Source organism: Ovis canadensis, chromosome 14, assembly GCF_042477335.2.
Source record: "Ovis canadensis isolate MfBH-ARS-UI-01 breed Bighorn chromosome 14, ARS-UI_OviCan_v2, whole genome shotgun sequence".
NCBI lineage: Eukaryota > Metazoa > Chordata > Mammalia > Artiodactyla > Bovidae > Ovis > Ovis canadensis.
This window is the reverse complement of record NC_091258.1, coordinates 73,417,337-73,554,678: the sequence shown is the minus strand read 5'-3', so window position 1 is coordinate 73,554,678 and position 137,342 is coordinate 73,417,337. Positions and strand designations below refer to the sequence as shown.

Sequence of the window (137,342 nt, the reverse complement as noted above, 5' to 3'; positions counted from 1 at the left end):
TCCTCCTAGACCTTGCTGTCGATGCGGGAAGGGGCTTCACTGGACTAATGAGTGCAAATCTAAAACAGACAAAATGGGCAACCCGATACCGGGAAACTATCTTGCGGGCCTAAGTCCTAGGGGCCCAGGAACAATACCAGGGACTTTTTCTGCTTACCCTCCTGCCGTCCCACCTGCCCCAACCCTGTTCCCTCCCAGCAACAGTTACCAGTCAATGCCTCATTAAAAGGACCTCAAATGATGATTTCAGACTTACAGTCTGCTACTTCAGGGAGTGCTGCTGCTGATTTGCCACTAGCTGAGAATGTTCTTTTGTCACCAGGAGGAGGCATTTACAAATTAAAAACAAATGTATTCGGACCACTGCCTAAAGACACCTTTGGCTTAATATTACGACGTAACAGTGTGGCTTTGAGAGGTCTAACCATAATTCCTGGGGTAATAGACCCCGACTATGTTGGGGAAATTTTGATTATGGTTTCTACTTCTACCACACTTTCATTATTAGCTGGGGAACGTATTGCTTAAATACTTCTCCTACCTTATCATCCCTTTTTGGCTCTTCCTAGTGAACGAACAAGAGGATTTGGAAGTACTGGGCGACATATATTTTGGGAAATGCTTATCAAAGATCCTCGCCCTGTTCTCTCCTTGATTATACAAGGAAAAAACTTTGAGGGACTAGTAGACACAGGTGCAGATGTTTCAGTTATTTCTTCTCAACAATGGCCCCAAGATTGGAAAAAAGAGAAAAAGCCCTCTAATGCTGACGGGACTGGGCTCTGTTGCAGATTTCTGGAAGAGTACCCATCCCTTGCAATGCCAATTCCATAATAGAAGATCAATGTCTGTTACCTTTTATATTGTAAACATACCTATTAATATATGGGGAAGAGATCTTCTCTCTCCTTTGGGGGCTTCTGTAACCATTCCATCGGAAAACTAGTAGCCACTGCTCAAATTCCTCGAGCACTCCCATTAAAATGGTTAACTAATACTCTTGGTTGAGCAGTGGCCATTACCACAAATGAAGCTCGAGGCGTTAGAACAATTAGTACAAGAACAACTCCAACTTGGTCATATAGAGCCCTCTACCTCCCCCTGGAATTCTCCTGTTTTTCTTATAAAAAAGAAATCTGGAAAATGGAGAATGTTAACTGATTTACGACAAGTTAATAAATGTATTGAACCTATGGGAGCATTACAATTGGGACTCGCCTCTCCAGCTCTTATTCCTCAGAATTGGTTCTTAATGGTGCTAGATCTTAAGGACTGTTTTTTTGCCATTCCCCTACAATTGCAAGATAGAGATAAATTTGCTTTTACAATTCCTGTTCTTAATCATGCTCAGCCTGTTAAGCGTTATCAATGGACAGTCTTACCACAGGGAATGACAAATAGTCCTACTTTATGTCAAGAATTCATAGCTCACTCTTTACAATCCCTCCGTCAAGAATACCCCAATTATATTCTATATCATTATATGGATGATCTAGTAGCAGCTCCTAGTATTGCCGAACGTGATGAATTCTTTCTAAAAGTACAGGAGGCTTTAAGACTATACAATTTGCAAATAGCCCCGGAAAAAATTCAAAAGGACTTTCCTATTTCGTATTTAGGGACCATATTGGAACAACATAGAATAAGGCCCCAAAAGTTGCAAATCAGAAGAGATCACCTCAAAACCTTAAATGATTTTCAAAAGTTATTGGGCGATATCAATTGGCTACGCCTGGTACTTGGGATTCCTACTTATCAATTACGACATTTGTTTTCTACTTTAGAGGGAGATACAGCTCTGGATAACCCCCGAACTTTAACCCCATTGGCTTTACAGGAACTTCAATTTGTTGAGCAACGACTAAATGACGGTTTTCTGACTTACTTATATGCGTCTCAACCTATTTCGTTTATAATATTTCATACCCCTTATTCTCCATCTGGTGTAATTGCTCAAGAAAAAGGATTAATAGAATGGGTTTTCTTACCTAACAGCTTTTCCAAAAAATTGACTACATATGTGGATAAATTAGCCTTCCTTATACAGAAAGGTCGCCATCATATTTTACAATTGTCAGGATGTGAACCACACCAGATTGTTACTCAGTTAACAACTGCTCAAATATCTCTATGTTTACAATTTAATGAAAACTGGCAAATTTCTCTTGCCTCATTTCCTGGTTCGTTTTCTAATCACTATCCGTCATCTAAATTGATTGATTTTCTTCAGACTAAGTCTATGATATCTCAATCCCCAATTTCAGATGTTCCAGTTAAGGGGCCCACTATTTTTACAGATGCAAATAAAAATACTGCTGGATATTGGACCCCGGAAAGTTCCAAGGTTCTCCCCCACTCATTTTCTTCTGTACAGCCCGCTGAATTGTGGGCTATCTATTTAGTTTTGAAAGATTTTCCCCAACTTCCTATTAACATTGTTTCAGATTCTCGATATGCTGTTCTCTCTTGCCTACAGCTTCCCCATGTCTCCCTTCCACTGACCCTTAAAACAGCGACTGATAAATTGTTTTACCAAGTACAACAATTGCTCTTGCAGCGTTCAGAATTAATTTTCTTTACTCACATTTGCGCACATTCCGCCCTTCCTGGACCCTTATCATTCGGAAATGCTACAGTTGATGCCTTACTTTATCCTATAGAAGCAGCAAAACAAGAACATTTCTTACAGCATACCAACTCCTAAGGGTTACAAAAATCTCATACTATTACTCGAAAACAAGCTCAAATATTGTTCATTCTTGTTCCATATGTGCACCCTTTAATTTGCCATTTACCCCATCAGGTGTCAAAATGAGAGGACAACAAGCGAATCAGATATGGCAAACGGATGTAATTTACATTTCTTCTTTCGGACAACAAAAATATGTGCATCATACTATAGATACATGCACACATTTTCAGTGGGTCACTGCATTACATTCTGAAAAGGCTGATGCTGTTATTACTCATTTGTTATCTTGTTTTGTAGTTATGGGATTACCAGTTGAATTGAAAACTGATAATGCACCTGCCTATCAATCCGAAAAATTAGCTCACTTTTTATCCCAATATCATATAACTCATACTTTTGGTATTCCTTATAATAGTCAAGGGCAAGCTATCATTGAAAGAGCTAATTGTACGTTGCGTGAATATCTTGAAAAAATAAAAAAGGGGGAGATGAAGGGTTAATGCAGCCACAATAGGGAAAGTGGAGATGTGCCTGCAAATGGGACTCTCTGCTTGGGCTGAATGTGCTTGCAAACAAGGCGTTCTGCCAAGGAGTCTGGACACAGCCTTGAGTTTAATGGTCCCTTGCAAACGAGGGAACATTCCCTTCTTGTGATAAGAAGAAAGAAAGGGCTCTGGACAGACTCTGCAGTAAGCAGAAATTTCACTCCCTTTTGCTGTATGATAACATTTATGCACATGCGCTATACTGAAAAGGCTTAGTCATACAGTCTGGAATTCTGCCCAGGGGGCGCTATATAAAAGTAAACCCTAACCCTAACCCTAACCCTTGCTTGCTTGCACAGTTCTTTTTCCTCTGGCCAGAGTGGTGTCTGTATCTTTTGTGTGTCTTGTCTTTGTGACATTTCACTCGCAATCTCCAACACTAAAGATCTCTTCAAGAGAATTAGAGATACCAAGGGAGCATTTCATGCGAAGATGGGCACAATAGAGGACAGAAATAGCATGGACCTAACAGAAGCAGAAGAGATTAAGAAAAGGTGGCAAGAATACACAGAATAACTTTACAAAAAGGACCTTAATGAGCCAGGTATCCATGATGGTGTGACCACTCACCTAGAGCCAGACATCCTGAAATGTGAAGTCAAGTGGGCTTTAGGAAGCATTACTGTGAACAAAGCTAGTGGAGGTGATGGAATTCCAACTGAGCTATTTCAAATCCTCAAAGATGATGCTGTGAAAGTGCTGCACTCAATATGCCAGCAAATTTGGAAAACCCAGCAGTGGCCACAAGACTGGAAAATGTGAGTTTTCATTCCAATCCCAAAGAAAGGCAATGCTAAAAAATGTTCAAACTACCACACAATTGCACTCCTCTCACCCAGTAGCAAAGTTAAGTTCAAACTTCTTGATTAGAAGTCAGCTTCCATCATCAGCTCCTCCTCCTCATCGGCTTGGGGAATTTTCTTGTCCTTACATGGTCAAGCTTGGACTCTCATGGCTCAGTGTAAATGTCCCAAAATTTCGTAAATCATCTCAGGTTTCAGAATAATGTCACCTTTTCCTTATATTTTTATTTTTAGTGCAGACAAAGAAGCATGTCCTAGGGGGTCATTAACTTACTGAGCCCGCTGGGCAGGAGGTGGGGCTCATGCCACTGCTGTTTTATTGTTTGGGGGCAGGTCCTGTGTCTTTGCCACATGGTTTTGTTGCTGAGCAAACCTGCTTTCTTGACTGATCCTTTAACTTACAGAGTCTCCCATACTTTTCTCTTTACTTACAATCCCCTAGTGGCATTAACTGTTTAGTCACCTACTCTGTCTCTTTTCTCTGTCCTTACCAACTTGATTTACTTTAGTCTACTTGGCAGTCCTGGGCAACCAAGGTTCCTGTGTTGGTTCCCCAGCTGGGGAGGCCTGACAGCAGCCTTTATTTTTAGCATGAATCATGCAAGTTTGAGGGGCTCGCTGGATGGTCTTCTGCAGGTTGGGCTCCATTATGAACATGTGAATCCGTTGTGGCATCTCTCCTGGTGTGGGTGCTGTTACTGTGGTGTGGCACAGTGTACAAGAGGGCCTCAGGAGTCAGGACAGTTCCACATGCACACATCTCCCCCGTGTGTGGTGTGGTCCAGAGTGAATCCCCACTCCTTTTCTGGATACACCACCTGGTATTTTGACAAGTTGATCTGTAGTGACCCTCTCATGGCTTGAGAATCGCCTGCCTTTGCTGCCTGCCTTTGCAGCTTGGTCAGCTAACTGGTTGCTTTGGATTATATGAATTTCACCCTTCTGGTGGCCTGGACAGTGCACTTCGGACACCAGTGAGGGCTTGTGGATGGCTTCTCATCGTGACAGGATCTCAATGCATGTTTTCTGTCTTTATTGTCTGAAGCGAGGAGCCCCCTTCTCTGCAGATGGTCCTGTGAGCAGGCACCGCAGAGAAAGCAGAGCAGGAGCCTCTGTACGTATCACTCACGTGCCTTCAGGGAGCAGTAAGGCTATTGTCAGAGGAGTGACTTCTGCCTCCTGAGCTGAGCTCCCTAGGGGCAGGGCTTTTGCTTCTACCACCTTTTCAAGGGTTAGCACCACAGGACTTCCCTGGCGGTCCAGTGGTTAAGACTCTGCACTTCCATTGCAGGGAGTGCGGGTTTGATCCCTGGTTGGGGAACTAAGATCTTGTAGGCTGTGTGGCAAAAAAACACACAAAGGGTTTTCACTATATACCGAATACGTCCCCTGCCTTGGTCCACGAAGCTGCTTCCATCCATGAACAGGTCCCCTTCTGGCTCAGCCAAGGGTTGTGTTTAGAGCCCAGTCTGCTCGAGGCAGTCATGCTCAGGGGGTTGTGCAGCAACCGTCGGGAGCAGGGACGCTGGATTCAGGGCTAAAGTGACCTGAAGTTTTAGAGTGGAATTGCCTGAGAGAATGGCTTGGTACTTCCCCATTCTCCCAGAAGTCAGACAATAGCCCCCTTTTTGTTCCAATGAAGAAAGGACATGAAGTGAAAGTCACTCAGTCATGTCTGACTCTTTGCAACCACATAGACTATACAGTCCATGGAATTCTCCAGGCCAGAATACTGGAGTGGGTAGCCTTTCCCTTCTGGGATCTTCCCAACCCAGGAATCAAAGTCGGGTCTCTTGCACTGCACGCAAATTCTTTACCAACTGAGTTACCAGGGAAGCCCGAAGAAAGGACATGGTGAGAGAAGTACACAGTGGTGGGTTGCCCCAGGGTGAACTGCTCAGTTTCCTGACGTCTGGCACAAGGAGTTGCCACAGCTCAAAGGCTAGGGGGCCACCCTGAACACTCTGTTTTAGTTGAGAAGTAAGTAGTGGGCCGAGGGATGTTCCCCGGAGCTCAAATTAATACGTGAGACTCAGGCCTTGTCTCTTATGGACCTACAGTGTGAAAAGTTTAAGTCTGCTAGTTCCAAAGCTGGAGCCGAGTCTAACCTTGTTTTTATCATTTCCCAGGCTGTTTGGTGTTCTTTTGTCGAAGTAAGAGCTCAACATATGTTCTTTTAAAGCCTGAATTCGAGATCCTAATTGGACAGAATCCTGTCTTTCCCAGAAGCCCCTCAGCTCTGTGTGTCTTGGGTGTTCCCAAGCCAGCACTTGCCTATTTTCTGTCAGGCAGAGGATAAAACCCAGGTGCATGACTTGTTACTTACATACTTGAGCCTTCTTATGGGAGCCGTTCCATCCACAATTGGCCGAGTTCAGGGTTCTTATGGCATTTTTTAGACACTTTGCTTGTTGTGAGCAAGTCATCCACACACATTGGAGTAAGAGCCTGAGCCAACATTTCCCCAAACAAGGTAGGGGAAATCTTCAGTCCCTGAGGCAACGCTGTCCAGCAGTACTGCTGGACTCCCTGTGTTTCTGGGTCCTGCCACCAGAAAGCAGACAGCTGCAGTGGTTCTTCTGCAGTAGGAATGCAGGGAAAAGTATGCTTCAAGTCCAGAACTGAACACCAGCAGTATTGTCCCACAGCAGTTGTGAGCAGAACATATATGGATTACTTACTACAGGCTGCCAATCTTGCGCTGTCTCACAAATGGCCCTCACGTCTAGGACAATGATTCATACACTGCTGAGTTCAGCCCTTTGGGAGGATAGGAGTCTGATATAGGAATTTACAAGGTTTAGTTAGTCCCAGTTAAGCCAACTTTTCAAGAATTGTCTGCATTGTCTTTGGAGTCTCTTGCCTCAGAAGGTATTGTTTTAAATTAGGTGTCCCAGTGTCCTTTTTTTTTTTTTTTTTTTTGGCGCTGTCCTGCACAGTTTGCAGGATCCTAAGTTCCCTCATCAGGAAATGAACCCGGGCCACTGCAGCAAAAGTGCCAACTTGTAACCACTGACCCACCAGGGAATCCCTCCAGTGTCCCTAATAACAGGATTTGTATTGGCCACATGTTTGTTGGCCTTCCCTGTGGTGCTGTCAGTCCACACTTCCTGCCTTACCTTTTGTATACTTGGGGAGGGGGAATCAGTCTCCTTCTCCAGAGTGTCCACAAATGTCATCTGCCTGCTTACCAGGTGCCCTGACATGATGCAGACGTCAAGCTGTTCTGGTGAAAAAATCATTTGTGCATTTAATTTACAGAAGAGGGATTGGACATGTTGGCATATATAAGAAACTGTGTTTCAGGTTGAGGTCCCCTCATTGGCATTGCAGGGGTTGTAAGAAAGAACAGCTTTGCACTTCTCCAGAAACTCCTGTGACCGGGATGGACTGGGTCGTTCTCTGCGCCATCTTGCTGTCTACCAGAGTGTGCCGCACTGTAGCTATCAGAAGGTCAGTCAGCTTGTCCCCACTGTCACAGGTACCCGGGGATCCCGGGGCATCATCAGAGTGTTCATCTCTTTCTACTGCAGTGACAGGCTCCTGTCTGTTACTGCTTTCCTTCCTACTCCTTAGCCAAGGACAGTCTGTTTCCCAGTGTCCTCCTTACACTAAGCGCGTTGTTCCCTCCCCCTCGGTGGCTCACCTCTCCTCAGGTTACTCGTGCTCTGGGAATCCACTGCTGCCACCAGGTAATGTGGCTTTCAGTCTTGCATCTTCTTGCTTCTTTTGTTGTTCCCTGTTGTTGAACACTTTTAAAGCAACATCTGCCAGTTGAGAAGGGGTCATTCCAAGTGGACCATCTAACTTCTGTGATTTTCTTATGTCTGGGGAGCTTTGTCCAATAAAGGTTATGTTTACCATTCTCATTATTTTCAGAGGCCTCAGGGTTTGCATCAGAGCAGTGCCTATAAGTATGATAAACTCTTTCTAGAAACTGATGGATCGTCATTGGGTTTTTGGTGTATCTCTTGAATTTATCTAAGCTCTTTTGCCTGGGTACTCCTTTTCAAAGACCTGCTCAGATACACTTACTGTAATGCTCTCGGTTCAGTTCAGTTCAGTCTCTCAGTCATATCCGACGGTCTGCGACTCCACGGACTGTAGCATGCTTGGTTTCCCAGTCCATCACCAACTTCTGGAGCTTACTTAAACTCATGTCCATTGAGTCAGTGATGCCATGCAACCATCTCATCCTCTGTCGTCCCCCTCTCCTCCTGCCTTCAATCTTTCCCAGCATCAGGGTCTTTTCCAATGAGTCAGTTCTTTGCATCAGGTAGCCAAACTATTGGAGTTTCAGCTTTAGCATCAGTCCTTCCAATGAACACCCAGGACGGATTTCCTTTAGGATGGACTGGTTGGATCTCCTTGCAGTCCAAGGGACTCTCAAGAGTTATCTCCAACATCACAGTTCAAAAGCATCAATTCTTCAGCATTCAGCTTTCTTTAGAGTCCAACTCTCACATCCATACCTGACTATTGGAACAACCATAGCCTTGATTAGATGGACCTTTGTCGGCAAAGTAATGTCTCTGCTTTTTAATATGTTGTCTAGGTTGGTCATAGCTTTTCTTCCAAGGAGCAAGTGTCTTTTAATTTCATGGCTGCTGTCACCATCTTCAGTGATTTTAGAGCCCCCAAAATAGTGTCTCACTGTTTCCATTGTTTCCCCAAGTGTTTCCATGAAGTGATGGGACAGAATGCTGTGATCTTAGTTTTCTAAATGTTGAGTTTAAGCCAACTTTTTCACTCTCCTCTTTCACATTCTTCAAGAGGCTCTTTAGTTCTTTACTTTATACCATAAAGGTGGTGTCATCTGCATGTCTGAGGTTATTGATATTCCTCTTGGCATTCTTGATTCCAGCTTGTGTTTCATCCAGCCTGGCATTTCGAATGATGTACCCTGCATATAAGTTAGATAAGCAGGGTGACAATATACAGCCTTGATGTACTCCTTTTCCTATTTGGAACCAGTCTGTTGTTCCACATCCAGTTCTAATTGTTGCTTCCTGACCTACATACAGATTTCTCAGGAGGCATGTCAGTTGGCCTGGTATTCCCATCTCTTGAAGAATTTTTCATAGTTTGTTGTGATTCATACAGTCAAAGAGTATTCAATGGAGCAGAAGTAGATGGGAGGACTATTCTATTTAAGGGGCAGGGTTTCTGGGAATTGGGCCTCTGCCTGCCTTCGGCCTTTTGTGGTTATCCTGTGATCTATCATTGTGCCTGTACGTGTGTCATTTAGGGGATGTGTTAGAGTGAGAGTGTAATGAGGCTTAAGGTCAACTGGAAGTAGACTCTTCCACCATCTTGTGCCTAGTTTTTGTCATATCCTTTTTTTTTCAATGACTGTGGCATCCCGTCCCCTCACTTCTTTTAATGGTTGTGCCCTGCCCCCTTCCTTCTGTCTCATTGTGATCCTTTAGAATATTGAGAATGTTGTCTTCTAAGGAGTGATGTGGCTTGGTGCCAGAGGAAGAAAAATTGATCTTTATGGTTGAACAGGTTCTTCCTTCAAGGTCTGGTTAACAGTGGGCTCATGCAAAAGGAAGGAGGGGGCCAAAATGGGCAGAGGGAAAGTTTGCATTTAATTTTCCTGTCTTGCCTTAAACTGTTGAGTTTTCATTTCATTAGTGCTCTCTCAGGAGGCGGATATCTTACTGCATCCGACCTACTCTGAATATGTGGGCAAGAGGGATCAGGAGATAGAGTGACTGAGAGAAATAGAAACGTGAGAACAGAAGAGTGGGTGAGATCAGAGGGCAGTGTGGAGGATGGGTGTTTCACAAAGAGATGGTAAGAATGAAAGGATAAACAGTGAAAGAAGCAGATGATAAAAAACAAAGTGAAAGAAAGCTGGGATCTCTTGGGACATGAAGGAGTAAAGATAGAATAGGAGAGGAGCCCCTGATCAGTATGAAAAGGGAAGGTTCGTCCCTTAGTCGTGTCTGACTTTTTGTGATTCCCATGGACTGTCGTCCACTAGGCTCCACTGTCAATGAAATTCTCCAGGTGAGAATACTGGAGTGGGTTGCCATTTCCTGCTCCACGGCTGATCAGTATAGTGAGGGTATAAAAGGGTGGAAGACATGACCTAGGGACAGACTTGATGCTGGGAGAGAAGGGCTGGAGTGGAGACAAAGTGAACAGAGGAAGAGAGGGTGGAAAGGTAGTTCGGCCACCAGAGGCGGGGCAGAGTGGGGTTGAAGGGCGTGTCACGTATTCCTGGAGGACTGAAAGAGAGGGACACAAGGAAACAGGTCAGAAAGGTTGAGGGGGAACAACGTGCAGAGAGGCAGAACAGCAGAGGGGAACAGAGAGAGAAACCAAATGAGAGGGAAAGACGGGGAAGTGAGGGGGTGGAGATCTGGACCCAGATGAGTGCTGAGCTGTTTGCCTATGCATGATTAAGTTATGATGTGTTTGATTTGTGGCTTTGGCCTCCAAAAAATACCTTGTAAAATTATTCTGATAAGGATGAGAATTGAAAATGTCCTGTCTGTATGTGTGCATCTAGTAATTATTTGTATCATAATAGAGCTTCCATCTGCTATTCTGTTCAGCCCAGGGGACAGTGACTGGACTCAGACAGCTGTGGGTCACCCCTTCTGTTTCCTGGTGTGGAGTAGAGGATGGGGAGACTGGTGGAGCCAGAAATGACATGTGTCACCATGCGGTGCCTCTCTGAAGGAATGATAAAGGTGCTTTTATTCCTTCTGGTGATGGTTTTGCTTTTTGCTTTACATTGAATTGTTTTCTATAAAGAATTATTCTGAAATGTACTTTGCTGCCTTCCTATACTCCACTCATATTCTTATGCTATATTCTAAAAGCTTTTAAAATATTTGGCTATGTTGGGTCTTCGTTGTAGCATGTGGGATCTTAGCCACTGGACCACTAGGATAGAAGGACTGTGACACCAGAGTTTTTTTTTAATTTAAAAAAATTGATAGGTTTTTTTTTTTCATTCATTTCAAGTTTAGATCAGGACTTGTATGCTTTCTCCTCTTTATGTTGAAAAAGTTCGTTGGTAATAACTTCATAATTTTACACTTTTGATGAGTACCTGGTAAGAAGTATTACCAAGTATTGCCAACTACTTGGAGTGTAGTCTGCCAGGCTCCTCCATCCATGGGATTTCCCAGGCAATAATACTGGAGTGGGTTGCCATGCCCTCCTCCAGGGGATCTTCTGGACCCAGGGATAGAACCGGGGTCTCCGAATTGCAGAAGACTCTTTACCATCTGAGCCACCAGGAAAGCCCAGTAAAGAAAGTTGATGATCATTTAACAGTCTCTTTCCTTCCCTTTTTTATAATGTAAAACAGTGAGCTGTGAGGTACTAAATAGACATTCACCTAAGTCCGTTCTCTGTACATGAGACTCTGTCTATTCATGATGAGATACATAGACATGTCTGTTCAGCATATTTCTAACATAACTCCATTTCAGTGTTTTCCTGAGGAGTAGCTATGTTTTTGCAACTCAGTATTTTTTTTTAGTATTTTATTTAGATTTTTCTGGCAAAGAGGAATTACATGGTTGTTATCAATGTGACTAGGGATTCCTTGTTTGCTCAGTGGTAAAGATTCCACCTGCCATGCAGGAGGCATGGAAAGACCCTCTAGAGAAGGAAATGGCAACCCACTCCAGTGTTCTTGCCTGAAGAATTCCATGCACAGAGGCGCCTGGCAGGCTCTATAGTCCATGGGGTGGCAAAGTTGGACACTGAGCAACTAAACCACCACCAGTGTGACCAGATCTTGAAAGAAAGCTTTCCTTTGTGCTTATGAACACAGAAGATGGTCCCAGTGTTTTTAAGTGGGATGCACACTAAGGACAAACTGCCCACTGACTGGCCCGTCATGCGACCTCTCCAGAAGTCAGTTACACCTGGTTCTTTCACTCAACTCAAGACAGTTTCAGAACTGTCTCCCTAGTGGGCCTGAGGGAGATTGAGAGACCCCTGAAGTGATTGGCTCAGTTGGGTGTGTGTCTGTGTGTTCACGAGGGTAGTGCCTACTTTTAATTCAAATTTTGAATGGATCCCAACAAATTCTCTGGTGCTCCAGTGGTTAGGACTCAGTATTTTCACTGCCTCTGGCAGGGACTTAAGGAACTAAGATGTACAAGTCGTGTGGAATGCCAGTCCTTTCAGAATGAAAAACAAAAAATGCCAGAGTGCAGGCTGGTGGAGTCATATGTCTTTCTCTGCATTAGGATAAACATGAAAAATTATGTGCCCAACGGGCTTCTAGTTGTCTGTCCTCTGGACATGTAGTCACAACCCCACCCTAGGCACCGACCGTTTTCTCATGGTTCACTCTGCTCCGGTCACTTTCACCTTTTCTTTCTCAAAGCTGAGGTTCCTGTTCCTCTCCTTTTTCTCTCAGATCTTCAGGTCTGGGCTCAAAGATATCTTCCCATCCATCATGAACTTCTCCCATGGTTTTATGGCCTCCCTATCAACAACCACATCAGAACTGCCCATCTCCTTTGATTGAGTTTTCCTTCCTTTCTCTTCATCGACGGGCACACAATGTTTATTTTCTTCCCTGAATGCCTGCAACATGTCACTCTAGGGATGTGTGTAGGGGTTAAGATTGAGTAATCCTTAGGAAAGACCAAAGGATCAGGGCAGGTTTGGATGGTTCCATATTTGTTCTGCAAAGTTCAAATGAACAACCAGTGTCCTTGGATTTGTAGCTTGTGTGCATTCCTGTTGTGACACCTGTGCCTGGAGGGAGGAGAGTGTGGTGCTCTCGAGGAACCCAGTGAATGGTGTGCATCGCAGGTGATTGTGGGATCAAGCAGTGTGTGGAACTGCTGGACGTCTCAGGTCTGATTGGAAGCCTGAGGCTGAGTTTATGGGTAGTTTCAGGATCAAGGAATTGGTGTGAGGTGCCACAGTGGGTGGTGAAACTCAGATTTGCATGCCTGGGGTTTTAACGGGGTAATTGATAATCATATCTGGCACAGAAAGGAAGGAAGCAGAATTAGGTAAAGAGAATATTATTAGAAACCAGCCTTGAGGTGAGCTCACATGCAGTGTGCTCAGTGAGGAACAGGGACCCTGGCCCTGCGGTATTTATTCTTTTTGCTATGGCAGACTGGGAGTTAAGGAAAACTCCCATTTGCCTGCCATTCCTTAATTTCTCTTTCTTACTTTTAGTGTACAGAAAATGCAACAGATTTCTGTATGTTTAATATCCTGCAACTTTTATCAAGTTCACTGATGTGGGCTATAATTTTTGTTTTGGTGATACATATTTATAATGTCCTCAGACAGTGACAGTTTTACTTGAATAAAAGCGGTATTGGGCATCCTTGCCTTATTTTTTGATCTTAGAATGTTTTCAGCTTTTCACTCTCAACTGTGATGTTAGATGTGAATTTTATGAAAAGGTCTTTTTTGCATGTAACATTTACTTGACTGGAGTCTTTTCTTACGAATGCCACAGGTGTTACTTTGTTTCTACAAAAATCCCACAATCAAAATGTTCATATGGTCTGGTATCACCTGGATGAATTTACAATTATTGAATCTCTTCTTGTGCCCATGGGAGATCCACTTGATCATGGTGTTGATTCCTTTTAACCATTTCTTTTACCAGGGTGTTTGGTGGAGACCTTGTTGAATAAGTCTTAGAAGCATCCTTCTCTAATTTTTGGGAATAGCTTGAGAAGAATCAGTGAAGTCTGACTTAGAAATCACCCTGTAAGCCGATCTTGTATTTTCTTTGTGGTTCATATTTGTCCATTTCATTGGCCTAGAGTTTTTTTATTCTTAAGTATTTTGTAGTGTTGATTGTAATTTCTTTTTCATTTTATAGATTTTGACATTCTTTTTTCTTGACTTCATCGATCTTTTTTATTATCTTCTAAAATTTCATTTCTGTCTGTTCTGATCTCTTTGGGTTTTCTTCTTTTTCTAGGTATAAAGATTCTTTGAGATTTTCCTTAGGTGGTAAGTATAAGTTTCCCACATGTGAATTGTGTTTTCCTTTCATTTTTGTCTCAGTTCAGTTCAGTTCAGCTCAGTCGCTCAGTCGTGTCTGGCTCTTTGCGACCCCATGAATTGCAGCACGCCAGGCATCCCTTTCCATCACCAATTCCCAGAGTTCACTCAAACTCACATCTGTTGAGTCAGTGATGCCATCCAGCCATCTCATCCTCTGTCGTCACTTTCTCCACCTGCCCCCAATCCCTCCCAGCATCAGAGTCTTTTCCAATGAGTCAACTCTTCGCATGAGGTGGGCAAAGTACTGGAGTTTCAGCTTCAGCATCATTCCCTCCAAAGAAATCCCAGGGCTGATCTCCTTGCAGTCCAAGGGACCCTCAAGAGTCTTCTCCAACACCACAGCTCAAAAGCATCAATTCTTCGGTGCTCAGCTTTCTTCACTGTCCAACTCTCACATCCATACATGACAACTGGAAAAACCATAGCCTTGACTAGAAGGACCTTTGTTGGCAAAGTAATGTCTCTGCTTTTCAATATGCTATCTAGGTTGGTCATAACTTTTCTTCCAAGGAGCAGGCGTCTTTTAATTTCATGGCTGCAGTCACCATCTGCAGTGATTTTGGAGCCCAAAAAAATAAAGTCTGACACTGTTTCCACTGTTTCCCCATCTGTTTCACATGAAGTGATGGGACCAGATGCCATGATCTTCGTTTTCTGAATGTTGAGGTTCAAGCCAACTTTTTCAGTGTCCATTTTCACTTTCATCAAGAGGCTTCTGAGTTCCTCTTCTCTTTCTGCCATAAGGGTGGTGTCATCTGCATATCTGAGGTTATTGATATTTCTTCCGGCAATCTTGATTCCAGCTCGTGTTTCTTCCAGTCCAGCGTTTCTCATGATGTGCTCTGCATAGAAGTTAAATAAGCAGGGTGACAATATACAGCCTTGACATACTCTTTTCCTCTTTGGAACCAGTCTGTTGTTCCATGTTCAGTTCTAAGTGTTGCTTCCTGACCTGCATTAGTTTTCTCAGGAGGCAGGTTAGGTGGTCTGGTATTCCCATTGCTTTCAGAATTTTCCACAGTTTATTGTGATCCACACAGTCATAGGCTTTGGCATAGCCAATAAAGCAGAAATAGATGTTTTTTGAAACTCTCTTGTTGACTTCACAAGCTAAACAGTTTTATCACTTACTGGATCTGAAAATGCCACACACCAGTGTACCACTAACTGAGAATTCAGCTTGTCTTTTGTGCCCTTTGACAAGCATGACCAAGAGGAGCTGCCCACGTCCAAGATCGGGGCAGCATCTGAGAGGACCTACCCCACGTCCAAGGTCAGGGTGGTGGTGGAGAAGAGCTACCCCATGTCCAAAGTCAGGGGTGATGGCCAGGTGGAGCTACCCCATGTCCAAGGTAAGGAGCAGAGGCTGTGCTTTGCTGGAGCAGTCATGAAGAGATACCCCATGTCCAAGGTAAGAGAAACCCAAATAGGACGGTAGGCACTGAGAGAGGCTATCAGAGGGCAGTCAGACTGAAACCACAATCACAGACAACTATCCAGTCTGATCACACGGACCACAGCTTTGTCTAACTCAGTGAAACTAAGCCATGCTGTGTGGGGCCACCCAAGAAGGATGGGTCATGGTGAAGAGATCAGACAGAATGTGGTCCACTGGAGAAGGGAATGGCAAACCACTTCAGTAGTCTTGCCTTGGGAACCCTATGAACAGTATGAAAAGGCAAAAAATAGGACACTGAAAGATGAACTCCGCAGGTCAGTAGGTGCCCGATATGGTACTGGAGATCAGTGGAGAAATAACTTCGGCGCAAATGAAGGGATGGTGCCAAAGAAAAAACAACATCCAGCTGTAGATGGGACTGTTGATAGAAGCAAGGTTCAATGCTGGAAAGAGCAATATTGCATAGGAACCTGGAATGTTAGGTCCATGAATCAAGGCAAATTGGAAGTGGTCAAACAGGAGATGGCAAGAGTGAACATTGACCTTTTAGGAATCAGGGAACTAAGGTGGACTGAAATGGGTACATTTAACTTTGACCATTCTATCCACTACTGCAGGCAGGAATCCCTTAGAAGAAATGGAGTAGCCGTCATGGTCAACAAAAGAGTCCAAAATGCTGTACTTGGATGCAATCTCAAAAACGACAGAATGATCTCTGTTCGTTTCCAAGAAAAACCATTCAATATCACGGTAATCCTAGTCTATGCCCCAACCAGTAATGCTGAAGAAGCTGAAGTTGAACAGTTCCATGAAGACCTAAAAGAACTTCTAGAACTAACACCCCCAAAAGATATCCTTTTCTTTATCAGGGACTGGAACGCAAAAGTAGGAAGTCAAGAAACACCTGGAATAACAGGCAAATTTGGCCTTGGAGTACAGAATGAAGCAGGGTAAAGGCTAATAGAGCTCTGCCAAGAGTTTCTCTTTTAGTCCTCCATTAATAATGATATGATTTCTAATAGATAATAAATTATTGTTACTCTAAGGTGTTTTGTTTCTTACTCATGGTTCTCTTCTAAACCTCAGCAACAGCAATCTTGTCCAATTATTTCAGTAGTTGGCACCAATTTCCACTTGTTCTTGACTAAAAGGAAATGTGTCTTCTCTATCAATCAGAATGAACCACTCTTGCCTAAACAAATACAACGTCACCTTGGATAATCTCTCTTCTAGGATTATACTGTAATCAGTGTACCTACATCTTATTTAAACATTCATTGGCAACACTGACTGATGAAATGAAACTAAAGACATGGTCTGCAGATATTGTGGGTTCATTTCTGAACTACCACAACAAGGCACTTATCACTGGGTCATGGTGGTGCTAGTGGTAAAGAACAATTTGATCCCTAGGTCAGCAACATACCCTGGAGGAGAGCATGGCAATCCACTCCAGTATTTTTGCCTGGAGAATCCCATGGACAGAGGAGCCTGGGGGCGCTACAGTCCATAGGGTCACAAAGAGTCAGGCCTGACTAAAGCACCTTAGCAAACACACATGGTGCATACAAAAGTTACATTTTCACTGTTCTGCAGACTAAACTATGCAACAGAATTATGTCTTTAAAAAAAGTCTAAATACATTAATGAAATGTTTATTCTTTGTCTTTTTCTTCTGGGAGGTGGCCCACTGGACCCAGAGATTTATTGGATTGGCCAAACAGTTTTGTTCAGGTTTTTCTGTTAAGTTCTTCCAACAAATCTTTGTCAGTACACTGAGGTCATCCTAACTGCCCTGCAGCATTTGATTTTTGTGGGCACAGAGCTGGTAGATGGCCCTACTCTCTCAGAATTACTATATGCAGAGTCCACCTGCACCTGGTCTGATGCCTGAGGTGCCACCTCAGGGAACCTCCCCTCAGCTGTTCCCCCAGAAATACAACTGGGATGGGCTTTGTGCCTGCCTGCACCTTGGCCCTGTCAACTGCACCAAGAATTACTGTAGCCATGCCAACAACCTAGGCCTCAGTGTAGCAACATGGTGAAGAGATCTTTGAGGCGAGACAACGTGGATTCAAGCTCCAATTCAGTCACTTCCTGGGATGGGGTGCTTTTGTTTCATTCAAGTTCCTTCATACGGGAAATGAGAAACAACGTCACTACTTATTTTGGAGTTCAAGTTCAAAAAGATAGCATGCATAAAGTATTAAAACAGGGATTCTCAAACTGTGATATAAAAGTGATTTTGAGTCGAATTTAACATCCGATATCAAGGAAAGTATTTTCTGTTGGGAACAAAGAACACATCTCACTTTCTCTGCAAGATCTTCGGGCTCTGAATGTGAACACAACACTGAGAAACGGCAGGATGCCTTGCAAGCATTTGGTACTGGAGACTATTTCCCTGTCACAAAATACAGTTGGAATCCGTAGTCACTCCCTTCACTGTGTGCTTGTTCAGTTCTGCTCACTTGACTTTCAAGCACCTGATCACAGCCAACTCCCAAATTAAACATTTCATTTCACCATTTTGCCATTTCAGTTTTCTCATGGAAGTGAACCCCACCCCTAAAGAAACTCAGCTTCTTCACTGCACCTACTTTGTACACGTCATGGCATTTATGAGCGTATTCAGGTCACAAAAGTTTGAAAACAACCCACTGATTCATATATACTTTGGTGTAAAGAGGACAGACAGCTTCTGGGAGCACCTGTTTATTTACCAGGTGGGATACTGACCAACCCATGAATCAATGAATAAGGCCATAGGGATCTTTTAATATTTACTTGTGAAGACCAGTGAGCCCTGATTAAAGGAGCCCCACAGGAATGGGGAAAACAGAGACTTCACTCTTAACAGGTGCCAACGAAGCCTCATGCACACTGAGACGAAGCTGAGATGAAGCAAAACACAATCGTTTGCTAGGATCCTGGATGGTGTGACCTGCCTGCTGGTCTTGAAGGATCTCCGGGGGGCGGGAGGTGGGCTGTGGCTCACTGTGGGGACACAGATCCTGAGGGCAGAACTATGAGAGAGCACTCATCTGCGTGAGGTCTCCATCTTGGCCCGACACCGGCTCCACTCAGAACCTGTAGGCTACAGCAATGGGGCCCCTAACGCCAAAGGATGAAAGGGCCAGAATGCAGCCCTAACCATCAGCAAACAGGCTGTCCAAAGGCTTCCTGTACACATGCCTTTCAATGTAACTCTACCCACAAAAGGGTCAAGACCCAGTTCTAACCATCACTGTGCAGGCACAAGCCTCCAGACCAGGCTCACCCAGCAGGGTTGTTGGTCAGCTGCTCAGTTGTGTCCGACTCTGTGACCCCATGGAGTGCAACACGCCAGGCTTCCCCTGTCCTTCACCATCTCCTGGAGTTTGCTCAAACTCATATCCATTGAATCGGTGATGTCATCCTACCCTCTAGTCCTCTGTTGACCTTTTCTCCTCCTGTCCTCAAACTTTCCCAGCATCAGGGTCTTTTCCAATGAGTTGGCTCCTCACAGCAGGGCGCAGACACCAAAAGCAAGAAAAGTAGAGACCCACAGCTTTAAAACCCGGTTCACAAATACACGTGGGACACCACCATGGGATCAGATGTCCTCTGGCTCTTGGATCGGGAGAAGGATGCCTGGGTTATCTTCTGCAGATGGCCACTTCTCCAAGGTCAAGAAACGTAACTATGCTACCAGATAGATTAAAATACAAATAGAAATTTACACAAAATGAGGTAACAGATCAATATGTTTCAGAGGGAGGAACAAGACAAAACCCTAGAAGAACTAAGTAATGTGGAGATAGACAATCTACCTGAAAGAGTTCAGAGTAATGATAGTAAACATGATCAAAGAACTTGGGAGAAGAATGCATGACCTGAGAAATGAGAAGTCTTTAACGAAGACTTAAAAAATATAACAACCAACCAAACAGAACTGAAGAATATAGGAAATGAAATGAAAAAAAAAAAAAACCCAGAAACTAAAATGAATCAGAACAGGCTAAATGAGGCAGAAAACACATCAGTGAGCTAGAAGAAAGAGCACTGAAAATCACCACTCCTGAATAGAATGAAAAAGAATAAAAGGAGGACATTTTAAGAGACCTGGGGGACAACAAGCCACTAATATTTGCCCTGTAGGGTCCCAGAAGAAGACAGGAAAATCTTAGGAGGAGAAAACAGCTGAAACCACTCTAATCTTGGGAAGGAAACAGTCACCCAAGTCTAAGAAACACCAGGAGCCCATAACTAAATAAAAAAGTCACAGTAAGGACAAGCCAAAAATCTGTGATACACAGTGAAAATGCACATGAAAATACCCTCAACATCCTGAGACTGTCCATTGTGTCAGGCTCGTTGGTGCACCCACTTACCAAGTTGTAATCTGTCCAATGCATCAATCATTGAATAAAGCTAATTAGGGACTTCCCCAATGGTTCAGTGTGTAAGAATCTGCCTGTCAATGCAGAGGATACAGGTTCCATCCTTGGTCTGAGAAGATCCCACATGCCACAGGGCAATTAACAGCGTGTGCTGCACCTATTGAGTCCATGGTTTAGAGCCTGTGAGCTGCAACTACTGAGCCCTCACACCCAGAGGCTGTGCTCCCCAACAAGAAAAGCCAACACACACAGCAAATAGAGAAAGCTTGCATTCAGCAACGAAGACCCAGCACAGCCAAAAATAAAAATAAAATTAAAATAAAACAAATTAGACCTTTAAATTTATTTGATGCAATTATTTCACATGAATGGAAGTCAGTCTAAAATGCACTGCTGTGCTCTTTGGATTACAGTCATATGAGTGTTCTGGTAGAGAGTGTAGAGAGAGTAACTTTAGTTACAAATTATGACTATGTACCCCCCAAATTTTATGTTGTTTGATTCCATGGTGACAAGAAATTGTTCTAGATTTATTTAAACCTGAGAGCCTAATGCTGCCTTCTTAGCTGCTGTTACAAAGTACTGAAGTGAGATAAAACTGTGTTAATGGAATAACACAATTCATCCAGGGTTATGACACAAGTGTTTCTATTTTATTCATGGAAACAGGAAACCTTGATACATTCAGAATGTAGTTCTTTGAATACAAGAGTAGCAAATGGTAATGACAGGTGTTAAATGTGATTCATACACATACAGATATTACCCTGGTTCTGATCAAATTTGATGCTCACAATAATTGCTCTGTGTTAGGGGACGTTCAACTTTAAGGGATCCAATATGTTATGTTTGTGTGCCATTTCTCAAGGACTCTCTATTCCTTATCAGTTCCAGGAAAACAGAAATGAGCAGAGCTGCACGCAGTTGTCAAGACTGAGGTCCTGAGAAAGGGCATCTGCTTGGATTCCTTTCAGTGACTCCCTTCAGTGACCTTTTACTTAAAGGTAATCTATTCGGCTATGTCCCTCTTCCTCAGGATATGGAATGATTTCTGGCCCTTTCAAGACTGTTATTTGCTTGGCTTTGTTTTTGCTCAATTTTTTTTACTGCCTAAAGCTGCCTTGTATGAAGATATAGAAACATGCATTTCTGCAAATAAAGCACACTTGTTTCACTCGAGACTTGGGTCCCCTGCATCCTTCTTCTCATCAGCTCCAGTCCCCAGGTCCTGGTCTACAAAGACCGTGACAAGTGGCGCCCAAACAGGGACCTGGTGAACGCCCTTGGCAAGCGGACAGAGTGACTGTTAGGACCTGAGGAGGTCAGTAAGTGCGGGGCTATAGGACAAACGGCTGGAAAGCCCCACCACTTTTCTACTTTCCTTCATCATTTATTTAAGGTTCAAGGACTTTCAGTTTTGTGTCAATGAACAGAGGCTTTTCTCGAAACAGTGGTTAAATATAAATCCTGGTTCCCTGATGAAGGCAGTCTAGAGTTAGAAATTTGGAGACGGGTTAAAGAAAATGTGAGCAAGCCGCAAGATGGGGAGAAAATATTCCAATTAGTTTCTGGCCCTTGTGGATCCTCATTAAAGCCAAGACCATGCCATTTCAAGGCAATTCTAGCCCCCCTGATATTCGTCAACAAGCGGAATGCTCATTATACGAATATAAATTAGAAGAGCAGACTTTACAGAAGGCCCAATTACTACAACATAACATGTTTAAAAACTTTCCCACCATTGCTGCTCCGGCTGGCCCAAGCGCTCCTCCTCCTCCTCTTGTAACGGGCATGAAACCAAAGTTCCCCTCAATTAGAGGACAAAATTAATCTGATGATGATTCTTCTGATGCTCTCTTTGACATTAAAGCCAACAATACTTTTTTTTATGACAATGATAAGCCCCTAACACACACTCATATTTACGAAAACAGATGATCCACTTATTCTCCTTCATGACGAAGGCCTTCTGATTTACTGGCTTTGCAATCTAGAGTCTCTGAGGCTGATGATCTTTTTGCCTTTCCTGTGTTAGGAAATGTTTATGCTCAAGGGCAGCTAATATCGCAATATGAAGGCATTGAGTTTTCTCACATGCAAGAGATGAAAATGGCTGTAACTGTGTATGGCCCTCATTCACCTTTTACTGAAGAACTTCTAAACGCTATGGCATCTTCTACTGGAAACTTTATTCCTATGATTGGCTAATTTTGATAAAAGCTCTTCTTAAACCACAAAAATATCTTCAATGGATAATGTGGTTTCAGGATGTGACCTGAGATCATGCCAGTTCTAACGCTCAAGCTGGCACTCCCCCAAACCAAATTACTTTAAAAATGTTAACTGGTGTGGGGCAATTTGATTTGGTGAAAGCTCAGATACAATGTCCTCTTTTGTTGCATGAACAATTGACAGAAGTTGCCCTTGAAGCTTGGGATCGAATTACTCCTCAAAGGGAACCTAATAGTAACTACACAAAGATATTACAAGGCCTAATGAAGCCTATGCTGATTTTTTAACTAGACTGGGAGTTGCTATCTCCCATAATGTTGTTGGAGAAGAGACAAGAGTGCAATTAGAAAAACTGCTTCCATATGAGAATGCCAATCAGGAGTGTCAAAGAGCCATTGCTCCAATTTGTGAGGCCAGGAATGTTACTGATTATTTGAAGGATTGTCACAACTTAGGATCAGAAACTCAGACAAAGCAAATGTTAGCTGAAGCAATGGCTGCTGCCTTTAAAAAGGGGGATGAAGGATGTTTTGTTTGTGGAGATAAGAGCCATTTAAAAAACAATGGCCCTCAAAAACACACAGAAAAAAAAAATAACACTACTAAAAAACCTCCAGGAGTCTGCCCTCAATGTCATAAAGGTATACATTGGGCTAAAAAATATCGATCTAAGTGTGATGTTTAAGGGAACCCTATTTAAGGAAACTCAAAGATGGGAACTCCCCGGGTCCCCACCCACAAAAACCAGGGGCAAACTCCATCTTTTCCCTCAAACCTTCAACATCCAGCAATGCTGCCATCAATATACCAGCCCTAAATGATTTTCTTCTTTTTCCTCAAGCAGTCCCTTCTAGAATACCTACCAGCCTTTATGGACCCCTACCCCCACCAACCTTCAGCCTTATACTTGGCCAGTCTAGTCTGACTTCTAAAGAAATTACTATTCACCCTGAAATAATTGATTCAGATTATGAGAAAAAAATTCAAATTATGATGTCATCTCAGATACTATGACAATTCAAAAAGGGGGACAAAATTGCCCAATTACTTCTTTGACAATTCTATTAACTCCTCTAATGGTATACAGACAGGTGGATTTGGTAATACAGATCAAAAGCAATCCTTGTGGACAACGATAGTATCTGAATATGCATGACCAAATATCAATATCAAAATTAATGGCAAAAGATTTTCTGGTCTTGATACTGGATCTGATATCACCATTATTTCCAAACATTTATGGCCCAAATCTTGGCCTATACAGAGAATTTCTTGCTAAATTGTAGGAATTTCTCAAACCAAAATACAAGAGATTTATCAAAATGTTCAAATATATCCATATGAGGAACCAGTAGGCCAGCCTGCAACATTAAAACCTTATGTGATAGAAGCACCCCTTAATTTAATAGGAAGAGATTTACTTGTGCAATGGCAAACTCAAATATATATTACACATATTTCGTAGGGGCCACCACTCATTTAACAAACAATACAATTATTAAAATAACTTGGAAAAATGACGAGCCTATTTAGACAGAGCAGTGGCCCCTTACAAAAGAGAAATTAGAGGCTGCTATGGTCTGCCTAGTCAAGGCTATGGTTTTTCAGTAGTCATGTATGGATGTGAGAGTTGGACTGTGAAGAAAGCTAAGCGCTGAAGAATTGATGCTTTTGAACTGCGGTGTTGGGGAAACCTCTTGAGAGTCCCTTGCACTGCAAGGAGATCCAACCAGTCCATTCTAAAGATCGGTCCTGGGTGTTCTTTGGAAGGAATGATGCGAAAGCTGAAACTCCAGTACTTTGGCCACCTCATGTGAAGACTTGACTCATTGGAAGACTCTGATGCTGGGAGGGACTGGGGGCAGGAGGAGAAGAGGATGACAGAGGATGAGATGGCTGGATGGCATCACCGACTCAATGGACGTGAGTTTGAGTGAACTCTGGGAGTTGGTGATGGACAGCGAGGCCTGGCGTGCTGCAATTCACGGAGTTGCAAAGAGTCGGACACGACTGAGCGACTGAACTGAACTGAAGGAACTTATAGATACACAATTGAAATTAAAACATTTTGAGGAATCTTGTTCCCCTTGGAATTCTCACATTTTTGGAATAAAAAAGTAATCTGGCAAATGGCTTCTTCTTTTTTTTTTTAGTTTTTTATTTTTTAAATTTTATAATCTTTAATTCTTACATGCATTCCCAAACATGAACCCCCCTCCCACCACCCTCCCCATAACATCTTTCTGGGTCATCCCCATGCACCAGCCCCAAGCATGCTGCATCCTGCGTCAGACATAGACTGGCGATTCAATTCTTACATGATAGTATACATGTTAGAATGTCATTCTCCCAAATCATCCCACCCTCTCCCTCTCCCTCTGAGTCCAAAAGTCCGTTATACACATCTGTGTCTCTTTCCCTGTCTTGCATACAGGGTCGTCATTGCCATCTTCCTAAATTCCATATATATGTGTTAGTATACTGTATTGGTGTTTTTCTTTCTGGCTTACTTCACTCGGTATAATCGGCTCCAGTTTCATCCATCTCATCAGAACTGATTCAAATGAATTCTTTTTAACAGCTGAGTAATACTCCATTGTGTATATGTACCACAGCTTTCTTATCCATTCATCTGCTGATGGACATCTAGGTTGTTTCCATGTCCTGGCTATTATAAACAGTGCTGCGATGAACATTGGGGTACATATGTCTCTTTCAATTCTGGTTTCCTCGGTGTGTATGCCCAGCAGTGGGATTGCTGGGTCATAAGGTAGTTCTATTTGCAATTTTTTAAGGAATCTCCACAATGTTCTCCATAGTGGCTGTACTAGTTTGCATTCCCACCAACAGTGTAGGAGGGTTCCCTTTTCTCCACACCCTCTCCAGCATTTACTGCTTGCAGATTTTTGGATCGCAGCCATTCTGACTGGTGTGAAGTGGTACCTCATTGTGGTTTTGATTTGCATTTCTCTAATAATGAGTGATGTTGAGCATCTTTTCATGTGTTTGTTAGCCATCCGTATGTCTTCTTTGGAGAAATGTCTATTTAGTTCTTTGGCCCATTTTTTGATTGGGTCGTTTATTTTTCTGGAGTTGAGCTGCATAAGTTGCTTGTTTATTTTTGAGATTAGTTGTTTGTCAGTTGCTTCATTTGCTATTATTTTCTCCCATTCAGAAGGCTGTCTTTTCACCTTGCTTATAGTTTCCTTTGTTGTGCAGAAGCTTTTAATTTTAATTAGATCCCATTTGTTTATTTTTACTTTTATTTCCAGAATTCTGGGAGGTGGATCATAGAGGATCCTGCTGTGATTTATGTCTGAGAGTGTTTTGCCTATGTTCTCCTCTAGGAGTTTCATAGTTTCTGATCTTACATTTAGATCTTTAATCCATTTTGAGTTTATTTTTGTGTGGGGTGTTAGGAAGTGATCTAGTTTCATTCTTTTACAAGTGGTTGACCAGTTTTCCCAGCACCACTTGTTAAAGAGATTGTCTTTACTCCATTGTATATTCTTGCCTCCTTTGTCAAAGATAAGGTGTCCATATGTGTGTGGATTTATCTCTGGGCTTTCTATTTTGTTCCATTGATCTATATGTCTGTCTTTGTGCCAGTACCATACTGTCTTGATGACTGTGGCTTTGCAGTAGAGCCTGAAGTCAGGCAAGTTGATTCCTCCAGTTCCATTCTTCTTTCTCAAGATTGCTTTGGCTATTCGAGGTTTTTTGTATTTCCATACAAATCTTGAAATTATTTGTTCTAGTTCTGTGAAAAATATGGCTGGTAGCTTGATAGGGATTGCATTGAATTTGTAAATTGCTTTGGGTAGTATACTCATTTTCACTATATTGATTCTTCCGATCCATGAACATGGTATATTTCTCCATCTATTAGTGTCCTCTTTGATTTCTTTCATCAGTGTTTTATAGTTTTCTATATATAGGTCTTTAGTTTCTTTAGGTAGATATATTCCTAAGTATTTTATTCTTTTCATTGCAATGGTGAATGGAATTGTTTCCTTAATTTCTTTTTCTACTTTCTCATTATTCGTGTATAGGAATGCAAGGGATTTCTGTGTGTTGATTTTATATCCTGCAACTTTACTATATTCATTGATTAGCTCTAGTAATTTTCTGGTGGAGTCTTTAGGGTTTTCCATGTAGAGGATCATGTCATCTGCAAACAGTGAGAGTTTTACTTCTTCTTTTCCAATTTGGATTCCTTTTATTTCTTTTTCTGCTCTGATTGCTGTGGCCAAAACTTCCAGAACTATGTTGAATAGTAGCGGTGAAAGTGGACACCCTTGTCTTGTTCCTGACTTTAGGGGAAATGCTTTCAATTTTTCACCATTGAGGATAATGTTTGCTGTGGGTTTGTCATAGATAGCTTTTATTATGTTGAGGTATGTTCCTTCTATTCCTGCTTTCTGGAGAGTTTTTATCATAAATGGATGTTGAATTTTGTCAAAGGCCTTCTCTGCATCTATTGAGATAATCATATGGTTTTTATTTTTCAATTTGTTAATGTGGTGAATTCCATCGATTGATTTGCGGATATTGAAGAATACTTGCATCCCTGGGATAAAGCCCACTTGGTCATGGTGTATGATCTTTTTAATGTGTTGTTGGATTCTGATTGCTAGAATTTTGTTGAGGATTTTTGCATCTATGTTCATCAGAGATATTGGCCTGTAGTTTTCTTTTTTTGTGACATCTTTGTCAGGTTTTGGTATTAGGGTGATGGTGGCCTCATAGAATGAGTTTGGAAGTTTACCTTCCTCTGCAATTTTCTGGAAGAGTTTGAGGAGGATAGGTGTTAGCTCTTCTCGAAATTTTTGGTAGAATTCAGCTGTGAAGCCGTCTGGACCTGGGCTTTTGTTTGCTGGAAGATTTCTGATTACAGTATCAATTTCCGTGCTTGTGATGGGTCTGTTAAGATTTTCTATTTCTTCCTGGTTCAGTTTTGGAAAATTGTACTTTTCTAAGAATTTGTCCATTTCTTCCACGTTGTCCATTTTATTGGCATACAACTGCTGATAGTAGTCTCTTATGATCCTTTGTATTTCTGTGTTGTCTGTTGTGATCTCTCCATTTTCATTTCTAATTTTATTGATTTGATTTTTCTCTCTTTGCTTCTTGATGAGTCTGGCTAATGGTTTGTCAATTTTATTTATCCTTTCAAAGAACCAGCTTTTGGCTTTGTTGATTTTTGCTATGGTCTCTTTTGTTTCTTTTGCATTTATTTCTGCCCTAATTTTTAAGATTTCTTTCCTTCTACTAACTCTGGGGTTCTCCAACTCTTCCTTTTCTAGTTGCTTTAGTTGTAGAGTTAGGTTATTTATTTGACTTTTTTCTTGTTTCTTGAGGTATGCCTGTATTGCTATGAACTTTCCTCTTAGCACTGCTTTTATAGTGTCCCACAGGTTTTGGGTTGTTGTGTTTTCATTTTCATTAGTTTCTATGCATATTTTGATTTCTTTTTTGATTTCTTCTGTGATTTGTTGGTTATTCAGAAGTGTGTTGTTCAAACTCCATATGTTGGAATTTTTAATAGTTTTTCTCCTGTAATTGAGATCTAATCTTAATGCATTATGGTCAGAAAAGATGCTTGGAATGATTTCGATTTTTTTGAATTTATCAAGTTTAGATTTATGGCCCAGGATGTGATCTATCCTGGAGAAGGTTCCATGAGCACTTGAAAAAAAGGTGAAATTCGTTGTTTTGGGGTGAAATGTCCTATAGATATCAATTAGGTCTAACTGATCCAATGTATCATTTAAAGTTTGCATTTCTTTGTTAATTTTCTGTTTAGTTGATCTGTCCATAGGTGTGAGTGGGGTATTAAAGTCTCCCACTATTATTGTGTTATTGTTGATTTCCCCTTTCATACTTGTTAGCATTTGTCTTACATATTGCGGTGCTCCTATGTTGGGTGCATATATATTTATAATTGTTATATCTTCTTCTTGGATTGTTCCTTTGATCATTATGTAGTGGCCTTCTTTGTCTCTTTTCACAGCCTTTGTTTTAAAGTCTATTTTATCGGATATGAGTATTGCCACTCCTGCTTTCTTTTGGTCTCTATTCACGTGGTATATCTTTTTCCAGCCCTTCACTTTCAGTCTGTATGTGTCCCTTGTTTTGAGGTGGGTCTCTTGTAAGCAGCATATAGAGGGGTCTTGTTTTTGTATCCATTCGGCCAGTCTTTGTCTTTTGGTTGGGGCGTTCAACCCATTTACGTTTAAGGTAATTATTGATAAGTATGATCCCGTTGCCATTTACTTTATTGTTTTGGGTTCGGGTTTATACACCCTTTTCATGTTTCCTGTCTAGAGGATATCCTTTAGAATTTGTTGGAGAGCTGGTTTGGTGGTGCTGAATTCTCTCAGCTTTTGCTTGTCTGTAAAGCTTTTGATTTCTCCTTCGTATTTGAATGAGATCCTTGCTGGGTACAATAATCTGGGCTGTAGGTTATTGTCTTTCATCACTTTAAGTATGTCTTGCCATTCCCTCCTGGCCTGAAGAGTTTCTACTGACAGATCAGCTGTTATCCTTATGGGAATCCCTTTGTGTGTTATTTGTTGTTTTTCCCTTGTTGCTTTTAATATTTGTTCTTTGTGTTTGATCTTTGTTAATTTGATTAATATGAGTCTTGGGGTGTTTCGCCTTGGGTTTATCCTATTTGGGACTCTCTGTGTTTCTTGGACTTGGGTGATTATTTCCTTCCCCATTTTAGGGAAGTTTTCAACTATTATCTCCTCAAGGATTTTCTCATGATCTTTCTTTCTGTCTTCTTCTTCTGGGACTCCTATAATTCGAATGTTGGAGCGTTTCATATTGTCCTGGAGGTCTCTGAGATTGTCCTCGTTTCTTTTAATTCATTTTTCTTGTTTCCTCTGATTCATTTATTTCTACCATTCTATCTTCTATTTCACTAATCCTATCTTCTGCCTCTGTTATTCTACTATTTGTTGCCTCCAGAGTGTTTCTGATCTCATTTATTGTGTTATTCATTATATTTTGACTCTTTTTTATTTCTTCTAGGTCCTTGTTAAACCTTTCTTGCATCTTCTCAATCCTTGTCTCTAGGCTATTTATCTGTGTTTCCATTTTGATTTCAAGATTTTGGATCATTTTCACTATCAATATTCGGAATTCCTTCTCCGGTAGATTCCCTACTTCTTCCTCTTTTGTTTGGTTTGGTGGGCAACTCTCCTGTTCCTTTACCTGCTGAGTATTCCTCTGTCTCTTCATCTTGGTTATATTGCTGCGTTTGGGGTGGCCTTTTTATATTCTGATAATTTGTGGAGTTCTCTTTATTATGGAGCTTCCTCACTTTGGGTGGGGTTCTATCAGTGGCTTGTCAAGGTTTCCTGGTTAGGGAGGCTTGTGTTGGAGTTTTGGTGGGTGGAGCTGGGTTTCTTCTCTCTGGAGTGCAGTGGAGTGACCCGTAATGGGTTATGAGACATCAAAGGTTTTGGGATAATTTTGAGCTGCCTGTATATTGAGGCTCAGGGGAGTGTTCCTGTGTTGCCGGAGAATTTGGGTGGTATGTCTTGTTTTGGAACTTGTTGGCCCTTGGGTGGAGCTTGGTTTCGGTGTAGGTATGAAGGCATTTGATGAGCTCCTATTGCTTAATGTTCCCTGAATTCAAGAGTTCTCTAATGTTTTCAGGCTTTGGGTTTAAGCTTCCTGCTTCTGGTTTTCAGTTTTATTTTTACAGTAGCCTCTAGACTTCTCCAGCTATACAGCACCGATGATAAAACATCTAGGTTAAAGATGAAAAGTTTCTCCACATTGAGGGACACTCAGAGAGGTTCACTGAGTTACAAGGAGAAGAGAAGATGGAGGGGGTAGTTAGAGGTAACTGGAATGAGATGTGGTGAGATCAAGAGAGGAGAGAGCAAGCTAGCCAGTAGTCACTTCCTTATGTGCGCTCTATAGTCTGGACCGCTCAGAGGTATTTACAGAGTTATACGGGGAAGAGGAGAGGGAGGAAGTAGACAGAGGTGACCAGGAGGATAAGGGAGAGGAATGAGTAGGAGAGAGACAAATCCTGCCAGTAACCAGTTCCTTAGGTGTTCTCTACCGTCTGGAACACACAGAGATTCACAGAGTTGGATAGAGAAGAGATGGGGGAGAAAAGATACAGAGGCCACCTGGTGGAGAAAAAGGAGAGTCCAGAGGAGGAGAGAGTGGTCAAGCCAGTAATCTCGCTCTCAGGTAAACTTGGGTAGTGAAGTTTGGGTTTTTAAATGTACAAAATTGACAACAAATACCTAAGAGCAAAGATTAAAAATCTGGAGTAGAGGTTGGATTTTCAAAGATACAATATTAAAGAAAAGCAGAAGGAAAAAGGAAGAAAGAAAAAAAAAAGAATTATTAAAAAACAAACAAACACACAAAAAAACAAAACAAAACACCAACAACCATCCAAAGAGTATATATGGTGTTTGCCTTAAAAAAAAAAAAAAAAAGTCTTTTTTTTTTTTAAAATAGTAATACTAGGTTATAGAAATAAAAATTAGAGGAGAAATAGAAGACTTAACAATTAAAAAAAAGCTCGGAAAAAAAAGAAAAAAAAAGCAAAAAGCAAAAAAAAAAAAGAATGATTTTAAAAATATTAAAAAATTAAAAATATATCTGGCTCTTCTCTGATGTTATGGGCCGTGTGGGCTCACTTCCAAGGTGGTTCCCTCTGTTTAACTTCTTCTGTTTGCTGGTTTTTAGGCTCACTAGTTCAGTCGCGCTGTGGGGAGGGGGGATGCTGCAAACAAATAGCACTGTCGTGTGCACACAGTATCTCTGCCCCGCTTGACCTGTCCTTTCTCGCGGCGCACAAACCGCTCCGGCTCTACGATGCTCAGCCGGGAACCGTCTGGGGCCGGCCCTAGGCTGCGTGCACTTCCCCGGTCCAAGCCGCTCAGGTTCGGCCCTCAGGCAGCCCTCAGAGGCACAAATGCGGCTGGGACTGCGCTTTGTGCCCTTCCCAGGTCCGAGTAGCTCAGGAGTTTGGCGAGCGCGATCGCCGCGGCTTGTCACCTTTTCCGCCGCTGCCGCTCAGCTCTCTGGGTGGACCGCTGGCGCACCCCGTGAGGCAGACTGTGACTGTCCAGCACCCCCAGAAGTCTTAGGAAAGGAGCCTGCTTGCAGTTAGGTAAGTAAAGTCTCTCCGGGTCTGCAATTGCCCCTTTCCAGTCCTTACGGCTCTGGCTGCCTGTCCCCGGCGGGGAATGGTCTGCAGCCGGCTTTTTTCCGCTCCGTCCTTTGTTCTGTGCTCAGTCCTGGTGGTGTCTTATGTTCGAGCTTTTCGCGTGGTAGCTATCCCACAGTCTGGTTTGCTAGCCCAAGTTAGATCGTTCTGGTTGCGCGTGGGGCGTTCCTGCCCGATTCTTACAAAGCTCTGCAGCCCGCGCCTCCCGCGCGTCCCTGCCCTGCCCCCACTTCCCAATGGCGGATGCAGGCGTCTGTGCTGCTTTTCCGCTGGGGGAGTTACTGGTGGGCTTGTAATCTGTTGGTTTTAATTATTTATCTATTTTTCCTTCCTGTTATGTTGCCCTCTGTGTTTCCAAGGCTCGCCACAGACTCGGCAGGGAGAGTGTTTCCTGGTGTTTGGAAACCTCTCTTCTTAAAATTCCCTTCCCAGGATGGGCTTCCCTTCCCGGGACGGAGCTCCCTCCCCACCTCCTTTGTCTCCTTTTTCGTCTTTTATATTTTTTCCTACCTGTTTTTGAAGACAATGGTCTGCTTTTCTGGTTGCCTGATGTCCTCTGCCAGCCTACAGAAGTTGTTTTGTGGAGTTTGCTCGGCGTTGAAATGTTCTTTTGAGGAATTTGTGAGGGAGAACGTGATCTTCCCGTCCTATTCCTCCGCCATCTTTTCCGGATTCCTCCAAATGGCTTCTTTTAACAGATCTTTGAAAAGTTAATACATCTGTGATACCTATGGATGCATTCCAACTGGGAATTCCATCACCTACCATTATTCCTCAAAACTGGCATATTATTATTATAGATTTACAGGAATGCTTTTTTAGTATACCCATGGATGTGAGAGTTGGACTGTGAAGAAAGCTGAGCACTGAAGAATTGATGCTTTTGAACTGTGGTGTTGGAGAAGACTCTTGAGAGTCCCTTGGACTGCAAGGAGATCCAACCAGTCCATTCTGAAGAGGATCAGCCTTGGGGTTTTTTTTGGAGGGAATGATGCTGAAGCTGAAACTCCAGTACTTTGGCCACCTCATCTGAAGAGTTGACACATTGGAAAAGACTCTGATGCTGGGAGGGAATTGGGGGCAGGAGGAGAAGGTCACGACAGAGGATGACATGGCTGGATGGCATCACTGACTCGATGGACGTGAGTCTGAGTGAACTCCGGGAGTTTGCGATGGACAGGGAGACCTGGCGTGCTGCGATTCATGGGGCCGCAAAGTGTCGGACGTGACTTAGCGAATGAACTGAACTGAACTGAACTGACACCCTCTTCCTTATCATAATCATATCGGGCGTCATAAACGGTACCAATGGACTGTGTTGCCTCAAGGAATGATGAATTCTCCCACCATGTGTCAATATTATATAGCCAACACCCTTGAACCTGTGAGAAAACAATTTCCTGACTTTCTTGTTATTCATTATATGGATGATATATTGTCTTCAGCTCCATCTGTTTTAGAAACTCAACAGTTGTTTGACATAGCTCAACAATGCTTAAAACCTTCTAAACTAATAATTGCCCCTGAAAAGATTCAAACATCTACACCTTACTATTACTTAAGATTTGTTGTTAAGAGACAACATATTACTCCCCAACTAACACAGATTCATATTAATAAGTTATCAACCTTGAATGATTTTCAAAAACTTTTAGGTGATATAAATTGGATTAGACCCTCTTTCAGTTCAGTTCAGTTCAGTCACTCAGTCGTGTCCGACTCTTTAACTAATTTATTTAACACTTTTAAAAAGAGATCCTGATTTAAATAGCCCTCATTCACTTTCACAAGAGGCACGAGAAAAACTGTTTAATACAAAATAAATTGCAAAAACAATTTCTTACTCATATTAGACTTGATTTACCTCTAGAATTATTTATACCACCCTCTCTTCATTCTCCCACAGGACTTCTTACCCAATAAGAATACCCTATAGAATGGATCTATACCCATTTTAGAGGGACAAAGTCATTTACACCCTATCTTGATTTGATCCTGCTAATCATTATCAATGGAAGAAACAGAGCTAAGACTCTAATTGGCTCTGATCCTCATAAAATTGGAGCACCTATTAATAAATCTCAATTCAAGAACGCATTACAAACGTCTACTGATTTCCAAATAGCCTTTCTGGAATATTTTGGAGAAATTTCATTTCATTATCCTTCTAACAAACTCTGGAATTTCTTCAAGAATACTGAATTTATTCTCTTTCACATTGTCACATCACAACCTATACCTCAAACTGATGTTTTCTGTATAAATGGGACTAAAAACGCTGAAGCCTCATTTTGGTCTCTCAAGGAATATAAAATCTTTTATACTAAATTTCACTCTGCTCAACAAAACGAATTAGATGTTCTCATTCAGGTTATTCATCTACGTTCTTATCCTATTAATAGTTTCTGACTCCTTACATTCAGTTTTTGTATTAAGAAATATAGAAACTTCTACCATAAATTCTAAGCAATCTATTATCCAACAACTTTTTCTTGAACTACAATTATTGTTAAGAACCACACTTCCCCCATTTATATTCAGTTGATTTCAGTTCAGTTCAGTCGCTCAGTCGTATCTGACTCTTTGCGACCCCATGAGTTGCAGCACACCAGGCTTCCCTGTCCATCACCATCTCCCAGAGTTCACTCAAACTCATGTCCATCGAGTCGGTGATGCCATCGAGCCATGTCATCCTCTGTCACCCCTTCTCCTCCTGCCCCCAATTCCCTCCCAGCATCAGAGTCTTTTCCAATGAGTCAACTCTTCACATGAGGTGGCCAAAGTACTGGAGTTTCAGCTTTAGCATCATTCCTTCCAAAGAACACCCAGGGCCGATCTCCTTTAGAATGGACTGGTTGCATCTCCTTGCAGTCCAAGGGACTCTCAAAAGTCTTCTCCAACACCACAGTTCAAAAGCATCAATTCTTCAGTGCTCAGCTTTCTTCACAGTCCAACTTTCACATCCATACGTGACCACTGGAAAAACCATAGCCTTGACTAGATGGACCTTCGCTGGCAAAGCAATGTCTCTGCTTTTCAATATGTTATCTAGTTTGGTCACAACTTTTCTTGCAAGAACCCATATTCAAACACAATCTTGTCTTCCTGGCCCGACGGCTCATGGCAATGAACAAGCTGATAAACTTGTCTCTTTTGTTACTCCTGAAGAGCATCATGCTCTATTATACAATAATACTGGCTCATTACATCAATTTTGGAAAATTCCATACGGACATGCTAAAGAAAACGTTAATAATATCTCTACTTGTTGGCCCCTACATCTTCGACCCTTTGCACAAAGGATCAGTCCTCGAGGATTACAACCCAATGAACTATGGCAAATGTATGTAACTCATTGCCCTGAACTTTCTCCCTCTTCCTTCATATATATCTCAATTGATACAAATTCTTCTTTTAGATGGGCCACACCTCCCCGAGGTGAAGCTACACATGTTATAACCCACCTATTAACTTGCTTTAGAATAATGGGAACACCTAGTTCTATAAAAGCAGACAATGGCCCTACCTATATTTCTAGGCCTTTCAAACAATTTTTACAATCATTTTCTATTAACTATATTACAGTTATTCCTTATAATCCACAAGCATAGTGCATAGTTGAATGAGCACATCACACACTGAAACTAAAAATAAAAAAAAATTAAAATGGGATATACACAGGAACACTTCTATCTTCCTTATCTGTTATGATCTTTACAGACTGAGACCTGGGGACTAGAGTCGATGAAAAGAAGGCAAAAGAAGGATACGGGGGACTCAAGTCTCAAGTGAAACAAGGGTACTTTATTTTCAGAAACGCATGCTTATATATCTTCAATAAAAATGATTACTCAGCCATTAAGAATGAAATTCCATCAGTTGCAAGAAAATTGATAGTCCTATAAGTAAAAGGTCACTGAAGGTAATCACTGAAAGGGAATCCAAGCAGGTGCTCTTTCCTATGATCTCAGTCCTGAGAACTGGGTGCAGCTCTGCTCATTCCTGTTTTCCAGGAACTGATAAGGAACAGAGAGTCCTGAGAAATGGCACACAAAGGAAGAAAATGCAACATATTGGATCCTTTAAAGTTGAACGTCCCCTGAGAATTCCCTCTTTTTATTTTTTTCATAATTGGGGGTGACTGTAGATACTTTTGTGAAAAAGGCCCTGACCAGCTGAGTTTGTTTAGTTTGAACAATTTTAGTTGAAAAGCATCAGTATACTACAAATATAATCAGCAGGATAATTATCAGCATTATAGCTCCAGATCCAATACTACATGTAATTCTTTGAAACCATCCTCGAGGGTCTAGCCCAGATAATTGATCAGCTAGCTGTTCCGCTCAGGTTTCCAGATTGTTGGAAGAAGGTAGACTCTTAGAGAAGTTTTCAAAGATTTCCTTTTGTGATAATTGTACATTTAAGGAAGCATTATCATGTATGTCTTGCAAAAGAAATTTGATTTGTTCCCAATAGTAGGCACTATAGTTGAACCAAACAGGGGTAAGACAAAATTGATTAGAATTCCAGTCACATTTTAGTATAACTTGTTTTTGTAAATCTACCCCTTTCCCTGTAAGATAATTTCCCAGATTTCCATTGCTTAGTTAGCCCGTCTGGATACCAAATGGGCAGAGGAAGAGAGGTATCCTTTAATTCCTCGAAAGGTTTTTCTGTTTCTGTCAAGATACCTCCTTGAGGTAAGTTTAAAAAAATTAAAACAAATAAAGCTGTATTAACAATAGTTATAGGGTTAGAGAGTATCTAGTGTTGAGATCTAGTAAAATCTGCTCTGGATAAGGAAGATAGAAATGTTCCTGTGTATTCCCCCTTTTTAATTTTTTTATTTGTAGTTTCAGTGTTTGATGTGCTCATTCAACTCTGCCATGTGCTTGTGGATTGTAAGGAATGCCTGTAATATGTTGAATAGAAAAAGATTGTAAAAATTGTTTGAATTGCCTAGAAGCATAGGCAGGGCCATTGTCTGTTTTTATAGAGTTAGGAGTTCTCATTATTGCAAAACAAGCTAATGGGTGGATTATAACATGCCGTGTAGCCTCACCTTGAAGGTGGCCCATATAAAAGATTTTGGGTCGATACAGACATGTAGGAAAGAAGATGGAGAAAGTTCAGGGCAATGAGTTACATTCATTTGCCATAATTCATTGGGTTGTAATCCTCGAGGATTAACACCCTGTGCAATGAGTTGAAGATGTAGGGGTCTACAAGTAGAGGAATTATTAATGATTTCTTTAGCATGGCGGTATGCAATTTTCTAAATTTGGTTTAAGGAGCCAGCATTATTGTACAATACAGCATGTTGTTCCTCGGGAGTAGCAAAAGAAACAAGTTCATCAGCTTGTTCACTACCATGAGTCATAGGGCCAGGAAGGCAGGAATGTGTTCGAGTATGGGTAATATAAATGGGGGAAGTGCAGTCCCTAATAAGAGACTGTAGTTCAAGAAAAAGTTGTTGAATATTAGGTTGATTGGAATTTAATAGAGCTTTCTATATTTCCTAATATAAAAACTGAATATAAAGAGTAGAGACTATATTAATAGGGTAAGGATGTAGGTGAAAAACTTGAATGAGTATAGAAACCATTTTGTTGAGCAGAATGAAATTTAGTATAAAAGACTTTGTATTCTTTGACAGACCAGAATGAGGCTTTGGTGTTTTTAGTCCCATTTATATAGAAAACATCAGCTCGATGTGTAGATAGTAATGTGACAATGCAAGAGATAATAAATTCAGTATTTTTCAAGAAATTCCAGAGTTTGTTAGAAGGAAAATGAAATGAAATATCTTTAAAATATTCCAGAAAGGCTATTTGGAAATTGGTAGAGGTATGCAGTGCATTCTCAAATTGAGATTTATTAATTACAATTTTATGAGGATCGGAGCCAATTAGAGTCTTAGTTTTATTTCTCCCATTGATAATTACTAGAGTGATCAAATCAATATAGGGTGTAAGTGACCTTGTCCCTATAAAATGGGTATAGATCTGTTCTATCGGGTGTTCTTGTTGGGCAAGAAGTCCCGTGGGGGAAGGGAGAGAAGGGAGTATAAACAACTCGAGAGGTAAATCAAGTCTAACACGAGTAAGAAACTGTTCTTGCAATTTATTTTGTACTAAACGAGGGCTATTTAAATAGGGATCTCCTTTCCAAAGTATTCAATAAATTAGTCAGTTGATCATTTGCAATGCCTAAAGTGGGTCTAATCCAGTTTATATCACCTAAAATTTTTTGAAAATCATTCAAGGTTGATAATTTATCAACATGAATCTCTGTTAGTTGGGGAGTAATACGTTGTCTATTAACAACAGATCCTAAGTAATGGTAAGGAGTAGAGGTTTGAATGTTTTCAGGAGAAATGATTAATCCAGAGTCTTTCAAGGATTGTTGAGCTATGTCAAACTTTTGTTGAGTTTCTAAAACAGATGGAGCTGAAAACAATATATCATCCATATAATGAATAACAAGAAAGTTAGGAAATTGTTTTCTCACAGGTCCAAGGGCTTTGGCTGTAGGGAACAAGGTATAAGGAAGGTTGGGAAGTGCTTGCAAACAAGACATTCAACCAGGGCTGAATTCTTGCAAATGAGATGTTCTGCCCAGTGTAGGGAACAAGGTATAAGGAAGGTCGGGAAGTGCTTGCAAACAAGACTCTCATCCAGGGCTGAACATTCTTGCAAACGAGATGTTCTGCCCAGAATCCCTGTTTGCTCCCGTGGGAAAAGAACATTGCTTGCACACAAGGATGTTTCTCTGATCCCTCAAAAGGAACAGACCCGGGGACAAAATGGATTCTAAGTTGATAAGGAAGTTCTCAAAACAAAGTCTTAGCTGCAGTAAATAAGTTAAGGAAAAGGTTATCTCACCCCGCGCCTGCGCACTGTATAGTCGCTGAATCATAGTGTTTGGCAACTTGCCTTGTAGATTGTTGTGCAAAAGATATAAAATAAAGCAGCTGCAAGAAGCAGCAGAAAGATTCTAGCCACTCTGCAGGTTGGTGTTTCATTTCGTCGCCAGCATCTGGCGCCCAGCGTGGGGCACGATGGAACTGAAAGTGTAAGCACCCCAGGGCGGGACGCTGAAAGGGGGACTTTCGGGAAAAAGAAAAAAAGAGAAAAAGAAACAAAAAAAGAGAAATGAAAGAAAAAACCATGGGGAATTCCCCGTCTTTAAAGTCACAATATATGGAGCTGGTTAAGGAGCCCCTGCATTCTATAGGAATTAAAACATCTACTCGCCGCTTGAGTGAGTTGTTTCGCCTTATAGAGCAGCGTTGCTATTGGTTTCAATATCAAACAAAAGTACAGCTAAATTTGAGGGAATGGAAAGTGATACAAAAGGAGTTAAGAAGGCAGCATCAAAAAGGAAATGTGATTCCTTTAAGGCTGTGGACTCTATGTAGAGCTATAACGCAGGCTTTAAAATTCATGGCTGCTGACAGCGAGGCCGCTTCATGTTCTCTTAAGAAGGATGATCCCCCGTATGACGATGTGCCTATGAGTGAGGAGAAGGAAGGCGAATGTGAGTGGGGGCTTCACCTCGGCCTCTGCCCAAACCTCCAGATGGTAGTACAGATTCATCCACTGAGACAGAGATAGATGTGAGTTCGGGGGAGGATTCAGATTCTGTAGAGGCAATGACTGCTGCCTTTCAGAAGGTTTTATTAAATAGAAAATGAACTTCCAAGGCTGTTAAATCTTCTGCACCACCCTACGCATCCCTATTTCCAGTAGCTGCCGACAAGGCTGAGGTAGGGAGAGAGAATCAGCGATTTACAGTTCCTGCTACTATGTTCTATGATGATGATGATCTTCCAGCGCCCCCTGGAGGTTTTGTGGATCCACCTCGCCTCTTTCCCGTTACACGTCAGCATGATGCCCGGGCAGGAGTGGTTAATGTTCAATATATGCCTTTGGAGTATAAATTTTTTAAGGATCTTAAGGCCGCTGTTTCTCAATATGGTCCCCAATCTCCTTTTGTGTTATTGATGTTAGAGAATGTGGGAACTTCTAAATTAATTCTTCCTCTTGATTGGGAATCTATAGCTCAAGCTGTTTTAGAAGGATCTCAATGGTTACAGCTTCGTAGTTGGTGGGAGGAAGAAGCCCGAAAACAAGCTAGGATTAATAAGGGACAAAATCCACAAGGTCCCTTAGAAGACAAGTTGATGGGAGAAGGGCAGTATCGAGCCTTGAGGGAACAAGCTCAGTACACAGATCAGGAACTACAAGAGGTGCGTCAGGTTTTCTTAAGGGCGTGGCGTAGAGTGGTACCTACTGGACAGGCTCAGCCATCTTTTGTGAAAACTATACAAGGTCCTAATGAGCCTTATACAGATTTTTTGGCCCACCTTCGGGTGGCTGTTGAACGGGCAGTCAGTCGAGATGAGATCTCAAAAATTTTGATACACTGGCATATGAAAATGCTAATCCAGAATGTAAAAGGATTTGGGGACCTTTAAAAGGACAAGGGGCTTCTGTGGCTGAGTTTATAAGAGCATGCTCGAGCCTCTGTTTTTGCAGCAGCTATGGCAAAGGCTATGAAACCTCAGAGGGGAGGAAACTGTTTTCATTGCGGGAAGCCAGGACATTTTCGAAAAGATTGCAAGAAACGAAAAGATGAGCTAAAAAATGAGCGAATGCCAGAAAAGCGACAGCCCTCAGGTCTTTGTAGGAGATGTGGCAAGGGAAAGCATTGGACTCAGGAGTGTAAATCCAAAACTGATTGGGAAGGGAATCCCCTAAGTGCCCCTTTGTCGGGAAACTTCCCAGTGGGCCTGAGCTCCTGGGGCCCAGGAACAGTACCGGGAACTCCTTGCCAGTCTCCTGCACAAGTCAGTGCCAATCTCGACAGCCAATTTCCTCGAATGGTGCTCAAATGATGATTTCAGATTTGAAGGCTGCTACATTAGGTAGTGCAGCTGCAGATCTTCCATTAGCTGAAAATGTTCTTTTATCCCCAGGAGGAGGTGTTTATAAATTACGGACTAATGTCTTTGGCCCACTGTCAAGAGGAACTTTTGGGTTAATTCTCGGATGAAGTAGTGCAGCATTAAGAGGATTGATTGTATTCTCAGGAGTAATTGATTCTGACTATGTTGGGGAAATTTTAATTATGGTTTCTACATCACAAACTCTTTCTCTATGGGCAGGGGAATGGATTGCACAACTTCCCTTGCTACCTTATCACCCCTTTCCTTCATATTCAAATGAGAGAGTCGGTGGTTTTGCAAGTACAGGACAAAGTATATTTTGGGAAATGCTTATTAATGACTCTCACCCTTTAATGTCACTGATTATTGAAGATAGACAGTTTGAAGGATTAGTGGATACAGGAGCAGATGTTTCAGTTATTTCTCTCCAGCAGTGGCCTAATGACTGGAAAAAAGAAAAAAGTCCTCTTGTTTTAACAGGCTTAGGATCTATAGCAGATGTGTGGAGAAGCACTCAACCTTTGTCATGCCAATTGTCTAATGGAAAGAAAGTATTTATTTCTTTTTACATTGTTAATATACCTATTAATATCTAGGGAAGGGATCTTTAGGAACAACGCTCACCATCTCGTCGGAAAACTTGTAGCCACTGCTCAGATTCCTCGAGCTCTCCCATTGAAATGGTTAACTGATGTCCCTAAATGGGTTGAGCAGTGGCCTCTTCCAAAAGTGAAGCTCGAGGTTTTAGAACAATTAGTAGAAGAATAGCTTCAATCTGGCCATATCAAACCTTCCACATCTCCTTGGAATTCCCCTGTTTTTGTCATTAAGAAAAAATCTGGTAAATGGAGAATGTTGACTGATTTAAGGGAAGTTAACAAATGTATAGAACCTATGGGAGCTTTGCAACTAGGTCTCCCTTCTGCCTTGATTCCACAGAATTGGTCTTTGATGGTTTTAGATTTGAAGGATTGCTTTTTTACTATTCCTTTGCAAATAAAAGATAGAAATAAATTTGCTTTTACTATTCCAGTGTATAATCATGGGCAGCCCATAAAACATTATCAATGGACAGTGTTGCCTCAAGGAATGATTAATAGCCCTACACTTTGTCAGGAGTTTGTTGATCGTGCTCTTATCACTGTGAGGCGACAATTTTCTAATTGTCTTCTTTATCATTATATGGATGATCTTCTATTGGCTGCTCCTAGTAAAGAGGAGCGAGATAAAGTTTTTATTCATGTGAAGAAAGCTTTAAGTGATTTTAATCTTCAAATTGCTCCTGAAAAAATTCAAACTGAATTTCCTATTTCACATTTAGGTGCTATTTTGGAACAACAAAGAATAAAACCTCAAAAAGTCCAAATTAGACGAGATAATTTGAAAACTCTTAATGATTTTCAGAAGCTTTTGGGTGATAGTAACTGCTTACGTCCCATGTTGGGGATCCCTACACATCAATTGCGTCATTTATTTTCTAGCTTGGAGGGTGATGCTGCTCTTAACAGTCCTCGATCTCTTACTTCTCAAGCAATAGAGGAATTACACTTTGTAGAGCAACGGTTGAATGAAGGGTTTCTTACTTATCTACAACAGGATCAACCTATATATTTCATAGTGTTCCATACTCCCTATTCTCCTACTGGAGTTATTGCTCAATCTGCAGGGTTGATTGAGTGGGTATTTTTACCCAATAACTATACAAAAAAGCTTACTACTTATATGGATAGAATTGCTTTCCTCATTCTGAAAGGTTGAAGCCGTATTACCCAGTTAATTGGAAGTGACCCTCAAACAATCATTACTCTACTTACTTCCACCCAGATTTCTAATTGCTTACAGTTTAATGAAAATCGGCAGATAGCTCTTGCATCTTATTCAGGGACTTTTTCTAATCATTATCCTCAATCTAAAATGATAGATTTTCTTCGACATACATCAATGGTTTGTAAATCTCCTATATCTAATATTCCAGTTGAAGGGAAAACTATTTTTACAGATGCCAATAAAAATATTGCTGGCTATTGGACTGATACTACTTCTAAAGTTGTTCCACATTCCTTTTCTTCCGTGCAGCCTGCTGAACTTTGGGCCATTTGTCTGGCATTACAGGATTTTTTTGAGATTCCTATTAATATTGTTTCTGATTCTAAATATGCAGTCTTTTCATGTATTTATCTTCCTGAAGTCACTCTACCGTTAACTTTAAAAACTAATATTGATAAGTTACTTTTTCAGGTCCAACAATTATTAATCAGGCGAACAAACCCTGTCTTTTTTTACTCATATTCGAGCTCATTCTTCTCTCCCCGGACCATTATCTCAAGGAAATGCAAATATAGATGCCTTACTTTATCCTTTACAGTCTTCAACACAAGAACATTCCTTACATCATACTAATTCTAAAGGGTTACAAAAAACTTATTCGTTAACACGAAAGCAAGCTCAACGCATTGTTCATTCCTGTTCCATATGTGCACTGTTTGTTTTGCCCTTTGCCCCTCCTGGAGTAAATCCCAGAGGACTACAATCTAACCAAATCTGGCAAATGGATGTTGTTTTTATTTCCTTATTCGGTAAACAGAAATATGTTCATCATACTATAGATACTTATTCTCACTTTCAGTGGGCTTCTGCTTTAAGTTCAGAAAAGGCTGATTCCGTTATTACTCATTTACTATTTTGTTTTGCTATTATGGGCGTACCTATAGAATTAAAAACTGATAATGCTCCTGCATATCAATCCTCTAAATTATCTCAATTTTTAGAACAATATCATATTAAGCACACTTTTGATATTCCTTATAGCAGTCAAGGACAAGTTATAATTGAAAGAGCTAATCGAACTCTTCGAGAATACATTGAAAAAATTAAAAAGGGGGGAAAGGCCATTATGATATCACCAAGGGATGTATTAAATAAAACATTATTAACTCTTAATTTTTTGAATGTCTGGGGAAAAAGTAAGATGACTCCAGCAGAACAGCATTTTGGCAGTTCAGAAGAGAAGACAAAAAGCTTTGAACATTCCCGGGTATGATATAAGGATGAGATACAGGGATGGATTCCAGCAGTACTTCATTTCTTGGGGCGAGGGTATGCTTTTATTTCTGTGAGTGATTCCAGGATCTGGGTTCCATTGAGATTGGTGAAGTTTCAGGATGAGCGACCCATTCGTGCGCCAGTTTCAGGAGCTGTCCATGCAGAGGACCTTCACCTTTGTGACAGGAGAGGCAGGTCCACCGACATGGGGACAGTTGAAGAAGCTGACTCAAGAAGCTGAGAAAACATTGCCCAAAGCAGGACAACCACTGAATCCTGCTAATCTTTTGTTGACCATGATGGCGGTGGTAACTTGTCAGGTAATGTATGTGGAAGCTGCAAACTATACCTATTGGGCCTATATCCCTAATCCTCCTTTGGTGCGGGTGGTATCCTGGGGTGAAGTAGAAGTCCAAGTCTGTACTAATGAAACTAACTTTTTCCCTCCACCTGATTGTGGAGGGATTGAGCAATTATCCCAGCATGTACAGAATTATAATGTTACTAATCTCACTATAGCAGCTGAAGGTATTCCTTTATGTATAGGAGGGCATTCTTTTCGTCTGTCTACAAAAACACATTCACATTATTCTTATAATACTTGGGGAGTTAATTATAGGGGACAACACTTCGCAGTTTTTACTGTGCTCATTTCTTCTCATGGTTTTAACACTTCACGGTCTTATTTAAATAAGAGTAAGGGGGTACATATGTCCCTCTGCCCTGCTTCATTTTTTGAAGCATCTCTATCACGTCTGGAGTGGGAACATTGCAGGGATCATGACCCTCATCTAGTTATGAATTATTCAAATCATACAATTGTAGATTGCAGTCCTACTCATGGGGAATTTTTAGAAAATGATCTAATCGATCTTTAAAATGGCATCGCATAAATGGTACCCTGAATGGTCAAGGAAATGAAACTGTAAAATGGCAACATTTTGCATTGGTTCCACCTCAATTGCAAACGGATGGGTACCCTCAATTACAAGGGGAAATATGGAAATTATGGGCAGTGTCAGGTAACCTTACTATATGGATGGGAAACTTTGCTTTGAATATTAATGATCCTAGAGGGCCGTTTCAAGTTCATTTGCATATTAATAAATCTTACTCTGCTATAGCATGTGTAAAATTTCCTTATTCTTTACTGTATGGGCAATGGATTTGGAATGAAATTTTGGGAGTTATATCAAGTTCTGATTGTAATTTGACTCAATGTATAAACCGTTCCTGGTGGGAAAATGTTGAAAACAAGATGGTCCATTCCAGTAATTACTCTTTGGTTACTGTGAAAGCACGGACTGAACTCTGGTTGCCTGTTAATCTTACTCGGCCTTGGTCGGGCTCTTTTGCTGTCACTCCTCTTGTGAATGCTGTACAAACTTCTCCATCGATCCCGAAAAATGCTTGGCATCGTCATCGCATCAATTCTCGCCGTGGCTTCAGTAACAGCAACAGCAACTGTAGCAGGTCTTGCTTTGCATCAAGGCATACAGACTGCTGATTTTGTCAGGGAGTGGCATAAAGATGCTCATTTATTGTGGCAACAACAGCATGATTTGGACGCTCAATTGGCTACTGATGTATTGAATTTACAACACACTGTTTCCTGGTTAGGAGATCAAGTGACTGTGTTAGCTACAAGGAGTGTGTTAAAATGTGATTGGAATTCATCCCACCTATGTGTAACCCCTGTTCCCTTTAACATGAGTGAAGGTTGGGAAAAGGTGAAAAGGTCTTTGATGGGACACCAGAATTTAACTGCTGAAATTATGGAATTGGAACAAACTATATTGTCAACTTTTAGTAAGACGCTGCCTGATATTCTTGGTTCTGATATACTGAAGAGTCTTCAAGAAGGGTTAGATAACCTTAATCCTTGAGGGCATGTATCTGCATTGTTAACAACATCCTTTGTGAATATTTTGTTAATTGTTGCTTATGTTTTATTGCTTTTATAGTCTACCGGCGCTGGCGAAAAGGGAAACAATTGAAAGAAGAAGCTTTGCTTATTCAAGCACCTGCAAGAAAAGAAAGGGGGAGATGTAGGGAACAAGGAATAAGGAGGGTTGGGAAGCGCTTGCAAACAAGACACTCAACCAGGGCTGAACATTCTTGCAAATGAGATGTTCTGCCCAGTGTAGGGAACAAGGTATAAGGAAGGTCAGGAAGTGCTTGCAAACAAGACACTCAACCAGGGCTGAACATTCTTGCAAACGAGATGTTCTGCCCAGAATCCTCTGTTTGTTCCCGTGGGAAAAGAACATTTCTTGCACACAAGGATGTTTCTCTGATTCCTCAAAAGGAACAGGCCCGGGGACAAAATGGATTCTAAGTTGATAAGGAAGTTCTCAAAACATTAAGTCTTAGCTGTAGTAAATAAGTTAAGGAAAAGGTTATCTCACCCCGCGCCTGGGCACTGTATAGTCACTGAATCATAGTGTCTGGCAACTTGCCTTGTAGACTGTTGTGCAAAAGATATAAAATAAAGCAGCTGCAAGAAGCAGCAGAAAGATTCTAACCACTCTGCAGGTTGGTGTTTCATTCCGTCGCCAGCATTTGGCTACATAATATTGACACATGGTGGGAGAATTCATCACTCCTTGAGGCAATACAGTCCACTGATATCATTTATTAGGCCCGATATGATTAGAATAAGGAAGAGAGAAAGCAAATCTCTCTGGGTCTAGAGGGTGTAAAGGTATAGTAAAAAAGCAATCTTGTAAATCTATAATAATAATATGCCAGTTTTGAGGGATAGTGGTAGGTGATGGAATTCCTGGTGGCAATGCACCCATAGGTTTCAGATAGTATTAATTTTTCTAAGGTCTGTTAAGAGATGCCATTTGCCAGATTTCTTTATTACAAAAATAGGAGATTCCAAGGGGAATAAGATTCTTCAATATGCTGTGATTTCAATTGTGTATTGATAAGTTCTTTAGTAGCCTCCAATTTCTCTTTTGTGGGGGGCCATTGCTCTGTCCAACTAGGCTCGTCATTTTCGCAAGTAATTTTAATAATTGCATTGATTGTTAAGTGAGCAGTGGCCCCTAGGAAAAATGTAGAATATATATTTGAGTTTGCCATTGCATAAGTAAATCTCTTCATATTATATTGAGGGGTGTATCTATCACATAAGGTTGTAATATTGCAGGCTGGACTTTTGGTCCCTCACATGGATATATTTGGACACTGTGATAAACCTCTTGTACTTTGGGTTGAGAAACTCCTGCAATTTGGCAAGAAGTTCTCTGTATAGGCCAAGATTTGGGCCATAAATGTTTGGAAATAATAGTAATATTGGATCCAATATCAAGAAGACCAAAAAACCTTTTGCCATTAATTTTGATATTTATATTGGGTCACGCATATTCAGATCCTATTGATGTCCATAAGGACTGTTTTTGATCTGTACCGCCAAATCCACCTGTCCAGATGCCATTAGAGGAGTTAATAGACATGTACGGTAAAAGGAGTAGTTGGGCAATTTTGTCCCCCTTTTCGAACTGCCATAGTATCTGAGATGACATCATAATTTGAATTTCTCCCTTATCATCTGAATCAATTATTCCAGGGTGAACAGTAATTCCTTTAGAAGTCAAACTAGATTGGCCAAGTAACAGGCAGAAGGTTTGTGGGGGCAGAAAGTGTATCCACCTCATTAGTTTAAGTGGGACCTTATATACTTTTCAACTAGCTGCTGAGAACAAATAGAAAGAATACCTCAACATTGTAAGAGGTCTATTAGGCCCTTTCCCAAGACATACATCCTGAGATAACTTTGGTACAAGATTAGCCAGGGAGAACAGGTTCCAGACAATGTCTCTATGCAAGGTATACTGTTGCTGTGTAAGCAGGGGTACAAGTCTTGAGATATAGGTTCCCAGGCAAGATTTGTTACAATTATAATCATTACCATAGAGCCTAAGAAAAGCATTTCCATGAGTAAGACATTCAGCTGTGTAATCATTAGTTCTGGACCTAGAGAAAGGTCAGTTCTCTGGCAAGATATGTTGTTGCACAAGCCTTAAGGAAAGCATGAGTGAGAATGTTTGTCTCCTCCTTACAGGGCCTTGGACTGCGTGCCTAAGCATTAACTCTTTCATTTCCTCCTGCTTTTAGGAGAATATTGTTGCCAGGGAAAGGGGTGGAGAAATCGTTCTGTAACTTCTTCCTGCTGGGAAGGGGTGTAGACCCTAAATTGTTGAGGTAACATATTGTCCTTATCCTCATATGGAGGGTCTCTGATCCAGTGGCCCTGAGTAATAGCTAGAGGAGGCAGCAGAAACGGCAGGAGCATGAACAATCACTTGTAACTTAAATGCCTAAGCCACTTACATACAAAGTTCATTATATAGTTACAGATATAAAAGCAAACAGCAAGAACCAGATGACTACATTTATTACAGTCAGGATAATTTTGCACCAAGCAGGACTTTGTATTTGATCTTCTATAGCATCACATTGCCCTGTATGGGTTAACATTTCAAAAGTAATTTGGTTCTGGGGAGTACCAGCTCGAGCATTAGAATTGGCACGATCTCGGGCCACACCCTGAAGCCACATTGTCCACTGAAGACATTCTCCTGGTTTAAGATGAGCCCTTATCAAAAGTCGCCCAATCATAAAGTTACAAAATTTCCAGTGGAAGATGCCATAGCGTTTAAAAGTTCCATAGTAAAAGGCAAACGAGGGCGTACGTAGTTACAGCTTTTTTCATTTGTTGCATGTGAGAAAAATCAATGCCTTCCTATTGAGGTATTATTTGCCCTTAGGTGTTAGTATTTCTCAAAAACAGGAAACGCAGAGAAACCATCGGCTTCAGTGATTTGAGACTGCAAAGCCAGTAACTCAGAAAGCCTTCATCGTGACGGAGAATGAGTGGATAGTATTTTCTCATGAATACGAGTGGGCGCCAAAGGCTTATCACTGTCATCAAGAAAAGTATTGTCAGCCTTAGGGTCAAAAAGAGCCTCAGAATAATTATCGTCAGGGTCATCTTGTTCTTGAATTGAGGGGACTTTTGGTTTTGTGCCCATTGCAAGAGAAGGAAGGGGAGCACTTGGGGCAGGGCTGGTGGGAAAACTCTGAAATCTTTTATGTTGTTCTAATTGAGCCTTTTGCAAAGCTTCATCATCTAATTCATATTCATGTAACAAGTGTTCCACCTTTGTCGAATATTGGGGAGGAGAGGGGCTACAGTTACCTTGAAATGGCAGAATCACAGCTTTATTAATAAGAGCCCATAAGGGCCAGAAATCTATTGGGATAGTTTTTCCCCATCTTGAGCCTCGTTTAAGATTCTCTTCAATCTGGTTCCAAATTTCTAAATTGAAACTGCCTTCATCAGGGAACCAGGGATTATGTTCAACCACCGTTTGGAGATAAGCCTCTATTTGCTGACACGAAACTGAAAGTCCTTGAACTTACACAAAGGAGGAAAATGCAACATATTGGATCCCTTAAAGTTGAATGTCCTCTGACACTTATCCAGAGCAGACTTTACTAGATTTCTGTCAGGGAATGTACACTACAGGAGGATTCCTATGTGCTGTTTCTCATAAATCCTCTGTTCCTTATCAGTTTCTGTTGTCAGAAACCAGTGGAGTAGCACACTGCTCCGAGGACTGAGGTCATAGGATGAGACAGGCTTGAATCTCCTTCAGTAAACATTCTCCTTACAACAAAAGGGCTTAGTCTCGATCCTCTTTCTTAAGATATAGATTGTCTCCTGACCTTGTGACCATTATCAATCCCTTGTTCCCTTGGTAACGGTTGCTGTACGTTTGGTTTTCTGATCTTTATCAATATCGAAAGAAATTTCTTGTACAACAGTCTATATATACTCACAGAAATATTAAAGCACCTTTGCACCACCAGAGCTTGGGTCTCCATGTCTTTCTTTCTTTCTCTCTCTCTTTTTCTCTCTTCCACTTTCTTATCATTGACTCTGGACCGCCAGGTTCTGGTCCATTAAAGGTCCCATAGTGGCATCCAAACAGGGACTCTGGTATACGTGGCATTTCGGACAGAGGCACTCGGGACCTATTGAGGTTGGGACCTATTGAGGTCGGTAAGTACTAAGACACGGGTCAAATGGCTGGAAAGCCCCATCTTTTCTCTACTTTATTATACCATCTGTTTAAAGCTCAGGGACTTTTGGTTTCATGCCAATGAATAGAGGCTTGCTTTCAAACAGTGGTTAAATGAAATCCTTGGTTCCCTAATAAAGGTAGTTTTGATTTAGAAATTTGGCACCGGGTCAAAGAAAATGTTGAACGAGTCACCAGGCAGGGTAAAAATATTCCAGTTGATTGCTGACCCCTATGGGCTCTCATTAAAGCTGTAATTCTGCCATTTCAAGGTAAATTCTAGCCCTCCCAATACTCGACAATAGACAGAACATTTATTGCATGAATATCAAGTAGATGATAAAACTTCCCAAAAGGCCCAAGTAGAACAACATAAAATATTTCAAAATGTTCCTACTAGCCCTGCCCGGCTGCTTCAAATGCTCCTCCTCTGCCAGCAGGCACAATTCCAGAAGTCTCTCCTTGGTTAGAACCTAATGATTCTGACAACGACTCTCCTAAGTTGTTTTTTAAAGGTTCTTCAGACTGCCCTCCTGCAAGCTCCTGCTTTGAGCTTGCCCACAGGGTCAGAATTTAATTTGTTTGTCAATGAAAGAAAAGGGGTGGCCTTGGGAGTTTTGCCACAACCCCATGCCTCACCAGCAACTTCTTGCTTATCTAAGTAGAGAATTGGATGTAACTTCACGTGGGTGGCCCCACTGCCTAAGAGGAATTGGGACAGCAGCTTTATTAGCACCTGAAGCTTTAAAAATAATTAATTGATGAAATCTTACTGTCCTGACTTCTCATGATGTGAGAGGAATCTTAAATTCTAAGGTTAATATTTGGATGACAGACAGTAGGCTTCTTAAATATCAATCATTGTTGTCAGAAGGACCAGTAACTAAGCTTAAAGTCTGTGGACATTTAAATCTTGTCACTTTCCTTCCTGAGAAGGAAAATGAAACACCTGATCTAGACTGTTCCCAATTCCTAACTTTAAACTATGCAGCTTGGGAGGATCTAATGGATACCCCATTAGACAATCCTGACATGGAAATATTTACAGACAAAGAGTAGCGAGTAAATATCTTAATGGATTCTAAGTATGCCTTTTTGACTTTTACACACTCATGCTGCAATATGGAAAGACAGTTTAAAACAGCAACAGGAGAACCTATTAAGCATTTCAGAGAGATTGAGAGACTTTAACTGCTACATATTGTCCTAAAGAAGTAGCTACTATGCATTGCAAAGGGCACAGCAGGGATGGGAGTAAAGCAGCTGAAGGTAATCAGCTGGCTGACTGTCAAGCCAGAAAAGCTGCACTTTAAGAAACACTTTCACTACAGACACCCTTGATTTGGACAGGTCCTGTTGAACAGGAAAAACCACAATATACTGAGCAAGAATTAGAAAGATATAAGATAAAGGATAAAGGATGGTTACAGTCTGAGGATGGACGATTAATAATTCCTGAAAATTCTCAATGGAAAATTCATAAGGGTTTACACCAGAATTTTCATTTGGGTGCAAAGAGTACTTACCAGATGGCATCTCGTTTGTTTGAAGGTAAAAATGTAATGAAAACTTTAAAGAACATTATCCAAAGGTATGAGATTTGTCAGAAACATAACCCAAAGACTGAAAAGCTTTGTTTTTACAATGAAGTGGAAAGTATCCTGGAGAGGACTGGGAAATTGATTTTACTCATATGCCAAAAGCTAATGGGTATTCTTGCTTACAAGTTTGGGTGGATACTTTTACTGCATGGATCTTTGCATGGTTCAGCAACGACCTTCATGCACTTCTGAACAAAAAGTCCTTGGCACAGACTCATGTTTGCAAAAAATCAGCACTTACTCACTCTCCTCTGTGACAGAGGCTCTCTGAATTACAGGCTTTGCTATGACAAGTTTCTGACGCCAATGGTTTCTCCAGCTTTCCAGTTTTAAGAAATCCTGACGCTCAAGGGCACATAATACCTCAATATGATGGTATTAAACTTTTTTTACATGCAACAAATGACAAAGGCTGTAACTATGTATGGCCCACATTCTCCTGTCACTAAAGAGCTTCTAAATGTTGTGGCATCTTCTATCGGAAATTTTATTCCCTATGATTGGTGAACTTTAATAAAAGCTCTCCTTAAACCAGGAGAATATCTTCAATGGACAATGTGGTGTCATGATATAGCCAGAGATCATGCTAACAAAAATGCTCGAGCTGGCACTCCCCCAAACCAAATTACTTTTGAAATGTTACCTGGCGCCAGGCAATTTGATACCATAGAAGCTCAAATACAATGCCCTCCCTTATTGCATGAACAATGGAAAACAGTGGTCCTTGAAGCTTGGGATCGAATTACTCCTCAAAGAGAGCCTACAGGTAGCTACGCTAAAACATTACAAGGACCTAATCAACATTATGCTGGTTTTTTAGCTCGATTAGAAACTGCTATTTCCTGTACTGTAATCAGAGAAGCAGCCAAAAAAACAGCTAGAGAAATTACTTGCTTATGAGAATACAAATCAGGAATGTCAAAGAGCTATCGTTCCAATTCGTGAGACTGGGACTATTATTGATTATTTGAAGGCTTGTCGCAATCTAGAATCAGAAAGTCAAAAGATGCAAATGCTAGCTAAGACAGTGGCTGCTACCTTCCAGAAAGGGAAATGAAGGATACTTTACATGTGGAGATAAATACCATTTAGAAAGGGACTGCCCTAAGAAGGCTAATAGAAAGCTTCGAAGAATCTGCCCTCGCTGACATAGAGGAATGTATTGGGCAAAGACTGTAAATCTAAATTTGATCTTGAAGGAAAACCTATTCTGGGAAACTCCAAACAGGGGATCCCCCCTACCCCCCACCGCCAGGTCCCCTACAACAAAAACCAGGGGCAACTTCTATCTTTTCCCTCAAACCCTCAACATCTGGCAGTGTTGCCATCAATATACCAGCCCTAAATGATTTTTCCCTTTACCCTCAAGCAGCCTCTTCTAGAGTACCTACCGGACTTTTTGGACCCCTGCCCCCACAAAATTTTGGTCTTTTACTTGGCCAATCTAGTTTGACTTCTAAAGGAATTACTGTTCACCCTGGAGTAATTGATTCAGATTATAAGGGAGAGATTCAAATTATGATGCCATCTCAGATTCTATGGCAATTCAAAAAGGGGGACAAAACTGCTCAATTACTTCTTTTGCCTTACATTTCTATTAACTCCTCTAATAATGTATGGACAAGCAGATTTGGCAGATCAAAAACAATCCTTATGGACATCATTGGTATCTCAATATGCCCGACCACATATAAATATCCAAATTAATGCTTCAAGATTTTCTGGTCTGCTTGACACTGGATCTGATATTACTATTATTTCCAGACACTTATGGCCCAAAACCTGGCCTATACAAAAAACCTCTTGTGAAACTGAAGGAATGTTTCAAACCAAAGTACAAGAAATTTATCAAAATAGTCAAATCTACCCATATGAAGGACCAAAAGGTCAGCCTGCAACATTAAGACCTTATGTGATAGATGCACCCCTTAATCTAATAGGAAGGAACTTACTTATGCAATGGCAAACTCAGATATACATTCCACAGTTTTCCTAGGGGCCACTGCTCATTTAACAAAGCAATGATTAAAACAACTTGGAAGAATGACGAGCCTATTTGCACAGAACAATGGCCCCTTATGAAAGAAAAATTACAGGCTACTAAAGAACTTATAGACACACAATTAGAATGAAAACATATTGAGGAATCTTACTCTCCTTGGAACTCTATTGTTATAAGAATGAAATCTAACAAATGACATCTCTTAACAGACCTTAGAAAAGTTAATGCATGTATGAAACCCATGGGTGCACTACAACCAGGGATCCCATCCCCTACTACTGTTCCTCAAAACTGGCACATTATTATTACTGATTTACAAGATTGCTTTTTAAATATATCTTTACACCCTTTAGACCGAGAGAGATTCACTTTCTCTCTCCCTTTTCCTAATCACATCGGGCCTCATAAAAGATTTCAATAGACTGTGTTACCTCAAGGTATACTAAACAGTCCTATTTGTCAAAATTTTGTAGCCAAGGCTTTACATCCAATGTGACAGCAATTCCCTCATGCATGTATCATTACTAATATACTGTAACTACAAAAAGGAGAAGTGAGATTTTTGACACTGAATGGCCATGATATTCATTCTTTAGACTCCAGAAAAAACTGATTAAAATAAAAATTTTTTTGAAATTGCAAAACCAGTTCTTCTTACATGTGCAGTTAGGAAAAGGTTAACTTGTTAAAATACTTTTTCGGAGCTCGAAATCTGCTTGGGAAACAAAAACAGGCCTAAGAAAAAACCTAAAGTTAACTCTTATCATGTCCTTGGGATACACAGCCCACTCTATCTGGGTCTCCAGCCATAAACAAATGGGTGGAACTCAGGAAAAAAAAATTATATATATATATATATATATATCTACATAGATATATATCAAAAAGATATTTTAAATGTCAAGTGGAAAACTATATCTGTCTATCTAAAATTATCTATGTCTCAATGTATGTCTTTGTTTTTGGATAATATGAAATTAACAAGCTTTATTTAAATAAACGGTAACCCACTCCAGTACTCTTGCCTGGAGAATCCCACGGACGGAGGAGCCTGGTAGGCTACAGTCCATGGGGTCGCAAAGAGTCAGACATGACTGAGTAACTTCACTATTCACTATTTAAATTCAAGTTCATATGAACTGAAAAATATTCAATATTAAATGTTTATTTAAATATAAATTAAATATAATTGTTTGCTAGTCTAATTAAGACATGTCTTAAATCATCATTATATAATACTTTTATTGTGCCTAGATTTAAGGTAAACTAAGTTTGTCAACAGAAAAGTAACTCTTTATATATATATATATATATATATAAATATATAAATGAGATAAAACTTTTAGATAAACTCTAATAAAAATAATTATATTTTCAAAATGTCTACCAGAAATAATCTCTTAGGATTGGGTTAACTTAAATTCATATAACTGTACTAAACGAAATAAGAAAAGTTTATTAAATAGCTAGGTCATTTCCAAATAAAGTAAGATTTTAGAACACTACTGAACACTAACTTCCTCTTACAAAAAGTTTTTCTTACAGAAAAAATAAAGAGATTTTAGACTAGTAATAAATATATATTTTATTTGTCATAATGATGAACACAAACATATAAAAAAGGTTTCTGTCAAATGAAAGAGAATTTTATGGCAAATGGATGGAACTCATTGCTCTGAACTTTCTTCCTCTTCCTTCTTACATGTCTCGACCAATACAAATTCTTCTTTTACATGGGCCACACCTCTCCGAGATGAAACTACACGTTATAACCCACCTGTTAGCTTACTTTGCAATAATGAGAACGCCTAATTCTATAAAAACAGACAATGACCCTGCCTGTATTTCTAAGCATTTCAAACAATTTTTACATCATTCTCTATTAAACAGACATTTCTTATAATCCACAAATACAAGACACAGTTAAACAAACACATTACACACTGAAACTACAAATAAAAAATTAAATACGGGGGAATACACAGGAACACTTTTATCTTCCTTATCCAGAGCAGAGTTTACTAGATTCCAACGCAATATGTTCTTTAAGCCTTAGTTATACTATTGTTAATATAGCTTTGTTTTAAATTTTTTAAACTTACCGCAAGGAGATATCTTGACATGAGCAGAAAAACATTTCGAGGAACTGAAGGACTCTTCTCTTCCTCTGCCCATTTGGTACCAAGACAGGTTGAATAAACAATGGAAATCTGGGAAATTAATCTTATAGAAAGAGGGGTATGCTTGTATTTCCTCAGATGGATCCAATGAACTCACATGGCTTCCTCTTTGGAAGATCCGACCCAAGGGGGTCCCAGCCTTCAACATAGAATGAGACAACAAAAACCCCAGGAGGAAGAAATTCCAATACAGGCCATGGTGGCTCTAAGGATCTCCAGAAAGCACGGCCCTCGGCGGCATCAACCTTATGATCTCCTGTCTTGGGGAACAAATAAAAACCCTTACTAATCAAATTGAGGGGCATCCCTGGTGGCTCAGATGGTAAAGCGTCTCCCTGCAATGTGGGAGACGGGGTTCGATTCCTGGGTCAGGAAGATCCCCTGGAGAAGGAAATGGCAATCCACTCCAGCACTCTTGCCTGGAAAATCCCATGGACGGAGGAGCCTGATAGGCTGCAGTCTATGGGGTCACAAAGAGTCGGAAACGACTGAGTGACTTCACTTCACTTCAATCAAGCTGAAAATCCGGTTTCTCAATAGAAAATACCTGTGAGTCCTGAAAATATTTTTGTTCCCTGCTTGCTCTGCTTGCTGGCACCTCCCCTCAACTCAAGCTGAACTAATCAATCACACTGGGCTTACATACTCAACCCGCCTTTACTTCAGATTGTAGAATGGACAGAGAAAGGACCAACGTAATAACCAATGACTCCATGCATATGCCTTCTCCCTGGAGCCTTAAACGGCCCTCACACCCTGAAGAAGAAGGGAAACTAATATCTCTCTAGATTATGAAGTCCTTCCTTTGTGTATGGGCCCAGCAAAATTATGCATAAACGTTAGCAGACAAACTTGGGCTTTTGCCCTGCCTCCAAAAGAGGACTTTCGGATGTTCCTTAGATTATTTACTGCCCTTTCTTTGTCCGTGAACCACGTTTATACTACTGAAACTTTAGGGAAAGAACAAAGAACACTATCCAAAGCGTTTACTAATAAGAACTTTAAATATACTCCAGTTTACTGGGACAAGTGTCAGGCCAATCAGGAAAATTAATGTTTGTGGCTAATCATACAATTGTCGATTGGGGACCCCATGGTATGTGGTTATCTAACTGCTCAGATATTAACAGCACTGCGTGTGATTAAGCTACTCAAAAAGCATAGAAGGGTAGTAGCACTATAACGGAATATTACCATGACAAAGGACTTCTTGGGTGGCTTGACGGTGGAATGGCACCCACCTCATCCTTGAAAAAACCAGATTGGGCCTGAACAATGGGACACCTGGAAACTTGCTTCGAGCACCGAAGAATTTAGGACTTGGATTGGACATTTCACAGGGACTAACTGTAGTCACAGAAACTATTTCTTTCGTTATAATCAAACATATTTCATACAAGCTTGTGTTCCCCTTCCTTTTGTTCTAGCTATAGGAAGTTTACAATTCAATAAGACTTTACGTTCTGTAACTTGTATAAATTGCAAATTATATATTTGTCTTAGCTCTTGTTTCCTTAAGAAATGAATCCCTTTTGATTCTTCGATCTTGACGTAGTCTGTGGTTACCAATAAATCTCCAGCGGCCCTGGGAAGAAGGGCCCATAGCTGGACTTGCTTCCTAGTTATTTACTAAACTGCTCCAGTGATCAAGACGATTCACTGGATGGCTGATTCTTGGCATTTGGGGATTAACAGCTATTTGCACCACTGCTGCCATCACTGGCATTGCTTTACAAACCTCAATTCAAACACATCATTTTATCCAAAATTGGACTAAAGATGTTCATACTATGTGGGCCACTCAGGCTCAGACAGATGAGGATATTCAAAATGAAATACAGGAACTAAAATCAGTCATCAAATGGGTTGGAGATCAATTAATAGATGTACAAAAACAGGTGATGCTAAAATGTGACTGGAATTCTACTCAATTTTGTGTTACACCTGTTCAATTCAATAATAGTACCTAGAACTGGGAACAAATCAAATTTCATTTGCAAAATCTACATGATAATGCCTCTCTGAATGTACAATTTTTATAAAAAGAAATCTTTGGAACTTTTTCTAAAAATCTGCCCTCTTCCACTAATTTTGAAACTTTAGCTGAACAACCAGCTGATCAATTATCTGGGTTAGACCCACGCGGATGGTTTCAAAGCATTACTCACAGCACTGGTCTGGAACTGTAATTTTGGTGATTGTCTTGACAATTATATTTGTCGTTCACCATTGCCTTCATGTAAAATTGTTAGAACTGAACAAACTCAAATGGTCAGAACCCTTTTTACAAACGTTATAAATAAGTAGGAATTGTCAGGGAATGTTTAACAGGAGGATTCCAACATGCTGTTCCTCATAAATCCTCTGTTCCTTATCAGTTTCTGTTGTCAGAAACCAGTGGAACAGCACGCCGCTCCCAGGACTGAGGTCATAGGATGAGACAGGCTTGAAACGCCTTCAGTAAACATTCTCCTTACAAAACTGCTTAGTCTTGATCCTCTTTCTTGAGATATGGATTGTCTCCTGAGCTTGTGACCATTATCAATCTCTTGTTCCCTTGGTGATGGTTGCTGTACATTTGGTTTTCTGATTTTTATCGAAAGAAATTTCTTGTACAAGAGCCTATATATACTCACAGAAAGATCATTAAAGCACCTTTGCTCCATCACAGCTTGCGTGCCCATGTCTTTCTTTCTTTCTCTTTCTTTCACTTTCTTATCGTTGACTCTGGATCGCCAGGTTCTGGTCCATTAAAGAACCCCAACAGATTCCAACGCAATATACTCCTTAATCCTATAATTATTGTTAATACAGCTTTATTTGCATAGAAATTTTAAACTTGCCACAAGGGGATACTTTGACAAAGCATAAACATTTTGAGGCATTGAAGGATACCTCCCATCCTCTCCCCATTTGGTATCAAGACGGGTTTTGGATTTCTCCAGATGGACCCAATGAAATCAGTTGGCTCCCTCTTCGGAAGATCCGCCCCAGGGGAGCCACCACCATCAAGATAGAGAAGAAACGGTGAAATCCCCAGGATGAGGAGTTTCCAGTACAAGCCATGGCGACTTGAAAATTTCCAAGAAACACTCCACTCGAGGTCATCGAACTTACGATTTCCCCACTTGGGGACAGATAAAAACGCTTACTAATCAAGCTGAAAATCTGGTCTCTCAACAGAGAATGCCTAGAGATCCTAAAAATATTTTTGTCGCTATGCTTGCTTTTGCTTCCCCTGCTAGGGTGACTTGATTAATCACACTTATTGGGCTTATATACCCAACCCCCCTTTATTGCAGGTTGTCAAATGGACAGATATAGGACCGGTTGTATCCATTAATGATATGTATGCCTCCTCCTTGGAGCTTGGAGGGGCCCTCTCATCCTGAGGACGAAGGAAGATTAATTAACATTCCTCTAGGCTATAAAATCCTTCCTTTATGCATGGGCCCAGCAGAATTATGTATTAATGTTAGTCGACAAATATGGGCTTTCATCCTGCCTCCAAAAAAGAACTTCCACACATTGTTTAGACTGTTTACTGTCCTGTCCTTTTATGAGAACCATGTCAATACTACTAAAACTCTAGGACAAGAATAAAAGTTGGAATGTAAGGGGTTTACTTATAAGGATTTTAAATATACTCCTGTTTGTTGAGATAGATGTCAAGCTAAATCATGGAAATTCATGTTTGTGGCCAATTACACCATTGTTGATTGGGGACCCTATGGTATGTGGTTATCATACTGCTCAGATGATATTAACAGTACTATGTGTGATTATGTTACTCAAGTAACATGGAAGATTACCAACAGTTCAATGGAACACTTCCATGACAAAGGACTCCTTGGCTGGCTTGATGGTGAAATGGCACCTCCTCGCCCTCAAATTGTCCTCAGTAAACAAATTGGGCCTGAACAATGGGACATCTGGAAACTTTCTACAAACACTGAAAACTTGGAACCTGGACTGGATATTTCACAGGGACCAGTCATAGTCACATTAACTATTCCTTCCATTATAATCATTCATATTTTATACAAGCTTGCGTTCTCCTTCGTTACTGCCATAGGAAACTTACAACTTAATAAGACTTTATGTTCTGTGACTTGTATAGATTGCAAATTGTATACTTATCTTAATTCCTCTATTTCTCTAAAAACACAAATCCCTTTTGATTCTTTGATCTCAATGTAGTCTGTGGTTGCCAGCAGATCTCCAACGACCCTGGAAAGAGGACCCATGGCAAGACTTACCTCCCAGTTACTCACTAAATTACTCTGATGATCTAAGTGATTAATTAGATGCTTGATTCTTGGCATTTTGGGATCAACAGCCATTTGTACCACTGCCGCTGTCGCAGACACTGCTTTACAAACTTCAATTCAAACACAAATCTTTATTCGACTGGACTAAAGATGCTCATACTATATGGGTCACTCAGGTTCAGAAAGATGAAAAAGTTCAAGATAAAAATCAGGAATTAAAAAACAGCCATCCAATGGGTTGGAGACCAATTAGCAGATTTATGAAAACAAGTATTATTAAATTGTGATTGGAATTCTACTCAATTTTGTATCACTCCTATTCGGTTCAACCACAGTTCTTACAATTGGGAAAAAATCAAATTTCATTTGCAAGATGTGCATAATAATGCTTCCTTAAATGTACAATTGTTGTAAAAGGAAATCCTTGAAACCTTCTCTAAGAGTCTACCCTCTTCCAACAATTTGGAAACCTTAGCTGAACAGCTAGCTGATCAATTATCTGGGCTAGACCCTCAAAGATGGTTTCAAGACATTACACATAGTATTGGATCTGGAACTATAATGCTGATAATTATCCTGGTGATTATAATTGTAACATACCAATGCCTTTCAACTAAAATTGTTCAAACTAAACAAACTCACTTGCTCAGGGCCTTTTTTGCAAAAGTATCTACAGTCATCCCCAATTATGAAAAAGTAAAAAAGGGGGAACTGTCAGGGGACATTCAACTTTAAAGGACCCAACATGATATTTTCTTCTTTTGTGTGCCAAATCTCAAGGACTCTATTCTTTATCAGGTCTGGAAAACAGGAACAAGCCGAGCTGCACGCAGTTCTCAGGACTGAGGTCATGAGAAAGAGCATCTGCTTGGATTCCCTTCAGTGACTCCCTTCAGTGACCTTTTACTTGAAGGTAATCTATTCAGTTATGCCCCTCTTCCTCAGGGTATGGAATGCTTTCTGGCCCTTTCAAGATTGTTATTTGCTTCACTTTGTTTTTCCCCAATGTTTTTACTGCCTAAAGCTGCCTTGTATAAAGATATATAACCATGCGTTTTTGCAAATAAAGCACCCTTGTTTCACTCGAGACTTGGGTCCTATGCTTCCTTCTCGTGGACTCCATTCCTCAGGTCCCGGTCTACAAAGACCATGACAGCTCTGTCTTCAATTTCCACAAGTAAGAGTAACTCTTCTTTAATCATACATACAACAGTTCTTTCTATCCAGTGGAGAACATGACCCTATTCCTATGCATTGTTCCTAGCACACCATCAGTCCCTGGTAACTGTCCCTCTCCTCCCTACGAAAAGCCCAGGCCTTTTAACATCTGCCTACTCTGTTCAAGGTCAGTTGGTAGAACATTATGTTTTATAACAGGCTGGACTATGTACAGAAGGGCTTCCTGATTCTACTGACAATGATGAGTCATGTCTTATTACAATATTTTCTCTCCTCCCCGTTGCTAATTCACACTCACTATTGAATTTTGTAATTCAGGCTGTGTGCTTTTCCAGGAAACATGGATGTGAATGAATTGTATCTAATGAAGTCGGTCCCTTCATCTCATTGAATCCTTCCCAGAGACCATTGTGAAATGCATGTAGCAAATGCATTTGATCAATGTATTACCAAAGCCAAGCTCTTAGAGCTCACCACACAACAGGCCAATAAACTGAGACTACTTGTTGGGCAAGGAATAGTGACTTTATTCAGAAAGCCAGGGGACCAAAAAGATGGTGGACTGCTGTCCGAAAGAATCATCTTTGCTGAGGTAGAATTCGGGTTTCTTTTACACGAAAAGATCTCTATAGCTTCTCTTCAAATATGGACTTACTGCAGTTGCTGAGTACCCGAACTAAAGTCATCAGAGAATACATAGAGTGAAAAAGGTAAAGGATTTGCCACAACCACTGAGTCTGGGAAGTATGGCTCCCCTACGTTCCTATCTGGTGACTTTTGGGTAAGATCCTTGCCACACACATTACATTGCTGTGTGTTTTCTCCAGGATAAGTACTCTGATACTACTGGTGAGATGTGAGGATAGGGTACTGTTTTGTTTTGTTTTTTAATTTGTGAAATTGGTGAGGAATCTTTCTAGAATGAATTCATGTTCTAAAAACCTGACTAATAAATACATTTATATCTCCCTTCTATCCAGTATGAATTTTCTCATGAAGGCTAAGATGTTGCCACATTCATGATATTTGTATGGTTTTTCAGCAAGATGAATTCTCTGAGCAACTGTAGGGTGTGAATTTTGAAATTTGAAATTTGAAGACTTCTACCATATACCACATTCACATGAGTTTCTCTCATGTATGGATTTTCTGATGTTTAGCGAGTGCTGAGACCTGAATAAAGGATTTTCCACACTTGAAACATTTGAAAGGTTTCTCTATATGTATTCTCCAATGATTTTTAAGGAGTGAATTTTGACTGAAGAACTTGCCACACTCATTACATCTGAAAGGTCTCTCTCCAGTATGAATTCTCCAGTGAAGTTGAAGATGTGGTTTTTGACCGAAGACTTTTCCACACTCATCACATTTGTAAGGTTTCTCTCCAGTATGAACTGTCTGATGACTTAAAAGGGTTGACTTTAGACGAAAGGCCCTGCCACAGTCATCACATTTGTAACGTTTCTCTCCAGTATGAACTGTCTGATGACTTAAAAGGTTTGACTTTAGATGAAAGGCCTTGCCACATTGATCACATTTGTAAGGTTTCTCTCCAGTATGAACTGTCTGATGCCGTAAAAGGCTTGACTTTAAACGAAAGACCTTGCCACACTCATCACATTTGTAAGGTTTCTCTCCAGTATGAACTGTCTGATGACTTAAAAGGGTTGACTTTAGACGAAAGGCCTTGCCACAATCATCACATTTGTAACGTTTCTCTCCAGTATGAACTGTCTTATGCCTTAAAAGGGTTGACTTTAGACGAAAGGCCTCGCCACACTCATCACATTTGTAAGGTTTCTCTCCAGTATGAACTTTTTGATGACTTAAAAAGGTTGACTTTTCACGAAAGGCCTTGCCACACTCATCACATTTGTAAGGTTTCTCTCCAGTATGAACTGTCTGATGACTTAAGAGGTTTGACTTTTCACGAAAGGCCTTGGCACACTCATCACATTTGTAACGTTTCTCTCCAGTATGAACTGTCTTATGCCTTAAAAGGGTTGACTTTAGACGAAACGCCTTGCCACAATCATCACATTTATAACGTTTCTCTCCAGTATGAACTGTCTGATGACTTAAAAGGCTTGATTTTACACGAAAGGCCTTGCCACACTCATCACATTTGTAACGTTTCTCTCCAGTATGAACTGTCTGATGAGTTAAAAGGGTTGACTTTAGACGAAAGGCCTTGCCACACTCACCACATTTGTAAGGTTTCTCTCCAGTATGAACTTTTTGATGACTTAAAAAGGTTGACTCTTCACAAAAGGCCTTGCCACACTGATGACATTTGTAAGGTTTCTCTCCAGTATGAACTGTCTGATGACTTAAACGGGTTAACTTTAAATGAAAGGCCTCGCCACACTCATCACATTTGTAAGGTTTCTCTCCAGTATGAACTGTCTGATGACTTAAAAGGGTTAACTTTAGACGAAAGGCCTCGCCACACTCATCACATTTGTAACGTTTCTCTCCAGTGTGAATTGTCTGATGACTTAAAAGGCTTGACTTTACACGAAAGGCCTTGCCACAATCATCACAATTGTAAGGTTTCTCTCCAGTATGAACTGTCTTATGCCTTAAAAGGCTTGACTTTACACGAAAGGCCTTGCCACACTCATCACATTTGTAAGGTTTCTCTCCAGTATGAACTGTCTGATGGCTTGAAAGGGTTGATTTTAGACGAAAGACCTTGCCACACTCATCACATTTGTAAGGTTTCTCTCCAGTATGAACTGTCTGATGACTTAAAAGGGCTGACCCTAGACGAAAGGCCTTGCCACACTCATCACATTTGTAAGGTTTCTCTCCAGTATGAACCGTCTGATGACGCGTAAGCTTTGAATTTCGACCAAAGACTTTGTCACAGATATCACATTTAAATAATTTCTTTCTTGTATGACTTTTCTTATGTCTCCTGAGGTATGAGCTGTGAGCAAAGGCCTTGCCACACTCATCACATATGTAAGGTTTCTCTCCAGTATGCACTGTCTGATGACTTAAAAAGGCTGAATTTTGGTCGAAGACTTTGTCACATATATCACATTTAAATAATTTCTTTCCTGTATGAATTTTCTTATGTCTCCTGAGGTATGAGCTGTGAGCAAAGGCCTTGCCACACTCATCACATTTGTAAGGTTTCTCTCCAGTATGAACTGTCTGATGATTTGAAAGGCTTGACTTTACACAAAAGGCCTTGCCACACTCATCACATTTGTAAGGTTTCTCTCCTGTATGAACTGTCTGATGCCTTAAAAGGCTTGACTTTACACAAAATGCCTTGCCACACGCATCGCATTTGTAAGGTTTCTCTCCAGTATGAACTGTCTGATGCCTTAAAAGGCTTGACTTTACACGAAAGGCCTTGCCACACTCATCACATTTGTAAGGTTTCTCTCCAGTATGATCTATCTGATGACTTAAAAGGGTTAACTTTACACGAAAGGCCATGCCACACGAATCACATTTGTAAGGTTTCTCTCCAGTATGAATTGTCTGATGACTTAAAAGGCTTGACTTTACACGAAAGGCCTTGCCACACTCATCACATTTGAAAGGTTTTTCCCTGTGTGCTTTGAGTTCTTGTGTTGTTACTGAAGGATTCATAAAATCATTCCCATATATATTAGAAACACTGGTTTGGACACAAGGGGGAATTCTTTGAAGTGATGAAAATGAGAAACTGTTGTTGACAGAACTCTTAACTCCATTATATTCAGAAATTATTCCACCAGTTTGAAACATCTGCAGTTTATCCTGAAAGTTAAATCCAAACCTGCTTGCAAAGGGCCTGATGCCTCCATCCTTTCTATCATGCAAATCTCTTCCATCAGGCACATTTCCATTAAGGCTTATAGCTGTGCCTTTGTAATTTCTTTTGTCATCTCTCCCCTGACACTCAAAGTCACACATATTTTCCTGACTTTCCCAAAGATGAAAATGTTTGATTTCACAGCTTTCAGGGTTTCCCAGCATCAATGTTTGGAATGTTTCTAGTTTATCACTGTTCGCTTTGGGTTCTGAATGCTTGATCACATATGTAGGTGAGATATCTACAAGATAAAAAGAATCATAGGTATCCTGCTCACAATAATTCAAAAATAAATGTTTCATGTTGAATATGTATTACACCAAAAGTAATACTTACATCAGGTTATGAAACACCACAATGATCACCTTAAGTGTTTAGAAACACTAAAGGAATATAATTCTTAACTTAAGAAAGCATAACATAAATTCACCATTAATGTAGCCTAGTTTTAAAAACCATATGCCAAACACACTCACATTGGACAATCTTATGCCAGCTCTCAAAAACAGAGTGTTTTTCTACCAGGACCCTTAGGAATGTATTGCTGGGAGCCAGCACCAGGAGTCCCGCCGGTGGCAAAGGTCATGAGGTTAAAGGATCCTACAGGTAAAGGCGAGTCCGGCCTGAAGGGAGCCTCTCTGGATTTTCTCGAGCAGCTATCCCCAAACCAGAGTCTGCCTGCCGTACTGCATATGGTTTTCACTTATGCTTCTGACATTAACAGGGGCTGTCCCCCACCACCTTCCCCTAAAAGGAATTAACATAGAGCTCCAGTCAATAAGTCTCCTGGCCGTAAAAAGAATGTCTTGGCTTAAACCCCTCTGATAGCTTTCTAACTTACCTGACCCATCTGTCCCCACTTTTACAGCTATGCATGTGATTTTTTACAACCCCCCAACCGCAAGGCACGAAGCTTAAAACATCTTAAAGATACAGAGCCTTTTTTAAAGAGCTAAGAATTGGTGTAGGTTTTCATTGTTGAGTTAATGACTGCTGCAAGGCCTCCATATCCTTTATCTTTTAGGCACCTGGAGGATATTAATCAATGTAATTGGGATGTGGAAAAAAGAATATAGTAGTTTTGATGTTAGCAATACTAGACTTTTGAGTTAATGAATTTTCTCTTTGTTATAAATCACTGTACTCCTCTTTCCATGTTATAAATTGTTGTGTCATTGCTATGGAAGAATGTAACCTTAATTAGTGCTTTCTGAGAGTGACACCAGACTTTAGTAAGAACAATACTTTTAGGGCAAATAAGTTTTCTGGTTGATGGACCCTTATCAGAAAAGGGCCATGAAATGCTAATAGGCCTCTTGGCCAGAAGGTGATGTAAATCACCTAAGACCTGTGTATACAGCTAAGTATGCAGAGAGAAAGCCTGGTGTCGATAAAGGTCAGGGCTGCTGACCCTGCATGACTTTGTATTATCCATTGATATCTATGTACAACTAGAAGTATAAAAGCTTTTCCTGGAAAATAAAGGACGGACCAGTTTCTCGGACCAGTTTCTGGAATGACTGGCTTCCCCCATGTCTTGTTTTCTTTCTTACTCTATTTTCTGGCTGATTCCCATCTGGAGCATACAGGCTCATCGTGTCTACTTATTTGCCTGGGCTTCTAAGACCCACACGAGAGCGAGCCCAAGGTGGGGCACCCTCCGCTATTCATCGGACACCTGTGGCCTTACATAGACGGTGAAAATCTCTTGTCTGAGGCTTTATTGTCTTTCTATGTAAACCAAGGAATACAGCCTCTTTCTCTCCTCTCTTCTCTTAACTGCAAACTCTTTCCTTATCTCTCTCTAAATCTATATATCTCTCTCTCCACGCTGTCCCCACTTAGAATTACCCTGGATCAACTGGGGCTGGTCCCTGGCAACATATTAATCAACAGTTGTCTCAAATTGAAAAGAAAAATATTACACTATCATTGTATTCTGCAAATTTACTGTATATAAATACATTCTAAACATACATTATATATTGTAACAGTAAATAATCCAAAACCAAGCTTACCCAATTAATAATTAACTTTTCATAATTGGTTGTTTACAATTTAAAACAAATGAGAAAATGAAGAATATGACTAAAACAATTTTTTGGAAACAACATAGTTTTTTAAATCTGCTATAGAACTACATATCCAAAAAGAAAAGGCATTTTACAATGTTAACAAGTAGTATGTGTCAACTGTATTGCAAGAATACATGCTAAAAGACCATCATCTGTAAATGACACATAAATAAAGACGTAAAATATTCACCGGTTTTCTAACAGCCAATAAACAATGCAATCTCCACCTATGTTGTTGTTGTTCAGTTGCTCAGTCGTGTGGACTATCGTGACCAGACTCCTCAGTCCATGGGATTTCCCAGGCAAGAATAGTGGAGTGGGTTGCCATTTCCTTCTCCATGGGATCTTCCTGACTCAGGAATCAGGAAGCATCTTCTGCATTAGCAGGTGAATTCTTTACCACTGAGCCACCAAGGAAGGCTAATCTCTAGCCATGCACTATTCTTAATTACCTAGTTTAATGGAACCAAAATATAACAACTAAAAAGCGAGTGCTTTGTGTATTTATTGACCAGGGTCAGACACAATATTGCTGAAAAATGTTGCAAGTGAAATGCATAGAAGATATAATGTAGTTGAGGTCTGACAGAAAACATAATTTGGTAAAGCCATTATCTTTCAATTAAAAAATAAATAAAATTTTAAGAAGATATAATGTAGAGCTAGAACAAATAATTTCACAATTTGTATGGAAATACAACAAACCTCGAATAGCCAAAGCAATTTTGAGAAAGAAGAATGGAACTGGAGGAATCAACTTGCCAGACTTCAGCCTCTACTAAAAAGCCACAGTCATGAAGACAGTATGGCACTGGCACAAAGACAGAAATATAGATCAATGGAACAAAATAGAAAGCCCAGAGAAAAATCCACACATCTATGGACACCTTATCTTTGACAAAAGGGGCAAGAATATACCATGGATTAAAGACAATCTCTTTAACAAGTGGTGCTGGGAAAACTGGTCACCACTTGTAAAAGAAAGAAACTAGATCACTTTCTAACACCATACACAAAAATAAACTCAAAATGGATTAAAGATCTAGACAGAAGACCAGAAACTATAAAACTCCTAGAGGAGAACATAGGCAAAACACTCTCCGACATACATCACAGCAGGATCCTCTATGACCCACCTCCCAGAATATTGGAAATAATAGCAAAAATAAACAAATGGGATCTAATTAAACTTAAAAGCTTCTGCACAACAAAGGAAACTATAAGCAAGGTGAAAAGACAGCCTTCTGAATGGGAGAAAATAATAGCAAATGAAGCAACTGAAAAACAACCAACCTCAAAAATATACAAGCAATTCCTGCAGCTTAATTCCAGAAAAATAAACGACCCAATCAAAAAATGGGCCAAAGAAATAAATAGACATTTCTCCAAAGAGGACATACAGATGGCTAACAAACACATGAAAAGATGCTCAACATCACTCATTATCAGAGAAATGCAAATCAAAACCACAACGAGGTACCATTTCACGTCAGTCAGAATGGCCGCGATCCAAAAGTCTACAAGCAATAAATGCTGGAGAGGGTGTGGAGAAAAGGGAACCCACTTATACTCCTGGTGGGATGCAAACTAGTACAGCCACTATGGAAAACAGTGTGGAGATTCCTTAAAAAACTGGAAATAGAACTGCCTTATGACCCAGCAATCCCACTGCTGGGCATACACACTGAGGAAACCAGAATTGAAAGAGACACGTGTACCCCAATGTTCATCGCAGGACTGTTTATAATAGCCAGGACATAGAAGCAACCTAGATGTCCATCAGCAGATGAATAGATAAGAAGGCTGTGGTACATATACACAATGGAGTATCACTCAGCCATTAAAGAGAATTCATTTCAATCAGTTCTAATGAGGTGGATGAAACTGAAGCCTATTACACAGAGTGAAGTAAGCCAGAAAGAAAAACACAATATACTAACGCATATATATGGAATTTAGAAAGATGTTAAAAATAATCCTGTATGCAAGACAGCAAAAGAGACACAGATGTATAGAACATGCTTTTGGAGTCTGTGGGAGAGGGAAAAGGTGGGATGATTTGGGAGAATGGCATTGAAACATGTATAATATCATATATGAAATGAATCACCAGTCCAGGTTCGATGCATGACACTGGATGCTTGGGGCTGGTGCACTGGGATGACCCAGAGGGATGGTTTGGGGAGGGAGGAGGGAGCAGGGTTCAGGATGGGGAACATGTGTATACCTGTGGTGGACTCATGTTGATGTATGGCAAAACCAATACAATATTGTAAAGTAATTAACCTCCAATGAAAATAAATACATTTATATTTTCAAAAAAGATATAATGTAGATAAAGTCATATCATATAGAACATGACAGAATATAGATATTACCTTTATTAGACAAATAAATTTTGAGTATTTACTATAAAACATGTACTACTGACAGCACTAATTTGCTTTAGAAGGCTTGAGGTAAACTAACAAGCTTTCCTCTGATCAAAGTAGGAGACACACCCAATTGGCCCACAAAGTGGTAAGAGAACCAGGATATGAATCTGAACCTACTGGGACGACTGAAAAAACTTATTTGTAAACATGACCACTCAACGAATGAATAGACTAGAAAATATTAAAAAATAAATAAAAGGAACTTAGAAAGAAAATATCAAAGATATACAAGACAGAAGTAATCTGTTTAACTATTATTCAACCACTGCATCTTGAAATGGGTTGTGAGTCATCCTGGATGCACAGAGTGATTTAGGTCATGTCCTGAGAAACATGTTCAATAAATGATCAGAGATTATCTTTACAGTGAGAGTATGTAGAAGGTGGAGGAACGTGATAGGTAAGAACAATGTTTCCATCCATATCAAGGTACTATGTGAGGAAGGGTCAGGACTAAGAAAGGGCCTGCGTGGAGCATAGGGTACACAGGTTTATGTCAGATATCAGCTTGTGACTGCATGTCTTTGTGAAAATAACTGACAGTGTAAACTAATATACTGACCTTAAGAGAAAAGAACTGGTTCAGCAACTTTATGGGCATTATACTATGCGTATGGGACAGAAACAAGAGAGATTTTAAACATGTGATATATGGAGAAAGCAGGATAATACCTCTTATACTATTTACAATGTAATGTATCCAACTCTGATTTTGTAATTTACAATGGAATGCTTATATTCAAGAAAAGCATACACAATATTCCAGGATATTGTGTAAGAATCTTATTAGCAGAAATCAGAAGGAAAATCCAGGAAAAGGCTATCTAAACCTGGGTTCCTCTGCCAAGTATGATTAACTGCTCTATTGGACATTTACTTCGTTTCTTCTTCTTCCGCACATGGTCATCTCAAGATCGAGGAGTATCAAAGGAAAGGAGGGATTAACACTGACTCTGGAAGACCTTCCCAGTTGCAAAAGCCTTTCTGAGGTATCCAACTCTTTTCTGTAGAAAAAGGCTTTATTCTCCTAGACCTTCCCTGAGTTCAAAAGAGCAGATTCAAACAGTTACTAACACATTAAAGGACATAAAAGGATCATACCATGATCAAGTGGGATTTACTGCAGGGATGCAAGATTTCTCAATATCCACAATTTAATCACTATGATACATCACAGTAACAGTTGAAGACTAAAAACCGTATGATCATCAATAGACCCAGAAAAGGTTCTGACAAAATTCAAGTATCATTTATGATAAAAACCCTTCAGAAAGTCAGCACAGATGGACCCTACCTCAACATAATTAAGACTGTATATGTCAAACACACAGCATACTCAACAGGGAAAAACAGAAAGCACTCCTCTTAACAACATGAATAAGACAAGAATGTTCACTGTTGCCACTTTATTGAACATATTTTTGGAAGTCCTAGCCACAACAATCAGAAAAGAAAAAGAAATAAAAGGAATTCAAGGTAAAAAAAAAATAAAGAAGAAGTAAAACTGTCACTATGATGCTACACACAGAAAATCCCGAAGATGCCACCAGATGACTAGACCTCATCAATGAACAGAGTAAACTTGCTGGATACAAAATATATAGAAAACTGCTGCATGTCTATACACTAATAATGATACATCAGAAAGTGAAATTAATGAAACAATCCCATTCACCATCTCAGAGAAAACAACACAATTCTAAGGAATAAACCTACCTAAAAAGTCAAAAGAACTGTACTCATAAAACTATAAGATGCTGATGACTGATACCAAAGATGACACAAACAGATGGCACAAACATATACCATATTCTTGGACTAAAAGAAGTAACACGGTCAAAATGACCATAATATCGAAGGCAATCTACATATTCAATGCAACCTTTATCAAATTAACAATGACATATTTCATAAAACAAAGAAAAACTTACTTTGTACCAAAATACAAAAGACTCTGATATCTAAAATGATCTTGAGAAAGAAGAACAGAGCTGGAGGAATCATGTTCCCTGAGTTCAGACTATACTACAAAATGACAGTCAACAAAGTGAAAGTGAAGTCGCTCAGCTGTGTCCAACTCTTTGTGACCCCATTGACTATAGACTACCAGGTTCCTCTGTCCATGGGATTTTCCAGGCAAGAACACTGAAGTGGGTTGCCATTTCCTTCTCGAGCAGATCTTCCTGACTCAGGGACTGAACCTGGGTCTCCTGCATTGTAGGCAGATGGCTTTACCATCTGAGCCACCAGGGAAGTGGTATGATGATGGCACAAAACAGAAACACAGATCAGTAGAACAGGACAGAAAACCCAGAAATAAACCAATTTACTTAGAGTCAATTATTCTATAACAGAGGAGGAAAGAATATAGAATGAAGAAGTCTCTTTAATAAGTGATGCTGGGATAAATGGATAGTTAGATGAAAAATAATGAAATTATAACATTCTCTAACACCACACACAAAAATAAACTCAAAATGTATTAAACATCTAAATGGAAGACCAGATATGATAAAATTCATAGTGGAAAACAAATGCAAAACACTGACATAAATGTCAGTGAAATTTTTTTGAGTCTATCTCTTAGAGTCATGGTAATAAAAGCTAAATCAAACAAATGAGATCTAACTAAATTTAAAACCTTTTTGCAAAGCAAAGGAAACCAAAAAAAGAACAAAAATTCAACTTTTGCACTAGGAGACTATATATGCAAATGATGCTACCTATAAAGTATTTATTTCCAAAAATATAGAAACAGTTCATACAGCTTAATATCAAAACAAACAAACAAACAACCCAATCAAAAACTGGGCAGAAGATCAAAACAGATACTTCTCCAAAGGAGACAAACAGATGGCCAACAGTCACCTGAAAAGATGCTTGACGTCTCCTCACATTGGTCAGAATGACCACCATCAAAAAGTCTACAACAATGAATGCTTGAGAGGGTGTGGAGAAAAGAGAACCCTCCTACACTGTTGGAAGGAACATAAATTGGTACCGCCATTTGGAGAATAGCATGGAGGTTCCATAAAGAACTAAAAATACAGCTATTACATGAAGCAGCAATTCCAATCCTGGGCATATATCCAGAAAGGATGAAAACTAATTCAAAATGATACATGCACCCCAATGTTTTTAGCAGCACTATTTATACCAGCCAAAACACGGCAGCAACCTAAATGTTCACTGACAGACAAAGGGATAAAGTATATGTGGTACATATATACAAGGGAATATTGAGAAGTGAAAGTAGCTCAGCCGTGTCCAACTCTTTAAGACCCCATGACCTGCAGCTGCCAGACTCCTGTCCATGCAATTCTCCAGGCAAGAACACTGGAGTGAGTTGCCACCTCCACAGCAGAAAACACAATGAAGTAATGCTTTTTGCAGCAATATAGACAGACTTGGGGAGTATTCTAAGTGAAATCAGCCAGAGAAAGACAAATATCATAGGATATTATATGTTGAACTGAAATAAATGATACAAATGAACTTATTCACAAAATAAGCTCACCAGAATAAAAAACAAACTTATGGTTACCAAAGGGGATAGTACAGGATGGTGATGGGGGCAGGAAAGGGAGAGATAAATTAGGAGTCTGAATATTTACAAACTAATGTATATACAAAATAAATAAACAACAAGAACCTACAATAAGCTCAGGGAACTATATCGAATATCCTGTAAACTGCTGTATACCTCAAACACAAAATTATAAATTAACTATACTTAAAAAGTGGAGAAGGAAATGGCAGCCCACTCCAGTATTCTTGCCTGGAGAATCCCAAGGACAGAGGAGCCTGGTGGGCTGCCATCTATGGGGTCACACAGAGTCGCACACAGCTTAAGCAACTTGGCATGCATGCTTTGGAGAAGGAAATGGCAACCTACGCCACTGTTTTTGCCTGGAGAATCCCAGGGATAGAGGAGCCTGGTGGGCTGCCATCTGTGGGGTCGCACAGAGTCAGACACGACTGACGCGACTTAGCAGCAGAGGCAGCAGCATACCTAAAAACAATGGTTAAAACAAAAACAAAAACACCTCTTTCGGTGCTGTTCCAAAGATGTTTCACAAGGGTGTAAAAACTACTAAATGGGGGAAGCAGTCTATGAAACAAGACATGTTGACAAAACTGAATACCCACCAGCAAAAGAATTTACTTGGAACATTATCTTACACTACAGACAAAAGCAAACTCAAAATGGTTCAAAGACCTAAACCTAAGTCCCAAATGTATAAAACTCCTAGAAGTAAACGTGCAGGAAATGTTTCCGGAAATTGGACCCAAAAATGATTTACCAGATATAACACCAAAAGCACAGGCCACAAAATAAAACCAGATATTAATAAATTGAACTATATCAAAATTATAAACTACTCTGCATTACACTGCAGTGAGTTTGAAAAGACAATCAACAGTAGAAGAGAAAAATATGTAGAAATCATACATCTGAGAGTAAGCGAGTACAAAGAATATATAAAGAATTTTAAGACGGACTGATCACCAGTTCCACCATAGGGACCATTCCCCAATCAAACATCCAGCGCATTGCAAATACAAAACAGAAACACAAAGAGTAACACAGAAATTTGAACTCAATGATAAAATTAAAAAATAACTACAACGCACAGAACAACAGTGCAGCCAATAGCCTCATAGATACGAGAATGTGAACTTGGACAAAGTTGTCCTGGGATAAATTCCTGTACCATTTACAGAGGGTAAAATATATGGTCCTTGATACACAGCAACAACACTGTCATGGTGACCTTGACAGAGTCTCCAAAGCCAGAAAATAACCTGGAAAGATGTATCAGGCTCTCTTGATACTTTCTCATAATCCTAGAACTGACCACTCTACGAGATAGCTTCAAGTGGTGATTTCAAGTGGTGACTTTGTACAGAGCAGGAAAATAACATTAGGAATAGTGTCTCCATCACAGTTTTCTGTTACCTACTAAATCCACTCCACAGAGACTCACCAGAGGCTAACAATTAAACATAGGTAGATTATCACAGCAAGGAAACCAGATAAAATTTTCAGACCCTCAGGAATATATTTCAAAGAAATTGAAGAGGTAAAATGATACAAAGTAAGGAGAATGGAACATGAGGAACAGTTGACATTCCCAGACGGGGTAGAGCAGCACAAGAGTAAAACTAATACAACATGAAGGTCAGACATTACAGCATCTTGAGATGGGACCATGCACTCGACCTACAGATGGCAAGCTAAGAGCCTGCAAGACTCACATATGCTCCCCTCGTAGGATCTAGGATCAAAAAGATGATCTCTCTACCCACTCTTACATTCTTGTAAGTAACAACCACGGAGGATCCAATCCACCAACTTGTCCCACTCCTAAACAGAAAAAAACAGCCCTTTTGAGATACTCGTTTTCCTTTATGTGTTGTAGTTTTGGCTACTTTTACATCACTCCCCACTGTCCAGAGCTTTTTCTCAGGCTCCAATGTGGAGATAATATTCAGATCAGAAACAGAAATTCTGGGACTCCCCTGGTGATCCAGTGGTTAAGACTCTGCATTTCCAATGCAGGGGGGGAAGGTTTGATCCTTAGGCAGGGAACTAAGATCCCACATGTAGAATGGTGCAGCCAAAAAAAGTAAACAAGTAAGCAAAAACAAACAAGTAGATATTCAGCATAATCAGAAGAAAGAAATCTAAAGTGCTGTGGATTTTTTTAAACCCTGAGCCAAAAGTCAAAAGGTAGAAAATAGGAAATCGGGTTTTTTGGTATTTTTTTGTTAACTTTTGCTAGTGAGCTTTGGAGATAATTAAGCTCTGGGACCACCTCAGATATGACATGAAACAGACACAGCATCTGAAGAGGGTCAGTTTAACCTTCTGAAGCTGTGTCATGCCTGAGTCACCAGAAATCTCAGATGAAAGACATCAGGGCCTCCCAAGGGGCACACAGGAAAAAATGCAGATACCCAAGGGCAGCTCTGGAAGGAAGTCATCCTCACCCACAGACAGCAGGTTCCTATAGGTCTCCAGCATCACGTCCCTGTATAAGGCCCTCTGAGCAGGGTCCAGGAATTCCCACTCCTCCTGAGTGAATTTGATGGCCACATCCTCAGAGGTCAGTCGTTCCTGAAATGAAACCACATGTCACCAAAAGGGCCGTGAAAAGTTCTCATTTTCATGCAAAAGAGAAAGGGTAGTAAGAGGTATGGATTGACTTGGTTGAAGTATGTGTTCTAAAAGATCCATGCAGGGGTATCTGGAGAAATTATGCATCTCTAATTTTAATTTCTTACGCTGTTTCATATGGCCTTATGAGATCCTCCAATTAATATGGATTTTTCATCATTGTCAAAATCCATGAAATATATAAAAATAAAGCTCAACACTGTTTTGGCTATACAGAAGTGTCAGATATTATGTTCTACCCAGTGACTGCAACTCATTTTCTAGATGAGGTACAGCATGAGTGGTATCTTCAGAGATGACAAAGTCCATGGCACTTTTAATGGAAAGGTCAAAATTTTCAGGTATGATGTAGATAACAGCAGCAAGGACTAAAAGTGTCTGAAGGCTTCCTGTTGCTCTAAATTACTGTAATATTACTCTAAACATTAAATAAGTATTTTACAGGCAAGAACCTGTCATCAATATAATAGCTCATTAAAGAACCATCTGTTCCCACCTTAGAGAAGAAAACCTGTGTCACAGACACTCTGAGAAACTTGACTCAGATCAAGAAGGTAAGAAATGTTACATGAAGCACCCGAACTCAGAAGCTTGGGCTCAGCAACTGAAGCTTAAGCATCTAACAGTTAATACAGAGAACATTACAAGTCCTTTGACAGAGGGCTCCTAAAGAAAACTTGAAAGAAGTCCAAGGTGAACCTCCTCCCTGCCCCTCTTTCTTCTCTGCAGGGGGAGCAGCTCTCGGGCCTCGGGCCTTCATCCCTTGAAAATGGACACCTGTGCCAAATTAGGCTCTACCCCCTCCCTGATCGGGAGAACCTCCCCCCTGTTGAGTGATCACTGTCCACAGAGGTGGTGAAGGACTAGAGACACTGATCCATGAGAGCCACAGCAGCTTGGCAGCCCCAGGTCCCCAGACCATCTCACTTATTCCTACCCAGAGCTTCCAAACCAGTGCCATTTCAAAGGACTCTGACACAGCAGCCAAGTTCCCTGGAGCTGGAGTTGCCACAGCTGGGGTGGCTGGCTACAGGGCTGGAAGTGGGACTGCGTTCGGGAGTTTCATCACTGTTACGCCAGGAACCCTTCTCTGAAACAGTAGCTCTTCTACGCCATGGGCTTGGCCCTCTCAAAGGCCATGGGGCTTTTTTGCCTGATGGTGGTCTAGCTTACCTTCTTCACGATATGAAGGAGCTGTTTCCACCTCCCATAGTTCTTTCTCCTATGTCTGCCCTGTATGTTCCCTTTCCTGTAACTCCCCAGGCAGCCTGGGGAAAGTGGTGGGCTCAGGGTTTGACAGAAGGAAAACGAATAAATATTGTATTAATATAAAAAAAAAAAAGTCCAAGGTGAACAATGTGAAATAGCATGAAAGGTCATTATAGATGTGGATACAGAAACACAACTGCTAGTAATTTACTACGTAAAACACCAAGAGGTTTGTTTAGAAAATTTCAAGGCCATAGATTATAATGATAACATAATTTCAACTGGAAAAAAAAAGGTGTTATCTAGTTTTTAAAACATGATGTCTTCTATCTAAATCACAGACTTGCACATGCATGCATACTTATCTATAAAAAATTAACTGAAATGAGAGGATTCGTCTTTTGATAGATCTTTTGGAAAATTTTATATCATCCTTTTATTCACATGTATTTCAGCATCCTTCAGACGATAAAAATGTATCCTTTGTACTCAGCTGAGTTTGTCAACAGGATTCTATACTAGGCTACCAAAAGAAAACCAGTAAAAACATTGAAAAAAAAAAAAAGAATACTTGAACTCAATTCATAGTAACATTACCATATACAAAGATACAATTTTATCCATTTAAATTTACAAAGCAAGGCATTAACGGAAGCCAAAGACTTTCTTTGCTTTTTTTCCCATTAATAAAACTGATTTCAAATTAGAAGAGTCATTAGATTATGACAAAAAAGAATTATCACCTCAGCAAAGTAAAAAAACTTCTTGGAGAATTAAAACTTATGTCAAAAAAGAATATGGAAAAAAATACAGTCATTAAGCAAGACTATCTGAAGAAACATCATGATAGGAAGGAAACATTCAATACATTCCCTCTGAAATTACAGCGGCACGAAAGGAGCTGTCTTTCACCACCATACGATGCACAGGAGCAGGGGCCACTAGAAGAAGTAACAGGAGGAAAAAACCAGGGCAAGAGACACAGAGTTTGTCAGAGAGTTGAAACAGGTAGTACTCACAAACCTAAGGACATGGAAAGGTGAAAAGTGAAAGGATGGAAAAAGACAGTCCATCCTAAAGAGAGCAGGGGAGACTGTTATATCAGACAAAAAAAACTGAAGAAAAAAAAAGTGCAATGAGATATATATTGTATAATGATAAAACGGTCAATTTACCAAAAAGCTGTAACAGGTAAAAATATATATACATCTAACATTAGATATCTCAGAAAAATGAAGCAAATATTGAACAGGCATGTACAGATCACACGGCCCAAAAAAAAAGCAGAAAACACATGTATCTCAAAGACACAGAAACCATTCTCTATGAGAGATATGTTAGGCCAAGATTAACCATTTTAAGAGACTGATACCATAAAAGTATCTTCCCTAACAACAACGAAATAAACGCAAGAAAAAAAGAAACTTCCTCAAATGTGGACATTAAACAACTCACTGTTACACCACAAATGGGTCTAAGAAAAAAATCACATGGCAATTTTAAAATATATGGATCAAAACGAAAAGACAACATTACAAAATTTATAACACACAGAGACCACTGTACTAAAAGGAAAGTCTGAAAGGTTAAATGCTTACAGTAAAAAAGAGAAAAGATCTTAAATCGGAAATCTATTTTTAGACCTCTAGGAAGCAGAAAAGGGAAAACAAACTAAACTCAGGTTTAGCAGAAGGAAACATGTAAGTAAGAAAGATTAAGCCAGAGATACAATAGAAAGTAGAAAATATAAAAATCAACAAACCAAGAGTTGATGTTTTGAAAAAACTATATAGGAAAACCCCCACCTAGACTAAGGACAACAGAAAAAAAAAAATCCAAAGAACTAAAAACAGATATGAAACAGGAGGGATTACAACGGATGTCAAAGAAAGTTTCTAAAGATAAGGAAGTACTATGACCAGTAATGCCTATAAGTGACAGTATACAGGAGATACTGGCAAATTCTTAGAAACATACAAACTATTTTACTTATTAAGAAATAAAAAAATTGAGAAGTGTTGAAAGTTAAAGTGTTAGCCACTCAGTCATGTCTGACTCTTTGTGACCTCATGGACTGTAGCCCACAAGGCTCCTCTGTCCATGCAATTTCTCCAGACATGAATACTGGACTAGAGAGCCACTCCTTTCTCCAAGGAAGCTTCCAACCCAGGGATAGAACCTGGGTCTCCCACAATGCAGGCAGATTCTTTGAGCCATCAGGGAAGCCAATTATAACTAGAGAGATTTAAAAAGTAGTCAGAAACCTCTAAGGAAAATCCAGGACCAAATTCTACCAAACATTTACAAAATAATTACCACTAATCTTGCTAATTCTATGAAGCAAGCATGATTCTAATAGTTTGCTGATTTCCCAAAGTCACAAGAAAGGAAAACTAGAAACCAATACCCCTGATGAATACTGATGCAAAATAAAAATACTTGCAAACCAACTTCAACACATATTAAAAAGATCTGGAGAAACAGACACAGAGAACAGATGGAGGGGGGAGGGGAGGAAGGAGAAGGTGAGATATATGGAGAGAGTAACATGGAAACTTACATTACCATATGTAAAGTAGAGAGCCAATGCGAATTTGCTGACTGACTCAGGGAACTCAAACAGGGGCTCTCTAACAATCTACAGGGGTGGGATAGGGAAGAAGATGGGAGGGAGGGGACATATGTATACCTATGGCTGATTCATGTTGATATTTGGCAGAAAACTACAACTTCTGTAAAGCAATTATCCTTCAATTAAAATAATTTAAATAAATAAATAAAAAGATCTGACACCATAACCAAGTGGATTTTATTCATGTAGGGCAAGGAGAAGTCAACATACAAAAATCAATTAATATGACACACTACATTAACAGATTAAAGGGGAAAAAAAACCAGGATTATCTCGATGCAGAAAAAAACGTTCGACAAAAATTTGACAACCTTTCAAGATGGAACACTCAACAAACTACAAACAATAAATTATACCAACATCAACATAATAAATGCCATTATGAAAAGAGCACAGCAATGGGGAAAGAATGAAAGCTTTTCCTCAAGGACGTACACTCTGCACTACACTTCAACAAAGCACTGAAACCCTTAGAGCAATTAGATGAGAAAAGGAAATCAAAGGTCCCCAAATTGAAAAAGAAGTAAATGTATCTTCTTTCCCACATGACAAAGTTTCATCAGTAAAAATCATAGATATTACAAAAGAAACATGTAATATCATAAAAGATCCTTTAATAACCACACAAAGGGTCAATCAACCAATTAACTCATTATCAAAACTGCCATGACAATCTTCATAGAAGCAGAATAAAACATCGTGAAAGTCACAGAACTATTCAAAGAGCAAACAGCAAAACTCTTGAAGAAGGAAGATGGACATCTTTCTATTTCAATACCTATTACAAGGTAATCAAGGTGATGTGGTACTGGTATAAAAACAGACAAATAAGCCAACTGAACAGAACACAGTACTCAGAAATAATTCTTTGTGTATATATATGTAAGGTATATTCACAAGGACGTCAAGATACACAAAAGGGGAAGGACAGGCTCAATTGATCTCACTCCCAGATTTAACCAGCTATTGTGCATACTAACACCTGACTTTCACGTGCAGTTTCCTTACCCTGATTGACAGAGCAGACAGTGCATCCAGATAGGCCCTAAGCAATCCCTGCTGCCAACAGCACTGAGACCCCATCTCCAACCTGTGGGTGAGAAGCCCTGCCCTGGACGGTGCCCAGGGGAGCCTCCTCACAAGTGCCAAGTCACCGGGCCATGGGGAGACGGGATCTAGGTGGCGACGACAGGACCTGAGGGAAGGCCCTGGGTGAGTGTGCGTGTACAGGAGTCACACCGGACACTCCAGAGTCAGACACAACTAGCGAGTCCAGAGAAGGGCATTGCAGGAAGGACAGACTAAATACGACCTTACCTGAGAAATAGCCATGCCTCACTCCTTTTCTTTCCTTGTCCTTAACTTCAGGGCTTCCTCAGGCAACACGAGTCTTCAGAGGTCTATCATGAAAGTTGAAAACATGCTGTTTAATGCTTAGAGTCAACACATCCCCTTCTGCCTGGAGCCAGCGTGGGGAATCCCGCCCATGGCAAAGGTCATGAGGAAAAGGCCTGATGGACAAAGCCGAGATGAGGCCTCGAGGGGACCCCCTTCTCGAGCATTTATCCCAAAACCAGAATCTGTCTGTTTTACTATTTCATGCCTTTCACTAACTCTTCTGACATTAACAGAGGACTATCCCCGACCACCTTTCTCTGGAAAAATCAACTTAGGGCTCTAGCTAATACGTCTCCTGGACATGAGAGGACTATTTCAAATCAAACCCCCTCTGTTAGCATTCTAGCTTGCTTGGCAGGTTTATCCAGACTCTTACAGCTACCCATATGATTGTTCACAGCCTTCCAGCTGTGAGAGGCACAGGAAGCCCAAAACATAGAGCCTTTTAAAGAGTTAAAAGTTCTTAGAGTAGTCCTGGTGTAGGATTTCATTATTGGGCCAATGCTTGTTGCTAAATTCCCATATCTCTTATCTACTGTGCACCTGGGACTGCATTAGTTAACATAGTTGGAATGTAAGAAAAACAAGTATAGCCTTGAAATTAACCACATCAGACTTCTGAGCTAATTGGTTCTTTCTTGTAACTCACTGCACTTTTGCTCCGTGAGAAATGTAACTCTGTTTAACATTTTCTGAGGCTGACATAGATTAGAAATATAAAGAAAAAACATTTCAAGGGAAAATAAGTCTTCTGGTTGAACAGCCTTTATCAAAAGAGGGTCATAAAATGTTCACAGGCCTCCAAGGCCAGAAGATAATGTACACAACATCATTTGTGGGAAAGGTATAGAAGTCCCCTTTGAAAATAAAAGTAACGGGCCTCGCTAGAAGAAGCTTGGTCACCCTGTGTCTTTTTTTACTCTCACTTACTCTTTTTTTTCTGGTTGATCCCTTGGAGCATAGAGGCTCCCTGCCTTCACTTAATGCCCGGATTTCTAAGACCTAAGTGGGAAGATGTTCTGTGTCTTCACTCCCTCAGGAGACCAGGAGGGCACCTGTGGCTTCCGTGAACAGGACAAACTCCTTGTCTGGGATTTTATTGGCTTACTAGGTAAACCAAGGAATATCAGCCTCTTTCTCTCCTCTATTTTCTTATCTACAATATTCTTTCCTTATCACTCTCTAAATCAATCGCCGACTCTGTCCCCACTTCGAATTACCCTGGATCCACCGGGGCTGGACCCCAGCACCCTTCCTGAGCCCCAACCACGCACACAGGGAAGCACTCATAAAGAGGAACAGATAGTCCCCTGTGGCCACTGTCTCAGGAGGGACTCAGGACAGTCAACTTCCACAGAGAGACCAACATGGAACTTTCCCACACTTTCCCTCGGATCACACTCCCCTCCTGGTGAGGACTCAAGTACACAGCTGCAGGAGTCACCTCCACTGACCAGGCAATCGCCTTCAGGTCACACAGCAGGCCCTGATCCATCCCGACTCAGAACAGAGCACCCCCTCCTCAGCCCATATCTCAGCCCTCAGAACTGGGAGGACTCAAGAGTCCTGATGCTCAGTGAGGGATCCAGACTGAAATCAACTGGGCCATCTTAAACATTCTTGAGCTGTGGACCAAAACAAACTACCCTAAGGGGAATCTCTGGTCAGAAGGTACAAAACGTGTGTTGGGAGCCGCGTTAGGCATTACTGAGAAAATGGATGCACGGCCGCAACCCCCTCTCCTTGTCCCGCTGTCACGGACCCGGGATAAAGGAGTTAGGTCTTGTGATTGTGACTTGTTTCTGCTTTCCTCGGTTAAGTTGACTGAAAGAATGTTAAGGTGCTTATTGTCCTTGAGAGGAGCAGGAGAAGGCACAAAGCCTTCTGTAGTTGTGCCCAGAGAATAATCCATAAAGTTAACCATTGACATTTGTTCAAGGATCTTTACAAAGAGTGTTCCAGGTTGAGCATGTAGGACGCAGCTTGAGGTCATGGGAAGGATTGTCATCTGAGACCTATCTGTGAGAGAAATGTTCATGGCAAAGGAAGTTTGCTGAATTTAGGGTTTAGAAATAATTAAGAAATGGAGTGGCCATCATGGTCAACAAAAGAGTCCGAAATGCAGTACTTGGATGCAATCTCAAAAACGTCAGAATGATCTCTGTTCGTTTCCAAGGCAAACCATTCAATATCACAGTAATCCAAGTCTATGCCCCAACCAGTAACACTGAAGAAGCTGAAGCTGAACGGTTCTATGAAGACCTACAAGAACTTTGAGAACTAACACTCACAAAAGATGTCCTTTTCATTATAGAGAACTGGAATGCAAAAGTAGGAAGTCAGAAACACCTGGAGTAACAAGCAACTTTGGCCTTGGAATGCGGAATGAAGCAGGGCAAAGAATTGTAGAGTTTTGCAAAGACAATGCACTGGTCATAGCAAACACCCTCTTCCAACAACGCAAAAGACTCTACACATGGACATCACCAGATGGTCAACACCGAAATCAGACTGATTATATTCTTTGCAGCCAAAGATGAAGAAGCTCTATACAGTCAACAAAAACAAGACCAGGAGCTGACTGTGGCTCAGATCATGAACTCCTTATTACCAAATTCAGACTCAAATTGAAGAAAGTAGGGAAAACCGCTAGACCATTCAGGTATGATCTAAGTCAAATCCCTTATGATTATACAGTAGAAGTGAGAAATAGATTTAAGGGCCTAGATCTGATAGATAGGATGAACTATGCCTGATGACTATGGAATGAGGTTCGTGACCCTGTACAGGAGACAGGGATCAAGACCATCCCCATGGAAAAGAAATGCAAAAAAGCAAGATGGCTGTCTGGGGAGGCCTTACAAATAGCTGTGAAAAGAAGAGCAGTGAAAAGCAAAGGAGAAAAGGAAAGATATAAGCATCTGAATGCTGAGTTCCAAAGAATAGCAAGAAGAGATAAGAAAGCCTTATAGCGATCAAAGCAAAGAAATAGAGGAAAACAACAAAATGGGAAAGACTACAGATCTCTTTAAGAAAATTAGAGATACCAAGGGAGCATTTCATGCAAAGATGGGCTTGATAAAGGACAGAAATGGTATGGACCTAACAGAAGCAGAAGATATTAAGAAGAGGTGGCAAGAATACACAGAAGAACTGTACAAAAAAGAGCTTCACAACCCAGATAATCACGATGGTGTGATCACTCCCTGACAGCCAGACATCCTGGAATGTGAAGTCAAGTGGGCCTTAGAAAGCATCACTACGAATGAAGCTAGTGGAGGTGATGGAATTCCAGTTGAGTTGTTTCAAATCCTGAAAGATGATGCTGTAAAAGTGCTGCACTCAATATGCCAGCAAATCTGGAAAATTCAGCAGTGGCCACAGGACTGCAAAAGGTCCGTTTTCACTCCAATCCCAAAGAAAGGCAATGCCAAAGAATGATCAAACTACCGCACAATTGCACTCATCTCACACGCTAGTAAAGTAATGCTCACAATTCTCCAAGCCAGGCTTCAGCAATACGTGAAGTGTGAACTTCCTGATGTTCAAGCTGGTTTTAGAAAAGGCAGAGGAACCAGAGATCAAATTGCCAACATCCGCTGGATCATGGAAAAAGCAAGAGAGTTCCAGAAAAACATCTATTTCTGCTTTTTGACTATGCCAAAGCCTTTGACTGTGTGGATCACAATCAACTGTGGGAAATTCTGAGAGAGAAGGGAATACCAGACCACCTGACCTGCCTCTTGAGAAACCTGTATGCAGGTCAGGAAGCAACAGTTAGAACTGGACATGGAACAACAGACTGGTTCCAAATAGGAAAAGGAGTGTGTCAAGACTGTATATTGTCACCCTGATTATTTAACTTATAGGCACAGTACATCATGAGAAACGCTGGACTGGAAGAAACACAAGCTGGAATCAAGATTGCTGGGAAAATATCAATAACCTCAGATATGCAGTTGACACCAGCCTTATGGTAAAAAGTAAAGAGGAACTAAAAAGCCTCTTGATGAAAGTAAAAGAGGAGAGTGAAAAAGTTGGCTTAAAGCTCAACATTCAGAAAACGAAGATCATGGCATCTGGCCCCATCACTTCATGGAAAATTGATGGGGAAAGAGTAGAAACAGGGTCAGACTTTATTTTGGAGGGCTCCAAAATCACTGCACATGGTGACTGCAGCCATGAAATTAAAAGACACTTACTCCTTGGAAGGACAGTTATGACCAACCTAGATAGCATATTGAAAAGCAGAGACATTACTTTTGCCAACTAAGGTCCATCTAGTCAAGGCTATGGTTTTTCCAGTAGTGTTGTATGGATGTGAGAGCTGGACTGTGAAGAAGGCTGAGTGCCGAAGAATTGATGCTATTGAACTGTGGTGTTGGAGAAGACTCTTGAGAGTCCCTTGGACTGCACGGAGATCCAACCAGTCCATTCTGAAGGAGATCAGCCTGGGATTTCTTTGGAAGGAATGATGCTAAAGCTCAAACTCCAGTACTTTGGCCACCTCATGTGAAGAGTTGACTCACTGGAAAAGACTCTAATGCTGGGAGGGATAGGGGGCAGGGGGAGAAGGGGACGACCCAAGATGAGATGGCTGGATGGCATCACTGACTCGATGGACATGAGTCTGAGTGAACTCCGGGAGTTGGTGATGGACAGTGAAACTTGGCATGCTCTGACAATCCGTGGGGTCGCAAAGAGTCAGGCACGCCAAACGACTGAACTGAACTGAACTGAACTGAAGAATAGTTAGAAGCTAAAAATTTAAGGAATGTGGTAGTGCTAGCATGTTTTACTATAGCTTATACATATTAGGAATTTCAGAGATATTAATAGCTAGAAGCCTTTTAGGTGATAGTGAGCTTAGGATGCTAAGGACAAACAGGATTTAGAACGATAAATAAACTGAGGAATCTGGTTTGCAGTCCAGACATAAGCATGAGTTACAATGTAATCACACGTTAAAGTAAACAGGATTCTGAGAGAGTCGCTGAAGCAGAAACTCTGTTTGAAGGGCAACAATCTTTTATGGAGACAATAAATCTGGGTGAGGGGAAACTGAAAATGCCAAACCTCTGACCTAATGCTTTTCTCAAAGTATAAAACAGAACCTGAATCTTAAAATAAACATGCAGTCCCGTACCTTGAGTCAGAGGCTGCGTCATTCTCTGACGACACCGCTCATCTCTTCAGGCTGATTCCTTGGCTGCTGGCGCTGGACTCCGGCACATGTGTATGCAAAATGCGTCATCAATGAAACGTGAAGCCTGGACTGAGCACCATTCAGAAAAGAAAATCATCGCCCCCCCCCCAACTCTTTTTCTTTCCCAGCCTTACTAAGGTGTAACTAACAAAACTGGTATAAATGTACTGTGTACAAAGTGATCATGTGATAGACTCATACACTGAATAATTATTATAGTCGAGGAAGTTACACATCCACCTATGACTACACTGTATTATTTCCCTCTGGGTGAATTTCAAGGATATATAAACACTACTAGCAGCATGCAGCACCTCAGATCCCCAGAACTTACTTATTTTACAATGGAAAATCTCTACTCTTTCACCACCAGTGCCCCATTTCCCCCTCCACCCACCTCCTGGTAAATCCTTGTTACTCGATGGCTCTATGAGTTTGACAATTCTAGTTTCCACATAGGGTCTGTCCTCTTTTGTCAAGCTTATTTAACTTGGCATACTGTTCTCTAGGTTCATTCATTCTGGCATGGATGCAGGATCCTTGATTTTTACATTTATATACAGAGAAAAAATAGTTCATGAATATACAGGATATAATAAGTATTTCTATACTACACTTTTGTAATCTATTCTTTTGTCAAGAGACATCTGGGCTGTATGTATGCCTTGGCTACTGCAAATCCAGTCACACCTATGGGACTGTGGACATATCCCTGAAAAACTGATTGCTTTTCCTTTATCTGTCAGAAATGGGTTGGACAGACTGTAGGCCTGTTCTATATTAATTTGTTAAGGAACTTCCATTTTATTTTCCAACATAGCAGTACCATTTACATTACCACCAACAGTGCAGTTAAGATTCCGTGTTTTCTGTACTGTGCCTGTATGTGTGCTTATTTTGGGAGGGACAGGAGTGGATAGAACCCAGCCTGGCAGCAAGACATGTGCAGCTGCATCTTCTAGAGGACAAGCCTCCAGGATACAGATCACTGTGACATCGCTGCTCTCTGATTTTTTGGAGCCATCCTCCCCGACGTCACAGGACTTTATGACTCTTCTCAGGTTGGGCCCAGAGATTCCTACCGAGCAGGACCACCTTATAACAAGCATTCTGTGATCTTAACCTTAGTACTCCTATTTTCCCAGTGGGACTCAAAACAAACTTGTAGACTTTCATGGTGTCCAACAGTGTCCAGAGCCAATAATAAGCCTCGAACCCTCTTATACAAACACAAAGCATTCCAAGCCCTGATTGCTCATGCATGAGGCAAAATACAAAAGAGGACACCCAAGGATCCACAGACACAAGACACCATAGTTTCATTTACAGTGAGTGATCCAGGTCAAACATCGAAATCTCCAAAGACTATGAAAAAGAGGGATAATTCCAATGATGCACATGGCCCACTGAGACCTCAGCATCTTCCAAGGAAACACTCCAGATTCTCTTGGTATCTTCCCAAATGCACATGAACCTTTCTGCACTGGCAACCCCAAGGACACAATGATACCAAAGTTGATGCAAAAAATGACCTGAGATTTTCCGTTACTCTACAGTGCTTGCCTGCTAAAAGAGCCAACAAAAGCCAGGGAGTGGAGTGGATGCTGGGGGCACCTGCTAGAACCAGCCCCTCAAGCCCAAGGCTCCCATCCTCCTACACCCACAGCTGCCCGCGAGCTCAGCCCAGGCCACAGTTCTAACAGTGGAAAAGACTTCTCGTGGCTGAATTCTACATTCTTGATTGCTGCTCACATGTGGTCATGAGTTGTCAAATCAAACCTGTGCAGGCACATGTCAGCCTCAGCACTGCTGTCCTGGGGAACACGAGCTCAGGCAGTAGAACCTCAAACCACTCCATGCGGGCTCTCCAACAAACCTGCTTCCAGGTGCTCCAGCCTGGAACGGAGACATTCTCTTCCAACAGATCCACACACCCCTTGTCTCTGCAACTACACTTGGGATGGGTGCATGCTCCATTCACTGGGCTCACCTTGATGCCCCCAAGTACTGCCACAACCATCCTGCAGATCCCACCAGGCTCCCTCCAGTTTCCCCATTTGTCTACCTCTCCTCTCTTATGACCGGACTAAGCAAGACTAAAGTGTACAGAGGTTTCCTGGCACAGGGGGTCACAAGAGGAGTGCCCACTAGCTACCACCCAAAGGACACTGCACATGCAGTATGAAAATCAAGAGACTGGCCCTCCTGCGAAAGTCTGCCACCACCTGGGGACATTATGGAGTCCACGTACAAAGGCATTTGAGATGAGGAAGTCTCAAAGGAAGGGTCTCCAGGTCTCATTCTCTCCTGTTTTCTCCACCCACACCTACTTGGAAAATATTCTAGCTCTTGGGGGGCGCAGGGGGCAGCGTCTCCTTCCTGCCCCATTAGGTTTTGGATTTCTGTTCATCCTCAGTGCACTGAAATCACAACGCTGACACTGAGCACATGAACTCCTAGATAGCAAAGCTGCTGTCCACGATGGTGACTTGTCCTGGATGGACACAGCTTAGATCTGGGGGCTGCAGAGGATGAAACCCAGCAGACTAAACATGGGGACATCTTAGCCCACTGCTTGAGGACATCAGTTCTGTAGGGCTTTTCAGAACTTCCTATATTTCTTGGCTCATCTTTTGAGTAATTAAGTAGTCACATGGGGTAAAGATCAATTACAGCTGAAATGTCCAGAACATGGGAAACATCTTCATCACCTGCCCTGTTCTCTTGGTCTTCCCTGAGGATTATTCAGCCCAAGCCATAGTCCTGTCATCTACAGACATTTCCAGTAACAGGTACTGCAGCCACAATGGGAAGAAGAGGAATACTATGAGCCCTAAAAAAGGGGAACCAGGAAGGACTCAAAATAACCCATGAAGAAGGGTATTAATTTCTGCTGATGGCAACTGATACAGAGGCAATAAACCTGGGTAACATGAGAGAGACTGTTAGGAGGGGATGGAGAGACCCCTCTGAGCCTAGACTTGAAGGGTGACAAAGGGCCTGAGGCACAGTGACCTGAAGGTGAGAAAAGGAACTACAATGTCAGACAGAAATGGTTTGGGTATTTGGAAACAGAGAAAAGGTAAATGAGACCAGGACAGGCTGAACCACAAGCAAAGGGTCAACTCCCAGGATGAGGCTGGAGACACTGACAGGGCCCTGAGCTTGACAGAGGGCTGTGGAGAAACAGCGAGGAGTCAAGCTTTTGGCCCAAGAACAAATGAAAGCCAGTGGAGGTCTGAATGTCAGGACATTAAAAAAAAAATCTCCCTTCAGATTTAGCCTTATTCATAGAAGTCATCTAATTCTGAGCCTGTGATCCTGCCTCCATCCTACAGTTTTCCTTTACGTTTTTCATTCAGAGAGGACTGGGATCTATTTAAAATTCTCATTACCACGAGAAAGTCCCTCCCAACCAGAACTGCCACACACAGACACACAGCCAATTAGCTAATCATTTCAGGGGTCAGTGTTGCTCACACTCAGAGATTCCGGTCTGGTCTCTCATCTGAATGTTACAAGTGGGCTCCCTCAGGCCCGTTTATGAGAAGGTCTGAACTGAGTGAAGAGAACCGGGTATAACTGAATATGAAATGGGAGGCTGAAGGGCAAGTGGGCCAAGTTTGTCCTTAATGCCCATCCCATTTAAGACCAGCAACATCTGTCATGTATCTGAGCAAAAGAAACTTTTATTTCAGATTGGGTCAAACTGATACCAAGCAGGTAATTCTTTATTATATGACTGCAGTAAAATATTTTTAAAATACAGAATTGCAAATATATATCCACTGGTACAACAAACATTGTAAGGGACAGCTTGGAAATAGGATCTGAGCAATCTTTTTCATTATGAAGAGAGAGGCTCTGTTGGAAGGTTCCAGGTCAATCCAGCCCATCCTTCCTCATTTGCACAGAAAAGTCACAAAGGGACCTGAGGGAAACATCTTCACATCACCACACAGCTCACTTTTTTTCACTGATCATAGAAAATGGAGAAAACAGACCATTAGACCAACCAGTTAAACTAGGTGGTTTTCTTTTTTTTTTATTTTTTGAAAGGAAAGAATGAAGCATTTTGTTGGTTTTATCATGTTAAATGTTCTTTTATTTTTCCATTTCTCAAAGAAATGCCTTTAATTTCACAAGATCTAATGTTATACCTCCGTCATTCTCTGGTAAAGAGCTGAGACAAGAAATATCCATTTGTGTGTGCACACATACACACATACACACAATTCATGTCTTTGGTAAAACCACAGTTGAAAATATGTCTATTTTACTACAAGATGTGGAGAGGGTAACAGGCAGGAAGGCCAGGGGTCTCCAAAGGGAGGAAATAGGCTGCAAGTGTCAGACATTTTTCTCTCTCTTAAGCAGCAGGAGGAAACAAGCTAGCGATATTTTTTCCTTCGCTATAAAATCTAAAAGGAGGTTTCTCTTAAAATACTGTGTGGTCATAATGACACCTGGGGTCAGACTCTCAAGACAATCAGGACTGAAGGTGCCCGGGGATCCCCACACAAGCTCCTGTCCTAATTACACCTGAGGAACCCCGGGTATTAATAACTGTGGGGGGCCAATCCGTCGATTTCCTTTTAGATACTGGGCAACTTCCTCTGTGCTTACTGAAGCCCATGGCCCACATCCTTCCCAATCCGCTTCCATAATAGGACTGTCTGGACGAGCCAAAGGGTATTATTTCAGTTATTCTTTATGTTGTAACTGAGATTCTGGGCTATTTTCACACGAGTTTCTGATTGTGTCAGAGTCTACCTCACCCCTTTTGTGGAGGAATATACTGAACAAGGTCCATGTCTCTGTTTTCATAAATATGGAGCCCTCCCTTTCTCTCCCTTTAATTGAACAAAATGTAATCCTACAGTATGGGCTGATGGAATATCTGTGGGTCGAGCATAAAATGCTATTCCTGTAGTTGTCAAGCTCAAAGACCCACTTATTTCCACATAAGAAGCACTATCCACTGAAACCTGAGGTTAAGGAAGGATTAAAACACATCATCAAAAATTTTAAGGAGCAGGGACTATTAGTTCCCTGTAACAGTCCATGCAAGTCTATTTTGGGTATAAAGAAATCAAATGGGAAATGGAGACTAGTTCCAGATTTGCAAATAATAAATGAGGCTGTAGTTCCTTTACACCTCATGGTGCCTAATCCTTATACTCTATTGTCTGAAATTCCTGAACGAGCCAAATATTTCTCAGTAATTGATTTGAAAGATGCTTTCTATTCTGTGCCTTTGGCAGAGGAAAGTCAATTTCTATTTGCCTTTGAAGACCCTATGCAGCCAGCTTCTCAGTTAACCTGGACAGTTTTGCCCCAGGGATTTCGTGACAGTCCTCACTTATTTGGATAAAGTTTGTCACAGGATCTCCAAAACTTTAATAGCTCCGAAGCAGTCGTGTTACCATATGGAGATGATATTTTGCTCTGTGCTGAGACAGAGGAAGCCTGTTTCGGAGCCTCAGATTTCTTAAACTTTCTGGCAGGCTGCAGTTATAAGGCATCAAGAGAAAAGGCTCAGCTTTGTCAACAATCTGTTAGATATCTGGGCCTAATCATATCAGAAGGGACTAGGGCCATAGGCCCTCAGAAAACTAAACCCATACTAAATCATCCCCTACCTATGACTTTAAGACAACTGAGACGATTTCTGGGAATCACAGACTACTGTCATATTTGGATTCCGGGTTATGGGGAACTTGCCCGGCCTTTATATAAACTTATAGCAGAAATTCAGCAGGCCCAAATAGACAAACTGCTTTGGTCTCCAGATACTCAAAAGGCTTTTAAGGTTCTTCAGACTGCCCTCCTGCAAGCTCCCGCTTTGAGCTTGCCTACAGGGTCAGGATTTAATTTGTTTGTCACTGAAAGAAAAGGTGTGGCCTTGGGAATTTTGACACAAGCCTGAGGCCTCACCAGCAACCTATTGCTTATCTAAGCAGAACATTAGGTGTAATTTCACATGGTTGGCCTCACTGCCTAAGAGTTATTGGGGCAGCGGCTTTATTAGCACCTGAAGCTTTAAAAATAATTAATCGACAAAATTTTATTGTCCTGACTTCTCATGATGTGAGTGGAATCTTAAATTCTAAGGTTAATATTTGGATGACAGACAGTAGGCTTCTTAAATATCAGTCACTGTTGTTAGAAGGACCAGTAACTAACCTTAAAGTCTGTGGACATTTAAATGCTGACACTTTCCTTCCTGAGAAGGCAAATGAAACACCTGATCTAGACTGTTCCCAATTCCTAACTTTAACTATGCAGCTTGGGAGGATCTAATGGATACCCCATTAGACAATCCTGACATGGAAGTATCTACAGATGGCAGTTCTTTTGTTTGGGATGGAAAGCATAAAGCAGGTTACGCCGTGGTGACTGCTGAACAGGTTTCAGAAACAAAATCTCTCCCCCAGGGAACCAGTGCTCAGTTAGCGGAGCTTGTGGCTCTGACCCAAGCTCTAGAGTTAAGCAAAGGGCAGCGAGTAAATATCTACATGGATTCTAAGTGTGCTTACTTGACTTTACATGCTCATGCTGCAATATGGAAAGAAAGACAGTTTAAAACAGCAACAGGAGAACGTATTAAGCATTTCAAAGAGATTGAGAGACTTTTAACTGCTAAGCTGCTGCTGCTGCTGCTGCTGCTGCTGCTAACTAGCTTCAGTCGTGTCTGACTCTGTGCGACCCCATAGATGGCAGTCCACCAGGCTCCACTGTCCCTGTCTTCTCCAGGCAAGAACACTGGAGTGGGTTGCCATTTCCTTCTCCAATGCATGAAAGTGAAAAGCGAAAGTGAAGTCGCTCAGTCCTGTCTGACTCTTAGAGACCCATGGACTGCAGCCTATCAGGCTCCTCCATACATAGGATTTTCCAGGCAAGAGTACTAGAGTGGGGGGCCATCGCCTTCTCCGTTTAACTGCTATATATTGTCCTAAAGAAGTAATTGTTTTGCATTGCAAAGGGCACAGCAGGGATGGGAGTAAAGCAGCTGAAGGTAATCAGCTGGGTGACTGTCAAGCCAGAGAAGCTGACACTTAATTAAACCCCTTCACTGTAGATGCCTTTGATCTGGACAGATCCTGTGGAACAGGAAAAACCACAATATACTGAGGAAGAATTAGAAAGATATGAAAAAAGACGAGCAAAGATTATAGTCTGAGGATGGACGATTAATAATTCCTGAAAGTGCTCAAAGGAGAATTCTTAAGGGTTTACACCAGAATTTTCATTTGGGTGCAGAGAGTATTTACCAGATGGCTTCTCGTTTGTTTGAAGGTAAAAATGTAATGAAAACTTTAAAGAACATTATCAAAAGGTGTGAGGTTCGTCAGAAACATAACCCAAAGACTGAGAAGCTAGCAATATCTGGATTACAACGAAGTGGAAAGTATCTTGGAGAGGGCTGCGTAATCGATTTTACTCATATGCCAAAAGCTAATTGATATTCTTGCTTACAAGTTTGGCTAGATACTTTTACTGGATGGATTGAGGCTCTTCCCCGTCATATTAAGCAAGCTAAGGAGGTTATAAAGATTTTAATCCATGAAACTAACCCCAGGTTTGGGCTGCCACAGAGCCTTCAGAGTGACAATGGCTCCGCATTTAAAGCTGCTGTAACTCAGGGAGTATCTAAAGCTCTAGAAATAGAGTATCACTTACACTGTTCCTGGAGACCCCAATCCTCAGGAAAGGTTGAAACATCTAAGGATATTATCAAAAGACATCTGCGCAAATTAACTCAAGAGACCCAGGACAATTGGATTAAAGTCCTACCCATAGCTTTAATGAGGGCTTGAACTGCCCCCAAAAGGAGGGACTGTCCCCCTTTGAGTGTAGTTATGGAAGGCCTTTCTTACGCACAGACATCGTTATAGACCCTGAAGCCTTGGAATTAACTAGTTATGTAACTCAGCTCTCAGCTTTTCAACAGGCAATAACAGAACTCTGGGAGACGACTCCTGACCCAGCCTCTGAGTCAAGCAAGCCTTTATTTGAGCCAGGAACCGAGGTCCTCATGAAAACATTGGGATCTGGGGGCCCTATCCCTCGAGCCCCTCTGGGAAGGCCCTTACCAGGTTATTCTTTCTTCTTCCACAGCTGTCAAAGTGCCAGGAATTGATTCGTGGGTACATCACACTTGAGTTAAGAGGCAGCAACCTGACCAGAACTAAGTGACTTCATTTTATGTCTTTACTTTCTATGCTCTGACTTTGTACTTTTCAGACGCGCTTGATAATCTATGTGAGCCTACTTCTGCTGACTCCAAACATCCTGAGTGTGCCATTTGATCCTCAAGACAATGCCTTCCTGTCCTGGGCTCACTCCTACGCTGCATTCCACAATTGGTCTAACTGCTGGATCTTCGGAGCGCTTCCCTCTTCATCATGAAAGGCTTTTGTGGTGGACATCTCCACTTCAGGAAAAAGACTTTCTCCAAGTCTCTGAATACCTTCGACAACAATCATATGTGATGCCTCTTCTTCATCTGATGACATCTACCAATCCTAAAATGGACTGATGCAACACTTTGTACTTTAACTATGGACATAAGGTGACTTTTAATTTTGATTATACATTGTCTCGGTTTAATGACTATTTCACTACACATAAGGCAAACAGGTCTGGATCTAATGGTTTTTTACCTGACGTTTATCAAATATGGGATGAGGTTACATGGCTAACTCCTGAAAAAGGATGTCTAGTATCTACTGCCCCTATATGCTGGGAACAAACAGAGCCATCCCCAAAAGTTAGCCAACAACTTCATTACAATGATTGGAAACAATTGGGATTTTTGCCTCAGGAAGTATGCAATGTAATCATTTCCATGTCTTCCAACCCCAATTCAAGTCCTCCCTTTGTCTGGCCAGGCACTAACTGGGACTGGATAACTCAGTCAGCTGCCTTGCTCCAAACGGGACCTACTGGATATGTGGCTCTTACCCATGGGCATGGCTTACCCTTGGTTGGATAGGGAGATGCACCCTGGGTCTAGCCTTTACTCACGGCTTTATATTTTCAGAGCTTCCAGAAAAGCCTGCTAATTTACCCCACCTTAAAACTCGGTGGGCAAGGTCTGTATTTCACTGGTATGATTATTTGGCTGCAGTCTTTGTTCCCTCTTTTGGAACTACAGATGTTATGCTACGAGTGGATCTTTGACAAATTTTACTCAACAGGTATTACAGGATTCTCAAAAAGCTATTTCAGCTCTTAATGCAGAACAAGCACAAATCAGAAAGGTGGTTTTACAAAACAGATCAGGTTTAGATATTCTGACAGCTGTGCAAGCAGGAACTTGTGCCATTATTCATACCCAATGCTGGACATATAAACCTGATATGAGCACTAACGTTATTCATTTGACTAAACACATGAACAAGATGATTGAGGCTATGGATAGTCCTGAAGCCTCAATTGCCTCATTTTGGGAGATGTTAACTAGTGCCCCATGGTGTAAAACTGTCTTACTTACAATAATTCTGATTGTTTTGTTTTTGCCCTTTGCTCCCTGCATCTGTAACTGTGTAACTGGATTTGTTTCTAGTTGCATGAAAGCTTTTAACTTACAAATGGCTGTGTTAGGGGAAGCACACTGATTGAAACCACCTACCCTGGCCAGGCACCGTAGTAACTATCTGCATAGTTGTTTTATGACAGATCCTGATAAGGAATACAGAACTAATGAGCCACCTCCAACCTGAAGAGTTCGGGAAAGGTCGAAAGAAGACACGGAGTGTCTGTCCACTTCCCAGAATCTCTCTGGCTAGCATCCATCTTGGCTGAGCAATGCGTGCGCCACTAGGAAAGACTCCGAATTAGAATGACTGGCCAAACACCACCCTGAAACTAAACTCATCACCATAAAACCCGAGACTGCGACCCACATGGCTGAGCAGTTCTCCTGGGTTCCCTTACCCTACTGCTCTCCACCCAGGTGCCCTTTTCCAATAAAATCTCTTGCTTTGTCAGCACATGCGTCTCCTCAGACAATTCATTTCCAAGTGTTAGACAAAAGCTCAGTTTCAGACCTGGAAGGGGTCCCCCTTCCTGCAACAGTTGTTCAAACTCCTGCTACGGCTGCAGCTGCTTCCAACTACTATTTGGGGGCCCTGGATCAGACATCTTCGGTATGAGGGTTAGGAGAATATGTTGCCTCACCAATTTAAGGACAACGCCCCTTGTCAGCTTGGAAGTAGTTATGGAACAAGAACGATGCCCCTTTTTCCTAGGCAACATAATTCTCCTAAAAGAAAAGGGTGGACTGAGAGGGTAACAGGCAGGAAGGCCAGGGGTCTCCAAATGGAGGAAATAGGCTGTAAGTGTCAGACATTTTTCTCTCTCTTAAGCGGCAGGAGCAAACAAACTAGTGATACTTTTTTCCTTCTTTATACAAATTTAAAAGGAGGTTTCTCTTAACATACTTGTTGCCATAATGACACCTGGTTTCACCTGAAGTTAACTATTCTCAAACCTTGAGTTAACCAATCCATTTTTCTTATGGAAATGTTTGTCTTAAGCTATGTGAATGGACTATACACTTACCCCAGACTCTGTCTTCAAGTCAGTTCCGCCTAATGGCTGAGAACCTACTTCACAAACCAGTATGTTATACTAAGATATTGTTCCCCTAATCTATGTATAAACAAAACGATTTCTATGGTAATCTGCCCTTCTATAAGATTCAAGTTAATCATTGTGTGGCCTGGGATGAATCATCTGGTGCCAAGATTATCCCAAAATGCATTTATGGATGAGGGGCCTGGTGCCATTCTGAGTTTTAAAACCTTCCTTTTCTTCATTAACAGACTGCTAGTGACTATAATGGCACCCCACTCCAGTACTCTTGCCTGCAGAGAGTACTTGCCATGCAACTACTCTTGCATGGATGGTGGAGCCTGGTAGGCTGCAGTCCATGGGGTTGCTAAGAGTCTAAGAGTCGGCCACGACTGAGCAACTTCACTTTCATGCACTGGAGAAGGAAATGGCAACCCACCCCAGTATTCTTGCCTGGAAAATCCCATGGATGGTGGAGCCTGGTAGGCTGCAGTCCATGGGGTCGCTAAGAGTCTAAGAGTCGGACAGGACTGAGCAACTTCACTTTCACTTTCATGTATTGGAGAAGGAAATGGCACCCCACTCCAGTACTCTTGCCTGGAAAATCCCATGGATGGTGGAGCCTGGTAGGCTGCAGTCCATGGGGTCACTAAGAGTCAGACACGATTGAGCGACTTCACTTTCACTTTTCATTTTCATGCATTGGAGAAGGAAATGGCAACCCATGCCAGTATTCTTGCCTGGAGAATCCCAGGGACAGAGGAGCCTGTTGGGCTGCCGTCTATGGGGTCACACAGAGTCGGACATGACTGACACGACTTAGCAGCAGAAGCAGCGCCTCCATTCTTAACCCTCTTCCACCTCCCTCCTCACCAGATCTCTCTGGGTTGTTCCAGAGCACTGGCTTTGGGTACCCTGCTTTGTGCATTGAACTTGCACTGATCATTCTGTTTTACATATGGTAATTTACATGTTTCAGTGCTATTCTCTCAAATCATCCCACCCTCACCTTCTCCCACTGAGTCCAGAAGTCTGTTCTTTATATCTGTGTCTCCCTTTGTTGCCCTGCATGTAGGATCACTGGTACCATCTTTCTAAATTCCATATACATGCATTAATATACAGTATTTGTCTTTCTGACTCATTTCACTCTGTATAATAGACTCTAGGTTCATCTACCTCATTAGAACTGATAAGCGAGGTGACATTTTTGCTAAATATGGCACAAAATAGTCTAAGATGATTTACTACTTACCAAAGAAAATTTCAAATGTATGAGATGAAGGGAAAAAGCACTCAGGCAAGGAATGAATCTGAAAAAAATTTGAAAAAAAAAAACCCAAAAACTGAGAAATATTTCTAATCTAAAAATCCGGTGTCAAAGTTAAAAATATGTGGAGAATAATCATATTTAGAAAAGGATGGTAAAAGTAGAATACTGGAAACTAAAAAAGCTTATTTCTGAAGTTAAAAATGAGTACAGAAACTGAATGAAGACCTATTCCAAGCTACAAAAAGCACCATACATAAAGAAAACAGAAAATGTGAATAAGTTTTTTTAAAAAAGTGTTCCTCTAAAAATGTTATCCAATAATGATACAGTGGAGAAGAATCTGCTTGACAATGCAGGAGACATGGGTTCTAACCCTGGTTCAGAAAGATCCCACAAGTACAAGCAACTAAGCCTGTGCACAACTACTGAGCCTGTGCTTCAGAACCTGGGAGCCACAACTCCTGAGCCCATGGCACAATACGGCCCAAAAAATTCATCAAAAAGACAATAAAATGCGACCACAGACTGACACTCTAGAGTCAGTCATTTCTTGCCCCAGGTCTCTTCTTCCCTGACCTCTATTTTATGATAGGACAAGGGAAGGGGGTCACTCACACCTCAGTGAATCAAGCCACTGCCCCAGGCTCAATAGGGTTTGCAAATGAAAGTCATCTTCTGTCACAAGTAATAAAAAAAGACACAAGCATTATAGACAGGAGTTTTGAAATTCTCATCCTCCTCTGTATAACTAAAAAAATCATCTGTATCCAAATAACTGGCCACACCTGGATCGAGCTGACCCCTCTGTTCACCTAGCTCCCTATTTCATCTGGGTCTCAGTGTCTTTTTCTCCCCCTCTGCTCTCCTGCTGTTCTTTTCCTATTTCCTCCCTCACACGTGTCCTGTCCCAGGCTGCTGCAATTCGTTCCCCCTCCAAATGCTCTCTCTCCAACCTTCCTGAGTCTTTCAAAAATCCATACCTATGTCTGCCTCTTTCTTCCCCCATTTCGGCTCCCTCTCTGCGCTCCAAATTACTCCCCTTGTCTCGCTGTGACTCTCCCTTCCTCCCGGCTCTCTGGCAGGCGATGTGACTATGCTACCTTCCAGCCCTTTCTTCCTCTGCTGCTTACCTTTCTCTGCCAACACCATAAAACTGGCCACCTCAGATTGAGACTTGAACCCTTGTGGCGGGACTCCAACCGGGTGAAAACACAACTCGGGACTCTAACCGAAGAGGCCTGGACTCAAACCCGGCTGAAACCCAGTTAGGGACTCTCCACCTCTGACGTCCCTCATCGCCCTTCCCTGATACAGGGCAGTTCTCCCTGTGCTGTTTCCCAGTCCCTGGAGATCTGGCTTTCTAATTTATTAATACTTCTCTATTTTACTCACTTGGCTATTTCCAAGGCTTAACCTCTTTGACTTGACTATCCCTTTGCAAGTCCCTCAGCCAGTCTCAGTTTTCCCATTGGTTCTCCCTGATGCTTTTCTCCTCAGTTTCAGTTATTTCTCTCAGTCCTTCTGACTCTGCTTCTCCTGATCCTCCTGCCTCCTGAATTTACTGAGTGGGCGACAGAACGAGACGCCCCCAGACCGGAAGAGCACCTTTTCCGACCGAGTTGAACTGGGAATGGAAAAGCACTGGCTGTCACATGGCTGGCCCAGGTCACCTACCCTATCCGGGCTGAGGGGACGGGCTGACAGGAAAGGGGGCTGCTGCGGGGCAAAAAGACCGGCCTCAGGAGACGCGAGGACAGAGGGGCTGGGAGGGAGGGGGCTCGGGAGCGGGGCGGGCTCTCAGGAATCCCGGGACCGGGGAGAGGGCGCGCGGCCTATCTCGGCTCTGCCTCCAGCGGTCGAGAAGGCGACGCGGCGAGCGCGACTCCAACTCGCGAGAGAGGGCTTTACTTGGCGAGGCCAGAGGTCAAAAAGGGTTTTAAGCAGGAAAACGTCGCCAGAAGCGGTGAGTAGGCGCACCGAGGGCCGAAACCGCCTCAGCAACACTTAAAACCCAAACGAAAAGATAACTGGGCCGCAACGGCAGCGGCAGCGTTTATTCGGGGCCAAGCACGGGGTGCCAGGGTTTTCAGGTCGCTGGCAATTCTCACACCATGAGGACGAGTGAGCGGGGGCGGAGGTGTGAACTGGAGGGGTGGCGAGCTCTACAAACTTACTCTAGAAGGAAGCGTAGGCGCCGCTCGGGAACCTCGGCTCCGCGCTCTCCAGCTTCCGGCTCTGTGTGAAAGGGCTTTTGGTTTTAGAGACTCGGCTTCCGACCAGGGGCGGGGCGAGCACCCGAGGTGCGCAGAGTTCGTGGGAGGGGCGGGGCGCGGAGGGGGCGGGGCCTGTTACCTTGACAGCATTAAGTTACCCTCTGTAACAGTGCTCAGGTAAAAGCTTCAAGTTATGTCGGAAGCCAAGATACTTCCTCTTAAAAGGGTTTATTCTCAGTAAAAAGCTGTTTTTTAAAACATGTGCTCAGATTCTGCCAGTGAGGCCTCACAAATATGAGGGTGTGAACCTGGACAGTACGCTTGTCAGGAGAAGTTCCTACACCTCTTGGTGAGGCTCAAAGGGCATGGTGATAGTACACGTGAACAACACTATCACAGTGCCCTTCACGCAGGCTTCTCTGACATCACTCAAAGCCAGAAAAAGATGTACAGGTCAAGGTCTTCAGATACTTTCTCATATCACAGAACACGCTGACCTCTATACTAAGTAGCTTCAAGTGGTAATTCTGTATGCAGGAGGAAACTATTACAACCAATAAGGGAAAGTATTCTCCTTTAAAAATTTTCTCTTACCCAGTAAACCCACACCACAGAGAGTCCATGAGGAGCTGCCCTGTAAACACAGGCAGATTACCACAGCAAAGAAACTGGACATGACTTCAGACCCTAGAGCCACATGTTTCCAAATCAAATTTAAAAGGAAAAATTATACAAACTAAGGAGAAGGCAAAGTCAGGAAGAGTCTACACTCCCAGACTAGATAGAACAGTACAGTGCTCGCTTCAGCAGCACATATACTAAAATTGGAACGATACAGAGAAGATTAGCAGGGCCCCTGTGCAAGGATGACACACAAATTCGTGAAGCATTCCATATTTTTGAAACGATGCTCAACATCACTCATTATCAGAGAAATGCAAATCAAGACCACTATGACGTACCATTTCACACCAGTCAGAATGGCTGTGATCCAAAAGTCTACAAGCAATAAATGTTGCAGAGGGTATGGAGAAAAGGGAACCCTCTTACACTGTTGGTGGGAATGGAAACCAGTACAGCCACTATGGAAAACAGTGCAGAGATTCCTTTAAAAACTGGAAATTGAACTGCCTTATGACCCAGCAATCCCACTGCTGGGCATACACACCAAGGAAACCAGAATTGAAAGAGACACGTGTACCCCAATGTTCATCGCAGCACTGTTTATAATAGCCAGGACATGGAAGCAACCTAGATGTCCATCAGCAGATGAATGGATAAGAATGTGGTGGTACATATACACAATGGAGTATTACTCAGCCATTAAAAAGAATTCATTTGAATCAGTTCTAATGAGGTGGATGAACCTGGAGCCGATTATACAGAGTGAAGTAAGCCAGAAAGAAAAACACCAATACAGTATACTAACACATATATATGTAATTTAGAATGATGATAATGATAACCCTGTATGTGAGACAGCAAAAGAGACACAGATGTATAGAACAGACTTTTGGACTCTGTGGGAGAGGGAGAGGGTGGGATGATCTGGGAGAATGGCATTGAAACATGTATACTATCATGTCAGAAACGAATCACCAGTCTAGGTTTGATACAGGATACAGGATGCTTGGGGCTGGTGCACTGGGATGACCAGAGAGGTGATATGGGGAGGGAGGTGGGAGGGGGATTCAGTATTGGGAACTCATGTACATCCATGGCAGATTCATGTCAATGTACAGGAAAACCAACACAGTATTGTAAAGTAAAATAAAAAAAATTAATTAATTAATTAAAAAAAAAAGACCAGTACAAGAGTGGAAAACTATGAGATATGGGGGTCTTATATCCTAAGACCTTGAAACGGGACTATTTGGTCCACCCAGAGATGCCAAACTAAGAGCCTGAAAGATTCACGTGTATTCCCTTTGTTGGACTGCTGTCCTTACAGTTTTCCCAAGTAACAGGCACAGAAGATCCAATCCACCAGCTTATTCCACACACCCTGACATGTATGGCAGCAAAAGGAGAACAGCAGAAATGGCTGAGCGATCTTAAGAGGCAGACAGGGACTGAGACAGTTCATTACAGGTTCTGAGGTGCTGGATAAAATTAAACAGCAGCCAGTACTTTCCCATTTTCCGATTCTATCTTCCAAATATGACAACTGTGATGAAAGCAGCACCGGATCAGGGGTTAGACGCTTGGGGCATCAGCTCTGATCTATATGGACTAAGAATTGAGTAGCCAATACATCCAAGCCCACAAAGAGAGAAGAGGGGGCAAGGCAGCCCACCTCATGCTCCTCACACTCGAGAACAACCAGCTCACAGCAGGGAGATGGCAACTGTTGTGGATACAAACCTTGCCTTTGTGTCTGATGGAGCTGCAGCACCACTGGCGGGTGAAAGAACACATGATACATGTTGAAGGACAGGCTGAGAACTCGGGGAAAGGTTAAGCTTCCTCTGGGACTCTAATAAACAAACTTCTCTCTGGCCAAAGAGCTGAGAGAGTCAGTTCTGAGGTAGGTTGAGAAGTCCGGGGTACCCGAGGAGGAGAAAGGGGTCTGGGGCTCTCGAGGAGGATAGAAAGTGGTCTGGAATTATCAAGGAGGAGAAAAGGACAAACTGTTTTCTTTAAGCCCAGAGCTGACGATTATACAACAAAACAACTCCACTTAAACTCTGTACTAAGCAGAGACATTACTTTGCCAACAAAGGTCCGTCTAGTCAAGGCTGTGGTTATTCCAGTGGTCAATATGGATGTGAGAGTTGGACTGTGAAGAAAGCTGAGCACCAAAGAATTGATGCGTTTGAACTGTGGTGTTGGAGAAGACTCTTGAGAGTCCCTTGGACTGCAAGGAGATCCAACCAGTTCATTCTGGAGGAGATCAGTCCCGGGTGTTCTTTGGAACAGAATCTATGTCAGATTTTAAAGCTGAAACTCCAATACTTTGGCCACTTCATGTGAAGAGTTGACTCATTGGAAAACACTCTGATGCTGGGAGTGATTGGAGGCAGGAGAAGAAGGGGACGACAGAGGATGAGATGGCTGGATGGCATCACCGACTCGATGGACGTGAGTTTGAGTGAACTCCGGGAGTTGGTGATGGACAGGGAGGCCTGGCATGCTGCACTTCATGGGGTCACAAAGAGTGGGACAGGACTGAGCGACTGCACTGAACTGAAGATAATAGAACAACAATGTTTCCTGCTTGAAGACAGGTTTCTCCTTCTTGAGAACCTTCTGACTAATCCTGTCATCTTGAAATGTAAATTCTGGGCATGGGTCTGGTAAAAGCTTTACAACCTTGAGACATTCTTTTGACTTACTGTAATAAGCAATTGAGAAACTATATAGCTCCCTTGCTAAGAACAGCGAGGGGGGGCATTCTCCATCCCCCTTCTGATGTGTATGTCAGAAGCTTTCTTAAATAAAACTCTGCTACAAAAAGCTCTTGAGTGATCAAGCCTGGTCCCTGGTTCCAAAGCTATATCTTCTTCCTCAGAGATCATGAATCTGATGTTGTTCACCGTAAGCTATCATTTCTATGTACCATTACAAGACATTTCCAATCACTATTAACATTGTGCTTTCCTCTCTGCCCTGAGATCTCATGTCTGTTCACACTTTTGATACATTCCTGTTCATTTGGGGGTCTTGTTTTGTTTTCAAAACAAGTATCTCAAACTAAAATATATGATGTATGAAAAGAGCACACCTAACATTGTTCTCAATGGTGAAAGACTGAAAACTTTGCCTCTGAGAGTGGGAAGAAGGCAAGGACGCACACTCTGCAACACTGTTCAACAAAGGACTGAAACCCCTAACCAGAGCAATTAGACAAGAAAAAGAAATCAAAGCTTCCCAAAGTGAAAAATTAGAAAGTTACCTTCTTTCCTAGAGGACAAGGTCTTTTATGTATAAACTGTAGATTCCACACAGACACAAAAAACCCCCTGCCACATCAAATAGCAACTTTAGCAAACTTGCAGGATACAAAAGTCAATGTGCAAATCAGCTGCATTTCTATACACAATGAACAATGTTAAAAGAAAATCACATAACAATTTTATTTACTATTATACTAAAAATGGATGAAATATTTAGGAATAATTCACCAAGGAGGTGAAACATATACACTGAAAACTACTTAACCATTTCTAAAAGAAATCCAAAATAAATAAATCTAGTAGTCATGGACTGGAAATCTCAGTACTCTACATTTCCAAGTTACTCAAAGTGTTCCACAGATTTAATGAATTCATTATGAAGCGTACAATAGAAATGTTGGCAGAAATAGAAAAAACTTGCCTGAAATCATAAACAATCTCAAGGGGACCACAAACTGCAAAAGTAATCTTCAATAAGTACAAAGATGAAAGATGAAGGCCACCCTTTTTAAAATTTCAAGCCATATCACAATATCATCCAGATGGTGTAGTACTGGCATAAACACGGATTTATACACCAAGCAAACAGAAGAGAATGTTCAGAAATAACCATTTGCATATATTTGCCTGTATTTAAAATATAACCATATGCATATAAATATTTGCATATATTTAAAGTCTAATGACAAGGATGCTAAGAAAACCCAGTGGAAAAAAGACAGTTGCCATAACAAATGGGAATCTATGGGTTAAACAATGAAGAGGAAACCTCACCTGCATCAAAAGTAAAAACATCTCTGCCAAACCACAAAATGAACACAGTGAAAAGACAAAATCTGAAGAATGAAGGCAATGAAAGTGAATTTCCAGCTCTCAGAGATTTAGATTGATGTCACAGTTTCAAACAGATGATGGAATAGCACACCCTTTATCACTGATACCTGATTCTGAACTTTCCATCCCATTTCCAATCAGGATTTTGAAATCAGTGACTCACTCACTTCACTTCAATTACCTTAGAACAAATTTCCCTTTTTAGGTCTACTTCCAGATTTTACCAGGTACTGTGCATGTTAACACCTGACTTCCACCCACAGCTTCTTAATCCTGATTGACAGAGAGCAGACTGCACAGCCAGAAGGACCCGAGGCAATCCCTCCTGCCCAACAGCACTGAGAGACCTTCTCAAACCAGCCCTTCTCAAACCTGCCCAGGATGGTGCCCTCCACACAAGGTCCAGGCCACTGGGTCGTGCAGAGATGGGATCTCAGTGGAGACGACAGGCCCTGAGGGAAGTTCCCTGGTGAGTGTGCATGTACACGTGTCAGGAAGGATACTTCAGAGTCAGAGATGATTAGTAAGTCCAAAGAAGGGATTTCAGGAAGGACAGACTGAGAATCAACTGAGAATATGATTTTACCTGAGAAAGAGCCATTCCTCTTTTCTTGCCTTTTTTCCTCCTCTTCCCAGCTTCTTCCTCAGACAATGTAAGTTTTTAGAAGTTGATCTGGCAAGTGGAAAACAGGCTGCTTCAGGCTTAGAATCAAAGTCCCCCCTTCGTTTGCCACAAACACAAAAACAGGAAGACCTCCCTATGTGGAAGAGTCCTTTGGTGTCCACTGCCTCAGGTGGGATGCTGTTTCTGCCCTCCTATTTCTTCCCTCACACATGTCCTGCCCCCCTCGGCAACTTGTTTCTCCTCTTGCTGCTCTTCTCCCCACCCCCACCCTTCTAATTGTCCTAAACATCTATACATCTGTCTCTCTTTCTCCAACTCTGCTCCCTCTCTGCTTTCTAGTCACACCCCTTCTCTCCCTGTTACAATCCCACTCTGGGGCACTCCAGGTGTCTAGGCTTACTTCCTTCTCTTCTCTTCTAGTCAACACCTATCCCTGTTTCTCTCCTAGGATCACCCCTGTCAGCCCTCCTACCGCAGACGCGCGGACCCTGACTCCTTGTCTCCAACTCCTGGAGATCCCACGCCTTTGTCCATTTCTCTTTCACCCACCCGCTACTTTAAGAGCTAAGTCTATTTCATTTTACCATCCCTTTACAACCGCCTGAGCCATCCTGGGCGACCCCGTGGGTTCTCTCATTGTTTTCCACTTCTGAGTTTGCCTTTCACTCTCAGTCACTGCTTCTTCTGATCCCCCTCGCCCACGTATCTACAGAAACGATGAGTAAATGAAACGCCCGCCTATCAAAAGAACACCTTTTCCAACAAGACGGACTCGTGACGGAAAAACACTGGGTGCCACACGTCCAGCCCAGGGGTGAGGAAAAGGGACTGACCAGGAAGGGAGGCCTGCGGGGCAGAACGATCGGCCTGAGGAGACCCGGGGGCAGAGAGGGTGGGAGCCAAGGGCGTCTCCGGCCGGGCGGGTTCTCCGGTATCCCAGGACCCGGGAGAGGACGCGGCTTCTCTGGGAGCGGGGCTGCTGACACGACCTCCAGGGGCCGACAGGGTGAGGCGATGGAGGTGGACGTGCCCGAATCCCCCTCGCGCCCGGGGACCTTACAAGGCACAGGCGTAGGTACTAACGGTTAAGTTTTAAGCAGGAAAATATCTCGAAAGGCGGTGTCTCAGGGGCCGAAGGCCGAAAAGCCAACCGCAAGGACAAGCCTTAGAGCGAGTTCGAACACTCGACGTGCAACCGCGGTCTCTGGGTTTATTTGCTGTGGACGGCGCGGTAGTGGGATGTTACCGCTACAGAACCAGCGAGACCCTGAAGATGGGCTGGCGAGGGCGGGTTGGACGGCTAAGCGCACAGCATACCTTTACAGTAGGAGAAAAAAACCTCAAGGACCCCCCCAGCGGCCTTCTCTCGCGGCCTTCCCCTTCCACAGGAAACTGCGCACACACGGACTGCAAGGCGGAGCTTCCTGGTCGGGGGCTGGGCGGTTCGCTGCAGGAGAGGGGCGGGGCGAGGAGCGTCCAGGTCTCCAGAGCGAGAGCAAGGCGGGGCAAGGGGCCGGGAGGTGTTTTAACAGTCCTGTGATGCCCCATAAATTACAGCCTGTTTTTTTAAATTTGTTGCCTTTAACATCTAAATAGATAGCATAGTCTTCTATAATTACAATATGGAAATGTCGATGAACAAAATAAACTTTTTGTCATATGTTGAGGAAAGAACGGTGGTAGTAGTGAATGTCGCTCAGTCGTGTCCGACTCTGCGACCCCATGGTTTATATAGTCCATGGAATCTCCAGGCCAGAATACTGGAGTGGGTAGTCCTTCCCTTCTGCGTGGGATCTTCCCAAGCCAGGGATTTAACCCAGGTCTCCCGCGTTGCAAGCAGATTCTTTACCAGCTGAGCCACAAGGGAAGCCCCTGTTAGTAAGACTCATCCAGTGTTTTAGCAACAACATCTAAGCAGCCAGGGTATGGGGATAGACTTAAAAATCTGCAATCCGTGCCTACCTTTGAGTTCTTCTTTTAGTGCCTGTTGGCTGCTAGGCAGTTCTCGTCTCCTTAAATTCTTCCGATTTAATTTGACTTTTATACATTCCGCACAGCCTCCTGGAAATTTTGAGGATCTGGGTCACTTTGCGCTCCCCCTCGGGATGCGAGGAAAACGTGCACTGGGCACAGTGGAGAGGAGGAAGCTGGCGGGTTCCGCGGACCAGAGGCACTGCAGTGGCGGGGCTCCACGCGGCCATGCAGGCAGAGGCGGCCGGCCTCCCCAGGTCGCTGTGTCCCCCGTTACACTTTTAAGGCAAAAGCTTATAACTTTGGAGACCAGTATGTTGGAAACTAGGATATGTCCTCCTAACAAGTAGAAAAGTTTCAATAAAGATTTTATTTTCCTTTTAAAAATTTTTTGAAATGACAAAAGTATGACAACACATTTACATGAGGCTTTCAAAATAGTTACAAACAATTCCACTATATATTACAATTTTTTCAGTGGACAAATTAAGACTTTTCATTGGAATTTCAATATTAAACTCTCAAAAATTAATAGAATGGACAGGAAAGTAGGGTATACTAGACCTGAAAAGCATTGTGAACCAATTCAACATAATTAAGGCTTATACAATTTTCCCACAAGAGCAGGATATAAATTTTATTCAAGTTCCCATAGACTATTAACCAGGAGACACTGGAACATAATGTAAAACAAGGTGCAAAAGTTTCATGGCTTAAATAAAGAGTACTGAAATCATACAGGGCCTGCTCTCTTATTACTGTGAAACTATGTGAGAAATCAATACCAAAAGGTATTTGACAATAACCCACATATTTTCAAGTGCAATAAATAAATAAAGAAATGGTTTTGTCAGCAGGTTCTTGCCTGTCCTGCTCTTGGCAATTCAGGGGTTGAGAACCTGGGTTTCCGAAGAGTTCCTATAGGGTGGTAATTGGATGCAGATCATTTCTTGCCATTAAAATAATTTAACCATCTTAAGAAAACAAAATTTTCTGGATTTCTCTCTGTACTGCAAACTAAAATAAGAAATACAAAACTATCCCTGGGGAAAACGTGCCATTTTACAGTGACATCCTGTATAACAACTTTTCCTCTTTCCCCATCGCTCAGTTCCAGAGACACAAGGTCAAAACCTACTGTCTGAGACTGCAGGACTAAGGTATGGGATAGGAACTTCTGGCGGTACCTGGTTTGTTTGTTTGTTTGTTTTAATTTTGACATTGACAAAGTTTACTAACCATTGCTTTAAAAAGAGCAATTTTCGTTGATCAGTTGCTAAGTCGAATCTGACTCTTTCCAACTCCATGAACTGCAGCACACCAGCCTTCCCTGTCCTTCACTATCTCCCAGGGTTTTTTCAAACTTGTGTTCATTGAGCGGGTAATGCCATCCAACCATTGCACCCTCTGTTGCCCTCTTTTCCTGCCCACAATCTTTCCCAGCATCAAGGTCTTTTCCATTGAGTCCGCACTTTGCATCATGTGGCCAAAAAGAGCAATACATCTTTAAAAATTGATGAAAACCGCATTGTTCCTTTAGTACACATTCTAAACTTCTACTGGGAGAAGGCAATGGCACCCCACTCCAGTACTCTTGCCTGGAAAATCCCATGGACAGAGGAGTCTGGTGGGCTGCAGTCCATGGGGTCGCACAGAGTCGGACACGACTGAGCGACTTCACTTTCACTTTTCACTTTCATGCATTGGAGAAGGAAATGGCACCTCACTCCAGTGTTCTTGCTTGAGAATCCCAGGGACGGGGGAGCCTGGTGGGCTGCCGTCTATGGGGTCGCACAGAGTCGGACATGACTGAAGCGACTTAGCAGCAGCAAACTTCTACTACTCTCCACACAACAGGCCAATAATTGAGAGACAAGTTGCTGGGGCAGGAAAAGTACTTTATTCAAAAAGTCAGCAAACCGAAAATATGGTGAACTGTACCCCCAAAACCATCTTATCTGAGTTATAACTCAGTCCCCTTTTATATTAAAAGAGGAGGGAGTCAAGTCAAATTCCTTTGAACCTAAGGAATCAAACAGTTAAGTAACACAGCATAAAAGTCCATCAATAACAGTTCCCTGAGAAACGTCAAATAACATCAAGGAATTTGAAGAGCAATGGAAGGCCATAAAAGGTCATTGTATAGGGTCACTCCTCAATCTCTCCCCCCCACACAGTATCAGTAATCTTATTACTATTTAAATCATTCCTGTGCTGGGGTAGAAAAAAATTAAGGCTACATAAATATACACTTACTCCTTGGAAAAAAAATTATGACCAACCTAGATAGCATATTGAAAAGCAGAGACATTACTTTGCCAACTAAGCTCCGTCTAGTCAAGGCTATGGTTTTTCCAGTGGTCATGTATGGATGTGAGAGTTGGACCGTGAAGAAGGCTGAGCGCCGAAGAATTGATGCTTTTGAACTGTGGTGTTGGAGAAGACTCTCGAGAGTCCCTTGGCCTGCAAGGAGATCCAACCAGTCCATTCTGAAGATCAACCATGGGATTTCTTTGGAGGGAATGATGCTAAAGCTGAAACTCCAATACTTTGTCCACCTCATGCAAAGAGTTGACTCATTGGAAAAGACTTTGATGCTGGGAGGGATTGGGGGCTGGAGGAGAAGGGGATGACAGAGGATGAGATGGCTGGATGGCATCACTGACTCGATGGACGTGAGTCTGAGTGAACTCCGGGAGTTGGTGATGGACAGGAGGCCTGGCAAGGTGCGATTCGTGGGGTCGCAAAGAGTCGGACACGACTGAGCGACTGAACTGAACTGAACTGAATATATTTAAGATATAATTTCAACTGTTAAAAGGTACAAAGCGTGAGATGATGTTTTGTAATAAAACCATGGAGTTGCATATCCATGCACACATGCATGTACATGTAAATACACAACTGACTGAAATGAAGAGTTGCCTGTTGACACATTTTTAAATCATTTTCTCATTATCACTTTTAGTCATATGTATTTCAGCATCTCTGGGGCCATGAAAATGAATCAACTGTACTTAAGTGTGTCAATATTACCTTTTTAAAAAAAGCTTCCTTATTTATTTAGGTTGTGCTGGTCTGTTACTTTGTGTGGCTTTTTCTAGTTGCACTGAGCGGGAGATACTCTGTAGTTGTGGTGAATGGGCTTCTCACTGCAATGGCATCTTTTGTTACAGAGAACAGGTTGCAGGTGGACTGCAGGCACAAGGCTTCTTTAGTTGCAACACATGGGGTCTGCAATTTTGGCTCACAGGCTCTCGAGCATGGGCTCAGTAGTTGTGGTGGATGGGCTTAGTTACTCCCGGGCATGCAGAATCTTCTCGGACCAGGGAGATCCAATCCATATCCCCTGCATTGGCAGACACATTCTTATCCACTGTACCAACAGGGACGTCTCAATTCTAATACTACATTAGTTTTAAAAAAAGAAAAAGTAGTAGACATATAAAAAACATATATAGAATACTTTGAGTCCAATCTCTATAAAATACCTGTCTTTACAAATAATATGAGGGCATCTCTCCTGGCGCAATGGTAAAGAATCCACCCGCAAATGCGGAAGACATGGGTTCTGCTCCAGGATAATGCCACATGCCTCGGGGCAACTCAGACCAAGTGACACAACTACTGAGCCTGTGCTGTAACGCCCAAGAGCCTAAACTACAAGGCCCACATCCTGAAACTACTGAAGCCCAAGCATCATACAGCCCAAGCATCATACAGCCCATGCTCTGCAACAAGACACAAGGAGAATCCCATGCACCACGGCTAGAGAACAGCCCCCACTGCTGGCAACTAGAGAAAAGACCAAGCAGCAACAAAGACCCAGAACACCTAAATAATTTTTATTAAAAAATGACTTTATCTGCAGCCAATTTTAGGTATGTGGTTATTAACAAAAACCAAAGTTTATTTGTTAATTCCACAATAAAACAACGAACCAAGGTTAGTAAAGTTGGGGACTTCCCTGGCAGTCCCGTGGTTAAGACCTCACACTTCCATTTCTGGAGTTTCAGGTTCAATCCGTACTCAGGGAACTAAGATTCTGCAAGGTGCACCATGTGACAAAGAAGACAAAAAAGTATCAGTAAACTTGGATTTCATAGTGAAAAATAGATGATGGAATGAAAAGCCCCCTAGCCCTGTTAAACATGCTGTTTAATACCTACAGTCAACATTCCCCCTTCCTGAGCCCCAACTACACATGCAGGGAAGCCCTCCATGGGGAACAGACAGTCCTCTGTGCCCACTGTCTCAGGAGGGACTCAGGACAGTTAATTCTGGCACAGAGACTGACACAGGAGCTTTCCAACACTTTCCCTCAGATCACACTCCCCTCCTGGTGTGGCCTCAGGTACCCAGCAGCAGGGGGGCACTTCTGCTGACCCCATGATGCCCTTCAGGTCACACAGCAGGCCCTGGTCCATCCCCACTCAGAGCAGAGTGGCCTCCTCATCCCTAGGGCTATTCTCAGTCTCAGAAGTGGCGCCTAAGAGCCTCGGTTCTCAATGTAGGATCCAGATCAGATTTGCTGCACTGTGAACATACCTGGGACTAGGACCCACACAAGTAGCTGAGGACGTCTGATAGGGCAGGGGGTACCATAAATGGTTTTGCAAAATGCTTCATGGGTCTCATGGGAAACATGGGTTGAACACCATTAAAGGTGGCAAACACAGCTCACCTCCTACCTCTTCCTTCTTGAGATAGAACTAATCAAATAGATATGTGTATACTTATCATGCATGATGTGACCATTTGAAAGATGTATACACTGTGAAATATTTATCACAATCCAGTCATCAACACATCCATCAACTCCCAGTTCCCATGTTTTGTATGGTGAGAACACTTAAGATTTACTCTGCTGGCAAATTTAAAGTATGTAGTAACACAGAAGAATTTACTACAGTTAGAATGCAGCACATAGCTTCCCAGAACTTACTCATTTTACAATTCAAAGTTCATACATTAACATCTTCCCATCTATAGATTCCTTTGTGTAGAATACTCATTTTCACTATATTGATTCTTCCAATCCATGAACATGGTATATTGCTCCATCTATTTGTGTCATCTTCCTTTCACTAGTGTTTTATAGTTTTGTCTTTTTGTTTCTTTAGGTGAATTTATTCATAAGTACTTTATTCTTTTAATTGCAATGGTGAATGGGATTGTTTCCTTAGTTTCTCTTTTTTCATTGTTAGTATATAGGAATGCAGGAGATTTCTGACTATTAATTTTATATCCTGAAACTTTACTATATTTACTGATTAGTTCTAGTAATTTTCTGGTGCTATCTTAAGGGTTTTCTATGTAGAGGATCGTGTCATCTGCAAAGAGTAAGAATTTTACTTCTTTTCCAATCTGCATTCCTTTTATTTCTATTTCTTCTCTCACTGCTAGGACTTCCAAAGCTATGTTGAATTGTTGTGATGAGAGTGGGCGCCCTTGTCTTCTTCCTGATTTTAGAGGAAATAGCATGCACAACTTTTGTGTGGTTTCTTTGAAAGACATATATTTTTAAGTCTAATACACTCTGTTGTCTTGAGAAAGCCCTTGCCTACACAGTTCATGACTTCTCTTCAATATGGGCTCTTACTGCATAATACTTCAACTCAAGGTGAAACTTTTTCCACTCCGATTGCATCTGGAAGGCATTGCTCTAGTATTGTCCCCAAACGTTGCTGTTTCAGAAAATTCCGTCCTAGAAATACATTTATGTGGCTTGTCTCCAGGATATATATTCCTACATAGTAATTAAAAACTGCCATAGTCATTGCATTTCTAAGTATAAAGTATTTGATAAATCCTGAGTTTAAGGCAGCACCTAAAAGCCTTGCCACATTACATACACTTGTAAGGATCTCCCTAGTATGGATCATCTGATGATTGGTGAGATATGAGCCCTGAGTGAAGGTTTTACACATTCATTATCACTTGCAAGCTTTTCCTTCAGAATGACTTCTTTACGGAATCTTAAATTGAGACTGTTGTCTATAAGCTCTCTATAAGACTGTTGTCAAGACACACTCATTACATCAGTATAGCTTCTATGTATTAGAGTATGAATTTTCTCATGAAGCCTAAATGGAAACACCTGACAAAAGCCTCACCACATTTATAAGGTCTCTGGCATATGGATCACCTGATGTCTTTTTAGGCCTGAATGCTACCTGGTGCATTTGTCCCACTTATTACATTTCCTTTCTCTGGACTATGAATTCCCTGAGGATGTGACTACTGAGACTTGTATTGAAGCAGTGGTCACATATATTACATTTACATCCTTTCTCTCATGTACAGGTGACCTTATGGTCCTCTTAAGATTTATTGCACTCTAAATGTATGGCTTCTTTCCAGTATGATTTCTTTTTCATGATTTGCAAGGTTTGAATGCCTTCTAAAATACTTGCGACAATCACTACATGGGTAAGATCTCAGAATTCATTACATGATGGTTAGTTAGTTCTCATCTCAGCTCAGAATCCAAAGCTTTGCCACACTCACTGGATTTGTGCAGTTTTCCTACAGTTTGACTTTTCTGAAGCTCAAAAGGATGATATAATTTACTGCATTTATTACATCTGCAAGGCTTCATTCCATATGGATTCACTGATTATCTGCAAAACGATTCCTGTGACTGACTGAAGGCTTTGACATATAAATTACATTTATATTGTTTTCCTTAATGGTCAGTTACAGATGAATGTGCAATGAAAGCTCTGTCACACTAATTATATTTGTATGATTTCTCTCTAGTATGCGTTCTGTGATGAATTATAAGGCCAGAAATCTGACTAACGGCTTTGTCACACACATTATATTTGTAAGGTACTCTCCAGTATGAATTCTCTGATGACTTCCAAGGTTTGCATTTTGAGTAAAGGACCAGCCACAAATTTCACATTCATATGGTCTCTCTCCAGTATTAATTCTCTGATGAACTACAACTTTGCACTTTGACTAAAGGTTTGCCACATATATCACATTTATATGGTTTCTCTCCAGTAGATAGATAGAGTGCCTGATGAACTATGGATGGAGGTTCGTGACACTGTACAGGAGACAAGAATCAAGACTATCTCCAGGAAAAAGAAATGCAAAAAGCAAAATGGCTGTCTGAGAAGGCCTTAAAATAGCTCTGAAAAGAAGAGAAGCAAAAAGCAAAGGAGAAAAGAAAAGATACACTGATTTGAATGCAGAGTTCCAAAGAATAGCAAGGAGAGATAAAAAAGCCTTCCTCAGTGATCAATGCAAAGAAATAGAGGAAAAGAATACAATGGGAAGGACTAGAGATCTCTTCAAGAAAATTAGAGATACCAAGGGAAGATTTCATGCAAAGATGGGCTCAATAAAAGACAGAAATGGTAGGGACCTAACAGAAGCAGAAGATATTAAGAAGAGGTAGCAAGAATACACAGAAGTGTACAAAAAGATCTTCACGACCCAGATAATCATGATGGTGTGATCACTCACCTAGAGTCAGACATCCTGGAATGTGAAGTCAAGTGGGCCTTAGGAAGCATCAGTGTGAACAAAGCTAGTGGAGGTGATTAAAATCCTGAAAGGTGACGCTGTGAAAGTGCTGCACTCAATATGCCAGCAAATTTGGAAAACTCATCAGTGGCCACAGGACTGGAAAAGGTCACTTTTCATTCCAATCTCAAAGAATGCTCAAACTACCACACAATTGCACTCATCTCACACACTAGTAAGGCAATGCTTAAAATTCTCCAAGCCAGGCTTCAGAAACACGTAAACTGTGAACTTCCTGATGTTCAAGCTGGATTTTAAAAAGGCAGAGGAATCAGAGATCAAATTGCCAACATCTGCTGGATCATGGAAAAAGCAGGAGAGTTCCAGAAAAACATCTATTTCTGCTTTATTGACTATGCCAAAGCCTTTGACTGTGTGGATCACAATAATCTGTGGAAAATTCTGAAAGAGATACGAATATCAGACCACCTGACCTGCCTCTTGAGAAACCTGTATGCAGGTCAGGAAGCAACAGTTAGAACTGGACATGGAACAACAGACTGGTTCCAAAGAGGAAAAGGAGGATATCAACGCTGTATATTGTCACCCTGCTTATTTAGCTTATATGCAGAGCACATCATGAGAAACGCTAGGCTGGAAGAAGCACAAGCTGGAGTCAAGATTGCTGGGAGAAATATCAATAACCTCAGATATGCAGATGACACCATCCTTATGGCAGAAAGTGAAGAGGAAGAGCCTCTTGATGAAAATGAAAGAGGAGAGTGAAAAAGTTGGCGTAAAGCTCAACATTCAGAAAACGAAGATCATGGCATCCAGTTCCATCAGTTCATGGCAAATAGATGGGGAACCAGTGGAAACACTGGCTGACTTTATTTTTCTGGGCTCCAAATCACTGCAGATGGTGATTGCAGCCATGAAATTAAAAGACACTCCTTGGAAGGAAAGTTATGAGCAACATGGACAGCATATTCAAAAGCAGAGACATTACTTTGCCAACAAAGGTTCATCTAGTCAACGCTATGGTTTTTCCAGTGGTCATGTATGGATGGGAGAGTTCGACTATAAAGAAAGCTGAGCACCGAAGAACTGATGCTTTTGAACTGTGGTGTTGGAGAAGACTCTTGAGAGTCCCTTGGACTGCAGGAAGAGCCAGCCTGTCCATTCTATAGAGATCAGTCCTGGGTGTTCATTGGAGGGACTGATGTTGAAGCTGAAACTCCCAAACTTTGGCCACCTGATGTGAAGAGCTGACTCATTTGAAAACAGCCTGATGCTGGAAGGGATGGGGGCAGGAGGAGAAGGGGACAACAGAGGATGAGATGGCTGGATGGCATCACTGACTCAATGGACATGAGTCTGAGTGAACTGCAGGAGTTGGTGATGAACAGGGAGGCCTGGCATACTGCGGTTCACGGGGTTGCAAATAGTTGGACACGGCTAAGCAACTGAACTGAACTGAACTCCAGTATGAATTCTCTGGTGAACTGTAAGGTGTGCATTTTGACTAAAGGCTTTGCCACATACATTACATTTATACGGTTTCTCTCCAGCATGAACTCCCAGATGAATTCCAAGGTGTGCATTTTGAGTAAAGCACCGGCCACACACATCACATTTATATGGTTTCTCTCCAGCATGAATTCTCCAATGAACCATGATATAAAACCTGTAACAGAAGGCTTTGCCACATAAATTACATTTATACAATTTCTTTCCTGTATGAACTGCTTGATGGTTGGTTAGAGCTCAACGTGCATTGAAATCTTGGTCACACTCATTATATTTGTAAGTTTTCTCTCTAGGATGAATTCTCTGAAGAATTCCAAGGCTCACCTTTTGAGTAAAGCACTGGCCACAAACATCACATTTATGTTTTCTCTCCAGTATGAATTCTCCGATGAACTGTAAAATAAGATCTGTAACTAAAGGCTTTGCCACATACATTTCAAGAGCTTCTCTCCTATATGTCTTAACTGCTTGATGGTCAGTTAAGACTAAATGTGCACTAAAGGTTTCCCACCCTCATTACATTTCTATGGTTTCTGTCCATTACGTATTGATGAATTATAAGGCCCCAATTCTAACTAAAGACTTTGCCACACTTCTTACATCTGTAACGTTTCTTTTCAGTATGAATTCTCTGATGAATTCCAAGGTGTGAATATTGATTAAAGCATTAAAGATGGAAAGAACAATACTTCACGAATTCATTTCCTCTCTACCTCCTTCTGAATGCATAAGGAATAGTACAATATGCAAATATCTACTACTTTTAAAGAACTACTAAACCAAGACCATAGGGGTAGAAAATAGGAAATTGGATATTTCAAAAGGTTGAAATCAACTTTATAAATACTTAAGCTCTGGAAAAACTCCTTGTGTACCATGTAGTGGGCAGATCACCTGAAGAAAGGACAAGTTTAAATTCCTAATGCCAATCATGAGGCTTTTCATGTCTGAGTCAACAGGGCTTTGAGCTCAGTTACTAAAAACGGGCTACCAAGAGGTATACAGAGAAAATACAGAGACATACCCCCAGGGCAGATCCCAAACTACAGAGGCAAGTTATCCTTACCCACAGAGAGCACGTTTCTGAGGGTCTCTATCATCACATCCCTGTACAAGGCCCTCTGAACAGGGTTCAGGAATTCTCATTCCTCAGGAGTGAATTTGATGGCCACAACCTTGAAGGTCAACTGTCCCTGATATGAAAATACATTTCACCAATACCTGAGCAGAGTTTTTATTTTCACACAAAAGGAAAAGAAGAAAAAGAGGTAAGGATCATTTCAGTAGAAATAATATTCTGATAAATCAATGGAAAGCTATTTGGAGCCAATTCTTGGTCTCTAATTGCCTACATTAAATATTGTTTCTGAAATAGATAATGAATCAAAATTAGTAAAGTTGGGACTTTACTTGTGGTCCAGTGCTTAAGACCCTGCATTTCCACTGCAGGGGTTTTAGGTTCAATTCCTCCTCAGGAACTAAGATCCTGCAAGACTCAACTTGCAACCAAGAAGGAAAGACAAAAAATATTAGTAAAATTGATTTCATGGTTTAAATAGACAATGGAAAGACTAGAAACAATGAAAAGAATTTTTAAAAAAAACTGAAAAAGAAGAAAAAAGATAAAACAGACAATGATATGAAACACCATCTAGTCCTGAGATCGCTTTGTGAACTTTCCATTCCATTCCCAAACACTTAAGTTTTCAAGGAGGTGCTCATTTAGTTTTAAATGTACTATAAAAAGTTAGAACTGATTTCCACTCATTGGCCTCTTTTGCGGATTTTACCAAGTACTGTACATGTTAATACCTGAGGTCCACATACAGCTTCCTTACCCTGGTTGACTGAGAGCAGACAGTGGATCCAGATGGACCCTAAACAGTCCCTGCTGCCCAACAGCACTGAAACCCCGTCTCCAACCCGTGGGTGAGAAGCCCTGACCAGGATGGTGCCCAGGGGAGCCTCCTCACAGGGGCCAGGTCACCAGGTCATGAGGAGACGGGATCTAAGTGGAGACGACAGGCCCTGAGGGAAGGCCCTAGGTGAGTGTGCATGTACAGTAGTCAGACAGGACACTCCAGAGTCAGACACGATTAGTGAGTCCTGAGAAGGGCACTTCAGGAAGGCAGTGTGAGAATCCATTGAGAATATGACCCTACCTGAGAAAGAACCATCCCTGACTCCTGCTTTTTCCTCTTCTGGGCTTCTTCATCCATGAGTCTTCACAGTTCTATCATGAAAATTGAAAACATGCTGTTTAATGCTTAGAGTCAACACACCCCTTTCCTGAGCCCCAACCACACACACACACAGGAAAACCCTCACTGTGTGGAACAGACAGTCCTCTGTGGCCACTGTCTCAGAAGGGACTCAGGACAGTCAATTCCCACATAGAGTCCAACACGGGACTTTCCTATAATTTCCTTGGATCACACTCCCCTCCTGGTGAGGCCTTATGTACACAGTGGCAGGGGGCACCTCCGCTGACCCCAAGATGCCCTTCAGGTCACACAGCAGGCCCTGGTCCAGCTCCACTCAGAGCAGAGCGCCCTCCCCTCCCCCAGGGCCTGAACTCAGTCTCAGAAGTGGAGGCTAAGAGCCCTGGTGCTCAATGCAAGATCCAGATCGGAATCATCTGCAGCTCTTTGCACATTCCTAGGGCGAAGCCCCACACAAGACCCTGAGGAACATGTCTGATGGGGGAGAACCGACTAACCAATGGAGTGTGTGTATAAATACCATATACCCTGTGACCATGTGACATGTGTACACTGTGAAATATTTATCACAAACCACTAAGGAACACATCCATCACCTCCAAATTCCCATGTTCTGTGTGTGGTAAAAACACTGACGACGCACTCGCCTGACAAATTCCCAGCATGCAGTAACAGAACAGAATTAACTACAGTCAGCATGCTGCGCATACATCCCCAGGACGCATTCATTTTACAACTCAAAATCTGTACCATTTGACCAACATCTCCCCATCTTCCCCTCCTCCCAGCCCCAGATGACCACCATCCTATCCTCTGGTACTAGTGAGTTTCATTTTTTTTTTACATTCCATATAATGGAATGACATACCAGTCTTTCCCTGTCTGTCTTAATTCACTTACCATGATATTCTCTACATTCATCCAAGTTGTTCCAAGTGAGACAAATCTCCATAACTGTTTACAAGAAAGTTGCTATTGAACGAACAAATCTTTATCCCAAGCTATAAAAATAATTAAATGTAAAGAAAGCAGAAAGCCAAAAGTAAAACCATCACAAAGAACATGTTTAAAGTTCCTTGAAAAGGCATCATGTAGTAAGAGTCAGTCCAGTTCTTGTTCCATTTCTTCTCTCACATAACCTCTACTCTCACCAAGAATAGGGAAGGGGGTGACCCACAGCTGAGAGAATCAAGTCACTCACTGCCGCAGCCCCCACCTCAACAGGCTCTACACATGGATAATCTTTTAATACAAATAATTACAAAATACACATGCCTCACAGACAGAAGTTTTGCAATTCTCATTCTTATCGGTATAATTTAAAGAAGCAAGATTTGCATTAGATTGTAAAGCCAAAAATCAGTGTATTACAACTTAATAATTCTTACCCAACTGATTCAGCACTCTTCTGGATCTAGTCCCCACCATCACCTGCACACTAGCTGTTTCCACTCCATTTGGTTGAACTGTTTCCCTACTTCTTTTTCTGTCTCTCTTTCTCTGCTCTCCTGCTGTGCCTGTCCTCCTCTCTTAATTCTTCCCTGCCTCCCATCCTGCCTCTCTCTGCCATCTGTTCGCCTTCAAGTTGCTTCCTCTCAACCTCCCTGGTGATCCTCAATCTCCCTGTATTTCTGCCTTTCTTTTTCCACCTCTGCCCTCCCTTCCTCCCAACTCTCTGGCACTCCCAAGTGGTTATGCTTCCTTTCAGCTCACTTTTTTTCTCAGCTCCTCCAAATCTTTAGAAGTCCCCTTTCTCTCCCAGCAGGATATTGTTGCTCTGGTCCCAACTCTTGTGTCCCCTTTGCGGGCTGTCTGTGTAAACTGCCTCGCCACTGTCGCCCTCTTTGGGACCCCTGATTTTCAGACGCTCTCCCTTGAAGGCTATAGAAGAGGGCGGCAGAGGATGAGATGGTTGGATACCATTCCTGGACTCAATGGCATGTATTTGAGAAAACTCTGGGAGATACAAGGCTCACAGAGTCGGAAAGAACCACCACATCTCGCTAAGTTGCTCACCCTTAACGCTCCAGAGATCCTGCTTTTCTCTGAATTTCTCTCCTTTCCCCACCCGCTCCCTTCAAGGCTCATTCTCTTTCATGAAATGTCTCTTTCAAGTTCCTCACAATCCTCCTCACTGCCATTGCTTGTCCCACAGGTTTTTCTCAATTTTCCATTTCTCTAGGAGTCGCTGTCTGTGCTACTTCTGATGCCGTCTTCTGCCCGCTATTTACAGGGTAGGAGACTGAATAAGAAAAGCCTCCCGCAAGAGCCAAATTCCAGCGGGTGGTATTTGGCGCCGAAGAACCATGGGTGCCAAGTGGCTGGTTCAGGTCACCTCCCCCTGAAGAACCTAAGCTACCCCATTTTGTTTAAAAAAGATTCCATTTTAGAGTTCTGAGGAAAGTGTCTTTGGAAATCCCCTGACCTCACCCCACCACCTGATCAGGATCTCCTGACTTTACATTCAGGACGTACGACCTGCCCAGGAAATTTAAATTAACCCCGGGAAATGGGAACCAATCAGAACCTGTGGCCAGCCCGGGAAATGAAAACCAATCAGAACCCAACACATAATCCTTCCACAGAAGGTAACATTTTTCGCATGAGAATACCCTATATAAGCAATGAAACCCAGAGTTCGAGGCTCCTTCCTGCAGCCGCTGTGTCGGTGTCAGTGGGAGCCCCAGCTCGACCTTGGTAATAAAAACTCTCTTGCTTTTGCATCGGATATGGCTCCCTGGTGGTCACTGGGAGATTTCACGACTTGGGCATAACACCCCGACCAGGGATCAGGAGAAAGGTCACTCTGAAGGGCAGAAGGACCGGCCTGAGGAGACATGAGAACAGAGGGGCTGGGAGGGAGAGGGGTCTCAGAGCGGGGAGAGCTCTACAGAATCCCAGGACCTGGGAGGGAACACGGCCTCTCCAGCCTCTCCGGGAGCGGGGCGCGGCCAGTGAGGCATCCGGGGCCCGAGGAGAGGCTGAAGAACGTGGGGCGAATAAACCACCTCGCCTAATAGAATTCTGCGTGGTACAGAAAGGGTAGAGGGATCAGTGAGGTCAGTAAACAGCTTTAAGCCAGAAAAAGTGCAAAACGCAGGGTTTCAATGTTCCAAAAGCAGGAACTGGCTTCAGTGCAGACTTTAAACCAAAAGGCAGGCGCCCCTTCGCCGCTTACCAAGATGTTGGAATTTGCTGAGTGTGGTGGGGCGGGATTGGGTATTTAGTGTCAGTGCGGACCCTCAGACCCGGGGTACAAAGAAAGGAGACTGTAAGAGGCAGGTTTGACTCCAAAGACAGAAACTCACGCTGCGCTGGGACCTCCCCTTGCTGCTCTCCATATCCGTGTGTCACAGTGCCACACGCGCAGAAAGATAGCTGGACGGCCTGCAGGCGGGGCCTAGCCATAGTGGAGTACAGGGTGGAGAGAAGCCTGACCATCCAGACCTTTGGAATGTGAGGCGGAACCTCCATGAACAAGGGGCGGGCCATCTTGGATGGGCCGGAGGGGTTGGGGCAGAGCATCCTGGTGTGGCTAGGTGCCGCAACTTGATAGGGCAGGGCCAGGCTCGGTGCAGCGCGGACCCGGGGAGCATACGGGTGCAGCGGGGCAAGTTGCGGAGGGGCGACTTGGCACAGGGGGGCAAAGCGTCCTGGCGCACCGGGCAGTTCAGTTCAGTGCAGGGCAGTCGCTCAGTGGTGTCCAACTCTTTGCGACCCCATGAACCACAGCTCACCAGGCAACTCTGTCCATCACCGACTCCCGGAGTCCACCCAAACCCATGTCCATTGAGTTGGTGATGCTATCCAGCCATCTCATCCTCTATCGTCCCCTTCTCCTCCTGCCCTCAATCCCTCCCAGCATCAGGGTCTTTTCAAATGAGTCAGTTCTTCACATCAGGTGGCCAAAGTATTGGAGTTTCAGCTTCAACATCAGTCCCTTCAATGAACACCCAGGTCTGATCTCTTTAGGATGGACTGGTTGGATCTCCTTGCAGTCCAAGGGACTCTCAAGAGTCTTCTCCAACCACAGTTCAAAAGCATCAATTCTTCAGTGCTCAGCTATCTTTATAGTCCAACTCTCCCATCCATACATGACCACTGGAAAAACCATAGCGTTGACTAGATGGACCTTTGTTGGCAAAGTAATGTCTCTGCTTTTGAATATGCTGTCCATGTTGGTCATAACTTTTCTTCCAAGGAGTAAGTGTCTTTTAATTTCATGGCTGCAATCACCATCTGCAGTGATTTTGGAGCCCAAAAAAATAAAGTCAGCCAGTGTTTCCACTGGTTCCCCATCTATTTGCCATGAAGTGATAGGATCAGATGCCATGATCTTCGTTTTCTGAATGTTGAGCTTTAAGCCAACTGTTTCACTCTCCTCTTTCACTTTCAAGAGGCTTTTTAGTTCCTCTTCACTTTCTGCCATAATGTGGTGTCATCTGCATATCTGAGGTTATTGATATTTCTCCCAGCAATCTTGATTCCAGGTTGTGCTTCTTTCAGCCCAGCATTTCTCATGATGTACTCTGCATAGAAGTTAAATAAGCAGGGTGACAATATACAGCCTTGACATCCTCCTTTTCCTCTTTGGAACCAGTCTGTTGTTCCATGTCCAGTTCTAACTGTTGCTTCTTGACCTGCATACAGGTTTCTCAAGAGGCAGGTCAGGTGGTCTGGTATTCCCATCTCTTTCAAAATTGTCCAGTTTATTGTGATCCACACAGTCAAAGGCTTTGGCATAGTCAATAAAGCAGAAATAGATGTTTTTCTGGAACTCTCTTTTTTCCATGATCCAGTGGATGTTGGCAATTTGATCTCTGGCTCCTCTGCCTTTGCTAAAACAAGCTTGAACATCAGGAAGTTCACAGTTCACGTATTGCTGAAGCCTGGCTTGGAGAATTTTGAGCATCACTTTACTAGCATGTGAGATGAGTGCAACTGTGCGGTAGTTTGAGCATTCTTTGCATTGCCTTTCTTTGGAACTGGAATGGAAACTGACCTTTTCCAGTCCTGTGGCCTCTGCTGAGTTTTCCAAATGTGCTGGCATATTGAATGCAGCACTTTCACAGCATCATATTTCAGGATTTGAAACAGCTCAACTGGAATTCCATCACCTCCACTAGCTTTGTTCACAGTGAAGCTTTCTAAGGCCAACTTGACTTCACATTCCAAGATGTCTGGGCCTAGGTGAGTGATCACATCGTGATTATCTGGATCATGAAGATCTTTTTTGTACAGTTCTTCTGTGTATTCTTGCCACCTCTTCTTTATATCTTCTGCTTCTGTTAGGTCCAGACCATTTCTGTCCTTTATCAAGCCCATCTTTGCATGAAATGTTCCCTTGGTATCTCTGATTTTCTTGAAGACATCTATAGTCTTTCCCATTCTGTTCTTTTCCTCTATTTCTTTGCATTGATTGCTGAGGAAGGTTTTCTTTTCTCTCCTTGCTATTCTTCGGAACTTGCCGGGAGCCAGCACGAGGAATCCCGCCCAATAGAAAGGTCATGAGGAAGAGACTTGACAGACAAAGGCGAGTCAGGTCTCAAGGGGTCCTTTGCCCAAGCATCTACCCTGAAACCAAAATCTGCTTACTGTTTGCTATACTATACTCTTCTGACATTAATGGGGGGCTATCCCCGACCACCTTTCTCTAAAGAAAGTTAACTTAGAACTCTAGTTAATAAGTCTCCTGGGCATAAAAGGAGTGTCTCAGCTCAAACCCTCTCTGATAGTGTTCTAACTTGCCTGATAGGTTTTCCGGACTTTTACAACTTCGCATGTGGTTGTTTACAGCCTCTCAACTGCCAGAGGCACAGGAAGCTTAAAAAACTTCTAGGAAAAATCATTAAAATAGAACTGATTAAGGGTTTCATTGTGGAGCTGATACTTGCTGCCAAGTTTTCATATCCTTTATTTGTTGTGTACCTGGGAGTGCATTAATTAATATAGTTGGTATATAGAAAAAACAAGTAGCAACATAGATCTTTGAGTTAAGTACTTTCTTTGTTATAACCCACTGCACCTTTGTTCTACAGGGATGTAACTTTGTTTAGTGCTTTGAGGGTGATGCAGATTAAAGAAAAACACTTCAGTGAAAATGAGATTAACATTCATCAAGGAAGAGAGCCATAAAATGTTAACAGGCCTCTTGGTTACTTGAGTTTCTCTTACCTTGGACATGGGGAATCTCTTCACGGCTCCTCCAGCAAAGCGCAGCCACTGCTCCTTACCTTGGATGAGGGGTATCTCCTCACCGCTGCCCCACCTGACCTTGAACGGGTAGTAGCTCCTCTCAGCCCCCCTGCGCCCGTGCAGCCACCACTCCTTGGACATGGGGTTGCAGCTGGCAGAGGAAACTGTAATTCAATACTGTAGTCACTGCTAAAGGGAACTGCAGCCAGGGGACTGCTACTTGGAAAAAAAGTTACGATAGAACTAGATGGTTTATTAAAAAGCAAACGAATCACGTTGCCAACAAAGCTCCCTATAGAAAAAACTATGGTTTTTCCAGTAGTCAGCTAGGGATGTGATTAAAAAAGGGATTTGAGAATTGGTCCATAAAGAAGGCTGAGCATAGAAAAACTGATGCTTTTGGATTGTGGTGATGGAGATCAGTCTTCGGTCAATCCGAAAGGAGACCAACCGTGGATATTTATTGTAAGGACTGATGCTGAGGCTGAGGCTCCAATACTTTGGCCACATGATGCAAATATTGGACTCACTGGAAAAGACCTCGAGGCTGGGAAAGATTGAAGGCAGAAGAATGGAATGATAGAAGATGAGACAGTTAGCTGGCATCACCAACTCAATGGACATCAGTTTGAGCAAACTCCAGGAGATGGTGAAAGACAGGGAAGCCTGGCGTGCTGCAGTCCACGAGGTTGCAATGAGACAGTCATGACTGGGCGACTAAACAGCAACAACACACCGCTAATAGAGCATAGACTGGGAATTTGTGGAGTGTGTGTCTGGTTTTTTTCCAGGGAAACAGGGGGCCGAGTGGGGGTCTTTAATCAGTGATAATGAGCAAGGGTGGCTTTTGGCAGTAAGCCTTTTCCTGGAAGTGAAGTGGGAGAATTTTTTAACCTTTGCTCTTTTCCATAATTACAGGATCCGAATTAAGCTTCAACTCTGTCATCAGAAGCTATCAGTTCAGTTCAGTCCAGTCGCTCAGTCGTGTCCGACTCTTTGCAACCCCATGAATCGCAGCACACCAGGCCTCCGTCTATCACATCTCCAGGAGTTAACGCAGACTCACGTGCATCGAATCCATAACGCCATCCAGACATCTCATCCTCTGTCGTCCCCTTCTTCTCCTATGCCCAATCCCTCCCAGCATCAAAGTCTTTTCCAGTGAGTCAACTTTTCTCATAAGGTGGCCAAAGTACTGGAGTTTGAGCCTTAGCATCATTCCTTCCAAAGAAATTCCAGGGCTGATCTCCTTCAGAATGGACTGGTGGGATCTCCTTGCAGTCCAAGGGACTCTCAAGAGTCTTCTCCAACACCACAGTTCAAAAGCATCAATTTTTCGGTGCTCAGCCTTCTTCACAGTCCAACTCTCACATCCATACATGACCACAGGAAAAACCATAGCCTTGACTGGACGGACCTTAGTCAGCAAAGTAATGTCTCTGCTTTTGAATATGCTATCTAGGTTGGTCATAACTTTTCTTCCAAGGAGTCAGCATCTTTTAATTTCATGGCTGCAGTCAGCATCTGCAGTGATTTTGGAGCTCAGAAAAATAAAGTCTGACACTGTTTCCACTGTTTCCCCATCTATTTCCCATGAAGTGATGGGGCTGGATGCCATGATCTTCGTTTTCTGAATGTTGAGCTTTAAGCCAACTTTTTCGCTCTCCTCTTTCACTTTCATCAAGGAGCTTTTAGCTCCTCTTCACTTTCTGCCATAAGGGTGGTGTCATCTGCATATCTGAGGTTATTGATATTTCTCCCGGCAATCTTGATTCCAGCTTGTGTTTCTTCCAGTCCAGCGTTTCTCATGATGTACTCTGCATAGAAGTTAAATAAGCAGGGTGACAATATACAGCCTTGACGTACTCCTTTTCCTCTTTGGAGCCAGTCTGTTATTCCATGTCCAGTTCTAACTGTTGCTTCCTGGCCTGCATACAGATTTCTCAAGAGGCAGGTTAGGTGGTCTGGTAGTCCCATCATTGAAGAATTTTCCACAGTTTATTGTGATCCACACAGTCAAAGGCTTTGGCATAGTCAATAAAGCAGAAATAGATGTTTTTCTGGAACTCTCTTGCTTTTTCCATGATCCAGAGGATGTTGGCAATTGGATCTCTGGTTCCTCTGCCTTCTAAAACCAGCTTGAACATCAGGAATTTCACGCTTCACGTACTGCTGAAGCCTGGCTTGGAGAATTGTGAGCATTACTTTACTAGCATGTGAGATGAGTGCAATTGTGCGGTAGTTTGAGCATTCTTTGGCATTGCCTTTCTTTGGGACTGGAATGAAAACTGACCTTTTCCAGTCCTGTGGCCGCTGCTGAGTTTTCCAAACTTGCTGGCATATTGAGTGCAGCACTTTCACCGCATCATCTTTCAGGATTTGAAATAGCTCTACTGGAATTCCATCACCTCCACTAGCTTTGTTCATTGTGATGCTTTCTAAAGCCCACTTGACTTCACATTCCAAGATGTCTGGCTCTAGATTAGTGATCACATCATCATGATTATGTGGGTCGTGAAGATCTTTTTTGTACAGTTCTTCGGCATATTCTTGCCACTGCTTCTTAATATCTTCTGCTTCTGTTAGGTCCAGACCATTTCTGTCCTTTATCGAGCCCATCTTTGCAGGAAATGTTCCCTTGGTATCTCTCATTTTCTTGAAGAGATCTCTAGTCTTTCCCAATCTGTTGTTTTCCTCGATTTCTTCGCATTGATCACTGAAGAAGGCTTTCTTATCTCTTCTATTTTTTGGAACTCTGCATTCAGACGCTTATATGTTTCCTTTTCTCCTTGCTTTTCGCCTCTCTTCTTTTCACAGCTATTTGTAAGGCCTCTCCAGACAGCCATTTTCTTTTTTGCATTTCTTTTCCATGGGGATGGTCTTGATCCCTGTCTCCTGTACAGTGTCACGAACCTCATTCCATAGTTCATCAGGCACTCTGTCTATCAGATCTAGGCCCTTAAATCTATTTCTCACTCCCACTGTATAATCATAAGGGATTTGATTTAGGCCATACCTGAATGGTATAGCGGTTTTCCCTACTTTCTTCAATTTAAGTCTGAATTTGGTAATAAGGAGTTCATGATCTGAGCCACAGTCAGCTCCTGGTCCTGTTTTTGTTGACTGTAGAGAGCTTATCCATCTTTGGCTGCATAGAATATAATCAACCTGATTTCGGTGTTGCTATAATACCAAGAAAAGTCAAAGAAGATAAATATACATGTAATAGTTAGAAATGGAACCTTAGGAATATTAACCCAATTATAATAAAACAACAACAAAGGCCTGAGAACCTCAGTGTATGTACCTCAGAACATCAGTGAGGAGCCTTGGGTGTTCCTTTGGGCTGTGTTGTGTCTGGTCCTCTCACATCTTAGAGACATCAGTATGTATTGAAAGACGTTCCTCTCAATCAATGTCAGGGGTCTGGGTTGAACCAGAACCCAGAGGTTATATTGACGCCAAAATCTTGGCTCTCTCTGAACAAATGCCAAACTGAAATACTTGAAATACAAACACAGAGTTATGGAGGAGTAAAAGTGGCTTTCCATTTGTGTGAGGATAAAAGGGAAAACTTTAGGCCCCCTCCTTGGTGAGTAGGGAGAGGTTATATCATCCACTAGGGATATATGCTAAGCATCAAGGCAGTAACAGTCTTGTATTCTTGTTTCCTCTGCAAAGTTGTAAAAGGATGGGGTTGGTGACAAGATGGAGTTTTGTGCAGGGTCTTAGGTGGTCTGGTTTCATAATCAGTGCAGTGGTAAAGAATGCACCTGCCAATACAGGAGACTTAGGTTCGATTCCTGGGTTGGGAAGATCCCCTAGAGGAAGAAATGGCAACCCACTTTGTGTCCATTGGGTCAAAAGAGTTGGAACGATTGATCCGGTGTCAGCATCCTTCTTTGATCAGCAACTGTTCTGCCCTTTGGAACTCACAGAAGGTCATGGAGGCTGCAGTCCTGTCTATGAGAAATGGGAACCAAAAAGACCTCTGTGCCTGGGAGCCCCACAGGGCCCTGCTCTGCAGCCTCAACACTAGGAAAAATATTTTCCATTTTGCCATTTCTCTGGTGATCATGGAAAAAAAAAGTCTTTGCACAGCACCCTGGATATTATGTGTATGATTAGACAGTAATGAACTATCATACTGATGTAACTAAATAATCTCCTTATCTCCTCTTTTACCAGCTGTGCTCTGGTGAAGAAACAGTTGCTGAGAATAAGCCTTTCTTCATTAATAAAGTGAAAAAGCAGTCAGATATTTTCTGTGCCCTGAAATAGCAAGCTGCGTGTGAACTGTCCATGTTCCAGATGCAGACAGTACACATGGATGTGGACAGATGTGGTGTTACCTTAAAACGGTTTGGCCCAGATACCTGGTGGAAAGTCTTCATGAAATTTCAAGAGTAGATGTACTGAGGATTTAGCACATATGAAGTTGTAAATACAAACTGAACTGAATTATCCAAGAAATACTCAACATTGTTGGGAAAACAAAATTAAACACCAAAGTGAATGGGCTTGGAAATGATCATACTGAGAGGGTAACACGCAGGAAGGTCAGGGGTCCCCAAATGGAGGATACAGGCTGCAAGTGTCAATGTTTTTTATTTTTCTCTACGCGGCAGGAGGAGGACACAAACTGCAAGTGTCAGGTATTTCCCCCTTTTCTATTCAAAATTTTAATTTTGTAAAGGAGGTTTCTCTTAAAATTCTGTGTTGCTATGATGACACCTGGTTCCACCTGAACTTAACTTTTCTCAAACCTTGAGCTAACCAATGCGTTTTTCTTATGAAAATGCTTTTATTAAGCTATGATAATAAACTATGTATTTACCCAAGACTCTTCAGGTCGGTTTGCTAAAGAGACTCAGAACCGATAGTGGCTCAACAAATCAGTATGTTTTACTCATACGATTGTTCTCCTAATCTATGGTAATGAAACTATTTATTTGTTTGGAAACCTGCCTTTCTTCAAGATTCAAGTCAATCGTTTTATGGCCCAGGAAAACTCACCTTGTGCCAATGTTATCTCAAAATGCATGTTATGGGTGAGCGGCCTGGTGCCAATCTCTGAGTTTTGAGACATTTCCTTTCTCCAATTAGCAGCCTGCTAGTAGCTATATAACATTCCACTAAAGACTAGCAGGGGGGCACTCTTTCTGTCCCCTTCTGATGTCTATGTCAGAAACTTTGTCTCTTTTATACTTTAATAAAACTGTATTACATAAAAGCTCTGAGTGCTCAAACCTCATCATTGGCCCCGGACTGAATTCCTCTCCTCCGGATGCCAAGAATCTCAGAGTCTTTCACAGCTCAGCAACAACCTTTCAATACTAAGTGAATAAGTCAGAAAAGGGGACGACAGAGGATGAGATGGCTGGATGGCATTACCGACTCGATGGACATGAGTTTGAGTAGATTTCGGGAGTTGGTGATCGACAAGGAGGCCTGGCCTGCTGTGATTCATGGAGTCACAAAGAGTCGGACACAACTGAGCGACTGGACTGAACTGAAGGCAGAGAAAGATAAAGATTAGACATCACTTATATTTGGAATCTGAAAAAAGATACCAATGAACTCATTTACAAAACAGAAACATCCGATTGTATAGCACAGAGCTCTGCTCAATGTTATGTGGCAGCCTCGATGGGACAGGGGTTTGGGGGAGAATGGATACATGCATATGTGTGGCTGAGTCCCTCGACTGTCATTTATCCCGATCCCTTAAAAGATCTGAATCCTCTTGGGACCCAGTAGTACCCTACACCCAGACACACGTCACCCCCCAGTATAAATCCACCTCACTCCACCTCGTCTTTGTGCTTTTATTACAATTTGAAAGGAGTAGGTTCACAATGTTTTGTTAGTATCAGGCACAGAGCAAACTGAATCAGTTATATTTTTTAAATTATTATTATTTATTGCCACATAAATTAATGGCAATTTAAGCATGACTGTGCACTAAAATGTTTGCCCCAATGGTTATATTTGTAAGGTTTCTCTCCAGTATGAATTCTCCCATGAATTACAAGGATTGAATTTCGATGAAAGGCCTGCCTACATACATCACATTTACACGGTTTCTCTCCAGTATGAACTACAAGGCCTGAATTTCGACTAAAGGCCTTTCCACACATATCACATTTATATAATTTCTCTCCAGTATGAAATCTCCAGTGAACTACAAGCCTTGCATTTACACTAAAGGCCTTGCCACATAGATTACATTTATATGGTTTGTCTCCAGTATGCCTTCTCCAATGAATTACAAGTACTGACTTTCAAGTATCACCACGGCCACATACTTCACATGTATATGTTTCACTCCAGTATGAGGGGTCTGATGAACTGTACACCTTGCTTTTCGACTAAAGGCCTTTCCACACACATCACATGTATATGGATTCTCTCCAGTATGAACTCTCCGATGAACTACAAGCCTTGCATTTACATTAAAGGCCTTGCCACATAGATCACATTTATATGGTTTCTCTCCAGTATGCATTCTCCAATGAATTACAAGTATTGACTTTCGAGTATAGCCACGGCCACATACTTCACATGTATGTGATTTCGCTCCAGTATGAAGGGTCTGATGAACTGTACACCTTGCTTTTTGACTAAAGGCCTTTCCACACACATCACATTTACATGCTTTCTTTCTGGTATGTGCTCTCCGATGAACTAAACGCCTTGAACTTACACTAAAGGCCTTGCCACATACATCACATTTATATGGTTTTCCTTCGGTATGAATTCTCTGATGAATTAAAAATATTGACTTTTGAGTATAGCCATGGCCACATACTTCACATGTATATGGTTTCTCTCCAGTAGTACTCTCCAATGAACTACAAGCCTTAAATTTATACTAAAGACCTTGCCACACACATCACATTTATATGGTTTCTCTCCGGTATGAACTCTTTATTGAATTCCAAGGTACGACTTTCAAGTAAAGCCATGACCACATACTTCACATGTATACGGTTTCTCTCCAGTATGAAGGGTCTGATGAACTGTACGCCTCGCTTTTCGCCTAAAGGCCTTTCCACACACATCACATTTACATGGTTTCTCTCCAGTATGAACTCACCGATGATGTTGCAGCTGTGTATGCTGTTTAAAGCAGTGGCCACATACAGCACATTTATATGGTTTTTCTCCAGTATGATTTCTCTGATGAACAATAAGGGTCGATTTATTATTAAAAGACTTACAACATATGGTACATTTATATGCTTTTCTTCCTGTATGGATTCCTTGATGTCTAGTGAGTTCTGCTGCTGCTGCTGCTGCTGCTGCTGCTGCTAAGTTTCTTCAGTCGTCCGATTCTGTGTGACCCCATAGACGGCAGCCAACCAGGCTCCACCATCCCTGGGATTCTCCAAGCAAGAACACGGGAGTGGGTTGCCATTTCCTTCTCCAATGCATGAAAGTGAAAAGTGAAAGTGAAGTCACTGAGTCGCATCGAACTTTCAGTGACCCCATGGACTGCAGCCTACCAGGCTCCTCCATCCATGGGATTTTCCAGGCAAGAGTACTGGAGTGGGGTGCCATTGCCTTCTCCGAGTGAATTCTGAGTCCTGAAGAAAAGTTATGTTACACTCATTACAACTGTACGTATTTTTCTTCTGTGCTTCCTGGTCTCGTACCAGTTCTGAGGGATGTATAACGGCACTCTCTTGTTTATGAGAATTGCCTTTCAAACACTATGAGTTCTCTGAGGTGGTAAACCTGAGGTGCTATTGTTGATATTCACCACAACCTGACTACATTCAGAAACTGTCCCTTCAGATTCAAGTATCTGCAACTGATCCTGAAAGCTTGATCCATGCCTTTCAACAGGCTTATTTCCTGCATCACTTCTACCATCATGATCTCTTCTATCGGTGAGATTTTTGTTATGGGATAGAGAGGTTTCTCTGTCATTTCTTTCATCATCTGTCCACAGAGACTCCAAATCATGCATATTTTTCTGTTTCTTTCTGAAGAAATAATCTTCAATTTCATGGCTTTCGGCGCTTCCAAACACCACTCTTTGAAAAATTTCTTCTTTACCACTGTCTCCTTTTGCCTGTAACTTCTTGATCATATGTATTTGAGACACATCTATGAAATACAAACACCATATGCATTCTGTCAATTACAATTCATAAATAAACTGTCTCATGCTGAGTACATGGTATTACACCAAAAGGCATATCCATGCCGAACAGAATTAGGCATCTTCCCAATGATGATCTTAAAAATGTTTCAAACACTAAACGAATAGAACTCTTTAAAAATCAAAGAGTAATCACATGTGATCCAAATTAATTTTAGGGTACGTAGCTTCAAAGATACATTGAGAACATATTAATTTTTTCCAAACTCATGTCAGTTCTTAAAGAAAAGGGTATTTTTGCACCATGACTTCTAAACTCATTCTACTTGGTAGTAAACACACTATTGTCTCATAATTGAGGAGAAAATATGGCATGTTGTACATACTTTATGCATACTTATAAATAAGTAAATGGTAAAGAACAGATAGCGCTACATAGGTGACTTGGTAGTAAAAAATTAGCCTGCCAGTGCAGGAGATATAGGATAGGGAGCTTCAATCCCTAGGTGGCAGACATCCCCTGAGGAGGAAATGGCAGTCACCAAACCATTTTTGCCTGAAAACAATTCCATAGATAAGGAGCTTAGCAGGCTCCTGTCCATGAGATCACAAAGAGTCAGACAGAATGATCAACTGAACAAGCATTCATTAACAGGCAATACACTGCAATGGTAAATAATCCCAAAGAAGCACTTTAACGAATAATGGAAAACAGAAATAGCAGCTGACAACTGTTCAGTAAATTCCCTAAAATAATGGAAAAAAAATAGAAAAATTTTCTAAATACCTCTTATAAATCTATCAGCAGATAGATGTATAGGCATTTTATGACATTGACAAGTTGTTCCTGTCAGTTACATTGTGTAATACATAAAGGCCATCATCTTTAAATAACAAAATATTAATAAATGAAACATTCTTGACTTGAAGGACAGTCATTCAGTACAGCAATTCCCTATTTATACAGTAACTTTAACTTGCTCAGTTCATTGGTTCCAAGATACATGTCAAGGAATAAGCTTTGGGGCCTTCCTTCTGGCTCAGAGGTAAAGAATCCACCTGGTAATTAATGCACAAGAGTTCCAATCCTCTCCCGAGAAGTTCCCTCATACCTTGGGATCAACTAAGCCTGTAGGCCACAACTCTGTGTTCCAGAGTTTGGGAGTCACAACTACTGTGCACAGGCATAGAGCCAACACACTGTAACAAGAGAAGGCATTAGAATGAGAAGTCTGTGCACTGCAAGTAGAGAGTAGCCCTTGCCTGCCACAAGTGGCGAAAAGCCCCTGAGGCAACAAAGATCCAGTGCAACCAAAAATAAAAACATTTAAAAAATGTAATGTATTGGTATGAAGAAAACCAATATTATTTGAAAACCTATTAACCAGAGTCAGAGACAACACTCATAAAAATGAAAAGTAAAATAAAAACATACAAGCTGTAAAGTAGACAAAGAGATGTCACAATAAGCAAGACAGGAAGTAAATATATTCTTTAAGCAAAAGTAATCCTTGAGGCAAATTCCCTGGTGGTCCAGTTGTTAGGACTACACATATACACTGGAGGAGGCACAGATTCCATCCAGGAATGGGCAACTAACACAACCTGCCACATGGCACAGTGGGGGGGGGGGGGGGGACAAACAAACCAGTAACTTCTGACCTTTTCTGTAAAACAGGCAACGTTCTATGCCACCTAACAGCACTAATTACCTCCATTTTACAAATAAAGGTAGTGGATTCACAGGGTTCCTGTACACAACTCCATGGAATATGAAAGTAAATGAGGAAAAGCAGGACTGAAACCAAGACATACAGATTCATACATGCTCTGAACCATCAGGGCCCACTTGGGCAGAACAGAGGACAAAAAGTTACAATGAACTCCAGGAGTGTAAAAAGGAAACTTCAGATCAGACACAAGAACTGACCTGTGTAATTGTGTTACTCAGCCATCCTTCATGGAAATTGTTTCCAAGGCACCAACAAGATATCAATTCAGGTCGTGTCTAAGAGAGGACCTCAATCAATATGCACTGTCCTTACAAGTTTCCTGAGTTACAATCACAGAAGATCCTAACCATATTCCTGTTACACACACCCCTGAAGGATGTGGCAAAAGTAATAACAACAAGAACAGCTGAGGGCTCTGAACAGAAAGACAGGTTGAGGGCAGATCTGTGTAGGATCTGAGACACCAAATGCAATCGAAGAGCTGCCAGTCTTTCCCTTCTTCCAGTGAGGTCTCCCAAGTGCAGCAAATAGGAAGAGAACCAGCCTGGGTCCAGAATAATCTCTGGAGATGTCAGTGATGTTCTACACAGACCAAAAAGCAGGCATCCGATGGAATTCAGCACAGAAGGGGGACAAAGAGGAAACAGATCCCTTTGAAACACCTCATCACATGCTTCCCATAGACAAGCAACAACACTGACAGGAGTCAAATGACAGATTGTTACAGATCATATAAAGACTTTGCCTTTTGGGACCTCTTTTCTTGGAGGTCCACTTTGCATAAAAACTTTTTCTAATTAAATCCTTTTCTTCATTTAGAAGCAGCCACCTGTAAATCAGACCTACTTTCTTTCTCCCTAATAAAATGTAATTTTCTGAAAGGAGACTGATGGGCTCCATGGTAAATGTTTTGAATGTGTCATCTTCCCCTTTGCATTCCCTGAGATAAGAGATACATGGGCTCCAGTTGAGCAATTTATACCCAACAAAAACAGGGTAAGTACACAGTCATTCTCTAATCTCAGGGAATAATTATGGCAAGGACAAAGAAAGGAAAAACCCTTGTTTGTTAAGAGAGACACTGTTCCTTTCAATAAACTATGTCCTTTACTGTCTATCAACTGCCTCATCATCTAAATTTGTTCTTGACTAGGCAGACTGTGTGGATCACAATAAACTGTGGAAAATTCTGAGAGAGATTTGAAGACCAGATCACCTGACCTGACTCTTGAGAAATCTGTATGCAGGTCAGGAAGCAACAGTTAGAACTGGACATGGAACAACAGACTGGTTCCAAAGAGGAAAAGGAGTACGTCAAGGCTGTATATTGTCACCCTGCTTATTTAATTTATATGCAGAGTACATCATGAGAAACGCTGGACTGGATGAAGCACAAGCTGGAATCAAGACTGCCGGGAGAAATATCAATAACCTCAGACATGCAGATGACACCATCCTTATGGCAGAAAGTGAAGAGGAACTAAAAAGACTCTTGATGAAAGTAAAAGAGGAGAGTGAAAAAGTTGGCTTAAAGCTCGATATTCAGAAAACGAAGATCATGGCATCCGGTCCCATCACTTCATGGCAAATGGATGGGGAAACAGTGGAAACAGTGTCAGACTTTATTTTTTGGGGCTCCAAAATCACTGCAGATGGTGACTGCAGCCATGAAATTAAAAGACGCTTACTCCATGCAGGAAAAGTTATGACCAACCTAGATCGCATATTCAAAAGCAGAGACATTACTTTGCCGACTAAGGTCCCTCAGGTCAAGGCTTTGGTTTTTCCTGTGGTCATGTATGGATGTGAGAGTTGGACTGTGAAGAAGGCTGAGCACCGAAGAATTGATGCTTTTGAACTGTGGTGTTGGAGAAGACTCTTGAGAGTCCCTTGGACTGCAAGGAGATCCAACCAGTCCATTCTGAAGCAGATCAGCCCTAGGATTTCTTTGGAAGGAATGATGCTAAAGCTCAAACTCCAGTACTTTGGCCACCTGATGTGAAGAGTTGACTCATTGGAAAAGACCTGATGCTGGGAGGGATCAGGGGCAGAAGGAGAATGGACGACCAAGGATGAGATGGCTGGATGGCATCATTGACTCGATGGGCGTCAGTCTGAGTGAACTCCGGGAGTTGGTGATAAGACAGGGAGGCCTGGCGTGCTGCAATTCATGGGTTCGCAAAGAGTCGGACACGACTGAGCAACTCAACTGAACTGAGGCAGGCCAGTCTAGGGACCTTAGCCCTTAACGTTGGCTGCTGTGGTCCAGGGGTTAGGTGTCTCAATCTGGGAAATTAAGAACTTGCTTCCAGCTTCCGCTCACTGCCATTCACTGCTATGAGCATCCCAAATCAATGTCATTGCTCATACATTTTGTTACTAACAACACAGGTCTTACTTTCCTTAAACAACCATGAACTGTCCATTATATTAGCATTTTGTAGAATGGTGACCATAAATACAGTGATAACTTCTAAAAAACATTTGCTTTCTTATGAAGAACATCTCAGGGTAGCAGCAAACATTAATAATCCAAAAACTCTTTAGTTTCTCTATGACAGAAAATTATCAGTAATCAGTGCCTATGTGTGTGCTAAATCGCTTCAGGCATGTACAACTCTTTGCAAACCCATGGACTGTAGCCTGCCAGCTCCTCCATGGGATTCTCCAGGCAAGGACACTGAAGTGGGTTGCTGTTTACTTCTCCAGGGATCTTTCCAATGCAGAGATTGAACTCTCAGTATTCAGTGTAATACAATAAAAGCATTACACAGTTTGATGACTCAACTCATGTCTTACTTAGATGAGCAAACAAACGTTTTTTTACTAGATATTTAGCAGTGAATATATCCCAGTTCATGTGCATCTGAAATTCATTTAGGTTAATTTCTCGTAACTGTTTGATTTGTAAGTGCTTAGTTTTTCTTTTTTAAAGCCAACAGAATTACATCTCACTTACAAAGTAACCTCAGCAATATTATCCAAAAACACACAGTGTGACATGCATAAATCCAGACACACAGATGGACAGACAGACACCATAGTTTTCAGCTTGAGATTGAAAATGTCTCTTTGACCTTTTTCTTTCCCTTTGGTTTGAAATTCTAATTTGCCCAAGGTTGAGGC

General features: G+C 41.7%; 1 protein-coding gene, 2 long non-coding RNA genes, 1 other non-coding gene and 2 pseudogenes across 13 annotated transcripts in view; 3 read left to right on the top strand and 3 right to left on the bottom strand.

Moving 5' to 3' along the window:
• Positions 1–61,107: 61,107 nt before the first annotated feature.
• Positions 61,108–106,387, bottom strand: LOC138419206 (zinc finger protein 665-like). Of its 9 annotated transcripts, XM_069551652.1 has the most exons (8): positions 106,294–106,387; positions 104,938–105,024; positions 97,391–97,448; positions 95,272–95,379; positions 85,495–85,566; positions 80,268–80,350; positions 74,923–75,049; positions 61,108–64,659 (listed from the first exon to the last, which is right to left on the bottom strand). In XM_069551652.1, the coding sequence occupies exons 6-8, from the start codon at positions 80,280–80,282 to the stop codon at positions 61,739–61,741; spliced, it is 3,063 nt and encodes a 1,020-aa protein (XP_069407753.1). In that variant the 5' UTR covers positions 80,283–80,350; positions 85,495–85,566; positions 95,272–95,379; positions 97,391–97,448; positions 104,938–105,024; positions 106,294–106,387; the 3' UTR covers positions 61,108–61,738. The 9 variants fall into 9 exon arrangements, with proteins under 9 accessions (XP_069407753.1, XP_069407752.1, XP_069407756.1 ...); XM_069551651.1 differs by lacking the exon at positions 95,272–95,379 and having other exon boundaries at positions 106,294–106,379; XM_069551655.1 differs by lacking the exons at positions 104,938–105,024; positions 106,294–106,387 and adding an exon at positions 99,583–99,675.
• Positions 75,879–76,277, top strand: LOC138418523 (ATP synthase F(0) complex subunit C2, mitochondrial pseudogene; annotated as a pseudogene).
• LOC138419613 (endogenous retrovirus group PABLB member 1 Env polyprotein-like) lies at positions 91,884–95,714 on the top strand (annotated as a pseudogene).
• On the top strand, positions 100,416–100,522 carry LOC138419875 (U6 spliceosomal RNA). Its single transcript, XR_011249126.1, has one exon. It is a non-coding gene; the product is annotated as a U6 spliceosomal RNA (small nuclear RNA).
• Positions 106,388–108,828: 2,441 nt separating the features above from the next.
• On the bottom strand, positions 108,829–118,189 carry LOC138419216 (uncharacterized). 2 transcript variants are annotated; one of them, XR_011248892.1, is made up of 5 exons: positions 118,119–118,189; positions 117,023–117,149; positions 116,281–116,349; positions 115,972–116,113; positions 110,789–110,992 (listed from the first exon to the last, which is right to left on the bottom strand). It is a non-coding gene; the product is annotated as an uncharacterized lncRNA (long non-coding RNA). The 2 variants fall into 2 exon arrangements; XR_011248891.1 differs by lacking the exons at positions 115,972–116,113; positions 117,023–117,149 and having other exon boundaries at positions 108,829–110,992; positions 118,119–118,176.
• Positions 118,190–130,187: 11,998 nt separating this feature from the next.
• LOC138419215 (uncharacterized) overlaps positions 130,188–137,342 on the bottom strand; it is a 12,047-nt gene continuing 4,892 nt past the window's right edge. The window contains exon 2 of the long non-coding RNA XR_011248890.1: positions 130,188–132,488. This is a non-coding gene — a long non-coding RNA (uncharacterized lncRNA). The remainder of the gene's footprint in view (positions 132,489–137,342) is intronic.

Bases quoted from the DNA above. Each gene is read 5' to 3' on its own strand.
- LOC138419206 (XM_069551652.1), bottom strand. The intron at 64,660-74,922 runs GTGAGGATGACT...TTTATCTTGTAG, and splicing joins TAGGAACCTGCTGTCTGTGG to ATATCTCACCTACATATGTG.